The 107821-nt window shown below is 41.0% G+C and overlaps 8 protein-coding genes, 1 non-coding gene and 1 pseudogene across 9 annotated transcripts; 8 read left to right on the top strand and 2 right to left on the bottom strand.

The window, feature by feature from the left end:
- Nucleotides 1–7447: 7447 nt before the first annotated feature.
- Nucleotides 7448–21272, bottom strand: gpc2 (glypican 2). Its single transcript, XM_069694175.1, has 11 exons — nt 20780–21272; nt 18857–19015; nt 17603–17737; nt 16420–16595; nt 16181–16261; nt 15487–15652; nt 14565–14695; nt 13172–13318; nt 12228–12364; nt 10353–10525; nt 7448–10228 (listed from the first exon to the last, which is right to left on the bottom strand). Exons 1-11 carry the CDS (start codon nt 20955–20957, stop codon nt 9954–9956), a joined length of 1758 nt encoding a protein of 585 aa, XP_069550276.1. The 5' UTR covers nt 20958–21272; the 3' UTR covers nt 7448–9953.
- Nucleotides 21273–23351: 2079 nt separating this feature from the next.
- On the top strand, nt 23352–42400 carry LOC138618431 (cohesin subunit SA-1-like). Its single transcript, XM_069694148.1, is given in 32 exon segments — nt 23352–23380; nt 23748–23844; nt 24132–24234; nt 24237–24352; nt 25201–25297; nt 25646–25722; nt 26126–26330; nt 26477–26628; nt 27900–28097; nt 28485–28583; nt 29149–29228; nt 30339–30446; nt 30844–30940; nt 31306–31408; nt 31662–31765; nt 32285–32377; nt 32473–32565; nt 33052–33252; nt 33514–33581; nt 33683–33770; nt 34100–34180; nt 35299–35391; nt 36359–36527; nt 37000–37130; nt 37544–37645; nt 38786–38919; nt 39182–39304; nt 40168–40346; nt 40797–40992; nt 41437–41538; nt 41660–41747; nt 42140–42400. Coding segments are annotated over 32 exon segments (3657 nt in total). The 3' UTR covers nt 42191–42400.
- A 1185-nt stretch (nt 42401–43585) lies between these two features.
- Nucleotides 43586–52845, top strand: mcm7 (minichromosome maintenance complex component 7). The gene is made up of 15 exons (XM_069694191.1): nt 43586–43788; nt 45940–46019; nt 46947–47111; nt 47262–47386; nt 47464–47644; nt 47733–47870; nt 47989–48138; nt 48280–48394; nt 48498–48629; nt 49152–49235; nt 49522–49733; nt 49841–50106; nt 50267–50435; nt 51589–51698; nt 52181–52845. The coding sequence occupies exons 1-15, from the start codon at nt 43758–43760 to the stop codon at nt 52404–52406; spliced, it is 2184 nt and encodes a 727-aa protein (XP_069550292.1). The 5' UTR covers nt 43586–43757; the 3' UTR covers nt 52407–52845.
- Nucleotides 52846–54974: 2129 nt separating this feature from the next.
- Nucleotides 54975–57122, top strand: LOC138618456 (uncharacterized; annotated as a pseudogene).
- A 556-nt stretch (nt 57123–57678) lies between these two features.
- Nucleotides 57679–62750, bottom strand: cops6 (COP9 signalosome subunit 6). The gene is made up of 10 exons (XM_069694176.1): nt 62676–62750; nt 61704–61829; nt 61468–61599; nt 61018–61106; nt 60712–60774; nt 60515–60562; nt 60308–60422; nt 59433–59525; nt 59187–59287; nt 57679–58161 (listed from the first exon to the last, which is right to left on the bottom strand). Exons 1-10 carry the CDS (start codon nt 62716–62718, stop codon nt 58021–58023), a joined length of 951 nt encoding a protein of 316 aa, XP_069550277.1. The 5' UTR covers nt 62719–62750; the 3' UTR covers nt 57679–58020.
- Nucleotides 62751–63039: 289 nt separating this feature from the next.
- On the top strand, nt 63040–66906 carry LOC138618459 (F-box/LRR-repeat protein 12-like). The gene is made up of 3 exons (XM_069694177.1): nt 63040–63195; nt 63395–63470; nt 64082–66906. The coding sequence occupies exons 1-3, from the start codon at nt 63095–63097 to the stop codon at nt 65177–65179; spliced, it is 1275 nt and encodes a 424-aa protein (XP_069550278.1). The 5' UTR covers nt 63040–63094; the 3' UTR covers nt 65180–66906.
- A 616-nt stretch (nt 66907–67522) lies between these two features.
- aurkb (aurora kinase B) lies at nt 67523–71724 on the top strand. Its single transcript, XM_069694192.1, has 9 exons — nt 67523–67598; nt 68415–68453; nt 68589–68670; nt 68753–68798; nt 68919–69107; nt 69248–69386; nt 69534–69682; nt 69821–69995; nt 70966–71724. The coding sequence occupies exons 1-9, from the start codon at nt 67593–67595 to the stop codon at nt 71137–71139; spliced, it is 999 nt and encodes a 332-aa protein (XP_069550293.1). The 5' UTR covers nt 67523–67592; the 3' UTR covers nt 71140–71724.
- Nucleotides 71725–72003: 279 nt separating this feature from the next.
- On the top strand, nt 72004–72085 carry trnal-aag (transfer RNA leucine (anticodon AAG)). Its single transcript has one exon. It is a non-coding gene; the product is annotated as a tRNA-Leu (tRNA).
- A 586-nt stretch (nt 72086–72671) lies between these two features.
- bod1l1 (biorientation of chromosomes in cell division 1-like 1) lies at nt 72672–86802 on the top strand. Its single transcript, XM_069694186.1, has 30 exons — nt 72672–72919; nt 73428–73552; nt 73654–73844; nt 74210–74704; nt 75350–75499; nt 75659–75825; nt 75988–76084; nt 76890–77016; nt 77127–77187; nt 77295–79140; nt 79239–79309; nt 79504–79591; nt 79737–79850; nt 79942–79985; nt 80083–80146; nt 80236–80294; nt 80405–80480; nt 80804–80862; nt 80994–81063; nt 81195–81241; nt 81484–81676; nt 82076–82155; nt 82268–82394; nt 82681–82733; nt 82846–82921; nt 83194–83273; nt 83441–83537; nt 83935–84112; nt 84463–84534; nt 85812–86802. The coding sequence occupies exons 1-30, from the start codon at nt 72803–72805 to the stop codon at nt 85930–85932; spliced, it is 5145 nt and encodes a 1714-aa protein (XP_069550287.1). The 5' UTR covers nt 72672–72802; the 3' UTR covers nt 85933–86802.
- Nucleotides 86803–100242: 13440 nt separating this feature from the next.
- nkx3-2 (NK3 homeobox 2) lies at nt 100243–103176 on the top strand. Its single transcript, XM_069694149.1, has 2 exons — nt 100243–100746; nt 101447–103176. Exons 1-2 carry the CDS (start codon nt 100374–100376, stop codon nt 101869–101871), a joined length of 798 nt encoding a protein of 265 aa, XP_069550250.1. The 5' UTR covers nt 100243–100373; the 3' UTR covers nt 101872–103176.
- Nucleotides 103177–107821: the final 4645 nt, after the last annotated feature.

A 107821-nucleotide genomic window follows, 5' to 3' on the forward strand; every position in this document is an offset into this window, starting at 1 on the left:
TTTGTCCTACTGTCTCTGTCTTTCTCAAAAGGATTCATTTTTTAAATATAGAGACAGAAATGAAGACATGTGAGATAATAGTTCTTCCTCAGACCTTAAAGCACATCAGGTAGCCAACTTTGTGCTTTGATGATGAAAGCTCACTTTAAGCACGCTTGTTAAGCACCACTTCAGAGCAGGCATGTAATCTTATCATCTCTGAAACTAAGAGAAATATGAGACACTGCCTATGCTACATAAATAGAGCTGGTCTGAAGTAACTGATGTCAATCTGTCTTTTCTGTGAATATAAAAATAACAAATACCACTAATTTATCATGATTCAATAGATATTTTTCATGCACACAGCTTGATCTGTGATGGAGGCACATGTATGATAGTACATGATCCAAGAGTTTACTCTTATCCAAAATTTCAAATTAGATTTACAGATGTGCATCCACAGTAATTAACAACTCAGTATATCAAATGTGAAACCTTAATAAGGATGGGGAGTGAAATCACAGAGCAAGCGTCCATTAAGCCTGCAAAGAGAACCTGTTAATGGATAGAAATTGTTTCTTGCCAGATGTGCTAACAACAGCTAAGTCAAGGGTCTTTCCTTTTGTCATTTCAAAGCACTGTGGTATTTGTATACGTCAGTGCCTGTGAAACAAACTAAGCCACATGGGGCGGCTGAGCTGTAAGATCTTGGCAGTAGCAGTCCATTTCTCTGCTTCTGACAGACCACCGAGCATGTTTACTCAGAATGTTCATGACTTTGGGTAATAACAGGATATGTATCTTGTGCATTGGTGGGCTAAATTTAGCAGAAACGTTTAACCTGTGCGTTTCAGTTCTGTCTTCCTGCATGAGGACTTGTTTAGTACAAATCCAAACACAAAAATACTTTTAACCACTCACACACATGGACAACTATTTGTTAATGGGGAATTGTTATTTGCAGTTTTGACGTATACAGCATAAGAAGACATTAGACATTATAAGACTTTTGCTTCTCTAAGGAACTAATGAACAAGAGAACCACATGCCTGATTACTGCAGTGGAAACACTAAAAGCACAACTCTTTGTCTGCTCAACTACCATTTTTTTGTGACCATTTCTGCAAGCAGTAACAATGTAGTATTTCCTCCCTGTCGATTCACAGCTCTGACCATACAACCACACGGCTGCTGAATTTTCCATTCACCGTTGTTTGTTTCTCACTGACTCTGCATGTGAAAATGTCAACCAAAGTATCTCATGTAAATTCTGTATTATTTTATTTACATAAAATTAACTTATGGAGAAGAAAAAAAACTTAATCGATCACTAAAAACCCCATATCGGCTTTTGTCATATTTTATTGTCCTTTTGTTAACATTCCTCATAGACAAGAAGTTAAACAGAAAGTGGAAACAATGCAGTAACAAGTGCCAAACTCAAACCAACACTGTCTTAGTATGTGTTATATGTCTCAGCCCACTGTTTCCCCTGAAAAAAAAAAATGTTTCACACTAAAACTGTTTATAATTTCATTTCATTTTGAATAACATAGTTGTGTTGTTTGTTAGTCAGCTCTATCAGTGAATTTAGAGTAACTCAAGATGCTTGAAGTAACTCTTGATATCTACCTGGCAGATTTAAAACACAACTTTTACGCCACACTGAGTACAGTAGCAGCTACTCCAAAGACTGCTATTTTTCTTACAAATGTTAATACACCGAAATAGATGAATAATAGTGATTTTGATTGCTATAATTAGCTGCTCTATAACAGAGTCATAACTGAATAGAAAATCAACAAATCAGTTTAAGTTGCACCGAGTGCAGCGATAACTCTGTAGCCCAACAACTTGAACCAGTATCAAAAACTACTCCGATGCCGCCTGATGTTAAGTTGTTAATTTCTCTTAAAGATTATTGTTGTGTCCTTCTACTTCTTTGTAAAAATTGACATCACATGATGATGATGAATTAAGTTGGTTATTTTTACTGTAGTCTTTATGTTTGCTGTCAGTGCTGGGTTAACTGGTCCACCTTAAAGGTCAGTCCTCCTTAAACCTGATTAGGCTAAATAAGCATCACATGTAGCTCCCCATGCTCCGTTATAGTATCCAGTATGTAGCCTTAGATATTCTATATATAGATGTGGCTTCCATGACATCACCCACAGATTTCCTGATGACAGGTTTTGAAGCTCAGTTCTGGGTGGCTCTGCGGTAGTCCCAAAAATAGGCAAAGAGGTGGTGCATGGGTGGAGCTGAGGTGAGCCAAATGAAGCCTGGTTGCTCACCAACGGTGACGGCACCTATTTGAAACTCAAAGCAGTCCCACCTTTAAACTTTAAACCTTAATTAAATTTAAACAAGCAAGTTCTATACAAATTCAGCCTACAGATGAACTTGGAAATTAGCTATTGTGACCAAAATCGTTTTTATACCAGACTGTAAGCACAGTTATTTCCTCTTAAAGTTGGGCAATTTAACACAGGGGTCTGTAGGCACAACTCGCTCAAGTGGCAATTCGAGGAACTGCAATTTCTGGTACTTCCGTGATGGCTTTGGTTTTTCAGCTCTGTAGGTTGCTGGTTGTATAAAGCAGACAATGAAAACCTCTTATGGAGTTTAGGTATTTATTTGAGCTTTTATAACATGTTGGATAGTTGATTTACTTGTTTAGTGTTCTTCTCTTGACTTCTAGCACATCCTCTCTGTTGTTTTTAGGACGATGAAAACGGTATTTGTAACAGGATACAAATTTTGTGGTTTGGTGTGAAACAGTTCTGAAGTCACTTCTTGGAGAACGCCAACAAGTTACACACTTTAGGTTTGGAATTGTGCCCTAAATTAACTTTAAAATTTAAAAACATCCAGCCATGACAGAGTAGAAGGTGTAAATACCTTAACTAAACAGAGTTACATTTTTGGCTTTCTGTTTCTATACAACTTAGAGAATTTATTGTTTAATAAAGTGGGGATAAAACAGATTTTTACAAGGTGAGTTGTGAATAAGTGGCAGAGATTTTCTGAACAAGGGGTCATTAGTGCCCGGTAAATCTGTCAGACGAGTAAACAGCGACCCATTCTCAGTGTACTCAGCAATGTACAGTACATATTTACTCTCTTGCATTACTTCCTGCAAAGTCAGTGAAAGACAGATCATAAATTCTTCTAATTTTCTGAAGCCCTTATCAACTATCACCACACTCACAGCAGAAAGGACTTTTGCTCAGCAGGTGTGTCATCCCGCGTCGTTCATCAAAACAAAAATGGATTAATATTAACTAAGGTTATCAACCATAAAATTGAACCGTGCAGCTTTGTTGGGATAGTGATCAATTTCTCGCCACCACACCTTGTTTGTGTGAGTGTACAGTGAGCCGGTTACCACCTGCTAGGGCCAATCCGTTTTCTATGAGGGTTTACACTGCCTGTCCTCCTTGAGAGTACAGCATGAGAACGGGCAGATTGTATATTTTTTAAATAATTATAATGACAAAGCTTTGGCACATGGTCTATCTGACTATCTGTCATTTTCAGACTCATTTTCAGACTCAGGTAAACCAAAATATCCAAAATCCAAAACAGAGTTATGCAAACTGTCTTTTTCGTGGGGGTTCTACCTAATAAGAAAAAGTACATAATTAAAAACAAATCCCCTCAACTGGGGATATGTCTCATTTCTAGACCGGATGGTGTCATTATCATCACGCCCTCTGATGAGGACGTAGCTTTGGAGATCACTGTGACTAACAGGAACGGGGATGACGCACACCAGAGTCACTCAGTCATTATGCTTCCAGATACACTGCACTACTCATCTGTTGTCTACAAAAGAGCAGCAGTGAGTACAGAACAACTTCACTATGAAGATACAGGAGTTTGGTCTGAGGAAACGAGGAAACTGTGGTCGAAATAAGTTGATTGTATGACATGTAATGTTTATTAAAAATGCTGGATGTCTTTGATGGGTCATTTTTGTATATTGATTTGATGTTCGGATATGCATGTGCGTGCTTGTATCCCCAGGAAACACAAGTGAGTTGTACGGCCAATGACAAAGGAACATTGATAGACTGTGAACTGGGAAAGCCCCTCCAAAAAGATGCTGAGGTGAGAAGCCTCGATTAGCTTCCTCCATCTTGGTGTCACCATTTGCAGTGTTTGATGGTTTTTTTTAAATTTCTTTCAGGTTACTTTTTATGCCATACTCACAACTTCCGGCATTTCACTCAGTACAAAACATGTCAACGTCACCCTGCAGCTTCAGACGTGAGTAGACTGGTCAGGGTGGTACTTGGCACCAGTTAATGGTCATTGGGCCGCGAATGATTATGAATTAACATGTTATTCCTGTGATGTAGGACAAGTGTGCAGACCATACAGCCAGTTGAGGCTTTAGCCAAAGTGGTGTTTGAGCTTGAGTTGCAAGTATATGGGTAGGTACTGCTCGTTGTCTATATTGTTTTCTTATGCAATTATTGTCTGTTATTTTATTGTTTTGTTTTTTGGAGAAAAAAAATCGCAAAGGGGTGTTTCAAAAAGCTTGTAACAATAAATGTGTTCCTACAAAATGCATTAAACGGTTTGGATTGATAGATGAAGATGACTAATGATAATAAATAATGTCTGTTTCTTCATCAGGCTCGCCAGGCCGTCCCAAGTGTCATTTGGTGAGAACTTGATTGGTAAAAGTGCCATAAAATCAGTGGATGAAATTGGAACCTCAGTTCAATATGAATTTAGGGTGAGGTGTTATTTGTTGCTGATGGAAAATGTATTTAGTCACTTCAAAAAAAAAATTCACCCACGGATCAAAAGAGAAGTCAAGTCATTTTTCTTAACAGATAACAAATTTGGGCAGACCACTGAAGTCTTTTGCAAATGTATCACTGAACATCTTCTGGCCGAAGGAGAACTCTTTGGGAAAGTGGCTTCTGTACTTGAATCATATCAGCAGTAAAGATTTGCAGTCTGTCCCCTGCTCACCTGTAAACGAGGTCAACCCACTTAAACATGTAAAGGTAATAGAAATATGGCACATTTTGGGGTCATTGTTCAAAATAGAAACCATGCTTGTCATAAACATATCTAAACTAATGAACCGATGTTGGATTTTAAGGGTTGGCACACTCCAGCGAGGCAAAGACGTGAAGCGGAACATGAAGCCCTCTCCACTGATGGATTCACATTTCTTCCAACAAAAAGAAAATACAAAACATTGGTAGGAAATTGTCATTATTATTGTTATTGTTATGAAGCTGAAAGGTTTAATCAAAGAAAAGGTTGTAGGTTTTCATTTGTCTCAACCCAAACTGTTCTTGTGGTTCTTTTGTATAAGTAAAGGATTATGTAAAGAAAGTGTATGTATGTAAACAGCATAGTGGAGCTCATCACCATCTTCTCTGTGAATCATCTGTTTGATGTCAAATGTCACCATGTGTACTTCAGGCCTGTGTTTCTTCCTTTCAGGCCTGTTCAGATGGACTGAAGTGTGTGGAGATACACTGCCTTCTGCTGGGTCTGAACAGTACTGCACTAATTACTCTGCATTCATACCTTTGAAACACAACATTAACAGAGGTGCTTCAAATGCTTTTTTTTTTTTCCAATATGAATGAGACAATGAATTGTGCAAGGTAACACTGAGATTGGCATTCATTTTTTTTTTTTTAAAGTGGCCATTTTCATATCAAATAACAGTGTGAATCGTCATGAAAGGGATTAAATGTAGAGATGAATCATCAAAATCTCCCAGTTTTATAGCAAGTCTGTGCTCTATTGTTCAGCTGACGGCCCACAGCTTCACTGTCTGCGTTCACTTAGCATTGCTTTTGGCACATGTGCAGGCCAGTGATGCTAAACACATCCCTGCCTGTGATTTCACTGATATTCAGGTGAGGATTAGAAACACAGCAACAAAATCTGTAAAAACAAACAACAACATGACTATAAACAATCCAGGTTACTAACTTTTAAGAAAAATTAACTCTTCAAGTGTTTCATGAGGGAGGAATACACACCATGTTGTGGTGAACAACGTTTAACTCCACAGGGGTCCTTTAATTTCAGAACCGTTTATTGTTGTCACCAAAAGGCCCAAAAAAGAAAAGTTCCTGCAGGGTTTAAATCTTTTAGCTTTGTGGCTCGCCCTGTTGCCAGCCTGTCCATCAATATTACTCTACTACAACCACTCACTCATTTATTTTTCCTCTCCCATTTAGGATTACAGCTCTTTGAACTACCTTGACATTGTTGTAGATGTGACTATGAGTCTGACCAGTTCTCAGGAGAACATTGGAATTAAACCAGAGAAGGCCAAGACACAGGTAAATCCCTTGTTTTAAAACTATTAAAATAAAAGATTTTGTTGGAATATAAAGTTATTGTTATTATATTAAGCTACCCGTTGGGTTTGGGCAGTGAATAAATGTAGAGAAATATTAGGTACCATCATATTGTATGTGACATTGCAGTATAAACAGCTTTTCCGAGGTTCCTGCAGTCTAAACATATACAAATATATTGATTGATTTTGAGTCTGAACATATAATTTCATTGTCCGTAGATAAGACTGACAGTGTTCCTTGAGAAAAAGACAAAATTCTTCACCAAAATTGCATGGTGGATAATCTTCCTGACAGTCATTGCATTGCTGCTGTTGTTGGGTGTTTCTTGGCATCTTGTTGTAGAAGTTAACAAATAATATGAAGATGTATAACAGAGTTGGTAGAAAGTTGAGCCAAAACAGCTATGGGAAATTTATTTCTAGCATAATACTGTTATTTCCTGTATCCATATTTCTTGAAGTTCTTTTATTTCATTGATCCAGTCGTCTATTTTAGCCGACTGTTCAGTTGTAATTTTCTGATTTCTGCATCCATTCTCAAGTCTTTATACAGTCTCTATATTTCAATGCGCTGAATTAAAAAAACAAGCTCTAAAATATACAGGGTCAGTAGTTAGTCAATTGTTTCAATTCAGTCTCCCCATTTTTGAAGAATTTGAAGCTCTATATTTTCTATCTGTCTTTCAAGTTAGCAGTAATGGCAAGATTTTCCAGCTGTTGTGGACAATTAAGCTGAATTTAACTCTGACCATAGTTTATCTACTAAATTATGAATAATATGTATCCAAAATATAGTATTTTGATTGCCTCAATGTGAAAGCACTCAAGTGTGGTGCAGATCTAGGTAATGCTTTTATAGATTTATTGACTGTGTATTGAGCCAATTGTCACTATAAGTTATGAATTAATGTACCTTATAAAAACATTATTTACTGCCTCAGTAAATGTAGTATGTTAATTGTTGCAATGACTCTCTTTTGTCTTGTCAGCGTGGTTACATCCACTGCCTCGCTCACAACAAGAAGCCCTAACACTGACACGGCTCCCCTCAAAGGCTGAAAAGAGAACCAAAGGACCTTTGTAATAATACAGTAATTAAAAAAAAACATCAACTACTTTTTTTTTTTTTTTTAATGAAGCAGAAAATATCACTTGTTTGATACCAAAAAACTGTTACAACAACATGAAAAAAAGTTGTGCTATACTTTCACCATGAAGGAATGTGTGAGTAGTGGGAAGGGATGAGAGGTTTTACTAAAGATCAACTTTTCTGAAGTTCAGTGGAAATACTGCAGCCGCTATCGAAGGACCAATGATCATTGAAAACAACACGGCTGCTTCCGAAATACTGTGAAACACTTTTTTTCATTTGTGTTTGTGCAATATAATACTGTGTGTAGTGAAGTCTTGTACTAGGCTCCTACTGTCTTGGAAGGCTTTCATTCCAAACTGACATAACCTCTGACTGCTGGCATCAATCACATACTACTGAATTTACGTCTTTCACTGAGCATTTTCAAAGGAGTGCCAGAAAAAACATTTTAATATTTTTGGCAAAAACAGATATGTTTTAGAATGAAACCCTTCTCAAGCGTTTCCTCATATTGTGCAGGTATAATAGTCCAAATTACAAGTGTCATTCTGTTACAACCAAGTGGGATTTCACAATTCTTCATTCAACAGAAGTGTCCTTTCACAGCATTTTTACATTTTTTTATACCATCAGTGTCCCTGTTCTCTTCTGGGGTCCTGCAAACTGACTTTCCAGATCTGTTCAGTTCAACATTTTGGGAAATATGCACATTTACTTTAGTCCAGTGGTAACAACTTGGACCTACCAGCCCCTCCAAAACACAAAATAACATGTTATACACTGTTTAACACAATTTATTATCCATGCAAAAACTGAAGTGAAAAAATGATAGTGGGGTTATAAACTGGACTATTTTTGTATCCAGTTTCCTCTACTTGGCTCCCAGCCAAGAAATAGTGTGGCACACAACCCCTGTAAAACAGTCCATTGTCGTTTTTACACATATGAAATATATTTAACAAGGCAAATGTGAATTTGTGTTTAATTTGCTGGTCTGTAGATTTAATTCCTTTCAGACAGAGCCAGGCAGGCAGTTTTCCCGCATTTACAATCTCTGTGCTAAGTTAATCAGCTGCTGGATGCATCTTCACATTTCTTTATTTTTTTAATCAATCTTTTCATCCAATTCTCTCCAAATGAAACATATTTCCCAAAATGTCAAACTAATACTTTCAGCTCACTCTCCTTTCTTAGTCTGTACATGATGACAACCCCCCTCATACTTTGCTTTCTTTCTTGAATATTTTCGGATCTCATCTTCATCATAACACATTCACCAAATAAAAAATGAAGAGCCATTGTCTCAGAGTTCTTGACATCGTTTGTCTTTCTGTAACCATTCAATCTAATGTTATACCACATCATGATTCCATTCACCTTTTGTTGCTTTTAGGAAAAACAAGTAGAAAAACGCATTATTAAAAACATCCCAAAATCTTCTCAACATGACCTCGGAGCTGTAACTTGAAACCAGAACATATAACAAACAATATAAAATCACCATACAAACACACAATCACACACAGTACTCCTTAACAATCTCTGATTAAGACAAAAGACACCAGAAAAACAAACTACAGCTGATAATAAACGTTTTGTTAATGGTGTGATAATATTCCAAAGTTATTGATTTACAAAAAGTATTGATGAATACAAGTAGACTTTTGTTTTTTAACCAGAGAAAGTTAAAGACAAACTTCTTTTAGCAGATAAAACACTCAACCTTTGCCTTGAAATGATAATAACAGTAGGAAAAACATAATATTACAAATAAATTAAAATTATCAATATATTACATTAATACAAGCAACTCAAATCAGTTTGAGCTTTTACATTCAAATCAGCTCCTTGTTTGGTTTTACTTTTGCCTCTTTTTTTTTTTCTTCAAATTTCCGAGTCAAAACACAGAGGTTTAATGGAGCGAGTAAATTAAAACTACAGGATAAAAAATGAACAAAATGAACCGCAGCCCGACTGAAACCAAATCAATTAAATTAATGAACTGAGTTCCAGGAAAAAGTCAGCCAACAAATACACTCAGATCAGATCAGCTGCTCATTGAAACTACACAGTCATTACTGGCACTAATCTCTACCTCAAAGACCACCAAACCATCAGCTCCATCACCTGAACGTGCTGTCAATTCACTTGATAATATAAAATGGTTGTTAACGTTTTAAACACCCGCACATCATACCATTCAGCATCAGATTCCGATAGATCAAACATCTCAAAATTGGCACGAAAAAAAATGTCAGTTCTTATTAAGTTTTGTTTGAAATTATCAACGCGTGGTCATGTCTCTTATTTTTTGTTTTGTTTTTTGCTTGGGGAGTAGGAAAAATATTGACTTTAACCTTTTTATTTAGTGCTGTAAACAGGTTTTGGATTATTGCTAAATTAGCCTGTTTTGTTTGTTTGTTTTCTGCTGGTGAAATCAAATGGAATGGTATTACATTTTTCTTCATTGTGTGCTTCAGACTCCAGCATGACAGAATATTCCCTTCACCTCCAACCTGTAATAACCAGCTATCTCCACATGGGGGCAACAGTGACCATGAAAGGTAAAGACAACAAAGGAACCAGAGGGAGGGTAAGCAGACTGGCTGCAGATCTGCGTCCATGGCCGTTGTTTCTGTTCCACTTGGGCCCATTTTTGTCTCGGCCTCGAGGAGGCTTTCCAGGATTGGAGGCGGGGTTACGTGGCGGTTTGCTGTAGGGCGGAGAGTAAGGCCCGTAACCTGGCCAATCATCATTGTACCTTTCACCTTGATCCCCACCCCCTGAGCCACTGCCCTCTTCACCTGAAACAAGGCAAGAGATTTCCAAATTCATTTGTGAAGTGTAAAAAAGAAAGTGCTAAGGTTAATGAACAAACTCCTTTATGAATTTATACATATATCATTTTTGACTGTCAGGAACACTCACTGTCCATGAAGTCCATGTCCTGTCCGCTCTGAGCGTGCCTCAGTTTGTTGGTCACCACCCTCAGTTCCATGATCAGCTGTCTGGTCCTCACATCTGGACGGGCGATGTCCACCTCCACCTCAGGGTTGTTGATCTGGCTGACGAGCCCGTCACCTGTCACATCCGGGAGGTACCTAAGCGTGCACACACACAGGCATGAATGCATATAGTTTATTCTCGCATTAACCATGCTGTTTATAAGGGGAGAAACTTATTCTCCACCATTAAATCGCAGAAATGTAATGAAAGAAACCCATAAAGTAATTGAATTTGGCATGGCAGACTGTATTAGCTTTTCTAATGTGAACAAATCTATGTTTCTTGAGCTGCCTGCTGTTTCCTGACACACAGTGTGGCTCTAAAGATGGTTATGGTTGATCAGCCCCCCACTTTGGTTAGGACTCAAATTTCTCAAGAGCTATCTGATGGATTTGCCTTGACATTCACGGTCCCAGAGGATGAATCCTGATGATTTTGGTCATCGCCTGACTGTCTGCCGCCAGCGGATTTACATTTTTAGAAACTCTCTAAGCAGCTACTGGTTGGATTTATATGAAATGTGGTACAATTGTTGGGGAGTTACTAGTTAATGGTAGCAGCATTATGTAGTTCAATTACCAAATAATAGTAATTGTAATCAGTTACTGAGAAAAACATTGTTAATAAATTATAGTTACTCTTCAAAATGTTGGTGATTACAAAGTTGTTGTTTTTTTGTAAAAAGCTTATATGTAAACTATAATATTCATTCTGTTGCTTTATATTTTTCTGATGAGCAGGAATTCCTTCTGTCTACGTCTAGACCGGCTCCTTTCATTTGGCAGTATGTACTTCAAAGTTTGAGCATTGTTTTTATTTGTTTCTCTTTTTTTAAATATGCACTGCCTCTCGCCTGCCAATCAAATCAATGTGCATTACTCCAAGCAACCATGCTGAGGCTGTGGCCGTGTTGTCGGACAAGAACACCTTTCACTATTACTCGCCCCGTTTAAAACATTTGTTAGAAAAGTCATCAAAAAGTCATCAATTAGCAAAAAGTAAACAAAAGATTAAGGAACATTACACTGGTAAAGTCATTAGTTAAGTCATTAGTTACATTACTTATTACATTTTTAATAGGATAACTTGTAATCTGCAACCTATTACATTTCAAAAGTAAACTTCCCAAGACTGACAATATTTAATAACTGTGATGCATTCACTTAAATTTGGCGTCATCATCAGGTTAAAACATTTACATTAAAAGCTGCACCGTATTTCCTTAAAACTACAAAAAAAATGTATTCATGTTTTCTGATAAAAGTTCAAAAAAGTTGTTTTTTTCACTGGTTTACTTAGTGTAAGTACTGTATCCCATTTTAGCAAAGAATGATGATGAGTAATGTGATATGTTTATATTTTTGACTGAGTTATTTATAGCAGTATAAATTGTGATCCCATCACTTGTCTTGCTGATGTCCCACTTTGTTATTAAATCTGTTAAGGTGGGTGTGGATTAATTGGAAGTGTTGGCTAAGGCAGTTGGAATATCAAAGACACCAAATCTGCCGTTATGCAGACAGACTCATTTATCTTTGTATCTCTCACACAACACACAGGACTCCACCGTGTCTCTACACCAGCTCTGATACATGGTGTGTGCTGTATCTGTGTGCATAAAGGCAAACAGACCCACGCAGAGAGCATGTGGGTGACTGGTGGTGGCAAAATTAAATAAACTCAGTTCCATCTGTTGCATCCTTCCACCTCTGCACCATCACTCACTCCTCCTCCTCTGCCTCTACTAACCCCCCTCCCCCCCTCCTCCCTTCAGCCCTTTGCTCTGATCTTGCTCACCTCCCCCGGGTCTGCCCGTTCCAGCAGCGATCCTCATTAGTGACGTCGGCAGCCATCTTCTCGTCGTTGCAGATGGTGTGTGGGAGGGACACCCAGAACTCCCGCATGGGCCGCAGTCGCTCCTTCAGCTCGGTAACCTGTGTGGAGGTGGAAGGAAATTGGTTATGACTCAGACCTGGTTTGAAAGTATCCTTGTTTTGTATGGAAGCTGTAGTGCTGATGAAAAACTGACATGACACTGCTTCGTGGTCAGTGCTTCAACCACACAGCATTTTCTGTTTTATAAATTGATATAAATCCCTACTATCCTCCCCCTCTCTCCTCGGTTCTTGAGTTCATATGTTTTTCAAACACTTTCATCTTGTAAGACCACTCCAGTCACATGGATGATGTCTGGGCTCTGACCGCTGCACTCTTTGATAATAGTTGCTTGTACAAAGCTTGGACTTATTTTGTCCTCTTATTTCTTTCTGCTCAGCTCCTGTGTCTGAATCCTGATGCATGTTTGACATTGTGAATTGCAGTTTCAGATCGTCCTCAAACGTCAACCCAAAGCTGACCTGAAGAAAAACATTTCAAATTGATTATATATGAGTATTTTAAAGCTGTGCTAATCAATACCATATCACTCATTGTGTAGTGTAAAAAGTATCATTCATTCAGTATTTTTAACTCATCAGCAGTTTCCTTTAACTTCGCAGAGGGTTTTAGCATCTTTCAGCTCATTGTTTTTACTTCTTTACTTTACTTTAGTGTTTTGTTTCACTCTCTCAGCACTCATTAGGGTCACTTTTAAGTTAAAAAAAAAAAAAAAAAAACCTCTAAAAGCCTAATGTATGCTACCTGTCCAGCACCAAACAGCAGATATGCAAAGTCAGTAATTAGCTGGTGAACATCTGCGTGCACTTAAAGCTAACGTATTTGCTCCACTGTTTCTTTCTCACCAGACGGTCCAGGTTTGTGCCTGCAGCAGTGGTGGGTTTCTCTTCAGGTGTGTACGTGCGGAAGGGCCTCCTGTTGCTTCCTGACTCTTTGGGTGAGCGTTTGGACCTTGCTGGAGCTGGCCGGGGATTTCCGCAACCTTGGAACACCTGAGGTAAACAACAACAAAGCAACGCCACTGTAAACAGCTTTGTAATGAGTAATTTTAGGTTTACCACAACCATGCAATAATATAAAGAAATTGGATATTCTTAAACGGATACTGTATAGCCTCCAGAACATAGCTTGTCATAAAATGTTGAAAATATATATTTTTTTATCACACACACTCTCCTTTGACCTGTGTTGTAACCCTCTGCTTCATTTAGCAATTATTTTGTGGCCACTATGGCTTCAGAATTCGCGTCCCAAAAGCGACCTTTATTGTTTTCTTTTCTCTCTCTATGAAAACCTCAAAAAGATTATTGTTATTACATTATGATTATTTTTCCCAACAGCCTCTGACAACACCCCGAGATCAGGTGCAAAGCAGTTATTTATCCTTTTGAGAGAATCAAAGTGTTTTAATCGTGACGCTGTAGGATACAACCATACAGTAATTCAAGGTTCTGTGCTGTTTTTTTAAGGTCACTTTAATAAAAGCTGAAGAAGGGAGTCAGTGGGGTTTCTGAATCAAAACTTAGCTCCCAGAAAACCAGAGTCTACCCCAAAAAGGTTGCAACTGAAACGTAACAATGAACACTGTTGAAAAGGTTTTCTATAATCTCAATTGTCATAATTTCACAAACTCTGGACACTGGCCTGCTATACTCACACCTCGGCTCAATGGAACATTATGGAACATTACACAGGGGAGCTGGTAAAGTCTATTTAATGTCCTGTCCAAGTAATTTGGACATTTGCATTCTCACAAACAGCCCCTCTGTGTAATGTCAGGAGAAGTTAAGGGTTGTAGTGCATGTGTGAAAGCATCTTTGATCACCTGCAAACCTACAACCCACCTACAAAGCCAGCCTGTAAAGGCCTGTTCCTCAAAGCACTGCCACCACAAACCAGGACCTCTTCTGTTTCAAAGAGGATGTGGGTGTCTCTCTGGTGGATTCACTCCTGGGATGTCTGGCGTGTGTTAATAATCCTTTGAGGCTGTCATGCTCTCTGTGTATAATCCCTGTCAATTTATACTGAATCCTGTCTCATTAAGAAGATTAAAGTTAAAATTAAACACTAATTAAGATTATAGCTTTGATTTATAACAGTGGATTACTGACAGCAGATGATGATTATAATGCACTCTCAAAGGTTCAGTAAAACGATTTTGTTAACATTTTGCAAAGGCCACTAAAATGCATCAGTGTTCATTTTATTTTCCTTTTCATGTCCTTATCTCTTTCTTACCTTATTGGAGATGCCAACACTGTTTTCCTGCATGTGCATAATGGCCTCTGACACTTTCACAGAGATGGAGTCGGCTGCAAGCTCCATGTTAAATGGCCCCTCCAACTTCTCCGAAATCTGGTACAGAGCATCTAAAAGAGGAGAAAGCAGGAGACAAAGAGAGAGATGACAGGGGGAAAAAGTTTTCTATGATTACAATTGTTCTCATTGTCTGGTAATACATGCAAAGAAAACCTCTCTGTTGGTGGCCTATTGCACACCTTGATAAATGTCAAGATAATAGTTCCCTGTGCCTAGAATCTCTCACTGGCCAACCAGCGAAAAGGGTTTGATTTACATCTCTTAAGGAGGCGTTCAGTATGATCAGGAAGCAAGCCATCATCATATAAAGAGAATTGTGAAAAAGAGAGGAGAATGGTAGTTGGAGAAAAAGCGGTATATGAGGGTAAAATGTGTTTGAGTGCGGATGGAGGGATGAAAGGTAAGAGGAAGCAGTGCACATGAAAAGAGAAAATAAATGGAGGGAATGTATGGGTTTGATGAAAGGGGAAAGGAAACACGGGAAGACAGATCAATTGTGAAGGAGCAGAGAGGCATGAATGATTAATGGAGGAGGAATTCATTATGGGAAAAGGAAGTGCAAGTAAATCAGTGACAGGCGCAATTAAAAGGATTCTACTTTTAGGTATGCTCAGTTTAATAATGATAATAATTCAAAAAGCTGTCAATTCATTTGGGTGCCGACATTTTTGCTTAAGGATCTAAAATCATTGAAACTTAAGGTTTTGAGATGCGAGCGCTTTAGCCGAAATACTGAAACCAAGAACATAATAAATTTATCATCACTTGACCCTACTCTGTAAACAACAAATCAGCATGTCTCATTACATATTCCCAAAGCCCGCCCCTTTCCCTCACCCACCAATGAAATTGTTCCATTCTGTGTTCAGGTCAGCCTGATTGGCTAAGCACCCCTTCATCACGTTAAGGCACAGGGAGTGGCAGGGCCGCAGGGAGGGCATGCCTCGGCACAGTGGGCAGTACCACTGACGCATCAGGCCACGCACACACTCTGAATCTGCAGTCAACTGAAAAACAATGCAGTGGAGAAGGTAGAATTAAGAAGACAGCACAGCATCACCATTATTACTGCCACTAAACAATATGTGTTTGTAGCCACAGTTTGAAAACTTTAAACTTTGATGCTTTGAAAACAAGCCCTGTCTCAGTCTGGGTTTCTTTGGATATGGACTCTTTTTGTGCAGGTTCTATAGGACACTTTTTCTTTGCTCCCATGTTTTAATTTTTCATTTGAAATACTGATAGTTAATCTGATCATTTAATGTGGGTAAACAGAACTACTTTGCACTGCCTTAAATGATATGCAGGATTTTTGGATGTAGAGCTATTCAGTAATACACAATATATACAGTTGATTAATAAAATTGTATTTATAATTACATATTAGTTATTTTTAGAAAATAATATGTTTTAATATGCCATTTTTTTCTATAACAAGCTTGTCATGGCACTTTAGACAGCAGAACAATATTCTTTTGGAAAAAAATATGTTGTCCAAAATGAGTGTGAGGGGATTGTGAATAGGAACCACTCACTTTTGTTGCTTTGTTCACAATATCCCGGCCAGTAGCCAAGCCCTGAGATAGTGCTCTAGCTGCGATGAAAGCCCTGGACACCTGAATAGGAAACCAAAGATAACAGAATGAGATCAGTCCCATATTACAGCATACTGTCATTCTACATAACTAGGCACAGTCACATGGTGAGTCTAAGCTACTGTATGTGTTTCTGGTAGAGTGCATTATCAACTGTGTAGACTTTACTGTGTACACACTTGTACACGAAGTTTGCGGGGTACATCCCCAAACGGCTGCAGCTGTTCAGTGTGTTTGCTGACGCACTCCAGGTAGTCCTCACTGAACTGATACTGGGGGTTGACCAGAGAGAAGACCCGCTCCACCAATCGGGACCAGAAATCAGAGAGAACCTCTTGCAGACTTACACTGCCCCCTGTGGACAAAAGAGTAACTGTTAGCATCTGTCAAAATACAGTTTTTCTTCGCTGAGAAATGAAATTCAATCACCACAAGGTGGACACCCACAATTAGTGTCACCAATTTGGCATCTGACCAAATGTGAAGTATGATCGCTATCTCGCCTTGTGTTCCTGAAATTATGGCAATTCGTTCAGACTTCTGAATGGGACATACATGAGGTCACAGTGACCTTTGACCACCAAAAATCTAATCAGCGTATTCTTCGGTCAAAGCAAATGTTGGAGCCAAATTTAAAGATATATGTTGTCTGTTTTTTCCTTCCTTCCTTCCTCCCTTCAGGTGTGCTCGGGTGTTGGTACAGTGTGTATGCATCTCTCCCATCTGCAGTCTACTATACAACCTCAAATTAGCCATACATGCTGTTTGGCAGACAAAGACAGGTTGACTAAGCACAAACAGCCTGCAGATGGACTCGACAGTGAGCAGCCGCCACGCCAAAACAGAGCAATCCGGAACAGAAATAGAAACGGTCTGGCATCCGTGGGAATCTGATTCTTTCTCTCTCTCCTTCCAATTCTTTTTGGCATTTGAGGGCGCCTCAAAAGACAATGATGCTTTTTCAGTCCAGAAACTGTGGATTTACCAGAACAGGGAAATGGACTGATAGAAATAGACTAAACCGTCAGTGCAGCAAGGAATTATTACAGCTCCTCACCAGAGTGCTTTATTATCTTTAATCAGACTAACACCAAGCAGGTTTGTTTTTTTTAAATGTGCAGTTATTTATCCCTCCTGGTGGGGCTGGAGGCCAGAGTAGACTACAAAAGCCAGGTGCTGTCCCTGAATAGATGTGTCCTGAAACCGTTTCCTCCATTTGTTTGATGACAGCTAAACCACCAAGAACGCTCCGAAGCTTAAGTGTTTTATAATGTAGATCCAATCCAGCTCCTATCGCCTTTGCAAAGACCGTCTGAATACATTAAACTGAGGCCAGGTGGCTAAAGATGTGATTAAACCAACCAGAATAATATCTGCGGAGCTCCACGAACAGCTCCTGGAAGACGTGTGCGTTCTGAGTGAAGAGCCGGCCGTAGGTCTTGGTAAACATCTGGTTCATGGACTTCTCTGAGAGGTCTATGAGCTCCCTGAAGAACTCTGCACAGAGACAAGAAATGCATAAATTATCATTCACCCACCTTCTTTTCTTCTAGTATCTTTGACAGGTTTGTATGTAGGCGCTCCATCATGCCCTCCCCTCCCCTGAAGTTTTAACAGTTACATCAGATCCTGTACACTGCTAAATGAGTGTAACGTGTTCTCTATTTAAAATCCATCTTTAAGACTCATCTGCAGTCTCCCACTCCTAAAGCGTCTGTACATGACTCATCACATACATTATATAAAAGTATGAGGAGGGAGGGGAAAAAAAGGTGATAGCAGTCCACCGCAAGGAGGAGAGGCTGTGCCGAGCTGTGGCTGCTACAAACCTGCAGCCGTATCAACAGAATCTGAGACAACGAGGGAGAAATTCTCTCAGGACGTTCATGAAACTTGTTCAGCTTTCTAAACTCCTAAAGTGGTACTAAGCTAATTCTATACATGAAGGCGAGTTCACAGGCTGGGGTTAGTCCTACTCAGCCTGTGGAAAAAAAAAGTCTGAGAATCTGATTAACCCTGGTGATGTCATAGTGATGTCATCATGGTTGATTTAGCTTGGGTTAGGAGACTACAGATGTTTAAGAAAAGGCATGCAGTGGTGATGCAAATGTTTAAAAATGTGGGTAAAAACCAGGCAGAAAGAGTCCAGTTAAATGCACTTTTGAGTTGCACTATGGGAAATGTAGTCTCCAGTCTTTCTGTTGATCAAACCTACCAGAGTCAGGATATCTGGGCCTTTGTTGCTACAATTGTGACTGTTATTTTTATAATCAACCTCATGTGACATCATAAAATTTGTGAAATTGCAAAATAAAAATGTATCAAAAATAATTAACATCCACCTGTGATGTGACTTCTGTATCTTGGAGTCAATTTTGTGGCTCAGATATCTCACCATCAGAGTGGAACTGTGCAGTCAGAGGTCCTAAATAAGTTTTCAATCAGCTGTCACTCATTTTTAACTCAGCAGTTGATAAGGGGGAGATAAGGAGAATCAGAGTGTATTTTTTCCTTCCATGGCTTCATTAAGAATACTTGTGTTTTAATCAATTTCAAACTAGATCATGCTACCATTTAAAATCATGATGAATTACTGTACAAGTGTCCGCCTCTTACCATCAAACCTGCGGTGTCTCTGTGTAAAGGTGGTCAAGAGGAACTGGCTGTTGTCCTCGATGCCTTTGAGGAAGTCTCTCTCGCTCTGGAGGGCCAGCGTCTCTTCCATCTGACTGGAGCAGCAGGTGTAGTCCTGAGGACAGAGCCGCAGGTGCTCACCTAAAACCAACGTGAAAAAAAAACAGGACGGAAGAAGAAACAAGGTAAGGATGGATCACACATGTTTAGATAAAGTATAATTACATGCTTTTGCTTTGAATCTGTACAGTAATCTTGGTTTTGTGAAGCACATTGGGCTTTATTTCTAGCTAGAAAGTTATTATTTATACCACAACGCCGACCAAGGCCTCTTTTCAATAATGTCAGTGGCTCCGTTATCAGGTCAAAGCAGATATTTTTAGTGAGAAAGACCATTCCTGAACTCATCAGTCTGTCCATTCGGGAAATCTTATCAAAGATAACGGTGTGATAGAAAATTGTAATTTCCCTGCATGAATTATTCAGCTTCAATCTGTCTTTCTTTGTCAGCTCAGGTTGGGTCTTTGATATGTCTGAGGTAATGATGTATGCAAACGACAACCAGGAGGAGGAGGAGGAGAAGGGGGTGTGTGTGTGTGGTGGGGGGGGGGGAATAACACAGCACTCAGAACGTGGAGAAGGTTTGGATTCTTTGTTACAATCCTTTTACATCCAAAATGAATATTGCAGCTGGTAATACAGTTGAAAGTCTCATTCTCAACTCCACCCTGACTGATGTTCCTCTCTGCCTCTTTTGTTCTCGCTGTGTGTCTCACTATTAGCCCTCTCTCATCCCTCTATTTCCATTTCTAAACTGCCTCCCTTCATCCTTCACTCTCCCGGCCATCTGCTCCCCTGGCCCATGGGACAGTGAGCCAAGACTCAGGCAGTGATAGCTCAACACACGCTCACACACACACACACACACACACACACACACACACACACACACACACAATCAATTCTGCTGTTGCCTCACACACTCAGCTCAATTGCCATGAAATAAAACCTCTGCAAACATACATTTTACTCGCAATTACTTTTAATAGGAGCTCCATGTCTGCCAGGGAGACACGTTCTCTCACTACTAATTTACATGCAAAGCTAAACCTCCAAGAAGTAGACTACACCTTCAGACTCCCACTCACATGGTCAGACATTTTAACAATTTAACATTTCCATCTCGACCCTACTTCCCTTCAACCCCCCCCCCCTTCTCCCTCTATCCTATTCCCTCACATAAACTTCAAATTATCCAAAATCCAACTGCTTGTAATCCACATGATATCTTTTCTTTTTGAAGATAAGATTATCTCCAGTGAGCAGAGCCTAGGGGCATATGCAGGGATTTAAACAGTGAGCCAGTAGGCAAAGACTAATTAGGGGCGAGGTTCTTTGTTGCACCGGTGTTGGCAATTTGCTCATCCCCTTAATCATCCTATTTAAACCGCACAGAGGGGAGGAGGGGGCGGGTGTAACTTGTTTTAAACCACACTCTAGTCTTTCTCTTGAGGAAAACACACCATGATGCTCCTACACTGTCTCTCTGAGAAGTGAGTTTAGAGCCACCTTGTACTTTTCTTGACATCACTTCCAATGACTTGTTGTGTGTCTGGGATCTATGGGACACTTTCCTGCAATATAATATTCCCTTCATGATGTATGCTGTGTCTGTGGTGCTTACTTCGCACTGACCTTAATATGCATCATGTTAATTTTATCCCTGCTCAGACAAATTAGAGCATGCTGACGCGCCTACATTTCTGCTGCGACATCATGTCTTGAATTTTATTTAGAAATTAGCCCAATATTTCATAATAGATGACGGTGTAACTGTTCTGCATGAGTTCAAAGACTCTAATGGTTTAATTTTTTCGTCGCCGCGGGCTGCATGCAGAGTCTTACCGGAGATTTGAGTCATCGGAGCGGTGCCTGTGCTGTACCCCTTCTCCGCGTACACCTGCCGGGTGTCAGAGCAGCTCCTCACCGCTGCAGCCACGGGGCTCCAGGTCCACAACAGGGCAGAGACTGCGTAGAGCAGCACCAGCAGCCGGTACCTGTGGAAAGACAGCCGGGTATCCATCCTCACCGCAGGACTCCAAAACAGACACCGGCTGAGGGGGTGGGTTTATCTAAAACCAGACTATGGGTGCAGCAGGCTTATAAATGAATAAATGACTGGCCGGTTTAGATGCACGCAAAAGTAAAAAGAGTAACAGGATCCCAGTCGTTTGAAACAGTCATAGTTTCCCCCGAAAAGTGCGATTAACATCCGGGCTGGGTTTTTACATCTCGCATATGTTTCCAGTGGCCGTGTCCACTTAATTTGTCCTTCCTGGGAGATCCGCTGTTGTGCGTAAATATAAAGGGAGCGTGAATGAGGCACTCCCGGCGCTCAGCATCATCTGACGCCCAAACTGCGTCAAACTCAAAGGAGGTAGCCAGGGTGATACCGGATAAATAACGGATTTCAAAATAATTTTTGGCAAGTTGAGTTGTATAGTGATAAGGCAATTGAAACGCTGAAATAAAATGTCAATGAAGCACAAGGAAGTATAAGAAGAAAATTGTAATATTCAAAAGAAACAAAAAATTAGAAGTGCTGAATTCCTTTCAACAACAGATCCTTAACTACATAAAGAGCCTCCAATAAAGGTATTGGTACAATACAACAATGTAAAAATACTCAATTACAAGTAAAAGTCCGGCATGAAAAACAACTACACAAGTAACAAATAGTGTCAAATGGAAACTCTCAAGTAAAGTTCAAGTACCTCAAAATTGTTGGCTACCTAAGTACAGTTATTGAGTTAACGCACTTTCTTTCTACCACTGATAAACATCTGCTTTGAGCCTCTTAATGTTTTTTGCGTTGTTTGTTTCAGTATTGGTTGGCTATTGTAGGAAAGGAAACAGAATAATATCTGTTCCAAAAAATGTGTTCAAATAGTTTTGCAATTGTAATACATGTTTGTCCTCAAGACTTGCTTTGGTATAAAAGATATATAGGCGTTACCCTGCTTACTTTTTTTTTCAGTACCCTTAGTCACTATTTAAACGTGATGCACCCTTTTATATACAGTCTGTGGATGCGTCAGACTTTTTAAAACGACAGCAACAGCTTATTGAGCAAAAGCTGACAAGCTAATTGGATCCAAAATATGAGAATGTCTAAGTATTAAGTGCTCCTGTCTTGCACAATATGCAAATTAAATACTATTTTCAGCCCAAATTTGATTTCGCAGGTGGCACCAACATAAAAAGAAAGAAATGGAAACAGTAATTCCTATAATCATATTTGGAACTAATGTCCAATTGAGAGCTTTGTCTATTTTGTGGTTTAATAACATGGTGAAGCAAAGGAATTGGGTATTTTATTTTGAAGGTTCGGCCCAGAAGCAGTGTGTCACCCTCGCTGTTTTGACTTCATAATCTTCATAGCCTTTCAAACACAGAACAATGAACCGTGGTGAGGACCAACAGGGGGAGAAAGAGGAGAAGGGCGGGGAGCAGCTGAGACAACTACCTCAGGGTGCTAAAAACTGGACAGAGACACACAGAATGGACAACCTGAAATATTATACACGGATACGACATAGAAACTGATTTTTATTTAAAAAAAAAAAAAAAAAAAATATATATATATATATATAATGAGGAAAACTACAAAAAAAAATCCATAATGAGTGACTGAAATCACTCGCAATTCACTTAGGTTCCATTTATATGTTTAACTATTTAACTGTGGCTGAATCTGCTACCTGCACACACAGTACAACCACTGAGTAACCCGTATGCGGAATGACCTATAGGCATCAAGTGACCTTCTGAAAGGACCAATCATGTTCTGGTCCGAGGAGCCGCTTGGCCAATCAGCGTTCAGAATTACGTTTGCGTACTTTTGCGCGCCCTTAATTCTCACCGGTTTACGGAAGAGGCAAGAATTAAGCAAAGGCCCACAAGAAAGGAACACTACCGATTAATAACGTCATTATCAGCCGGTAAAGTGTTATTATTAGTTAGCTAATAGTAGTTATGGATTAGTTTTAGTCGAAGTTGTTAGCTGACTACTGTCTTGAAAGGTTTTTTTTTTTTTTTTTTAATAGGGTAAGGATAGGCTACTAAGGGGTTAGCAGCTGTTAGCCGAACAGGATTTCCTTTGCGACCACATTTAGTCCCAACTATGCTCTAATCTGTGAAATGTGTGTTATTTGAGGAATTTAAAATGCAATTCGTTTTAATATTATCGTTATAACCTTTGAATTACTGTCAATGTTACGTAGCTATTTGGTTATTGCTATGATTTAACAAAGTTTTGCTTGTTGTGTAGCTTGCTCTTTTTTTTTTTTTTTTTGTCTCCTTTCCCACACAGTCGCTCTCTCTGCTTTAAAAAAAAAAAAAAAAAAAGTGTGAAGAAACATCCTGCCAACCAGCAATCTGAAGTCCTCTTACATCCCTGTTGCTTCTTTCAGCCAAAATGCCAACTGGAAGCTCAGATTTGGACAGGTAAATTTATCTGAGCGTATTTATGCCGCTACTGGGCTGTCTGAAGGTGTTTGTGAGCTTCATAAAGTAAAACCTGAACATTTAAAGTCGCCCTCGAACATATTTTGCACTAAGCATTTATCGCAAGTGCATGTGTTTTGAAGTTGTGTGCACAATTGAACAGAAACAGCTTGCAAATCCTCTCAAAGTTAAGAGATGTCAACAGGCAAAAACCAAAGCTAATTCTCCACGTCTCAATTCAACATCAGAATAAAACTTGCGTATATTAAATAAATACTGCCCGGCTGTGAGCCTCATTAGGCTGAGTTTGAATGGTTTTCTGATGTTGAGGCATTTCTTTATTCAATTGTTTTCCTTGTCTTGCCAGTCCTGAGGAGTCAGAGGACTTCTCAGACTCCGGCAGTGACTACGAGGCTACAATAAAGGGCTTGAAGCGGAAAAAACTGGCAGTACCTAGGCCTCAGGTAATTTATTTTATTCTTTTAAAAGATAGTTAATTTATATTTACATATTATTTATTTTTGCTAGGGAGTAGTTTAGTGGATATGAGCTTGTCTAGGTTTGGGAAATGTCATGGTGTTTGAATAAAACTGCCAATCAGATCAAATCGTTTTCGTAAAAGATCAAACGTGTAGATTTTGTGTGATAGATCTCATCTAATTCCTACCTCTTATATTGTCACGATTACCACCAGTTCAGTTGACTACATCAATTCAGTCTAAATCCCAAAATAAATCTCTTTCATTTCAAGCCACCCAAGAGACTCAGACGTAATGCTGCACTGAGGGTGACGTCCCGCCCCAATAGCAGCCCCATCCCCGATCCTCCAGACACCTCCCTGCAGCAGCAGCCCTCCCGGGGACACCCAGGCAGGCCTCCCCTCGACCTGTCAGACGCGTGAACGAGGGGAACCAGGGTATCAGTGCAAAGGATATCTATGATGCTGTCCACTTTGGGAAGAGTGCCATGGTGGTGAGCAAACCCCACAGATGAAGAGCATGGGGGACCATGGGGGAAGGTAGCACAGAGATAAACACATGAAGGGAGGGAGGTGCTGAAGGAGGCATGTGTAATGAGAAGAGAAACAAACTGGCAATGAAAGAGGTTATCATGTGTTGTCAGTGGCTGACTGATGTGATCCTACTGAATTGCCTTTGATACGCAGAGAGGAAAGAGGCGCTCTCATTGGCTCATGTAGTCAATAATTGGCAGCACTTGTCCATCCAAAGTATTGTTGTGCTGTGGCCAGTCTCTTCTGGGTAGCCTGCAAAAGGGACCACATAAAAAAATAACAAAAAAAGTGTGGTGAGCAGTAGTAAAGAGTCTGCCCCTACAGTGTAGAGCTGCAAAAAAATTGCAAATGATGACTCTGGGTGAAGGCAAACTCTTAGCACATTTAGAAAATCTGGTAAAATGCAGTTAAATGTTTTTTTTTTTTTTGTGAAGGTATCTTAGTTCCCAGCTAAATTTAGCCCTTTATTCAAAACGTACACCATCATTAAGATCAGAACAGATTCTGTGAAGGCCTGTCTTTGTATGTGTAGTGGTGTAATGGTTGACAAAAGTGATGATGCAAAGGAGTGGGTGAATAAAACTGGAATTTAAGGGAGCCCAAAAATTGAAGGGCAGTACAGGGATGGGGTTAGATATTGTAGACCCACATATGCTTCAGAGAAAAATATAAAAGGTCCAGGGATAGGAGGAAAACGTAAAGCTGAATTCCATACGGTCGATAAAATGGTATGTTTTTATTATATACATATGCTCTTTAATCTGTCCCCATCGATCTCATTGGCTGCTTTCTCCCTGTCAATCTTTAGACGGTGGTAGACGAGTGGCTGGACAGCTACAAGCAAAGCCGAGAGGCGGGGCAGCTGGTGCTCATCAACTTCATTGTTCAGTCCTGCGGATGTAAAGGTCAGAGGTTAAGAGGGAGGCCAGGAGATGGGTAGTTGGAGGTGGAGGTCAAAGTTGAAGAGATTATCTTTCCAATTTCAGCTCAGGCGATGATCAGTAGTATTGATCTGCCAGTATGCTAACGACGTAGTGCGCAGTAACTGTGTTAATCCGCTGTCAATTGACAGCACAATATCAATATTTTAAGATAGTAGAATACGTGAAAAGACCGTGTGGTGTATCTCACTTGGGTCAAGTAGAAAAGCCCGAATTATTACAATATAAGGTTTTGTTTGTTCAGGTGTAAATTTTACCATACTTCCTAATGTGTAACTTTTTTTTTTTTTTTTTTTTTTTTTTTTTGCCCAGGCGTAGTTAGCCGAGAGATGTTGGACAGCATGCAGAATGCGGAGATCATCGGCACACTAACCAAAGAGTTCAATGAGGTGAGAGACGGAAAACAGTAGTTTGGGCGTAGTTTACATCATTTGAAATTTGTCCTAATAATAAACATTATTATTGCATGTATGTGAGAATGAATCTAGTTTGTGTTTTTGTCAATCTTCTCACTACAAATGTTCCTGCTGGAATTAGTTGAGAAATTAAAACAACCTCAAAGTCCCAAGAGATTATGATGTGAAGGATGGAGAACAGCATGATGGAACACACTAATTACAATCTAATGCTGATAAATGGACACATTAATGAGTTAATCACTTTTTCAATGATGTAATTATCATTAGCAGAAAATACATGGCCGTCTGCCTCAGATAACTTTACTAAACACATTGTAGGATGTTAAAACTGTTGTCTTTGATTCTTTTCTTTTTTTTCCCTTTAATCCTCCAGGATTCGGTGAACTACCCGCTAAGCACTCCAGGTCCCCAGATGAGGCGTTTCAAAGCCAGCCTGTGTGAGTTTGCTCGGGTTCTGGTGCGATCCTGTCAGAACAGCCTCATATATGACGAATACCTCTTCCCGTCCCTCTTGGCTCTGCTCACCGGTCTGTCTGACTCCCAAGTCAGAGCCTTCAGACACACCAGTACCCTACTTGGTAAGGACATCATTACAATACAGGTGCATACAATAGAAATTGTGGCCAAATTAATAACTGATTTCAACTGTTTGTTTTGCCAACCACTGAAATCACTTTTCAGTTGTGGTGTAAACATTCTTTATCTGCGTGTTTTTCCGTATTAGCCATGAAGTTGATGACGGGTTTGGTGGAAGTAGCTGGGGTAGTGTCTTCTCAGCTGCAGACCACCCAGCGGCAATACGACATGGAGAAAAGCAAGAAGGCTCATGACAGAGCCTCTGACAGACTGGAGAAGCTGCAGGCCACCGTCAGTGAGGTGACACATGGAACACTCAAATACTGACATCAGTGCAGATACACAGCCACTGTTACATAAACATGTAGGTCATGAAACCAGTGATTTATAAGAAACATTCTGATTAAGCCTGAGTGTATAATATGCTTGCTACAGTTTCCTATCTTGCTCGCATGCATTTTGAGATACAAACATACAGGGACAAAGGGAGGACAAGTCAAGCTTAGTTTATTTATTTAGCACATCTTATACTGTAGGCGTAGACTCAACTTTCTTCGAGATGAAAAGCAAAGTAAATATGCAAAAAATAAGAGAAAGTATTGGAATGAAAAAAATAGGTATTATCATAGTTAAAAATCAATAAATAGGCAAAAATCAAAGATTATACATGCTAAAAACATGTAAGATAAGTTAATAACAGGAAAAAGATAGGAAAGTATTTTATTCCTAAAAAGGGGAAACTATTCTATATATTCTAAAATGAAAATGTTATTCTTAAACCACATATGTTAAGGTTAGGTTAGGTAGTTACTTTATTAATCCCCGAGGGGAAATTTTTTTCGCTACAGCAGCATACAGAAGCAATAAGATAATAATAGAAACGCAATAAAATAGCAGTAAAAAATATAAAATGCACAGTATATACAGTACAGTATATATTTATATATATTATATACAAACAACCAAGAAACACAGTCAACAGTGTTATTGTTATGTGATGGATTTTGCCAGAGGTGAGTTATTGTACAGTCTTATTGCAGTCAGCAGGAATGATCTCCTGTATCTGTCCTTGTGACAGCAAAGCTGGAGGAATCTTTTGGAGAAAGTGCTCCGCTGTCCCTGCAGCAGGTAGTGGAGAGGGTCGTAATCGTCATAACAAGCTTCCAACAAAACATGGTTTTACTTTACTTTTAACAGAAGATGCTTTTTAGCAAAACTTAATTCATGTGGTAGAGAATCCCAGAGAGTAGGACCTAATAGCTGAAGGCACCATAAACCATATTAGATTTTTTTTTTTATTGGAAGCCAGGAGAAAAAAAGCCCAAACAGAAGCACATGCTTTGTGATATTACTCCCCAATATTAAGACAAGTAAAGTAGCATTTGGAGAAACATAAAATGATGGTGTAATGGTAGCTTAATGCAGTCAAAGATGGCTGCCAGCGCAGACCAGCATACTTGAATATAAAAAGGCTGAACAGACAGAAATGGAGTCTTAGGTGACTGATATTTTCACAGTTTCTGCGTATTATTGTGGTTGAGTGGATCTGTTTTGATATGTGTATGTTGTAGCTGAGAGAGAACAGAGAGGAGCTGTCCTCTCTGATGAACGCCACCTTCCGTGGTGTGTTTGTTCACCGTTTCCGGGACCGAGTGCCTGAGATCCGGGCAGAATGCATCGAGGCGTTGGGCCTTTGGCTGAAAATGGACCCTGAGGACTTCCTTAACGATGGATGTCTCAAATACCTGGGGTGGACCCTACACGACAAGGTAAACACACATACACAGGCCAAAACAATAAAAGGCACCTCGCAAAGTACTACTGTGACGTTAGTCTTTCACTCACAGTGGGCAACATCATGTGTCAAAGAGGAAGCAGCTGTCTGTCTGCAGCTCTCCACAGGCCAGCAGTGGAAATTGTAATGACAAGCACTGTATTATACAGGGAAATGTGCTTTTCAAATTTAGCAGCTTTTTTAGGCTTAGACAGCTTCTGACACGAGACTGTTGTAGAGTATCTGCAGACAGACACAGGAGGAATCACAAACACACATTTGCACAAAGAGAAATGTCTTCTCTGACTCAAGCAGCAGTTTCCATGCATCTAATAGAAAATGTGTAACTGTACTTTTTCTTCTCTTTTTTTTTTCTCTACAGCAAAGTCCAGTGCGTCTGCGGTGTGTCCGTGCCCTGCAGGGTCTGTACAAGGAGAAGGAATTCATTGGGCGCCTGGAGCTTTTCACCAGCAGATTTAAAGTGAGGCATCCCTCTGGATTGGACTCACACCTCATTTAATGCCTCTTCTCTCCCTCTTTTTTGCTCCTGTCTGTCTGTCTATGTGCCTGTCTGTCTGTGTGCCTGTCTCTGCATCTGTCTGTAATCTATTGTTCCAGCTTTTTGTATTGTTTCTGTTTTGTTTCCTGCCTATGTCTCTCTTTTCAATATTTTGTGCCCCCTCCCCTTATTTCCTTGCCTTTTTCATTTTTATTTTTTTTTCCACCATTGCTGTTTGTTGTATGGTCTCATCCTTTGTCTGGGTATGTGTTCGGGTGCGTTAATGGCTGCCAATTACTGATAGTTAATAAGCTCTTCTCAAACACATGAAAACCCTCTTAAGCCACATGTGCTGCGGCAGATAAATTGTATTTATGCCATGGCTTAGTGCCTAATCAGTGGGCTCATGTGTGTGTGCATATATGTGAGGGTGAGGATACATTTTATGCATGTCTGCGTGTTTTTTTTTATGCCTGCTTGTCTGCTGGCATGATTGTACATTAGTCTGTTTGTGCCACTGCATATCTGAATGTCTGTGTGTGTTTAGGAGAGGATTCTCAGTATGGTGCTGGACAAGGACCCAGACGTGGCAGTGGAAGTGGTCAATCTGTTGCTGCTGATCCAACAGTGAGGGGTTTCTCTGCCTGTGGGAGTTCCTTTGTGCTATTTTCTGAAGCGCATAGTACAATCATTTAATTTGAGGAGATGAGAACATACTAAACATATTACATTTTATTGATTTTCAGTGAATTAATGGACAAGTCTTACTCAAATACAGCTTATAACAAGTAAAACTGCTTCTTTGATGTAGTCTTTTCACCATATTGCCTCATATTGGCAGTGTTTGTTTCAAAGTCAGATGCCTGATTAAGAAACTCCTCAAAATCTGGAGTAAAACATTTCTTTTTTGAAAAACTGATGCTCATTCAAGAAACTAGAGTGATGGTCTCATATAATTGTCCTAATTGCTGATGATTCACAGTATAAGTCGTGATCACATGTGCCAACATCTCACACCTCTGACTGTAAATTCGACATAGACTATAAAAATGGATATAAACTCTGGGTCTGAAAATTAAAGCCAATGCTGAAGTGTCTGAAACTAATACCACTGAGGGCTGCAAGAGACTCCAATAGACTCCCATTCAAACAGCATCTGATGGTCCCTCTGAACATAATTCCAAAATCAATGACACATTGGGCCTCAAAGAGAGGTATGTTTGGGGTGGCGTGCCTTGTTTGATTGGCATGTCTGGGGTGCAGTCATGATTAGGTATAGGTGAGCTGACATATTATCCTTGGGCTGTTCGTCAGCTCCACCACTCGCTTTTCCCCGGCTCCACCCTCTCATCCAAATATGGTCACCCCTGGCCCCCAAAAGAAACCCAAAATAGCAACAACAGAAAGGCCAAACTCAAGGCTTCAAAATGGCACTTCACCAACCAATGGGTGATGTCACGATGGGTTTGCACTTGAAATTAGATGGTTTTAGGGATAATCAAAAAGAGAGATTATAATGTAATGAAATTCCAATTGCTTGTTATTAAAGGTATTTTAGATTATATCTAACAAATTCATACAATTTCAAAGAAACACTGCAGGAGCCTGTAGGACAAATTCTGTCAAATAGAAAAAAATAACTCACTTGACAAGAGGAAATAAGGATTTATAAATGTTTGTTTAATGTGCATGGCTGAATTGACCAGTAAATGTTTGTATGTGTGCACACACATGCAGGACGACAGAGGAGGACCTGAGAGAGGAGGAGTGCGGCCACATCTATCCCTTGGTTTATGCTTCACACCGAGGCCTGGCATCTGCAGCTGGCGCCTTCCTCTACAACAAGTATGCTTTCACCCCACACTGTCACGTAAATGCACACTCGTTAACTGTTGTCTGCTTTTTAAGGTGCCGCTTTCCATTTTGTACTTCACAAAAGCCGTTTCATTGCTGTTTGTTGTGTGATCGCTTCATCATAGACTCTCCCCCAAGAGTAAAGCATTAAAACCTCCTTGTGATTTTGTGGACAGTATCATGAAAATGTGTTGTAGTCTTTCAAATATATAATATCATAATGCCTACAAAAGCATGGAAGGAAAAAAAGCGCTGTTTTTTTTCACATTTACAATCAGCGATAATAGCAAGTATATGGTGAATCACATTTCTTTATAATGGGGTTTTATTGCCAATATCTCATCCCTGTAATTACTCATTTCTTTATTTTTCTTTATGTGTGTGTCAGGCTGAAAAGTGTGATCACCATTGACTGCCAGGATACTGATAAAAGCAACAGTGTAGCCTTTTTTCAAATCCTCATCTCCTTCTTCATCCAGAGTGAGGTAGTATTTGTTTTCCTCTGTGTCTCCTCTCTATTCCAATCTGCCTGTCAGTCTGCCTCAGTTTAAAACAATATTACATTATTAGAATAAAAATGGATACGTATAGTTTCATTTCTATATATTTTTTTTCCAACAGCAGTAGGCTTTGAAGAACCACTGACTGACTAACAAAGCTAAATTATTTGGTTCCGAACTATATTTCCCATTTATTTTGCCCGTAGATAATTTATATATCATTATGGTTTCATGATAGACAAAGTGTTCAGATCAGGTTTTTATTTTGAGCGTCCTATAAAGTAGTTTAAAGCCATCACAAAGAAAGGAAAATAAATGACTTAAATCTAAAACATTCACTCTCTGAACAGTTCCATGAGCATGGGGCGTACCTGGTGGACAGTCTGTGGAGTGTGGCAGGAACTGAGCTAAGAGACTGGGCGACCATGACAGCCTTGCTGCTACAGGAGGCTGGTGAGGAACAAGATAAAACTGTAAACACGACAGCAGTGTGAACTACACTCACTGCCACACAAAGTCAGCCGAGATTGCTCAGTTTAACGCCAATCCACCACCATCATTTATATTACTCCCACGTTCTTTCCAGAGCAAATAAAGACGTTAAATTAGCAGTGTCTGCTCCCTTTTTTCACCTTTGTTTCACAGTTTTTTATTCCCAATTTGTGTCGTTTCAATTCCGCTCCCGTCTCTGCCTTTGTGTTGTCAGGACTGATGTATGAGGAGGAGGGGGCCCTCATAGAGCTGATGATGTGTGCCATCAGACAGGCAGCGCAGGCAACTCCACCTGTTGGGAGAACTCAGGGCAAAAAGGTGGTGGCAGATACAGACAAATACATGAATAATGCTCATTAGCTTATGTTTCATGGAACAGTGGAGCTTTGGGGGCAAGAGAGGTTCTTTTATTTTTATTTCAAATTGTCTTGTGATATTAAAAGTCTAGATTTAAAGCTCCAATATACACAATTGGGACAGTAAAGAATGAATATATGAGATGAATCACATCAGTCTGAATCACTCCATTTTTCATTACGGGTCTTATATATTTTTTTTCGTTACCTCACACACCCTGTTTTGATCCTGTTTCAAGACATATCACAATGAGTTTCAAGTGCTGAGCAAAAATGTACCATCTTATTAATGTCTTTTTAATATTTACTGTTTTGTGAAAAAGTGAATTCTTATATTGTATATTTTTTGAGCTGTGTTGGTCATTACTTTTGGCACAAACACACATTCTCATAACTGAATTATTTTGTTTGCTTACTTGCTCATGTACATTGATGAGCTACTGGCCTGTGACTGCTTACTGGATGTTTACATGACAATTAGACGCTGAGTATGAAGGACAAGAAGATCCAGGAACAAGACAGGAGACGTATCGCCACACACTTCATCCCCTTGCTGCCACAGCTGCTGACCAAGGTACAAAGCCAATGTTCACAAAAGTACACTGTGTTTTTTTTGTAATTGCCATTTCACTTGTTTAATGCTGAATTTGTGTTTTTAATGAGCCGCAGTATTCAGCAGATGCAGCGAAGGTGAGCCTCCTTCTCAAAGCTCCCCTCTACTTTGAGCTGGAGATGTACAGCAGCGCTCAGTGGCTGGAAAAGGTAGGAGGGCCAGAAATCTGCCTGACCAATATGAATATTTGCCCTGAATACATTGTAAAATCTGATGTCTTGTTATTATTAATTCATCTCACAGTTTCTTTTTTATTATATCCAGGTCACTGCATGCTCATATTTCTGTGATGTTGCTCAGAGAGACGATTTTTATTGACTTCTGTCCTTGTTTTGTGATGACTTGACATCTTCAAGTTTATAAAATAATGGAACATGACGCTGTAAATGATAATTGGTTATTCCAACAAGCAAGAAAAATAAACTGAACATAAATGAACAAATGGAAGCCTGTCAGGTCAGAGGTGAACAGTGATTAACTTTGAGATCAGAGAAGCTGTGATTGGCAGATTGCCACAGCGAGCAGATGATGAACCAGTAGTTCAATTTGGTGTTGATGACTGAGTGAAAAATGCAGTGACAATTTAAAGAAAACTGATACATGCCTCTTCTACTTTTTCTGTGTCTTTCTTTCAGCATATGGACCTCCTGCTGTCCCAGATATGTGGCATTGTGAGGAAGCACACAGAGGTAACTGTGTTAGAGGCCTGCGCCCGCCTCTTCTGCACTCTCTGCTCCGAGTGCTACACCTTCTCCTCCCGCGCACACCTGGCATTCAGCCAGCTGCTGGATGGCCTGGCCGAGTGTTTCAGCACCTATTTAAGTGACCTGCTGCAGGTTAGAGAGCTTGTCTGTGAAGCTTGCACACCAGCAAATACAGCTATGAAATGCATGAACATGCACTCAGTTTATTAGACTGTGCCCCACAACACAAAACCAATGTTGAAAACTGACTAAAAAAAAACAAAACATTAAAATAATTATAGACCACGACTGCAAAGTGTGTAATCTGTTTTTGGTGGTCCAGTTGTTTTTGTGAAAATATACAAAACCGCCAGATCGCTTACCTCAATAGTGTATCTCATATTTTATACGTAGGGAACTGCAGATGAAGATGACACATACAGTGCAGCCACTGCCTTGAAAAGGATTGCTGCCTTGAGCTTGTAAGTTATCATACACATGGCGGTGGCACAAATTACTCCTGAGATAGAAGTGTATTACTGTATTATGTGTATGTGTGTGTGTGTGTGTGTGTGTTTTCCAGTGCACAGGACCTGAGAAGCTGGCAGCTCTTTGACCCGTGTCTCCAGCTGGTGCAGAGCAGGATGGAGTCCAGAGAGCTTGACAAGGAGGTTTATCACAAAGTTTGATATTTGATGGAGTGTTGAAATGTTAAGAAGGGAGGGTAGTGGATTGAAAATATAAAAATATGACATTTTACAGTACAGAAATGCCACATTATGCCTTAAGAAGCTGATAAATGAACATGTAAACAATAATTGGCTGCCAAACAAAGCTTGTTTTGCCTTTTCATTGTCTGTATGCATGCATTTCACCTGTTTCTTAATTCTTGATAATATTTCATGTTTTTTTTTCCAGAGAAGGATATGCTTGGAAAAGTTAAGGGAACTATTTTTTGCCTATGGCAAAAGCTCATTTTAACTTCTCTGTGTAATTTCAGCTCCTGGTGCCGGCTCTGAAGTGTGCAGCCTTTCAACTCATGTGGGCCAAAGTGAATGTGGTCAACTCCAAGCCAACAGAGGTTTTCGTTTCACATTATAGAATCTATTTTTTTCTCCATCTGCCATTAAGTGAAAAGTTTTGAAATAGTCAGACTTTCTCTCAGTCACTAACTTTGATTCTGGTCGTGTCTGACTACCAGCATGAAACAAGCCAATCGACATGATTAAGACTTTGATAATGGCTATCACATCACAGCCAACCCACGGCGACCACGTTGGTGGCCTTTCTGTGAGTTTGTGGAGCTCTTCTTGTCTGTGTTGTTCAACAATTCACCAGCTGCACAGACAGCAGGCAATTAAGCAGCAATCTGTTCGAGTGCATCCGAGCCCACAGCGACACTCCGATATTTATTTCCCGCTGGCTCACACTTTTTATTACTGTTTGTCTTTGCATATTTTTTGTCTCATTCTTTCTTGTGTCTAATCTTCATTCTTTCACTCTGTTCTCTTTTCAGCTCATTTTCACTTCGTCTGCAAGTGTTTCTCTCGCTCTCGTTTTCACACGTCATTATTACTCATGCCGCCGCTTGTGTGTTTTCCTTAACGGGATTCCAGAGACAACACATACAAATCCCATCTTTGTGTTTCGTTATTTTCATTCCTTGTCTGTTTTCATGTTTTGTGGCCTCATTTGAGTAGCCGAGTTTCTCCTTCTGTGAGATAAATGCACACATACATGTTTTATTAAAGACAAATGCAAGTGGATTTCATCAGTTGGTGATTGTTTGTGTTGTTGTATGTCACTAACTGCTTTGACAACAGGATGTCATTGTTAAAAGGGCCGGAGTAAGTGGATTGGGAATATTTGATTTCACATTTAAAACTCTGAGGACGTCCTTTAAAGAGTGCATTAGCAACTATTTAAGCAATGGGGATACTGTTCTTGGAACACATACTTTGATTCACCTGTGGATTCAGCAAATGTACTTAAATAGCAAAGAAAGTTGTGTTTTAATTAGGTTTGCTATTATTGGTTTTTGTAAGGAATGAATTGAATTTAAGTCTATATTTTCCAGTTGATGAAAGCAGCCTGCCTTGCTCTTTACTCCTCTCCCACGTAGTCAAATATAGACATTAATAAGATATTTGATCTCTCTTCCTCTGTTTTTGTCCCTCTGTCACTCATCCTCGCTCCCAGGCGGAACTGAAGCGCCTGAAGAAGGAGGTGCGTTCGTTCTGCAGAGTCTGTCAGACGTGTTTGTCTCTGATCCAGAGTGAAATCCGAGATCAGGTAAGAGCTTGTTACAATGAACATCATCCCACATGTCAACTGATAGATTTGCGATATTATTTGAATACAAAAGGCCCCTTTACACTGTGATTTTGGGCTGTCTGAGACAAAATTGGAAAACTGAGAAACACTGAAATCTTTGTTCGTCAATCCAAAATGGTGGACCTAGATCACACTGAGACACGACCAAAGACGACACGTGACAAAATTCAGACACTGTCAGAAATGTAGGACCATAGGAACAAGTGACAGCTTTTAGGTCTTGTGCCTGTAAACCAACCAATCAGAATATGATGTGAAATGGTGCAGAATATATTGACCTGAGGGACATGTCGTAGACTAGTTTTAAATAATTTATTAAAATACTCACCAAAATGATGTATGCAAAAGGAATTAAAAATCTTCTTTGCCAAGAAGGAAAACCCCGCGGATCTGCATTTTCAAAATAAAAGCGCTGCATGTGGAAGACATGAGGTAAATTATTTGTCAGTCTTGAAATCTTAATATTAAACTGGTATAAATCAGAATTTTTTTAATTGGAAGTAAATGGTTGATATGAACAAAATCACATATTAAGATATTTCTGACCAAATACTTCAATATGGATGTCGCAACAATGTTCTTACAAAATATTTACCAAATTAGTTTTTGGATAAATAATCAGCAGTAATGTGGATGTAACAACTAAGTTGCTAACGGCAACTAATAGAATAGCTTGGATGTTTTAATTCAATTTTGTTTATAAAATGCCATAATCACAACGTAAAACATCTTAAGGCACTTAACACAGTGAAGTTCATACAACTGAACAGCCAATTACATTGCCTTACTGTAATGCACTTACTTAAATACTTAAACATCACGATATTTCAAAATCTAAGATGATATGTAGTCTCATATCACGATATCGATTTAATGCACAGCACTGTTTTGGAGACAAATTCTTCGTTTGTTTATCCATCCGCAGGCGTTTGAGCTGTTATGTGACCTGCTGCTGTTGTACAATGAGAGCTCGGTTCGCTCCCACCCCGACCTCCAAACACTTGTCCACCTGCCGTCGGATTCCTTGCGCTCCGAGTTGGCTGCTTTCCTTCTGGACTACATCTTCACTGACACTGAAGACGGCGAGCTCGGTGGTATTTTTACACCAACTGAACAAAATGACGCCTTCTCCCAATAAATGTTTACATGAGCTGTGGTAATTTCTCGAAGCAGTTTCAGTCCGTGTTGACAAAGTGGCACCACCGTTAACAGATGTCATTTTCCTAGAAAGAAAACTAGTGAATAATGATTAATAGGATTTTGTTTTTCATGTGGATGTGTAATGGTTTGGAAACTGCTCAGTTGTAACACTGCCAGAGCTCTCCCAGAGGACTCTACCCTCATCTGCCTGCGGACATACTTTTTGATGTCTTGTTTTGAGAGTCGTCTTCTGTAACTAATCTTCTTTTTTTCCCCCATATTTCATGATGTTTTGCCAATTCCCAAGAAAAATATCAGTTAACTCAGAAGATATGTCTTTCATCATATCAGCACTTGAATGCTGTCTGTGACGCTTGTGAACTCGACTATTGATCCGTTATTCCTCCATGTTATCCTCTCTGGTAGAGAGCGAGGAGGAAATGAAGATTGCTCTTCTCCAGAGGAAGCGCAACCAGCTGGCTGGCTACTGTAAGCTGGTCATCTACGGGGTGCTGGACCTCACGGCCGCCACTGATGTCTTCAAGCACTACAACAAGGTGGAGGGAAAGTTCAATTTCAGTAGCCCAGCGTTTTATATTTGAATTATAAGGACGCACATTCAGATTCATGATGGCTCACTGTCTGTGTGTCACAATTGTGTGCACGTGTCGGCAAAATGTGTTAATAGGTGTATTTAGTTGTTACACTTTCATTCTTTGGAGAAATTAATTGAATTAGGAAGACAACTTTAAAAAAAGTAATAATGGAGAGGATGTGCAGAGGGTGGAGGAGGGTGAGAAAACACATGGATGCATCGAGGTGCTGAGAATGAGTCAGAGAACAGTGGCTAAAAGGAGCACAGATGGCTCCAACACAGTGGATTATTTTTACATTTTCAGACATTTCGACTGTGCTGTTAATCTAATGGATTAATGAGTGTTTTTTTTTTTTCTTGCCCGGTTTTCTCTAGTACTTTAAAGACTTTGGTGACATCATTAAGGAGACTTTGAGCAAGAGCAAGCTCATCAACCCCGTACAGAGCGCCAGGACTGTCTGTCTGTGTCTGCAGCAGGTGCGCACTTACCTGTCACTAAAAAGCCTCGAATTACTTTGTTCTCAGTTTTTATTGTTTAGCGCAGAGGTTTTTAAAGTGGGAGGCGGAGAGAGGTGAGGCAAAGACACTGTGGGGTAAAACGTGCATGCTTGTGCTGTGAAAACGACAGGAAGTTATTAGTTACTATGTCAGTCAGTTGTTGCAGCAGCAGTCTGGCTGTGACACAATTTATGAAGGCTAGGTACTTAAAACTCTTAAAAAAGCCCAATTAGGAGTCATAAATCAGTCAATTCTAAACATAGACGCAGACGTGATACACACATTTTTGATTGAGTGTGACTTATACTTTCCAAGGATGATATTATTGCTGAGGTCCATCATTAATGAAGTACATAAATTTGCTCAGACAATGTAGAAAAAGGCTGCAAACCTGTGAATCATCATGTTTTAGGGTTTTCTTCAGCATCAAAGTAAACCAGTGACAGTTGTTGATACATCCAGGAACATATAATAGCTAATATGACATATTTAATGATTCAAATTTTCCTATATTTACTAATATAGAGTAATTCTCATTTTAGGCCCAAAGATCTCTTGACAGTAGATTCATTTGTCCGTATTTAGTGGTGGTTTTGATCAATTGTATCAGTATTTATTATTTCATCTGTTACTCCAGCCTCTGTCAGAGACCATCACGAAGGTCTGATGACTATTTTGTGCCCTTTTCACATGAGAGAAAAATCTTTGCATTGAAGAACAGCAGCTACCTAAAGCTGAAAATGTCCACATATGAGCTATCATGACTGAGTATGTGTTATTTGCTCCAGAAGTACATGGACATTCTTATTTGTTGGATAAAAAAAACAACACTTTTATTCACAGTTTCAGTTACATTTTGTGTCTGTCAGCTAGCCAGCTGCACATATTGGTTTTAGTTTGAAATATAAACACATGGGAAGTGATTTATATGGCAAAGCTCTTGCGTTCTGTCATCACAACCAATATTTGATTTGCTTATCAAGCAAGCAGATCGAGCACTCGGTCCATATCTATAGAAATGTGTGAATATCTGGCCTTAGCATATGTTTGTAAAGTCTTGTGTGTGTGTGTGTGTGTGTGTGTGTGTGTGTGTGTGTGCGCGCGCGTGCGTGCGCTCAGATGTTTTCAGAGATGCTTACAGAGGACCACAGCCAGCAGAATCTCGCTGAGATTACAGACTTGGCCAAGAGGCTTGCCATGAGCTTTGGCATTGATCTTCATCGTGTCCGCAAACCACTGGTGGCCCTGCACATGTGAGTAACACATGGTGCTCTTGACTAACACAAAAGCGACCAGTCCTGTTATGACCTAGTTTATTCCTTTTGGATTTTTACTTTACTTTACATTAGTAGTTATGGCTTTTTTTTTAGAGGCCGCGAAAATAATAAGAACATACTTCTTCAACACAGATTTCTTACATGGTAATCAACTTTGAGGGGTGTGAATTAAACATCAAGTATTTTTCACACGACATGTTCATTTTGTGTTCTAAATGTGTTCTGTGTTTGCCATCAGGGACGGTATACGTTTTGCATTTCGGGAGCCCCAGGAGGGAGAGGAGCAGCATCTAAACGTGGCCTTCTTGGTGGTCCTCAGCGAGTTCAGTTTCAAGTTGCTGCAGCAGGACCGCGCCCCACTGTGAGAAGAAAAACACACACAACCTCATCTACATCTGCACAGACGGGATTTTACCCACAAGCGAAGCCGCTTTTCTGGTCATGCATCAGCGTATGTCTTTAATCGCTCATTCACTGAATCTCAGATCAAACAGAGTAAATACTGTTGCTACAACAAAATGATAATCAGACTGTCTCACTTGAATGAATCAAGTGTTAGTGTTTTAAGGGATTTCTCTGCCATTTATTTAATAAAGCTATATTATTATTATTATTATTAGGAAACTAAAGTCCTATCTGTTATTTGGCTTTTAGTTTGGAGTTGTGTTTACCACGTTGATTTTTGAAGTTTTAATCATTTTATCCTTCTTTTCTATTGAATTATATTTATTACATATTGGCTTTTAACACTTTATTATTGTAAGTTTTAGTTCTGCCTTTTATTTCTTTTTTTTTTAAATTTCTTATATTTTTGAAGCACTTTGTATGAAAGGTGCTGCACAGAAAAAGATGAGTTGAATTGAATTATTAATTCAGTTTAATTTGTCCTCAGCGCTTAGCTAATGGCAGAAGTACCTTTACACAAAACAATACAATATTCAAATATATACTTTATCAGTGGAAATACTGCACTCCCAGTCCGAACAGTGAGTTTGAGCCTGGCAGTATTAATACAAAAAAAAAAAATAATCATACAATAACTCATGTTTATGTACTCATTCCTGTCACATAGTTGGTGTATTAATCATGGTGACTGTTTGAAATGGATTTAACATAATTGAGGCTAATCCCCCCCCCCCAAAAAAAAAACCAGAAGAGGAACCATAAACAAAGGTTTCCTTGGTCTTTGTCCTCTTCCCCTGTCACTCTGTCATCCTCTCCCAGAGCTGCGTTTCTGATATCCGAGTGTCCCGGTGCTGCCCTCTCCTGGCCGTCTGTCAGAATGTATCAGCGTTCTTTGGAGGCTCGCTCCTCCTCCAAGTCCAAAGAGCAGGCGGAGGGTGTTGTTGCCGTCTCCTCACACAATACTCCTGTAGCCAAACGCAAGAAGACCACCGCTCAGGGTGACGACACATACGACACAAAACACTGTTTGGGTACACCGTGCTTGTATTAACTGCAATAATGAAATGATGGAGGTACTGTGGGTCAGACATGACGGGTCACTAAAGGATCAGTGTTAGTTATTGAAGGTGGTAATAATCTGTTGCAAGGAAGGTCTCCCTAATCATCAAAAACAAGGTACAGCTGCGACCAATAACTGTTTTCACTGTAGATTATTTCTCATTTTTTCCAATTGATTACCAAGACATATAGTGGAAAGTGGAACACACATGATCCTTCAACCGTGAGGTGATGTCTTCAAACTCCTTCTTATGTCCAACCAACAGTCTAAAGCCAAAGGTGTTCAATTTGCAGTGATATGAAAATGAAAACCTTTCTGCAGAAAGTGACGGTATCTTCACAAAGTGTCAAAGTTGATAACCTTCTGTTGTGACGTCTGTCTCCTCCAGGCTCAGCGTCCAGCTCTGTCAGAGGGTCCTGGTTGGACGGCAGCAGCATCCACAGCAACCTGCCCACTCCGGCCCTCACCTCCACCGTCCAGAGACGGACAGCCAAGCCGCTCGCCTCCAGGAAACCCAGAGCCGGAGAGTTTGATATCGGCAGCGGCTTAACTGAGCTCGAGTCAGAGGATGAATTCTCCTCAGGGTAAGTTGATCTTAATCATTAAATACATCTGCACTATCTACCACCTCTATTTCAGAGGTTTGGGAATTACTGCCAGGCACCTGCCAAATGCCGGAAACTGACAAAGGTTAATTGCTTTCTGTCTGTCTACCCGCCAACATTTGGCCACTCTGTCCTGTTCTAAATGAAGAATTTGTGTCGTGTTACCGGGAAAGAAGTCAGCTTTGAAATTTAGCTGCGGCCAGTAAAGGAAGGAACATTTGCGACTTGATGATTAAAGCTCTTGCAGAGAGTGTTTGTTGCTTTGTGTTGTCGTTGTTAACTCATGTTCGAGATGCAGATACGGTAAGTACACAGATGGTAAGATGTTTAAAAAAAAAAAAAAAAAAAAGATCACTTTACCAGCCATGACATAAAGACAAATGACTCCGTGCCTGCCAAAAAGTTACCCTCTGCCACTCTCAGGCCACAGATGAGAAAGGTGAAGCCCACCAAGCGACGCCATACTTCCTCCGGCGACACTTTCCCCACTTTGGAGCAGCAAGACCTGAGCTCCCACCTCACCTTGTAAGGCTGATCTGAAAGGAAAAGACAAAAAGTTTCGAAAATGTCAATATTTGTCTAATTTCATGAAAGCTACTTTCAGCTAGAACGAATAAACGTGTGTGTGTGTTTGTGTACTGCCCAGGCTTTCTCTGATTGAGGACGCTAATTCAGAGAGAGAAGATCCTGAGATTGAAGAATACCAAAGTGACTCCGAATCTGGATATACACTGGTAAAAACAAAACAAAAAAATCTTGCCACATCTTATTCATCCTGTTCATCAGTCAGTCATATACTCAGATCAGGTGCACTGTACTTTCTGACAAATTTGTGCAATCAGTTAAAATAGCACTTGCTCAACTGAGCTATACTTTAATTAATGCCCCGAAAAGGACATTATATTTGTGACATTTGTAGCTGACAACAGACTCATTAATGACGTACTAAATCGGTGGAGGTTGCCATCTATTTCTGATGACAGAGAGAGAGATATTTAGTACAGGTGTGGAGTCTCATGGTATATTAATATTTACATATACGTTTTCTTAGCTTGACATATTATTAACATTAAGGACTGCATTCCTGGCGAGCTAAAACTTTCTTTGCCCTGTTTTTGATCTGCAGCCCTCCACACGTCACACCTCAGCCAGTGTCCTTGATGAGCTCTTTGACTGAGGTCAGTCCTCCCATCAACTCTTCCACACGTCTGCGTTTTCAGCGGTTTCATTCTTGGAGTGTGATAAATATTCAAGCGATCTGTTCCTTCGAAGGACCCCTTACCGAGTTCACCTGTCAGGTCCGATTCCGTCAGCGATTTTGTCAGATGATTATGAAATCTGCGGACAAAAATCTCTTCTGATTCAACATTAGCAATGTTGAGTTATGTTCAAAGAAAATGTTGAGTTGGAGTTCAGTCAGATCCCTGTCAGCTGAAAGTTTCTTATGTGTTCCACATTTTGACTTCGGTTTCTGTTTATTTTTGCACTGACGCTGACAGCAGCTTTTGTTTCTGACGAACTCTTGTTAATTTATGTTTATTAAAACGATCGAATTCTGCAAAGTAGCACTGAAAGTGTCTTTAATTAAGATTACAATGTGTTTATTAGTCAGGATGAAAGCAAGTTGCTTCATGTATTTCCAAGTAAATCACAAACTCAAACTAAATGTTTTTTTTGGAGACATTAACATATCAGCTCAGGCTTATTGAAACCTCAATGTCTTTTTCTGTTCATTGCTTTCCTTATAACTGGCAGATATGACCATACTTCCCCCCCCCCCAACAACAAAATCCCACGAAGGAGTAAACAACAGAGTACAAAGGGAATAAAAAAAAAAAAACACATTTAAAATAAGCAAGCAAGAGACATTTCTTTCAAATTAAATCAAACAGTAAAATAGACATTAAAAGCAAAACACATCTGTGGAAAGCAAGTTATTCAAAAATTGGTGAAATCACCCTTAAGATTATTTTTTGAGAACAGAAACCTATCTAAGATAATTATTAGATATTAGAAGATGTATGGTGGTTTTATATTATTTCTGTTATAGTTTAAGAACCCAAGCTGGACATTTCCATTAAGTAATCTAAATCAGCCATTAAATTAAAAGTGTAAAACTTGGAAACAGCGAACATCTTTTAGTGTAATGACTGTCAAAAATGAGGCACAAGTCGTGGGTAATCATTCATTTTTCCAATAGGTTTTACAAGATAAATTGTGTAAGAACACCCCTCCTTTATCTGAACACACACATGACAAAACGTATATCCACAGATAAGAAAATAGCGTTAATATCCGTGTGTGCCACGTATCGCGATAAAACAGTGAATCCTAACGGGGGTGTTAGTTTGTTTATTTTGTCAACGTTGACACTCAGTTGTGCGTGAAACCCAATCGTCACATTTCGCGCCATTCCTGACAAACAGGGCAGAAGTTCTTCTGGTCAGGTGACACACAATCCGCCTGCAGCTTTCGCGCCACCGCGAAATCCCGCCTCTCCCAGCGGAAAGAAGCGACGCGATTGGCTGCTGGAAACGTCAGACTGGCGCCACTTCTTGCGCTGCAACCGGGAGGAACGCAGGCTGCACGTGAATGAATGCTGATCTCCGGTGGTTGTAAAGAGACCAAACCGTGAATTTAAAACTGTATTTTGTGTTAATCGGTACTTCAGGGTTTTTTTGGGGGAATCACGTTGTTGTTGTTTTTGTTTGTTTTTCCCCACCTGAAGCTCATCGTTTCCAGCCATGGCTCGTAAGGATTATGCGGCAGAGAAAGGTAAAAGTGTTATCTTTCACAGTGACGGCATGGCAGCAACAGGTTGGCCCAAATGACTAAACTTTTTATTTTTATTTTTTTACTGAATGTTGAGAAGTCTTAGGAGGAAAAAAGAAGAAAAAAAGCGGCTGTATATGGGTAGAAAGTAGAAATAATGTATGTAGTCTTAACTCATCAGTACCTCCTTTTTTTTTAAAATTATTATTATTATTATTTATTTATTTTCCCCCCTCTTAACTTGCACTACAACGTTTTCCTTGAACGTATGTTCTCTGTAAAGAGAAAGAGGGGCCACCAGGAGCTCATGTTCAACCTGAACTTTTTAAGAGTTCAGCATTGTCTGCGTGGGCTTTGTGCCTGCACGGTGACCCGGATGGAGCCTTAAACAAAGGAGCAGGCGCCAGTGTGCAGCACATGTCTTCACAATAACTCTCTTATACTTACACGGTTGGAGAAGATGCGTCGAGGGGGGGAAAAAAAAACATAGTGAAGGATGTTATGAATGTTAGAAAGTTTGATTTTTTTTTTTTTTTGGCCCAATAAAACACTGAAAAGTAGTTGTGATGTTTGGTGTCCGGTAAAGATCAACGGAGACGTGACAGATAAAAAAAAAAAAAAACGTCAACTAGCTTCGTGAATAAATTAGTCTTTCATTAAATACAAATAAAATATTGTTGCGCGATTTCCCTGCGATGTAAAATATCACACACGTCGTCCAAACGTGAACTTTCTTCCGAGTTTAGTTTTTAGTGGCCTGAAACGAAATGATAACGAACCGACGCCGCACTACGGTAGCACGGGGTTAGCTCCCTTTTAGCATTCACCGAGTTAACGCGGCGTGGACACCAGAGTTGCTGGTTTCACTCCCCCCGGGGGGGGCTGCAGGCTCTGTGCCTTGCTTAAGGGGCACTTTGAAAGGCTGGTTTGTTTGTTTTTTTTGGGGGGGGGGGATGTAGGCGCACATTTTTTTATTTCTACGCTTAACAATCAGCGGGTCCTCAAAAAAAATGAAAATAAAAAATAAATATCTGTAGCTTATACTTAAAGGCGCCTTAACTTGTCTTAATATCGTAAAAACTCTTGGAAAAAACAAAAACAACAACAACAAAAAACCGTCTATTTAATCACGTGTTTTTGAGTCTTCGCGTAAAACTTTTAAAAAGTAATCTTCCAAATCTGCGACTCTTAACTTGGACGTTTAGCGGAAGACGTGTCGCTTTAAGTGTAAACCCTGCTCGTTAAACATTAACTCGCGGTACGAGTGTCCAACACAACCCAGCTGACGTTAGAAGATGGCTGGCCGTGTTTTTCTGTTTCGGGTTTTTCTTTTTTTATGTGTGTGTGTGTGTGAAAACAACAGCCTTTTTGGGACTACTTTTAAGAGCGGAGGGATCGCGGAGTGATATCAGAGTGACGGGGCACAAAAAGCCATGTGCTGCTTTGTTTACAATAACATCCTCGGAACAGGGAAATAATTCGGCAGAAGCTGCAGGTTTTCTTGCCACAGCGGCGAAGTAAGTACAGTCTTTTGTTTATCACACGAAGACGAAGTCTATTCCTCGTAACGTAGAATAAAATATTGCACGTAGTTGTGGCTCTTTCGGAGAAGTGGGGGATATTTTCCCTTAAAAAAAAAAAAAAAAAAATGGACACTGAACTGAGCGCGCCTGTTGTTGTTGTATTTACAGTCTCACCCTGAAGCTATCTGCTGCGTTACGGTAGTTATTTCACTCCTAAAACTATGTTAGCGGGGGGGGGGAAACCCCCGAGCTGAATTTGTTTCGCGGAGCTCACCATCGGCAGTTTGGTGCTTTTAACTGGGAGGCAATAGTGACTCATCGAGATTACAGGATGCCATGTTACCCAACAAAGGGGGTCGTCGCAGGACAACAAATTAGCTCCCAGTGTGTTGGGCCCACCGTTGGTGGCGTTAACCCCCCCCCCCCCCCAAAAAAAAAAAAAAAATATTTCAACTTAGAAACCGTCTTTAATATCTAAAGAAAATAAAAAGGTTACTTCAGTTCACGTTTGTCTTTGTGTGCGTGTGTCTCGCTCACAAACAATCTCCACCTAGTGTCTGCTGGATGTGGCCTGTGTTTTTTTTTTTTTCTACTGTCAAATAATGCTGAAGGTGTTTTTTTTTTGTTACAGACAAATGCAAAAGGTTCCTGCAGGAGTTTTACACAGAGGATGACAACGGGAAGAAGGTGTTCAAATATGGAGCTCAACTTGTGAGTATTGTAAATAAGTAGTAGTAATAATTATAATAATAATAATAATAATAAAAATGTAAAAAAAAAAAAAAAAGATTTCAGATTTTAATGTCCTGGGCCCCAAGAGGAGGCTTGATGATGGATTGTATTGACATTATCTAACTAAAGTGAATTAATGTGGTGGGGGAGCTAATGAGTAATAATTGGTCAGTAAAGTGAATAGACTGTGTTTTTTGTTTTTTTTATTCAATTCTATTTTAGCTATACTCTCTCCTCCCGGATGGGATTTTTTTATATCAGCTAAAATCTAGAAGATGTGTTTTAAATGTTTATTTGTACAAGTCAAACTTTTTTTTTTTTTTTTTGGTGCTGTATTTTTATTTTTTTTTTTTTTTAATTTAGTTAACCTTAATTCAACCAGGTAAAAACAGATGGAATAAAAATCTCTTTTCCAACAGTGACCTGCCCCAAGAAGGCAGCAAAGTGACATGTCAAGTGCACATCAATTACATACATGCAATAAAATACAAAACAAGACGTTGCCAGAGGAACGGGGCAACAAATGATGTCGATGCATCACAGAAAAGGTTAAATAAAAAATAAATTTAAAAAAAACCCGATACATTTAAAACAAGTATATTTTATGGTTAAAAACTGATTACAGAGATGATGTCAGATTGAGTTTAGCTGTAATAAAATGATTGGGGGGGGGGGGTTCACACAAAATCTGTCATTTGGATATCATTCTTAATGTAAACTGCTCTGATTTGTTTGCAAAATGTGTCTGCTATTGTATGTAGCGCCACAGCTGGGCCAAGTTTTAGAGAACGTGTAGAGGTGTCATTGTCTGTGTTATTGAGCGGTATATGCAGACAAGGTCGCGTAATGTTTTTTTGTTGTTGTTTTTTTTAAGAGGCTCGTCTGATTACTCGTCTGTGTGTCCAGGTGGCGCTGGCCCACAGAGAGCAGGTGTCTCTCTTTGTGGAGCTGGACGATGTGGCTGAAGAAGACCCTGAGCTGGTCGAGAGCGTCTGCGAGAACGCCAAGCGCTACACGGGCCTGTTCGCTGACGCCGTCCACGAGCTGCTGCCAGAGTACAAAGAAAGAGATGTATGTAGATCTTAGCATCTGGTATTTTGAAGTAAATGCCCTTTTTTTAAAAAAATTTAAAAAAATATATATATATTTTTGTTTTTTTGATTAGATTATCAACTCCTGCAAACAATGTCTAATATGTTTGGTAAATGTGTTAATGTCTAGGTTGTGGCCAAAGATTCTCTGGACGTGTACATTGAGCACAGGCTGATGATGGAACAAAGGGGTCGTGATCCTGCGGACACCCGAGACACTCGCAACCAATACCCGCCCGAACTCATGAGGAGATTGTGAGTTGACTCAGGGTTGTCTTTTTCCTCACAGCATCTTCGCGTATGAATACCTAACGTCTGCTTCCTATCCACAGTGAGCTGTACTTCAAATCTCCCAGCACCTCTAAACCCAAAGTGGTGCGCGACATTCGGGCTGACAGCATCGGCCATCTGGTTGCGGTTCGAGGCATCGTGACCCGCGCCACTGAGGTCAAACCCATGATGGCCGTCGCCACGTACACGTGTGACCAGTGTGGCGCCGAGACCTATCAACCAGTAAGATCGGATTTAATCATCTGTAATCATTTGGCGCCCGTGACGAGATTCGTGTTCGTCATCGTGATGTGATTTCTTTGACCTCCAGATCCAGTCTCCCTCCTTCATGCCCCTCATCATGTGTCCCAGCCAAGAGTGTGTCACCAACAAATCCGGAGGTCGACTCTACCTGCAGACCAGAGGCTCCAAATTTGTCAAGTTCCAGGATCTGCGTATTCAGGAACATGTAAGGAACTCTGCTCGGTGAAATGCTCTCTCGTTGTCTTTACCATGTTGTTGTTTTGGAAAGTCCCTTTTTTTTTTTTTTTTTTCCTGCTCATGAGTTTTCGTCTGATATCCCACAGAGTGACCAGGTGCCTGTTGGTAATATTCCGAGGAGCATGACGGTGTTTGCTCGTGGTGAAAACACTCGTCTTGCTCAGCCGGGAGACCACGTCGCCATCACGGGAATCTTCCTTCCTATGCTGCGCACAGGCTTCAATCAAGTTGTTCAGGTAATCGGGAAATTCCAAACACTTTTGTTGATGTGTCAGATTTGCGGTCTTTCTTTGGAGCCGTTCTTCAACTGCCAGCGATTTAAAAATTAAAAAAATAAAAAAAAATTACACCTCAATCGTATCCTGATTTGACTTCAGGGACTTCTGTCAGAAACGTATCTGGAGTCTCACAGCATCACACTCATGAACAAGACGGAGGACGATGAGCTCGGAAACCAGGTGCTGAGTGACGAGGAGCTGCGCAGCATCACAGGTCAGGATCTGTGTGGAGCACTTCAGCACAACGGGAATGAATTCACGGGTAGGGAAAGGGAAGCGTGACCCTGTGTTACTGAAGTAACGATATTCCGTTACAGATGAAGGATTCTATGAGAAACTGGCTGGCTCGATAGCTCCGGAGATCTACGGACATGAAGATGTAAAGAAGGCTCTGCTGCTGATGCTGGTTGGAGGAGTGGAACAGGCCCCCAAAGGCATGAAAATCAGAGGTGAGCACAAACGCATGACCCTGGAGCTCTTTCCAAACAGACAGTCTTTGAGGTGCTGCTGCCCTTTTCTGAAAGAAAGTAAAGGTAGGTAGGTAGGTATATACTTTATTAATCCCCGAGGGGAAATTTTTTAAAGCTGGAAAAATAGCAACCACATTATAACCCACCAAAAAAAAAAAACGTAAGAATTAATCGTGTTCCTACTAGGCTGTCTGCAGGTTGTTGTTTTTTTCCTCTTTTTATTTATAGTGGGACAAAATTCTCATATCCAACTAGTTCTTTAGAGATTTTAAAGTTGAAATTTCTCAGAGAAGGATGTGAGAATGCTTTTGAATGATATTGGGTTTTTTTTTGGTTTTTTTAATAAAACTTGCAGAAGACAACATTTCTTTCATTGGACAGATTGCATGTCTGCCGGTCCAGTTAGTATGTGTGGGAGTAATTTCTTAAAAGGTGTTTTCCATCATGAAATCTTGTAATAACCGTGACACACTCTTCCTGTTTTATCGCTCCTCCCTCTAGGCAGCATAAATATCTGCCTGATGGGAGACCCGGGAGTCGCCAAGTCCCAGCTGCTGTCCTACATTGACCGTCTGGCTCTTCGAAGTGAGTCCTGTTTGTTGGAGTAAAAGTCCTGTATCTGGTTTAATATTTCATCTAGTGAGGCATTTTCTTTCCATTAGGCTGGTCACTGTAAAATATTAACTTTCAAAGGCGGTGGCCTCACTAGAGCTGCGTGCTAGACTGCTTTTCTGCGAACACCAGACTGATGCGGTATCTAAATTTAAAGTCTTTGTTTTGGTGAAATTTGATTAAGAATTACAAACGGATAGAATACCAATTATCATGATCTAATTTGACCTCTTTCGCTCATTCCCTCTCCGGTCTTCAGGCCAGTACACGACCGGTCGCGGCTCATCTGGAGTCGGTCTGACTGCCGCAGTGATGCGTGACCCCCTGACTGGTGAAATGACCCTCGAAGGTGGCGCCCTGGTGCTGGCTGACCAGGGCATCTGCTGCATCGACGAGTTTGACAAGATGGCGGACGCCGACCGAACGGCCATCCACGAGGTGATGGAACAGCAGACCATCTCCATTGCCAAGGTAACGTTCGCAACTGCCAGCACTGTAAATTGGGAGTCGCTGTGGAGGACATTTAAACTCTTAATGCCGGTGTAACGTAAGCAATAATGCTCGTCCCGCCCCTCCAGGCCGGCATCATGACCTCCCTCAACGCCCGCTGCTCCATTCTCGCCGCGGCCAACCCCGCCTACGGCCGCTACAATCCCCGCAAGAGCATCGAGCAGAACATTCAGCTGCCGGCGGCTCTGCTCTCCCGTTTCGACCTGCTCTGGCTCATCCAGGACAAGCCGGACGCTGAAGCCGACCTGCGTCTGGCCCAGCACATCACCTACGTCCACCAGCACTGCCGCCAGCCGCCCACCCACTTCACCCCCATCGACATGAAGCTGATGAGGTGACGATCTGCGCAATGCTTTTGAAGCGTTTGTCCCAATTTCACAACTCTTTGACAACATATTTTCATATAATCCAACTATCGCAGTTGATGTTAGCGAGGTTTCGCCGTTGAGACAATAGTAACTCCTAACTGAGTTGTTACCTGCGATTCCCTTCAGGCGTTACATATCTGCGTGTAAGAGCCGGCAGCCCGTGGTGCCCGAGGTACTGGCCGATTACATCACCGCCGCTTATGTGGAGATGAGAAAGGAGGCTCGAGTCAGCAAAGACACCACCTTCACCTCCGCCCGTACCCTCCTCTCCATCCTCCGCCTCGCCACTGCCCTGGTGAGAACTACACATCCACTCCAGCTAGCCGCGAGGGGTCGCAAACTTTCACAAGCCTCTCGCGTGAATGTGAACATCGACAGCAGGTCCCGGCATTTGTTTAGAAGTAGATCATGACATCCCGTTTAATTTCATATTAAAAATGGCGCAAAAATCGACTGAATGTAGGCGAATGTTTGGTCGCGCTTATTGTAAAGTTTCCGATGGAAAGTGTTTTTTCCCCTTCACGTGCGTGTTCATCAGTAGTCTCGTGTGCGATAAAGTGCTTACAGTGCAGGTAGTGATGATAACCCGGCCTACTGCAATGTGAGCACTTCTTTCCCACGCCGGACGAGAAGCTCTTCAGCCTGCTTGGCCCGTGCTTAGTCGTCACTCCTCGTCACAGAGCGGCCACGAGAACATATCCGTGCACTTGTAGTAATTTCTTTTTAAACAAAAGAGCTGAAGTATTTGTATCTGTGTCGTCTGTGCCTCTGGTTGCCAAAAGTGCTGTTTGTGCAGGTAGCAGTCATCCACCTACTGCAAAACCAGCACTTCAGGTGAACAGGAAGGCAATGTGCTGCACGCAGACGTCCACAAGGGGGCGGAGAACACTGTCACAACCACACACCTGCGAGGACGTGGCCGTTGACCGTGAAAATAGCACCGCAGCTGCACACTAGCTTCGCCCTGTATTTGTTCCGATGACTCGTTTATTTGTTTGTTCGAGGGAGCCCCGCTCTAAACATCTTTTCTGATCCTGGCCAGCTTTGCAGGGTGGGCAGTCAGCCTGTGTGCGTTTGGAGCAGCTGTGCAAACCCATGCAAAACTGACCATGGCCAGCACTGTCATCACTTTGTTCCACATAATAATAAAAAAATTTAAAAAAAATCTTTTTTTAAAAAAAAAACTCAATTCAAGCTATTTTTTTTTTTTTTTTCAACTTTTGTTTGGTGTGTTTTAATTTCAACCTGTGGAGAGACTAGCTGGTGTTGAGAGGCGGAGACTTGGGCAATTGCCGGCCATCCCAGAGGGCATTGCACTTGTCTCGGTCTGACAGTGCCGGCACAGCGCAGCCGACATCGAGACGGATCTCGCGGGATATTTGTCTACTTGTCTCGATCAAAACGGCCGTCTCAACAAAACCCCTCCGCTTTCAATGCCCCGTCTTCAGGCGCGACTTCGCATGATGGACGCCGTGGAGAAGGAGGACGTCAACGAGGCCATGCGGCTGATGGAGATGTCAAAGGATTCACTACAAGCCGACAAGTCCAACACCACAAGGTCAGCGTTAAAACGGGCACCCCGCGTCCGTCCTTAACGATGCACTCAGTCAGCTCAAACTTCACATAATATGAGTGACCGGATGTCGTCCCCCCCCCCTTTATGAGTTTCTCGTGTGCCTGTAACAGTAGCGCCATGTCCTGGAGGAAGCTGTAAAACTTCTCAGGATTTTTACACGGCAACATGTTCACTGAAGAAGGCGTGAAGGCGTGTTCACACCTCTAACCGCTTTCAACTGTTCTGCAGTCAGTGCTGTAAAACCTCCTGGAGGCTTTTGAGCAACAACAGGAAAAGGGAGAACAGACATTTTTGACACCCCACACACACACACACACACACACACACACACACACACACACCCATCAACTTCAGATCGAAATAAAGACGAGTGAATCTGAAGCCAGTGAAATTTGCTTTTCTTAAAACATTTGGGGAAATTGCTCTTCCAAATCCTGAAACAATCCCTACCTCCTTCCCCGCAGGACTCAGCGTCCCGCCGACGTCATCTTCTCTCTGGTGCGCGAGCTGGCAGCGGAGGGCGTGGTGGGCCGCGGCGGAGCCGGCGGGGTGGTTCGCATGACGGAGGCGGAGCAGCGCTGCGTCACTCGCGGCTTCACGCCCGCCCAGTTCCAGGAGGCCCTGGAGGAGTACGAGGAGCTGAACGTGTGGCAGGTCAACCAGGCCCGCAGCCGGGTCACCTTCGTCTGAGCAACCCCGGGACACATCCTCACGCTTCACGCTTTGTTTCAGCCACCCAGTGGGGGTGGTGGGACGGGGACGGGGGTTGGAACTCTTCACGCTGGGCTTTCTACAGACTCATAATAAGGCTCTTTATTTTTCCTCCTCCCAGCACCACACATCGAGCAGAAAGTGGACTTTTCTTTTTCAGTGTTACTGTTTGGCAAAAGTTCCTGCTGTTGGGAGATCTGCAGCTTTTTTTTATGTTTGACACTCCTGTCGACCAGTAAATCGCTTGTAAATATGTACGTCAGAACTTGGTATTTTGTGGTATTATCTGCGGATTAGTCCTGAAAGCGTCCCGCATGAGCATTTCTGTACATTTTAAAGTTTGTAACGCCAACAAGGCGAGACGTAAAATACCGTCGAGCCTTGCATTGTGACAGAATAAATTTATGGTTAAATGATGTGCTCGACATCCACTCCGACTCCTGTGTGCACATGGAATGGGACGAAGAAGTGCGCTTCAATCACGTCCGAACACCTGGTCTGGCAGTTGAGCAGCCTTATTGGAGCTTTCAGTTAACGCCTGCTCACAAAACACAAGGGTAATGACTAACAATTATTTTCATACAGCCTAGTCTATAAAGAGGCGAAAAAATGTCCATCGCATCTTCCGTTTTCAAAATTCCTTTTCTATGCAAACCCCTCAAACCCTCTTGTTTCTTATCACATTTAAGGTTGTTGGTATTTAGCAAAAGCAATAGGTAGGTAGGTATATACTTTATTAATCCCCGAGGGGAAATTTTTTAACCTGTAGAAGTCAAGCGCTGAAAACATAAACCGTTACCCGTAAAATACTGTCTAAAGCGCCAAAGGACAAAATAACCCCATTTTAGGTAACATCATAAAGCATTATTCTTTCAGCAAATGGTTTTATATGAAATATGTTGGTAAAATAACAAGAAATCTTCGGTTAAAATGTTCTTTAATTTCCTTTTGAGTACTAAGAAATTCAAGTACTTGTACTCAAAAGTTTGAGCTATTTGTGCAGAAGTATTTGGTCAAAATCCACCACTGGACGAATCATTTCCAAGCCAAAACTTGGATGTTTGTCATGCGCTTGGAAAAAAAAAAAAAAAAGCAATTGAAACGCGACCAAAAATGAATTACGTTAATTCAATTTTTGGGATATTCACATTGTATAAGCGGCCCGAGCTGCTTCCAAACTGAATACGGCTCTGTGACTGCATTTAATTCTGTTGTTTTGCACTAGTTTTCGAGTTGGATGGGAAGTCCGGGGTCGTGTTAGAAAAATAGCATTCAACTGGCAAACATGCATTTAGCTCATGACATGTATGATTAGTATGACAACGCATCCTGTAAGAATGCAGTGATTTTTTTTTTTTTTTTTTTAAGCACTTCAGATTTCACGGTGAACATGTCAAGACAAAAAAAAAAGAAGTCTCTGCTGATCGCCGTCCCCGCAGTCGCACAACTGTTAGAAAAGCAGGTGTTTTCCGGGCACAAATAAGCACCTTTAGGAGCCGACTGTTTCGGTTATCTGTAAAAACTCATTATAAATGGATGTTTGAGGCCGTCAGGGTTGTCGTCTCTGATTATTTTTTTTTAATTTATTTTTTTTACTGCGTCTTTGGCATGGATATTGTGTTAGTAGGCAACATTTTCCCCATAGTTGCAGTTATCCCAGCAGGTGATGCTTTCCTTCCAGACTTAATGGGGAGTTTCCATTTGAAGTCTGTTTTCTTTATGGCTTCGCTGCTGAAGTCCAGGGGCCTTTTATTCTTAATTGGCGCCAAAGGCCCCACATTACGGTATTAAAAGGGGGAGGTGGAGACCCGAGTCGGGGTCTCTACGTTGCTGAAACCTTATTGGACGGGAGATAAGGTTACAGGGTGGTGTGGACGGAGATTTGTATTTAGCCCACTCGGCCCCCTTCGTCCAGTGAAGACAGCCTCCTGAGCCAGGTGAGTGAAGCATGGTCGGATGGGTTTTATTGAACAATGTTGGGTGATGAAACTAGAAACATTTAACAAAATGTTGTGTTTTATACCTGCATTTTATAAGTCTCGTTGTATATTTAGGACTAGAGTTGGAGATGTGTTGTAGTTCTTCACAAATGGGCACATTTTTAGATGGAAATCCAGGTGAATGACTTTTAACAGTTTTGTTTGCAAATCTGTTGCACATTTCAACAAGTTGTTGGTGAAGGTCCTCAATTCTAACAAACAACTCATGTTTAAAGATCAAGAAGTTACAGAGATGCCTTTTTTAAATGTGTTTTTCTTTGTGTAAATTGAAACTTTGAAATTCACAAAGAAGTATACTGTCTTTTCTTAGTAATTGACTGTTTCTTGGTTTGTATATAATATATATAGATATATACTGTACTGTATATACTGTGCATTTTATATTTAATATTTTTTACTGCTATTTTCTGTATGCTGCTGTAGCGAAAAAAAATGTCCCTTCGGGGATTAATAAAGTAACTACCTAACCTAACCTAACGAGGACTATCCCTAGGACCCTATGATATGACTTTCTTTTGCTTTTTCCTCGGGATTGCAGGGCTCGAAGATGATTTCCTCACTATGTTTGGCGGGGGCGCTCTGCTGTCTCACGTTTCTCCCAGGTCAGTTCTGATTCTTTGAATTTACAAATGTCTTGCAGTAACAGAAAATCCCCCCGTCGAGCAAATATTCGTTCTTATTTTCCAGGCGTGCTGGACGCCAAGTCTTTGTTGAATGCCATCAAGCAGGAAGGTAACGGCAGATCTTAAAACCGCTTTTCAGTACAAACGCTGATCCTCTTTGCAGCCGGTCGGCAGCACCGAAGCCCTTTCTTCAAGGGACGTAACTTCATCTCTTCCGTTAACAGAGATGGTCCCTGTCAGTGGTGTCAACATTGACTCGGAGAGCGCGAACCGCTTTCTGACTCACTCCAGACCGAAGCGTAACGCGGATCCCAGGTGGTACAGAGGGAACCCGGACTTCCAGGCTTACTACAGATACTACAGCAGCATCGGACACACGGAGGGGGTAAGACACCGACGGCGGGCTTCCTGCTGTGAAGCAATACAACATTTTTTATATCCCACAATTTTCTCTGTAGAACCTTCCCAAAAAATGTTTTGTCTTGATGTCTTATTCACTGCAGATTTATCTCTTTGCTATTGAAAGCTCCAAACCCCCTTTAAGATTTAAAGTTGTAACACAGGCTTAAAATCACAGACTGGCACAGTACGTTCAGATTTCAGTAGACGATCACGTTACGTTCTAATTTCCGATCCAGACTCCACAATGTTGGAAAACACAGTTAATATTAGGGTTACCTCTCTAATATGGTGGGTGCTCATTTTTTAAGGCAAGAAATGTTAAAGTTCACTTCAAACATGTAAGAGGCTCTTGCCCACAGGCCACCTACACCCCCCCCTGAGCTGGAGCCTCCACCTGTGCGTTCAGTGGTCCTTCCACGCCTAAAGCCTAACGCACCATACATTAGAAAAGACCAGGACTTTGAGCCCGATCGTACTTAGAACAGTGCAAAGTAATTTAGGTTCAAATCACGCTGTGTTTCTTGGCTGTCGGCGCGGACTTGTCCAAAATCCAAATGAAATTGAGCGGTACATCCCTGAAGGAATTCATATTCGAGTTGGTGTTGAAGGAGTTTTTCTTTACCCGAATCAAGGCTGCGAATCTCCTCGAGTTTGAGATTTGCGGTGCTCGGCTGCAAATGCGGTCGAGTGAGTCTTTCTCCCACTGTGTCAAGCTGATCTGTTTTTCCACCTCTCAGCTCTATGAGATCGACAAGCTGCGGATGCTCTACCAGCAGATGAGGCACCTGGAGGACACCTACGGCCCCAACGCCTCCTACTTCCAGAGCAAACTGGGAGTGCCGATGATCATGTGCGACCCCGCCACGGACAAGAAGTGCAAAGTCCCTCCTCCTCCTCCTCCTCCTCCTCCGCCAATGAAAGGGGTCCCGAGGGCCGCAGAGCACCCTGCAACCCCTCCCCCCTCCAGCCATCTCTCAGGCCGACGTGCTCTACCTGTGTAACAGAAAGGACCCCCTCTGCAAGCCTCACATCGTCTACATGCCCACCGGCGCCGTGCCGGTGCTCTGCGATCCCCGTTACCACCCCCACTGCACCCCGCAGAAGGCAGCGGCCCCCGTGGCCGTGCCTCAACTTCCGCCTCCTCCTCCACGGAAGAAGTCCACCCCGCCTCCGCCTCCCCCGGTCCTGGTCAAGAAGTCTCCCCCGGCCCCCTTCCGCACCTTCAAGGCCATGGAGTACGACTGCGACCCCTACTGGGACCCCGACTGCCTGATCGACCACCCACCCAGGCCCATGAAGGGCAAGGTCTCGTTGCCTCCCCCTCCTGTGGAGGAAGAGAGGGAGGTGCCCGTGGAGGAACCAGCACCGCCTGCACCCATGGGGAAGAAAGTCTACCCGTACGGGTACAACCACCCCCTCCCCTACGACCCCAGGGATGACCTGTACGACCCGATGCGCTTCCAGTACCCGCAGCCCGTTGATGTCGCTGACGAGCCTGCAGAGGACAGTCAGTAAGACGTCCAACGAAGTGTCGGGAGGAAAGGTGTGTCTCTATAATTCAAACAGACTTTGACTGAAAAACATCCCAAGTTGCACAATCTCACATTCCTTTAACATCCTGCTGATGTACTTTAAATAACATCGACATGTATTTGTGAGTGATGACATAATAAAATGTGACAAATACCTTTTTCCATCAGTGAATGAGAAGCATTTTGATTTTTAATATACTTTAAAAAAGATGTAGGAAGACGGAAAGGTTTGCTCCTCCCGCTGCCACATGGCAGGTAAAAAAAAAAAAAAAAACGGACTTGTAAAAGCACCAACTTGCAGGTTGGGGGGGTCATTATGTTGAGTTCCGCTCCACATTTAAAAACCAAATACATGCTGACTCCTGTTAAAACACCTCAGACTCCAGGGCTATAAGTCGTGGCCCACCCATTACCCCCCCCTCCCTTCCCCCCACTCTTTTTTTTTTTTCCTACCACGTATGGCTGCCTGTCCAAAAACCTCCGAAGGCGATCAAACAGCAGGAACACAACTTCAAAAGACGAGTCAGCCGCGAACGCTCTCGGCTCCCGACAATAAACCCGGAGCTCCACGTAAGCACACTGTCAGGGGCTCGTTTAAAAAGCGCGGGTCGGACATTTTTCACTCCTTCTGTGTACACACAACGATGTGTTCCCCGTTATAAACATTCAAGCTTAGAAAGAAGAGGAGTCAAAGTCCCATGAAAAAAATCAGATCATTTATTACATACAGAAACATGAAACAATAAAACAAACGGGGCAAAATAACATAACGTTCATGTACAGTGGATTCGTTGCTGTGCACACCCACGACAGACTTGAGTGATGTTGTGGATATCGCTTGCTGATTGGTGACATTTAAGCGCTTTTCCATACACGTGGTTGAAAATGATCGACTGGTTTGAAAAGCTACTGTTGGCTTAAGAATTTCTCTTTTCTTTTTTTTTTTTTTAGCTAATCAAAATACAAACAAACCAAAAAAAAAAAAAAGGCCGAGCAGACCGGAAGCCGCAGTGCTTGTTCGTGACTGTCTGCCGGCTCAAAAGAAGAGTCCTCTCATCCTCCGGCCGATGCCCTGTCTGTCGTACAGGACGTTGAACTTGTTGATGAACTGGTTCATACTGTTGCAGGTCTTGGTGATGGTGCCTAAGTAGGCCATGAGGCCCACATCATTACATTGCTGCAGGGGAACAAGAGGCAGAGTTGTAGAGAGCTCTCATTTGGCAGCACAATGCGGAGAATCACCAGAAACGGCGGCAGCATCATCATCACAACATAAAAGGTATATAATATTCATCTAAAATGTATCTTTAGTATATAAAAAAAAAAAAAAAAAAAAAACTGAGCAACCAGAAATACCTTGAAAAAGTACAAATGAGAAGTAAAGTGCTCCCAACTCGTTAAACTGTTAAACTTTAAAAAAAAAAAAAAGACTTTCTGGCCATGTTCTGTGTTCATCTCACTGTCAACAAACCACATAAAGAGCAAAACTGATAATGAATATCGTACAACTGTGAATCCAAAACCTGGTAAATCGTCCTTTTCTTTGCTTTAAATCTCCCGTGTCGTTCCAAAAACGATTAAAACCGCATTAATGAGCCTCACGGTTGCACCGGGTGGCATCTCCCTTCCCTACAATAAACATAGGAAGAGTCGTGTTTCCCACATGTGCGGACACTCTGGTCACTCAAGCACCAGGTACGTTTCAATTCACGGCTGGAAATGATTTCCAACTACCATTTACACGTGTTTGAGGATCATTGAGTAAAAACTACACCGCTCGGCAGTTTTAGTAAAATGAGCTTTTTTTAAAAAAATAAAAAAAAATTAAAAAAAACTATGCAAGAAGCTCTGGTATGCGCTCCCTGAATTATGCCAGCATGTAGCTCTGAGCTCTGAGCTCTGCCCACTGGAACAGACGCGAGCATCTTTAGAATTGACCTGCAAACACATCACGTTTTAATTCCCCCGACGCAACTGTGCCCTCCTTTTCCCGTTTCATCCCCGCCTGTACATTGTTGTTATTAGGGTCAGTGTTGGTACATAGGCAGAGCGGGATTTGCAAGTAACGCCGACTTTATCCGGCAACTTAATATTTTTGATGAAAACGTCGACGTGCATTTAAAGGCGGCGATACATTTGTGTGTGTGTGTGTGTGTGTGTGTGTGTGTGTGTGTGTGTAAATGTACAACAAAGTAGACTCACATCATAGAAGTCAGTTTTGAATTTGATGGTGCTGAGGACCGGCAGTCTGTGGCACAGGGCGTTTGCTTCTCGAAGGATCTCGTGGTTAAATGGCACCTCTCCTGTGTCACGCACAGACACACGAGAGAGAAGAATAAACATTATGCAACAAAAAAAAAAAAAATAGTGGGCTAAAATATTGCTGTCAACATACCAGAAAACAGGAGCTTGTAATCATAAGAGAGGGACGCCCTCCCATCCTCTCACCTGATTCCACGGCTTTGACGTACTCTAGAATGATCTTCACTCGGCTGTGGAGCATCTTTATCGCACTGTGCTGGGCTATGAGGTGTTCGGCAACTAACACGGAAGACACAGACGCCAAACGTTAAAAGGGAAACCCTCTTCAGGTCGGACTCGTCGTTTAATGACACTGTCAATTCTGAGGTAGGTCGCACGGCATTCGGCTGTTTCTTTTCCTGCGTCCGTGTATTCAGTCTGTGTGTACGCACGTGTTCATTTTCCACTCTTATTACTCTGTGAAAAACTGAAATGCCGTTGTGACACTTGTGGACTTGTTACATGCTGACTTTGATATCTTTCTCTTTTCGACATTGAACAGTTTCGGGTGTCCTGGTAAAGCGTACGTCTCCCGAACGAATGTGCACTGAAGACCTCATCTATGTACGGGTAAGAGACGCCAGAATCGAATACGACGCTCCTCCAGAAAGAGATTACCGCTTTCACCGGGTCCTAAATAACCAGCACAAACAAAGTCATCTGTGTGCTGTAGCTTTGTAAGAAATAAAAACCACAGAGTCCATCGCAGCCCAGAACTCGGCCTCAACACACTGCTGCTTTATGAAGTCTCGTCTTTAATTTTGAAAGCACATCCTCTTCATGTCGTACTCCCAAAGACGCGGTACTAAACAGAAGTAGTCCGATCATCGCACCTGAAGCAAAACAGTCTCTCTGCTTGTACCAGCTAGAATAACCCATTTCTTGAGGACAAATCGGCCGTTTAATATGAGAGCTGAAGAGCAGCTTTCATGGCCGACTGTTTAATAATGTTCATTCAAAAGCAATTCGTGCCTGAAAATGGTTTTTACAGCTATGAGGACACTGTGTTCAGTTCTCCAGACCTGTCGAGTTTTCTCCGGTGCCGGTGGCCGTCATTCGAGCGACGTGGTCGACGCCGATCCTCTCCGCTTCCTCTGTGGCCAGAGTGTACGTCAGCTCAGCAAACAACATGGTAGCCTGCGACGAAAACAAACGGGAATAAAACTTAAAAACGATTATCTACGGGAGACCTAGGAAAGAATGCGGCTGAAATGAGAAGCAAACGCCACCTCGCCACTGATGATGTCGATCACGGATTCATAAACGCTAACGGGAAGCTGAAAGAAAGAAAGAAAGAAAGAAAGAAAGAAAGAAAGAAAGAAAGAAAGAAAGAAAGAAAGAAAGAAAGGGACACTTTGTTTAGAGCTGCTGTATTTAAATACATCAGTGTCGTTTTGCCTGCGTGTGAAAATGCGGATGAACTCACGTCGGTGTGTTTGGTCATCGGGTTGAGCTTGAGGAAGAGAGGGCTCTCAATGATCTCGCACACCTGGCGGGGACGAGAGAAACGACAGGAAGCAAATGTACGCAATCTCAAATACGCATCGGGCCATTTCACTTCCTAAATAACAAAATAAAAGTCTTTGTTATTCCCCTGCGATGTAACTGAAGCTGCTGTACACAGGATTTTTTTTTTTTAAGAAGTTTCATATCAGCAAATGTCATTTTTGGAGCTTTTGGGATTAGCCGTGAACTGCCACTTGCCATTGGATGGACTTCAGTGTTTCCCTACCTGCTTGTGAATGTGGATATCTGACTGGTCTGGCGGACCGCCCGTGGTGTACCAGCCCAAGAACTCCATCTCTTTGAAGACCTGTTTGACTGAGACACAAGAAGACATTTTACAGAAAAAAAAATCTTATTTACGACAAATAAACAAACAAACAAACGATCTATCGATAACCGGATCAGTTTTTTTTTTTTTCCATGTTTATTTCCATAAGTTTGCGCTGAAGATAAGAAAGTCAAAAAAAAAAGTAATTTGTGTAAAACGTTGAAAAAGAACGAGGCGTCGGGAGGAAAACTAAAAGTTAGTAAAAGGTTCATCAGTAAACTGATCGGAACTGCGGAAAGCAGGACAGTCACGACACACGCTGCACACGATTTCGTAAAAGTCGGTGATGAAAGAAGACACACACAAATAAAGGTGAATCGCTGTCCTCGGCACTCAAACACCGCTTACATTGTTCCTCCTTGGTGTAGTAGTACTCCTTGTCAATGTGCACTCTGTCATCTATGGTGTGAGACAGCAGCTCAAAAGAGTTCATCACCTCGATGTTTCTCCCCTCCTGCTTCCCGATCAGAGCTCCGATCACTGAGTAGAGACAAAAACAACAATCAATCCGTCCCCGATTCCCTTTTTTTTTTTTTTAAATGTATTTACAGAAGAACATCCGAGCTCCGGCGGTCAACACGTACCCTGCATCGGCCGCCCCTCCTGTGAGCGGATGCGAATCCAGTGGTCGGATATGTTGAGGATAACCAGAGGGTGCAAGGCCACAGAAACGCTCCCCGTGACCCCCGAGGCCATGACGCTGGGGCTGGCTGCAGTCGCACGGAAACACAAAACGAGACGGGCTTTAACGGCACGGCGACCGCGATCTTACACGTCGCCCTCATCCGGTACCTTTGCTTTCAGAGGGCCGGCCCGCCGGGGGGAGTTTAGGACGTGGATTGCCTGGAACCAGTTTAGGTTCTGGAGGTACACACCCTCTGTGCTTTTGTTTTAAAGATGATGTTATTAAGATTGTAGTTAGGGCCGGCCTCGGTGCCAGTCACCATCAGTTGAATGTCTGCTGTGGCTCTTGTCTCTCTCTCATCACACCTCTGAGCTGGTTGGAGGTTTCCTTCTCGTTGACGACTCGTTTCCTCTCCAACTGGGAATCGGTTTTTTTTTAATTGTTGGTTTTCGGCTGTGTAATGTTTTAAGCGTGTTAAAGGGGGCCTTACAGACGACTTGTGCTGTGATTTGATTTGATTTTGTATTATACATATATATATATATATATATATATATAAATGAAACTGAATGTAATAATAAAAGGATATAACGACGTTATCAGCTGGTGTCACGGTGAGCGGACCGGGTCCTAATCTCTCATCTGGTTGTTGTCACATGTTTTCCTACAGAACTGAGCTTTTTCGTGGCCTGATGCAAACTGCAGAGGAGGAAACAAACATCCAGAGTGATGAACGTCCTGACAGCTTTCACCAGCAGAGCCGTTTAACCCGCTTATGTCAGCCGAGCACCGCTGCTTTCTGCCTCTAAACGCCAGCGACTCGTCCCTTACGACGGCTCGGAACACACGTACGCGGCACCGGCGGCGACCTGAAGACGGGTCCTGCGTTAATATCAAGGCAGAAACGATGGGATAACTGATAAATACTCGCCTGCCCCATCCACTTCCATTCCTCCGCCATTGCTGGTCGCCATCTTGTCCCGGTTAACCGCGCAGGCGCAGTGGACTGTTCGCCCCAACGGACGTTAGGTGGCAATGTCGGTTCATCCGGGGTGTGTAGGGGGAGGGGAGGGGAGGGGGGGGGGGTTAAAATAAGCTCTATTAAAAGCGCACAATTCTTCTTAGAAAGGTGCCGAGCGTTTACGGAAAAGAACAAAAAAAGGCCGGTGTTGACGCGAGGCGCTGTGTGGGTCAACACAAAGCAGCGGGTTTGATTTTAGATGTAATATCCGCCGCTAGGTCCCACAGTCAACGGGCAGCTGTTTCCTGGGGACCGCTGAGTCCGGGGCGCAACTCGTGTGCGCCCCGGATATTAGTCCGTGCACAAGGTTCAAGAGTTTGTGTTACAAAATGGATGAATTTAAAGCATGTAATCTGGACTACTTCCCCGAAAACATTTTAATTGACGTGCTGTCGTATCTGAGCGTGCGAGAGCTTGTCAGAGCTGGGAGGTAAGGGGGTATCTAACTTTTGCTCTCGGTGTATATATATATATATATATATATATATATTTTTTTTTACTAGTTATTCGTCTTGTTAAACAAAATTCAGTGCCAGATTTTTTTTTTTTTAATTTATTTTTGTTTTCCCTTTTGTTGTGACTTCTGTCGCGTGAAGTTGTTTTTGTTGATTGTTGCGGTTTGTTTTCAGAGTGTGCAAAAGATGGAAACGCCTCGTCAAAGATCAAAGACTCTGGAGAACTGTCGATCTGACTGCTTGGAAAGGGGTGAGGATATTACGAGCAATGCGGCTTCAGCCTTTCTTTTCTTTTCTTTTTTTTGTTGCTTTAGTGCGGTGTTTATTGATACACGACTGTGTAAACACATGACAATCCTCTTGACAAATAACACTCGTGCCAAAAGCACAACTTTCCTATTTTCTTTGGGGGATAAAGAAAGGAAAAAGAAAAGAGTCGATTTCGGCTCTTTGTACTCGGTAGTTAAGACTCCCAAAAATTAAACTTTTCCGTCTCATCACATCATTGCTCAGGCAAGTGTGTGTCATTAAAATAAATATACGCAAGACACCCCTGAATATCCTTTGTTCATCAAACTGGTCATCTGTTGGCGGGTTGCTGGAGTTGCTGGCGCTCATGATTAAATTCTTACATTTATTTCTCTGTTCGGCGTTTTTGTTTGTTTCTTTTAAGGTTTAACATTTCTATTCAATGCGTTATATTTTATGCTTCATTTTGTTGGTTACAAATAAAATAGGAGCCTATTTTGGTTACACAGGAGTCCTGCGTCTTTACAGCTGTTGGCAGAAAGTGTTCCTGTTTTGCCTCCTGTCCTCCGCCCTCAACACGCGTGCATTCATGGGCTGTCCGCTGTGTTTCAGGTGACGTCCCGCATCCTTTGGGTCCTGCTGCGTCAGTACCTGGGTTGCGGACTGAGGTGCCTTCGCTTGCGTGGTTTGCTACTCTCCGCCCGAGGCGGCACCTTTCTCTCTGAGTCTTGGCTCAAAGCTTTGGCCACAAAATGCCCTCGCCTGAGTAAGCTCTATCTTCTGCATGCGGACCTGAGGTGCCTGCCCAATTGCCAGATCTTACCTCCATCTCTGCAGGTGTTGGAGCTGCGTGGTTGTGAGTTGCCTCGTGTTTTTTTCAGCCAGCCTACTTCCCCCGCTCATCCTCAGGAGAGTGCAGAAGCCACGTCCAGTGTCGGTGCTCAACAGCAAGGAAAGGATCGGAAAGGAAAAGTGCTTAACTCTCCGTCAGGCGTCGGTATCGAGAGGTTAGTCCTTAACAACGTGCCCTCCTTTACAGACCAGCACCTGCAGAGTCTGACATCATGGGAGAGGCTCAGTCGATTAGAGCTACGAGACACTTTTCGTGTAACAGCAAATGGGCTCAGGAGCTGTGCTGCCAAAGATGGACTCTGTGGCGTGGTAGGGCTCTCAAGGCTCAAGTTTCTGGAAATAGGCATTACAGGACGGCAGGGATACCAGTTACAAATGGCCTCCCTTGGGCTAGGGGCAGGATGGCTTGGACTGGAGGAGCTGAGTCTTGGTGGTAAGGAGGTGGGGCCCGGCTTGCTGTGTGCCAGCCGTCTGAAGGACCTGAAACATCTGTGTCTGTGGAACTGCACACTCAGCAAGCTGCAGATAGTCCGGAGCTGCAGGATGCTCCGTGGACTTCGGCAGCTGGAGTTTCTAGAGGTGATCTTCCAGATTCGACAGAGTCCACCGGTAGTAGAGGAGGAGGGTGGTGGTGGTGGTGGTGGTGGTGGTGGTGGTGGTGATGATGGTGGTGGTGAAGGTGAAGGTGAAGAAGAGCAGGACAACGAAGAAGCTGCAAGTGCAGACAGCAGCAACGAGGAGAACAAGACACTAGATATGAATGATCCTATTCCAAGTCTGCGTCGCTCTCTGGCCGTCCGGCTGCCATCCTGCTCGCTACTTTTCACCAACTGCTCTGTTCAGATTAATACAGACTAAATGAGGTCTCCACTATGTGCCGTATACAAATGGCCAATGTAAATAAAATTCCCTTTCGCACAAGTTTATGTAGTTTTAAGTAACGTTATTCATATAATTAATAGTTGAAACTTTTATTATTGAGTCACGCAGACACCACAAATTCATGTAAACCGGATTCAGAACGCCACATTTACATTCTGTGGTAATACTACAAAAAAGTCTGAAAATGAAGAAAAATACTTTTTCAGGTCGTTATGTCAACAACAACATAAAAAAAAAATTAGAAAGCAGTTAGTTTGTGGTACTATGGACATTTGATAAAATTATGTTCTTTTTCCCCCAGGCTTTTAGAAAAAAAGCTAACAAGCATCAAAACTGAGTAACCATATTCCGATCGTCTGTAAACAGGAATATTGAATTGACACTTTAACAATCATTGTAAGTACAATACAAAAGAAAATAGGAGTCACTTTCAGTTTCTTTATCCAATAATCCTGCAGAAAAAAAATGCACAGAAAACATAACCTCTCCAGTGGAGGTAAAGGGTGGCAAACAAAACAGGTCAATATCAAGCCACAAATAAAACAAGTCTTAAGAACCGGTAAGACTACGAGTACACACAGTACGCCTACCGCGGCCTCATGACATACAGGATCCAGGTTTAGGTTATTTAGTAGGGAAAATGACATATCTTACAATGTTAATGAAGGTGAAAAATAGTTCCTGATTCCATCCCTTTATCTGAATCCTCTTAAAAATGTAATGTATTTTTCCTCGGCCCACGCTGCACCGTTCCTCCAAGTAAAAAAAAAAAAGTTTTGCTGACAAACAAACAAACCGCCCCGAAAAACCTCACCACCTCCACTGCGTGATAAATGTGCATATATGCCCTTTATTTCAGTTGTGACCAGACATTTCAAATTGATTTCCTTCTTGAATAAACTTCAGTGAAAGCTTACTTTTAATTGATTTACATATAATGATATAAATTTTCTGTTAAATGAGATTAGAAACTGTTCAGAGATTAGCTGACCAAACAGGATTGTTGGCAAATCAAATTACTTTGATGCAAACATCATGAAACAAAATTAATCTTGCCACAAAGCAGTCTTTTTGTTGTTTTTTTTGCCTCACTGACTTGAGTGGTAAGCAAGAATATTTGATGGGAGACAAAGATTGTATAGTTTCTGACGGGTTATATTTGCATATCTTCCAACCCAACTGCCTCACACAGTGTTTTCCAGGGGAAATAGAGGGTAGCCTCACTTCACAATAAAAAAAAAAAAAATCTTGCAGAGAAAAAAAAAAGGCTTTTGGGAAGTCACAATATAAAGCAAAATGTATAATGTCACTGTAGACTGTAAACCGATAAGCAGGTGTCCTATACAAACGCAAAGAACTGAGGCACTCTACTAGCAGGGATCCACCTGTTTCCTGTTGCTTAACCACTTTTTAGCAATGCGCACCGGCTGGCCACATACAGTATATATTTACAAGCAGTTGTTCGGTTTTGGTAATATAAGTGCACAAAATAACATATTTAAATTCATCTTTACCAAGTCCCTATTCCCTCTTACTTTGTCAGTTTTTGCCTACATTGTATGTAAATGTCAGTTTATTGTATTAATAAGGAAAAACATTGAATCTCTGTGTCATTACACTGAATTGTTTTGCTTTTAAACCAACCATGTAAAGAAGGTTGAGGAAGAGAAAGTGATGTTTTGAATAAACCTATTTTGAACAGATCTTCTCTGATGTGTCATTTGTCTTAGAAATACAAATACTTGAAGCTAATCACTTAAGTCTGTTAGACTTTTAATGAAAGTGCACCTATCAGCTACACTCATGTAAAAAAAAAAAAAAAAAAGCAAGTTCTGCTGTTTTTCATAATTGACAACAGAATGATTTTTTTTGTTGATTTTTCAAGGCAAAATACTGTAAAGTTTCTCTGGTCTCACATTCTCTGGCATTAACTCTTTTTTTTTTTATTTTATTTGATCTAAACTAATCATAAATGATATGTTTTTGGACAAAACAATTTATTTGAAGATGAATCGTAATCGGTGGATATTTCATGGTGATGATAATAATTATTTGTTGCAGTCCCAGACGTTGTCACTGTCAAATACATAAGTCACTGTCAAACATACAGTACATTCAAGCAGGTTGTACCTACTGACATATGTGCCTTTGGTAAATACGTCATACGAAATGAGTGACAGCAAGACTGATCCTTTAAAAAAAAAAAAAAAAAAAAAAAACATGACAGAGGGCGGGTCGATTGCTGCTCTGACCAATGACATGCGTTCCCTTGCAGCAATTCTGACCAATGGGAGCCAAGACTTGCGTTTTGAAAACGTTGGCGGCTGAGGAAGTTCTGAATTAAAAGACTGGGCTTTCCACGCTTTAAAGTTCCCAGTTTCTCACTGCGATGCAGGTAATTCGACATGTTTTATTTTAATAGTTAGATAGGACTGGGGAGCACTTTGTGAACGCAGAATAACTTCTGACAGCGCAGTGTATATTTCGCTCACGGTCGACGTACGTTTCGAGCTAACGTTCCTAGCTACTTCAGCTAACTAACGTAACGTTAAATCGGTGTAAAATAAGACAACAAGTCGCGTAATGTTTGTTCGTGGCAAAACATATATTCATGATCAGGTTTTTTTTTTATATCAAGTAGTTAAACCGTTGAGGCAACGGGTTTAACGTTGATCAGTGGCCTACCGATCCTCTTTCATTGTTTAACTATTGTGTAAAGTACTTTAACGTTTTAATTTAAGTTAAACATGTCCCTGGCACATGAGCTACGTTTCTATTTCATTTCTTTAGTCTAATATATAACATAAATAAGACCGTAGAGTCGTGATAAACGTCGTATATACGTCACACATAATGACGTAATAGAAGATCTAACAACGACGCCCGAATTTGTCTGCTGTCTTAACGTGGATGACATAAAAATTAAAAAATTAAAAATAAAAGACCACCTGCGCAGTCTAATGACATACAGTCCATCATAAAGAACATCTCCAAACAAGTGGTTCAACAACAACAACAACAACAAAAAGTTATTCTTTCTGGGTTTACTTGCAGCTAAGTGGAGGTAAAAGTAAGATTTAATGTTAGAAATACATGTGAAATACTGTTTGGCATGTATACCTCGGACATTCTCTATAATATCTAATATAAACTTGAAGCTGAATATAAGTGTGAGAGACTTAGTAGCTCAAATGAGTTTATTTCTTTACAGAATAAGGAAAATTATGAGCCCAGGGGTCTCCACAGACCGGTAAGTAGTAACAGCTGTTGGTTTCCTATATTAAACAATGTTAAGAGTGATTTAATCAAGTGAAGTTTGACAGTTATTCGCTGCATTTTTTTTTATTATTATTTTTTTTTTGTATCTGTTTGCTCTGAACATCAGTTTGCAACCCCGAGCATGGTGGCAGGGCCGCAGCGCGTCCTGGTGAAACCACGAGGAGACTCGGTGAACAATGTCCTCACAGGTAACGTCTTCCTCCTCGCACGCAGACAACATTCAGACACCTGAGGAAATGCTCCACTTTTGATTTGCGTTGTCCTTTCTAGCCCCTGGGAGAGAATGTGTTGGTTCATCTTCCAGCTTTACTTCAAAGTAAGTGTGCGCTATAGTAGTAATAGTACCCCTCCAGTTAAAAAAAATAAAAATAAAAATTGGTTGCTTCTATTTAATAACTGCAAACATCCAAGTGATCTTTTTGCACTTTTCCACCAGGAAAGTTACCATTGATGACTTTGACATCGGTCGACCGCTCGGAAAGGGCAAATTTGGCAACGTCTACCTTGCGCGGGTGAAGGAGAAGCAAGCCATTGTGGCACTGAAGGTGTTGTTCAAGTCTCAGATGGAGAAAGAGGGTGTGGAGCATCAACTCAGGAGGGAGATTGAGATTCAGGCCCATCTCAAGTTAGTAACGAACATTTCTTTTGTCGTCTCGCGTTTACGTTGAGCGACATCTGACACAAAAGTCGCTTTACATTCTCTAGCAGCAGTTTAGTATAGGAAAGACAAAATGCACTGTTTATTCATTTCGTTCTTCTCCTCAGGCACCCCAACATCTTGCGCTTCTACAATTATTTCCATGACCGCAAAAGGGTGTTCTTAGTGCTGGAGTATGCCCCACGTGGTGAAATGTACAAAGAGCTACAAAGATGTGGAAAATTTGATGACCGGCGTACAGCCACGGTAAGAGCTCAACCAAAATGAATTGTTGGAGAGTAATTCCCAAATCCTGACCACACCCTAGGAAGCACACTGACATTGTTTGTTCTTACATTGCATGCGCTATTTTTACGTTTTGTGATCTAATGCTTACCTCCTTTACATTCTCAGTACATGGAGGAGATATCTGATGCTCTATTGTATTGCCATGAGAAGAAAGTGATTCACCGCGACATTAAGCCCGAGAATCTGCTTCTCGGCTATCGTGGAGAGCTGAAAATTGCCGATTTTGGTTGGTCTGTCCATGCACCGTCTCTAAGGTGAGGGACCACAGTGCCATCGCACCGATGTGCTTCGTTACGAGCGCCTGTTCACTGCTGTCGCATCAAGCTGCTTGTTTTTTTTTTTGTGTGTGTCTTCGCCCTCCCTGCTCACATCTTGTTTTTAAACCTCCACAGACGCCGCACCATGTGTGGGACTCTGGACTACCTTCCTCCTGAGATGATCGAGGGGCACACCCACAGTGAGAAGGTGGACTTGTGGTGCATCGGCGTCCTCTGCTACGAATGCTTAGTCGGCAACCCACCTTTTGAAACCGTCAGCCATTCAGAAACATACAAAAGGATCATGAAGGTTGGTGTTTGTCTTTTAAATGTCTCATTCACGCAAAGAAAAGTCTTCGGAAAACATCTGCCAGCAGCCACTTTGATTAGGGGTGGCTGTGGCGCAGATGTTGGAGCGGGTGTCTCATAAACTTAAGGTTGGGGTAAGGAAGTGTCCTTGGGTAAGACACTGAAGTTGCTCCCAGTGGTAGGAGAACATGTTGCATGACATCGCTGTTGTTATTGTTGAGTGAGTGTGGAAATTGGAAACATTCCAAAGTCTTCGAGACCGCTCGGGTGGAAAGTCGCTAAATAACCGTAGGCCGTTTTACCATTCTGCGGTATGCGAGATGAACCTTTCAGGTTTCGGGAATTTCTCGCACTAGGTGGTGTTCATGCAAGATCTCTCCTACATCACTAAAAGAACAGTCTTAAGTGTGTGTAAGTTGTGTACTGGACCAGGATTGCATTGCTGTCTAGTTGTAATGTCCCGCAGGTTCATGCTTTAAACTAGTAGGTGTAATTTAGCTCAGAGACGCTGTCAGTAGATTAATCTGAAAACCGGCGTCCACTGTCAATCCATCCACATAGAAGAGAACACATTCATTCGCATCTAAGCAAATTAAGAATGACCAAAACACATTTTTGAGTTCAGGGTAACGTCTCTCGAACGAAATTTTTTTGAAACCAAAATGTTTAGAGAATTGGAACATCAAGTGTTTGGTAAAACAAGTTGACGATATACCACAAACCATAACCTGGCTGTATCATTACATCCCTAGAATCAGAGAATAATTGTGGTATTAATATTGGGTCATGATTTATTAAATATCAATCAGAAAAAACACGGGTATTAAAAAGTATAAATGTCAGGCTGAAGCATCCCTAAGGAATAAAAGCATTACTAGATTGTGTCTTGCATCCCGGTAATAACGCGCATGAACTATGTTTCTGAGGAGAGTCTGTTGAAATCTTTAAAAATGCCATTTTGACCTTTGCAGGTGGATTTGAAGTTCCCTAAAGTCATCTCGGATGGCGCGCGGGACTTGATCTCCAAGCTGCTTCGCCACAACCCCATCGACCGACTCCCACTACAGAGTGTCATTGACCACCCGTGGGTGCGCACCAACTCTCACCGGCTCTTGCCTCCGACCTGCCCCACCAAGAAATCCTGAGGCCACCTGGCAAAGATCTTCACATCTCTCTAAAGGGTCTTTTATCTGTCCTCCACAAGAGACTTTTGCCGAGCATGGTTTGGTTTCACTGCCATTCTCCTGTCACATCTTATGATGGGTACACATTAGAGGGTCTGAGTTTTTTTTTATTATTATTATTATAATATACAAGAATAATATGCAGCAAATCTCATCATTTGAGAAGTGTGAGGAATATTCCACTTCTTTTGCTTGAAAATGACGGCAGTTAATCGATTATCAAAGTAATTTTACTTATTTCTTTTTTTTATCGTTTGATTATTCACGCCAACTCCTGTATACATGTGTATCCACTTTTTTATATTGTACAGTGTGATGTCATTATCTATATTTAGTACTTTTTCTAGAGGTGTTTGTGTTGTAATTTCTTTACTGAAAGGTTTTAAAAGGCTCTGTTTTGGACGGTGTTGACACCAAAGTACTACTGTTAGACTCCTCAAGCCGAGTATAACCTCAAATAGTTTGGGCCTGGGTTGGGTAAGCATATTTTAATTTTCTTCATGCTGCACTTTCTATTTCTAATAATAAAATCATCTGTGGACATCTAGTGAGTAATTGATCATGGTTGTAGACGTTACATTTTTCAGTTATTGTTGAAACTTTACATAAATGTTGATTGAACTTGAATTTTGGGGGCCAGTTTGGGAAGCTTTTGAAATATTTGAAGCAGTTTATAATCACTCACCCAATGTACCATTAAGCCGGGACAGAATTTGGGGTTCAACTAAAGACGACGAGTCCTGCCCTATAGAAAGAAAAAAATAATATAATTCATGTGTATTAGCACGAGACCTAATCCCTACCTTTCACGGTGAATTGTCATCTGGTAGCGTGGCCGAGCGGTCTAAGGCGCTGGATTAAGGCTCCAGTCTCTTCGGAGGCGTGGGTTCGAATCCCACCGCTGCCAATACTTTTGCATTGTCGGTGTACACCTTATCCATTTAAAACAATATTAGTGGCACATACACGGAACCATGGACTGTCAATATACTTTATGCTCGTGTATCTTTATGATACGGAACTGTGTCTTCACAAAAAGTATGTTCTCCGTGATGACCGACCTAACGTCACGTTCACTGAAAGCTTGTGCCTGTTACCGTGCTCATACAGTAAATGCTGTTAGTCTTAAGTCCTAATTATTCTATTTGCTAAATTGTCCGGGTTTTTTTTCTCCAATTCACTAAATTAAAAGCACGTCTTGCACACTTAACTGTAGAAACCGTCAGCATGGCTTTGACTTCGGTTGCCGCAGCTCCAGCCTCTGGAGGGCGAGTTTCTCTTTAATGTGGTTTATCACATTTCATATCAGCAAGTGACCGAAATATCAGGGGGGGGGGGAATTAGTTAGTCCAGACTTTGACTTATATTGTGTGTTAATATGATAAAAAATAGAAATCACGTATCATTGTATTATCCTCTTAATATTTTGTTATTCTTTTAATGTCGACTTTTATTTTGGCAGTCGGAAACCCGCTCTTCTAATGTTATTCCGGTTCCGGGTCAGACCTGCTTCGAACTTCTCAAACCACAACAGAAGACCGGTGCGTTCAATTCGGGTATTACCTGATGTACCGTCAGTACTGTCGCTTTTAATCACTATAATAAAAGTGAACCGCGTTGAGGCATGGCTGGTTTACCACCGGGAGACCCGCAGCTGGTCTCGATGATCGTCAATCATCTAAAAACTCAGGGTCTCTTCGACCAGTTTCGGAGGGACTGCCTGGCGGACGTTGACACGAAGGTAACGTCTTCATATCGCTTCGTATTCATTCAAGTTCAGCTGCAGCATGCGGGTGAAATAAATCTTCATGTAACACTCTTGTGCAGAGTTTAGTTTCAGGAACCACTTTCTGTACTTTGCTGCGTTTTCTTTTTAACAGTTACAGAGTCAACGGCTTTTCACATTTTATATACGAAGGGATTTCCGATAAGGTATCATCGGGGAGGACAAACACATTTATATATATATATATATATATATATATATATATATATATATATATATATGTATATTACAAATACACATTTTATGTTTCATTAAATTTGTCTTAAAAGTCATAAATGTAACACCCTTAATCCTTCAGATACCCTGTTCTTGTATCAAATGATTAATCTATCAAATGAAAGCATCAGTGTATAGACTGGGGTTTCTGCCTTAGCAGCAATATAGCCTTTTAAGACTTTATTTTTTTTTTTTTTTTTTTGCATTTATATTTGTAATAGAAAATGTAAAAAAAAATCTTTTGCAGCCTGCTTACTTGAACCTGAAACAACGAGTGGACAACTTTGTCTCTAATCACCTCTCTAATCACACATGGAGCCCTCATCTGAACAAAAACCAGCTGAGAAACAACATCAGGCAGCTCGTCCTGCAGTAAGTGAGAAGCAGTATTTTTTTTTTTTTTTTTCCATCTTCTCTCTATAGCCGACTGTATGCGGACGTTACCCAAACTTACAGCAAACTGTGTCTCTCAGATCGGGGATGCTGGAGCAGGGAGTGGACAGGATCGTGGCCCAGGTGGTGGATCCCAAAATCAATCACATCTTCAGGCCGCAGGTGGAGAGGGTGGTCCGTGAATTTCTGTCGCCCGGCAGCTGCTCCGAGATGCCGCCGGCTCCTCTTCCTCCGACGGAGATCAAACCAGACAGCAGTATTCCTGAGCAGGGTACACAGTATTTCACACTTTCATCAGCAACTGCAGCTGTTATGTTTTATTTATTGCTTTTTGACATTATGTTTTTACACTGAAGAAGAATTCCTTTCCCTCTTCATGAGGAGGTCAGGATGCAGGTGTCTGCTTACAGCTTTTGTCTACTGAACTCCTTGTTTGGATCTCCCCTAAGTTGTGATATATATATATATATATATATATATATATATATATTACATCAATTTAATTATAAGTATTTAGGAAGCATGCTTAGTTGTTTTCTTACCCAAGTCTTAGAAGCAAAACGAGTGAGGCATATATTCCAAAGAGTTGAGTCCATCTTTGTGAATACCTGTCATCACATATATTTATGTTTACAGCTTCATCATCGATTCCAACTACGGCTGCCGCCAGTGACGCCATGTCCATCCTGGACACCATAACCACTCTCAACCAGGAGGCTAGTGTCAGGGCCAGTTCTTCAACCGATAAAGGACGGAAAAACCAAGCCTCCGATGACCCCGTGCAGCTGATGGAGGACAGCGACCAGGACATGAGTGTTGTTGAGGAGGGCAACGGTCACCCAGACGGGAGGCCACTGGAAGAAGCGGAGGAAGCAAAACTGGCAACAGAAGTCCAGGCTTTAGAGGGCAAGACGGAGGACACGCAGGATCAGATGGATCTGGGAAAGGAGGGGTTACTAGAGGAGGTGAAAATGGAGGAGGAGGAGGCTGGAGCTCAGGAGCAGACAGAGGAGGAGAAGGACAAACCTGGAAGCAAAGTAACTGGAAAACCCTCAGAAGAGAAGCAGGATGAAGATATACTGAAATCTACAAGCCAGGCCAAACAGAAAGCCAGAGAGAGGATAAAGGAAGGTGAGCTGCTGTATCTGTGTGTGTGTGTGTGTGTGTGTGTGTGTGTGTGTGTGTGTGTGTGTGTGTGTGTGTGTGTGTGTGTCTGCGCAGTGTTATCTTCTGCATGTTACTAGTAAAATAACTTGTGACAGTTCAGGGATTCCTGTGTATTTTCTTACGGTATACATTGATATAAAGGAAATGAATGTTAGAAAATGAACAGAGGATTCAAGCAACAGAAAATGAACCGTTAAATTCATCTGAGAACCAAGCATGAAACGCATTCTCTGGATCTAGACTCGGAAAAGTGACGATTCACTGCTTTTCTTTGTTTTTCCCCATTTTGGGGAACTTGGGATGTGCTTTTTTAAGAATTTTAAAAAGTAAAATACAGTACAAACACTTTTACATTTAAACAAACAATAAAAAGATACTAACATATAAAAAAGTACAATTGGAATTGAATCACTTTATTCAGATAGGATTTTGTGCTTGAAATATTAGCATACTTGGTAATACAATTTAACACAAATTTAGGTTTCCCACCTACTGTTTCTGTTATCTTGTCTTTTGCTAAATAACCGTCTATATTGTTTCAACAGCACAAGCAGAATACATGTGTAAGAAATGCCCAATGTTTGAAAACCGTAATGTTCTGCCTTGCAGAATACTCTTTGGAGGACTCTGACCTGGACGGCCTGAGCGACATCACGGTGAGCTCTGTCCACACCAGCGACCTGTCGTCCTTTGAGGAGGAGAGTGAAGATGAGGAGCTGCTGTCGGATTCCTCTGAAGAGGGGGAGCTTCCATCAGATGGTCTCTTGAGAACAGCAACTTTCTATTCCCGCATGAGCTTTTCCTGAATTTTTACATATATTTTTACACCACAGAATTTGTTGGAGCACTTTTAAATGTACACTAGATTTAGGATTTTAATGATTTTCTGTGTTTGCATGTTTGTTTTTTTTGCCCCAGATCAAGGTGAGGGAGACGAGAAGAAACACACCGGCGGAGACACGGGAGATGAAGACAAGGAGCGTAAACCTCGCCGCAAGGCGTATGTGCACAAACCTTTCCTCTACTCCCGTTACTATAGCGACTCGGATGATGAGATCACTGTGGAGGAACGTCGCAGGTCTGCCGTGAGTTGTATTTGTGTTTCTGCCTCGGACGCATCAGCAGATATATAAATCCATTAGTAAATAAATAAAAAGCTTTACTTGACAAATGAGTATCAACTTTAAAGCACTATAGATGTAATGTGTCATTACACGTTTTAATTGTCAAACTGCATCTCCTCCTAGGCAAAGGACAAGGAGGAAAGACTGCTCAAGAGACAACAGAACAGAGAGCGAATGGAAGAGAAGCGTAAACAAAAAGCAGCGCAGGCCGAAGAACAAGGTTTTTCTTTCTATCATGCGTTTGTGTCTGCTGTCCAATGCTTCAAATATTTCAATGTTTACAAGCAAGTTTGACTCTCAAACTAATATGAATAATATTAGAGGTATCAACGATGTCATTTTGACTAATTGAAACGTGAAATATTTAAAAAGAACAATAGAGATAATTTGAAGCGGTGATTTGTTAAGAATTAATTAGTAGATATCCGTTATGGGAAAACTTCATAGACATGAAGGGCAAAAGTGACGTCCTTTGTCCCAGGAAGAATGTGATTGTGGGTATCTGAAATGTTGTTTTTGACTGGGAAGAATTGAAATATGGATATCTTGAATACATATCCGGTCAAGCTATTTAATTGTTCAAATGGCGTGACATTGTGGACTTGAATTTGACTTCAGTGCTTCTTCATCTGGTCTCTTTTGCCGTTTTACAACAGAAGAGTGGGGACATTGATGTTAGATGACATTTTGGCCGAGAACAGCAAACAATGATTTGCAAGATTAAATGTTATTATGTTCTGTGGTGATTTTGCGGTTTGAATTTCTCAAATCGGTTGGAACCATGAGGATTATTTCAAGGACGGTCAGCTTTTAGCATAATAGGGACTCCACGGGATTTGGGGATTTTATTGACTTAAAATGGGAGGAATGTTTTGATGTTTTATTTTTGTTGCTTAATCGTGCTGTAGATTCGTCCCGTTTAGTTGTGCTTTGTTTTCTCATTTTCTCCTGAAAATATCGGTGTGTCCGCTCAACTGTGAAACAATTATATATGCATTATTTATGATGCCACGTGTCCTACACAGATTACAGAAAACAAAAGAGCGGAGAGTCTGCCGGGTTGGACGGCCCCAGAGCCAAAGAGGCCCGCAAAGAAAGGAAAGTTCTGGAGAAGAAAATGGCTCTCAGCAGGAAGAGGAAACTGGACTCGAGGTGTTTTATCAAATGCTCAGACACAGATCCAGACAGCGGCTTCTGATCGCTGCCTGATGTTTCGATATTTAGCACACCGTGTAAATGCATGTGTCAATTTCGCCTTTCAGGAAAGACGGAGATGTTTCAAGCAAGAAGAAAGGAGACGCGGGAGACGTATCCAAGAAGGCAGTATGTAAAATCCGCCAGGCGTCGGAACAGATTTCAGGTAACAGGCCTGCGTTTGGATTGGTGAGCTGTAACTGACATTTCGTGTCTTTTTGTTCTTTTAAAATTAGGAGGTGAAATCTGCTGCCTCAAAGACCCCGCAATATAAACTGATGAGAAATCTGTCAGAATCAGCATCTTCTGACGAGAGGCACCGAAGGATGAGCGGCAGCGTCTCGGAAGATTCCGGTGACACAAAGAAGCTGACTGACAAAGGCCGCACTCACTCCTTTATCTTGGAGTTGGAGCAAGGCTCCCAAGAGGCTCTAAAGCAACGATCAGTGGGCAAGTTTGACCGTCTGTCCCGCAAAGAACTTCATTCCAAAGAACGCAAAGACAAAGAACGCAGCTTGTCTGATGAACGGGCCAAACTCAAGCAAAAGCAGGAGAAGAAATCTGAACATCAGGTGAACGAATCTCAGCAGAAGGAAGTTATTTCTGTTAAAGCATCCTCTGAAGAGAAAGGCGAGAAGAAGCCTAAGATCAAAAGTGAGAAGAAGATGGCAGGAAGCACAAAAGAAGGAAAGGCGTCTGAAGGTGTTGCTGAAGAGGGCGGTTCCAAAGATGCCAAGAAGATGAAGGCTGCATCTGTGGAGACTGTCAAAGCTGAGAAGGACAAGGAGAAGGACAAAATCAGGGAGAAGGAAAAAGACAAAGAAAAGATTAAAGAGAAGGAAAAGGCCAAAGGAGAGAAAACTTCAGTTAAAAGTGATTTGAAGCAGCTGCTTCGCCCTGATTCTGCAGGATCCTCTGAGGATCGATCTGACATGGAGCCTGGGTCAGACAGCAGCAAGAAGAAAGATAAACACTCCAAGGAAGTCTTGAAGAGGTCAAAGAGTCACAGTGAGGACAGGCCGGGAGACAAATCCAAGTCCAAAACAGACAGTGAGAAGGAAAAGACTAAAGCAGAACAAGACAGCCAGAAGTTAAACAAGACAACCTCCGAAACTGACAAAGACCCAAAACGGGTGAAGCCGACAGAAAAAGGGAAAGTTTTAGAAAAATCAAAATCAAAATCCAAAGAGGAGGCAAGGACTCCATTATTATCCAAGACGGACAAGAAAGTTCAGAGTCCAGAGGTCAAAAGTGCAGGAGGCGCATGCGTCGGCAAACCCGAGGCAACAAAGGAGAAGAAAAAAGAGGGAACTACAAAAGAACAACGGAAAGTCTGTGAAGAACCCTCACATGAGAAAGCAGACATTAAAAGTGCGAAGAAAAAACCGGAGAAGAAGGATAAAGTTTCAGAAAAGAAAGACGATGGCCAGGAAGAGAAGAAAGCATCGAGAGAAGACAAAGTGGAAAAGGCCGACAAATCCTCAAAGTCTTCGGCTCCCTCCCTGAGCCCGGAGACAGAAGAGGCGCCGAAGAAACGACCTCTTCTCCAGGACGCCAGCACAGACTCCGATCCCGTCACCACCACCGTCACCACCTCGTTCTCAGACGACACCTGCGACGCCTTAAGCGACATCACCCCCGAGCCGCCCGAGGGCGAGACGGAGTCGCGGCTCCGCGAGATGCCGGCCGTGCCGGCCGAGGCCGATGCCCTGCTGACTCTCATGGACGTCTGCACGTCGGCGGAGGCGAGACTTCCGCCCGAGAGCATGCGAGAGGCCGTGACGCCCGAGATGGCGCTGCAGGACGCCGACATGAAGATGAAAGAGGCGGCGCTGACGCTGCTCTCCATGGATCCCGACAGCACGGTGTCCTCCAGCTTAATTTGCCGGGGCTCGAGGGGAGACTCGGCGGTGAATCCGCTCGCCCCGCAAGCGATGGAAACCGCTGCGGCTGAAGAAGAGGAGCAGCTTCCTTCCGCGGGGGCGCAGACGGCTCCCGAAACCGAGTTCACGGCCATCGAGACGTCGCCAGTTGCGCCTCAACAAACTGCTGAGCTTGCTGATGAAAAAGCAAACATCGCAGGTTTGTGAAGTTTTTTTTCGTTTTTTTTTTTTATTTTTATTTATGGCTCTCTAAACATATGAGAATGTTAAGGAAGATAAATATGCATCTATTTACAGACGAGTCTGAAAACGCAGAGAGAAGAATGGAAACATCAAAGATGGAAACTTCTGAGACACCTGCTCCACAGGTGACACATTTGTCAAATTAAAATGTCATATTTTAAGAACAAAATACTTTGATTTTTGATTTTTTTTTTTTTCTCTACTATTTCAGTAAACCGTGGGCTTCTTACAGATCTTAAATATGTTTAAAAACAAATGGAGAATTGGCATATTTCTTGAAAATAGCATTTTGAAGGTGTTTGTTTTGTCTTCATCGTAGGAGGATGCCGCGAACTCAAACGAATGTCAGACTGCTTTAAATGAGGAACCGACAGATGAGAAAGTGGCAGAACCTGCTGACAGAGAAGGTACAAATCCCGTTAGCTAAATTCTAAATATCTAGTTTCCTTTTCTTGCTTTGTGATATATGCAACTTTGATTTTCATATTTTGTCCGTTCATCATCTTCGTGGCATTAAAAAAAAAAAATGTTTTTACCGTATCATTTCCTCAGCTGCTGATGCTGTTGTGTCTGAAACAGAAGAAACAAGAGGACACGCAGAGGAGATCACCGTGGCAGCTGTTCCTGACATCACTGATCGTGTTTCCGAAATTTCGAGTAAACAAGGTGAGCGCTGAAAACAAATGTTGCCGAAAAGAAGGCAGGTTTTTTTTTTTGTTTGTTTGACCGATTATTAACTCGGCGTCTTGTCTTCAAGAGCAAACGGAGGCGGGTGCCGCGGTCGCAGAGACGAGCCCCGAGGTGAGTTATGATCCGCGTTGCAGCCAGAACCAATTTAAACCATTTACGTTCTTACATTTTTGCCTATTTTTTTTTAACGTTACACGCCACTAAAAAGTCATCTAACTCTGAACAAAAGGCAGCGGGTGAAGAGAGCCAGGCCGAGATGGACATAGAAAACGGTAAGCCTGTTGTCTTTGCAGACAGTAACGCGCTGCATGTCCGAAACGCCGTACTTTTAAAGCTTTCTGTTTTTTTTGCCACCACTAAGGTGAAGCTGTGAGTAAAACAGCGGAGGATGTTTCAGCAGAGAAAAGTGATCTGCAAACTGTAAGTGTTCAGCTCGTAGTCAGGCTCACTCACAAGTCCCTGTTCTTTAACTATTCAGTGTGATCTCTCTTTCCCGGCTACATTCTGTTTCCTTTTTTTTTTTTTTTTAGACGGAAACCGACGTTCCGGCCAAGACCGAGGAGGTCCCTGAAAGTCAACCGGAGTCCAAACTGGTGAAACAAATCGGTAAGTTGTTTTTCATTAAATCCATTTAATTTACTTTATTTCTCCGTTTTAGAGTCTTGAAGGCTTTATGATCTACATTTCATTTAAAAAGTGTTGTTCATGTTTTGAAAAATGTCAGAGCGGTTTGGTTTTTAGACGATGAAATTTTGTTTTGCTGTATTTTTGTTTTCAAATTCTCTCGATGCGTCTGTCACAAACGACGGTAAAAGTGGAGCTGAATAATGAATGTTATTTTATTTTTTTTTTCCTCATTTCTTCACCGTAGACATTGATTGATCTTTTGCAACTAATTTCTGTCATCACTGTTTGTTTGAATATTCCAGGTGATGTCTCCTGCACAGACAGCCAGGACGATGAGAAGGGCTCGGACCTGTCAGAAAAGGTAACTCCCAACAGTTCGTTTGAAATTTAGTTGTTAAATATACCTAAAAAAAAAAAGAAGCATGTATTAATGTCGCCAGCGTGTGTTAATACACACGCCTTCCCTCTGTCCTAACACTTTTTGTTTTGTAGGATGAGAAAGCGGAGGGAAGAGGACGACGTAAACGAAAACTGTCCAGTCAGGAAGAAGTGAAAGAATCTGGTACGGTAGCCGAGTTTATTTCTGCACCCAATTTCAAGATCTCAAGACGGTTCGATTTAGAACATTCAATAATGATTGGAGAGCGAGTGAATAAATTAATGTGCCGTTTCATATTTTTTTTATCACGTCAGGTGATGAGCGGGATGAAAAGGAAAGTAAAGAGCAGCTGTCTGCTGAGGTAAATTAAGCCTCTCCTATCAAACCTATGACAGAATAATAATGTCATTGAAAATGTGGTGATTTGTGTGGGTGTTTTTTTTTTTTTTTTTGGGGGGGGGGGGGGGGGGGGTTTGAAACGTATTAAAAAAAACAGCGAGAAAGCTTCAGTTCTTACAGAAAACACGTTTTGTAGGTGCATGTTTCTGTTTTTGACGTCAGTTTTGATCAACGGTGATTTGCTCATCCACTTTCTGTTTTTAGGAAACGGAGCAGGAAGTTGTTGGAGCCAAAACACCCCCTAGGGGCCGGTCATCCCCAACCACAGAGGAGGCAGAGACGGAGCAACCGAATGGACCGAATGGACCGGAGGGACCGGAGGAACCGGAGGAACCGGAGGAGACTCCGAGCCACAGGGGAAGACCTTCAGGACCTGAAGCCAAAGAAACCACAGCTGGTACGTTGGCTTCTTTAAATCAGTTAAGTGTTTTTTGTTGTTGTTGTGTAATAACGTCATTAATTCAACCATTTCAATTCATTCGTGAAAGTCGTTTAAATTGCCCATTTCTATCATTTATAAATTGGTGGAGGTTTTGGCCTGAAACACCTTCTCTATATTTGTTTTTTCAAGAATTTGCGCAAATATTTTTCTTGCTATACCGTTAACAATGTGTCTTATAAACATAGTAAAGTCAAATGTTTTTTTTCTCCGTGTTCATTTGTTGATGAACTTAGCTTTATATTATATAACATTTAACACACAGTTATCAGGTTTACAAGTCCTGCCGAGTACAGAATAATGTACGGTTTCAGTCTGTTCTCCTTGATGTTGCAATGACTTTGTTTTTAACCTCAGATGATCAGAAGAAAGATGAGAGTAAAGTTGAGGACGGCGCTGATAAAACCTCATCACTGACACCAGCAGAGAAAGAAGAGGTATGTTAGGAAGAGAGCAACATGTACTTATGTTATTTTGCACATGTCACTGTATCGTAATATTTAGTGAGGTTTTCTTTTTCAATATTTTCAATTTCTTTCTTTTTTTTAGAGAACTGAAGAGGAAGGTGAACCAGAGAAAAGTGGTCAACACGGAAGCGAGGACAATCTGCCGTCTCCGGCTCCGGAGGACGGTGAAGGAGCAGGAAGCTCAGAGTCCAAAGAGACCAGTGACGAGCGTGAGTTTGTCTTTAATTCAGAATAAGTGGGCCAAACCTCAGCGGCTAAATTTGTGCTTATTGTACCAAGATATTGTTAAAAGAAGTTTTAGTTCGCTGCCATCGCTGTTAACAACCTTTTAAAAAAAAAAAAAAGGGATTAATGAGTAAATTGAGAATGAGGGTTGCTTGAAGGAAGACTGGCTGCTTCGCTGCGAGTTCAATTTTACAAAAATATTTTCGGACTGCTGCGTGTATACAAGACCGATGAGAGGATACATTTCAATCAATCATATTCGAATTCCAGGTAAACCAGCGGTGAAAAGAAAGAGGTCAGAAGAAACGGAGGAAGCTGTGGAGGTCAGATTCGTACGTCTTTGTGGATGGAAATGTTCCTTTACTGTCGCGCTCTGCAGTTGTTCCCTCCTGGTCTTTATTCACTCGGTGTGTCCTCATTCGTGTCATCCTGCAGGAAACTGAGGCTCACGAGGACGTGCAGGACAACGGTGGACAGGAACAGAGCGAGCAACAGCCTGACGGAGACAGTAGTGAGTCAGCGCGCGCACACACACACACACACACACACACACACACACACACACACACACACACACACACACACACACACACTCATTTGACCTCAAATGAAACAATCATTCATGTAAGCGTGCGATCACCACAGAGGTTTTTACATCGTAACGACACGAGGTCTCCAGGAATACTTGTTCAGGTTGAAACAAAACTCACATTAACACTTACTGAGCCGGAAGAAAGATGAGCAACCTTGATCATTCCAGTTTCTGTGTTCGTCTCTTTTCAGCCGCCTCTCCCTCTGTGAGTCAGCCAGAAGGTCACCAGGATGTAAAAGACGAGAGCTACAGTGAGAAGAAGCCAGATGATGTATGTTGGCCGTTGCTCTATAAAATGATGTCACACTCTGCCATACTGTCGTTATTGTCTGGATGAAGACTCTTCACACCAGTCTCTCTTTTTAAATCTTTGCCGCTGTACGTTTACTCTCTTATTTAAACTTTTTAGCAGAACTTAAGTATTTGTTACGTCTGCAGGCCGATGAGGAGCAACAGCAAGAGGACCCGGAGACAACTCCAAAGAGACCCGGTCGGAGGGGACGGCCATCCAAGGCAGCAGCTGCAGATGATCCAGGCAAGAACACTTAAAAACCGGATTTAAATTAAGCCAAAAAAAAAGCTTTCTTTGAAAATGTCGACGTGTCTAAGCTTGAGCAACGTTCATGGGAAAATGTCTTCAATCAGAATGAAGTACAACTCTGCATTGATCTTTGAGTTTAAACATTTTATGTTTTTATGATTTACACTGCAGTTATGCAAGTCTGAAGCTAACGTGGTGGTAGAACATAAGATTATTTCCCATCTGAGTGTGATGGAGCACGTAGGACTGATTTAAAGTTTAGTCCTTTGACTTGCTTTGTGGTATATTTATCTTTATTTTTTTTAATTATTTTTCTAAAAAAAAAAGCGGGTTTTGCTTTGTACATGAAAGAATTGGATAGCCCCCAGTGACCCTTTTATCTTTCCCACAGATAAAAAAGGCAAAAAAAACGACGAGAAAGAAGGCAAGCAGAATGATGAAGAGGAGGAGGAGGAGGAAGAGGAGGAGGAGGAGGGGGAGGAGGAGGAGGATGGTGAGAAAGAAGATGACGAAAAAGGAACCGCAACCAGAGCTACAACTCGGGCAGCTTCTCGCCTGGAAGCCGAACGGTAATTTAAGAGTTATCCGCCGCTTCGAGTGTAAACATGTGCACTCGGTTATGAGCCCACAATCTAAACTACGGGTTTACAGAAACACTCAAATACGATGGAACACGTTGTCGGACAATTCATCTTTTGATACTTCACAATACGTTTTTACTGATCTGTACAAACTGCAGCTCTGTAATCATCTCGCAGAGTTGATTGAATGGGCGTCAGATTGTTTTCCGTGCCAGATGTTTTGCGCTCCGAAGCACCCAGACGGCATCATCACTGTCACAACTTATTAAATGAAGGAGAGGGAGATTTAGCTCTGAAGCAACAACTGTTGTTTCATGTTTGTTTTTACTGCTCCTCAGAAACAAGCCAAGTAAACCCTCCACCCGGGCAAGCCGACAGAACGGTAAAGAGGAGACCACAGCTGGCACACGGTGAGTTTGTCTCATTGAGGTTCAGCAGAAAGAGCGAGCTTAAAGGGGAATCCGACCAAAACCGACTGCTCTCTGTGAAAGAGAACATTTTACCAAAAGTTTTCCCGGAATTTCAAGATGTTTTTAAGCTGTTAGCTCTCGAAACTAAAATAATAAATCTTGTGCACGGCCCGAGCTGTTTTAAAGGAAAGTATATTAAATAGGCGGAATAACACTAGGATGCGTAACTGGTTGTTCATGCAATATTGCATTCGAGAGATTGTGTGCTTTAATGTGTAATTTCTTTCGAGATCAAGTTTCCCCAGATGCTCTTAAATAGTTAGAAAAACTCAAACCACTTTAAGTGAAGATAAATTATCATCATTTACTACATTAGCAATTTGTAACTTTTGGATTTTGGGCATTTTTGCAAAAATAATAATTATCAAAATGATTTGATATTCTTTTTCAGTTGATCGACGAACCCATTGGTCAATTAATCGTTTCGTCTCCTCGACCATGAATTCAAAACGCAATATTACAACCAGCTGTTCAAAAATATTTACACAAACACAGACTCACCTTTCACCACTCAATCGGCAAAACGCTTGAAAAAAGTGTTTCACTCCAAATGAAAAAAAAATTCAAACTTCTTATTCAAATTTAATTTCAACACAATGAACAAAAAAAATATATATATTTTTTTTTAATATTAACGGTTAATTTATACACAAGTTAAATATAATTTAAGCCTCCGAAAGAAAAACGGACTTCTACTCATTTAACCTTCTCGGCTTGAAGTGCTCAGTTTAGAAACGCCGACTTCTCTTTGACAAACATTCGTCCTCAATCTCTACATTTTTGAGGGAAGAGCCTGGATGATTCATTACCACAAAAAAAAGCATGGAAATACTTCTTTTTTTTTTTTTTTTTTTTTTCCATTGTTGTTTTTTCTTCTCTGAGAGAATATGCATTCAGAGTGTCGGGTGTAGTTTCATTTGTCACATTTGTAGTTTCAGAGCAGATTTTTGTGCGAAATGTTTCTTTTGATTTCTTTTTTTTTTTTTTTTAACTTTGCTAAACATTAAAAATGTCAATGATAACGATGTATCTTTTAAACTGTCTCCAGCACTTTTTTTTTTTTTTTTTTCAATCCAACGGTTATGTGGACAAGCTCCAGTTTTTTTTTTTTTTTTGCGCAAGCACATTTATTTGGAAAAAACAACAACATTAGAATTAACATGAACTCGACTCTTGGACAGACGGACTGACACTTACTCCTTGTTTCCCTCCTGCAGCGGGACGAGGAGCCAGGCAGGAGTGAAGGGGGGCCGTAAACGGGAGGCCAGCCCTCCTGCGGTGCGAACGCGGGGAGGACAGAAATCAGAGGAGCCCCCTTCCAAGAGAGCCAAACGCTAAGATGTCTGACAGCGGTGGAACGCTTTGCCCCAGCGGTTTTGTATTTTAACACTCGGAGCCTTTCCAGCCTCCACAAGTTTAAAAAAAAAAAAGCGGTTTCTGCCTCATTGACTGTAGATATTGAAAAGCTCTGGATAGCATTATAAACTCTCCTCCGGATGGGTAAGTGTAAACCTGAGGATCTGCGTTAGGATACCTTCTGCCGCTCGACGCCCACATGGTTTGGATCGGGCCTCGTCTTCCCTTCTTGATTCAGTAATGCTCAGCGACGCGGTGCATTTCAGGTCCAATCAAAGGCCTAATGTGCAGCCGAGTCACGCTTCGAGATAAAGAGGGTTGAATTGAAATTCACCGTCAGTCAGCTGCCAGCTGTTACACATGTACGCACTTGTACATAGAAATCACTGTGAAGCGTCTCGCCTTCATTGAGAATAAAAGAAAATGTCTGATATCCATTCTGTGAATGAAAAGGGACATTTTACTCCCAGGTTTTTGTTTTTATACGTAATACTTAGAAGGTCAGGGAAGGTTTTTCTATTTCTCCCATTAAAATAACAAAAGTATTAAACAGGAAAAACACAAACAGTTTCACTATAAACTCAATATTCCTTATGACATTTGTAATAACACCTGCTGCAGACAAAGTACTGTCTTACTAACTGAATGGAGGCAGTGTAGTTATTTTAAATGTTACAGTTAGACATTTGGTTCGTGAATGTAAAATATTGGACATTTTCAATGTTTCACACAAAGAAATCGCTTCAGGTTGTTTGTTGGTTGTGTTCCATAATAATTTTCCTGTTTGCATTCATTCTGTGGATGTAAAAGAGGCTATTAAAGTTTTTTTTTGTACTAAATACTCATAAATAACACTTTTTGTTTTATTGAATTTGATTCAGTTTTCTTGTCACAGAATCAGCAGCACTGCTAATTGATATTTAATTTTCTGACATTTTTAGACCCTCGTGTTTTCAGAATCTACCCTCCTGATAGTTGAGTAATAGCTTAGTAGATTTATACTTTTCCAAGAAAGAAGCTCTGCTAAAGGAAACCCCAAACCGTGTCACTTTTTCTCACCTAAACTCTTGTCTTTCTGAAAATAATGCACACAACAAAATAATACAGATTTGTATTAATTCACCCTTATTATGTCTCAAACGTTATCTCCTGCGTTTCCTAAATGGATGTGCTGTCTGTGAATATGTGTGAATAGCCGCAGACGTTGACCAATCACCCCGGAGCGCAGAAGAGGCGAGGACATTCCTGCCTGCTAATGGAGGGTAAAACTGACAAACTCAAGAGTGAAATATTCCACCATCATTAACACGTTAGGAGGCTTTAATCGCTGCACCTGAACCTTCAGGGTCCAAAAAGCACACAGAGAGAGAGAGAGAGAGGTTACGGTAAACCAGAGTTCTCCGGTTGAAGTTTTCCAACCATTCCTGCGGATTGCTGAATTTGATTCCTTAAAGGTGTACCTCTCTCAGGTATTTCCTGGTGCTGCAACCCAAGCTTTAAAATATTAGCCCAGCAGCTCTTATTTAAAGTTCCCATATTGTAAAGTTTCTAGTGCTTTATTTATAGTCCGAACACCCTCATGAAGATATTTTTTGTGGTTTTCGGTGTCAAAAACCATTTCAGTGCCGTCTTGCACCTTTCCGAAGCCTCTCAGTGGAGCTCTTCTGAGAACGAGCTGTTTTTAGAGGGTGTTCCTGAGGCTCATTAATGTTAACTCTGATTGGCTGACTATTTAGTGACGCCTGACCAGGCCAATCTCAGGTGATGGGACTGCGACGCCCGAAACTTATCGGCAAACATGACTTTTATCGGCAGCAAAGTAACGGCAGCGCTATTAGACTCATTTGAGTCGGATTCAGACCTCGATTCAGAGACGGCAGACGACTACTAAACCACTTCGTCAACCGAGTTTACAAATAGATGTTACAGCATGGAAAATAACGTGTTTTTTTAATCATCTTCCATCATGGGCGGTCGTGTCCCCCTCAATACTGAGAAAATGAAGTGAACAGGAGGAGAGCGATCACGGCACCCGATAGGCAGAGAAAGCAGCACGGCAGCCGGACCTACGAGTCTTTTTCAGACGCCAAGTAACAGATACCTGAACAGGTAACAGCTTAGTAGAAGAGGCGCTAATAACCGACATCTCAGCTGACTGCTACCACTGAACACTTCATAAACTTTCAGCTAAGTTACCTTACCAGCGTCGGCCTTTTTCTTTTTTCTTTTTTTTTGCTACTGACAGGTTCAAAGTGTAATCATAAGTGTGTGACATTGTTATGGAAAGGATTCCTACAATGTTAGACATGATGTTTTTATGACATTTTCGACAACATACTACAGTATTCCATTTTTTTTTTTCAAATTTTAGATGACATACTGATATAGAATGATATTTCTTTAATATTTTGGACGGCATACTATAGAGTATGACATTCTTTTAACGTTTTCAACAACATAGTATGACTTTTTTCCACATTTTTGACGACATACGATGTTTTTATGGCATTTTGGACGACATATTATATTATTTACATATACACTGAAGGACTCCCCTCATTGACTAGACAACCTGGAATCTGCCATCTCACACACACACACACACACACACACACACACACACACACACACACACACACACACACACACACACACAATATATTCTACGCCAACAACTCCACTAATTAATTCTATTTAATAAAACTGTTTTTTTATTCATTATTCCTGCTTCTATCAGTTCTGTTCTCACATAATGCAACACCACATACTATGATATTATTTTGACATTTTGGACCACGTGCTATACCAAGACATTTTTATGACATTTTGGACGACATATTACAGCATGCACAAATACACTCAAGCCTAGACTCCCGTCACCGACTGCACACGCACACGACTCATTCTACCAGGAAGCAAACAACTCCAGTAATTCATTACATTCAATAAAACTGTTCTTTTAGTCATTATTCCTACTTATGTGTCTGTTCTTTTCACACATAACACAACACCACATACTATGATTGTAAATTTACATCTTGTTCAATAAAGTTCTTAAAGAAATATTTTTAAATAAACGTAAATGCTGCTTGAGTAAAAAAAAAAAAAAAAAAGAAGCTTGCTGAGGGCAGAGATACTGGATTAGATATCTGTGCATTGATGAGTTCACTAATCTTTTTGACACTTTCCCAGTGTTGATCCAGCACCCATACAGGGGGTATTACTGTGTAAAAAGCAAAGGAAATGTATGCAAAATGGGGCCTTTAAAGGATTGGATCAGCTTTCATTCAGCTGGCACAAAAACAGCTCTTTTCACTCACTGCTGGGGCGAAAGGAGTTTCAGCTCTCAATCACAAGTCAAGCTCTACCCATCAGACACAATCTATAGACTTCACGCTTGTTAGTGCAAACACACAGTGAGGTGTCGTCCCGCTTAAGTCTAAACGCAGCGTTAATAAAGCATTCGCAAAATATTTTAGCTTTGTTGCTTTCATCAGACTGCTGTGAGAGGTTGCCATACTCGTCATGTCGTCCAAAATATGAAAAAAAAAAATGTCATACTATACGACATGTATGACATTTTTTGACTATATAATATGACTATAGCATGTGGTCTGAAATATGAAAAAGAGTCATGTCGTCCAAAAATATGAAAAAAAAGTGTGGTCCAAACTGTGGTCCAAAAATATGAAAAAAAAGTCATACCACAGCATGTCGTCCAAAATATTTTTTTTAAAAAGTCATACTATAGCATGTCATCTAAAATATGAAACCCACCGTGTTTGTAATGCTGTGACTTTCATTTGTGCTTTTGAGGACATGCTATATGTAATCTCTGTAACACACTAGATTACCTGTGTTAAGTTCAGGACTGTCTTTAGGTCGCTCTGGGAGTGAATGAAACACGGCAAATGTTTGCAGTTTAAAACAAGGAACTGAACTGCAATTTATTATAGTTATTAACACACGCACAGAAAAATCAAGGGAACAACATAAAAGAAAAATAACAAATTCAAATAATAACCCCAATACCGGTATTTCTCCCACAGTCAGTCAGTTTCAGTCTATTGTCTTTCAGTCTACTACTACCCGGTAGTTTATGTCTGGAAGCTCTCAGACTAACTCTTACCTGAATCTTTTGCTCATCGGTGCTCCGGCAGGAGAATCCATGAAGACCAAATGCAGCTTCACCCACGGAGAAGATGATCAGGGATCGCAGGGTCACTCAGCTCCAGCTCTGTGGAGGTTTCTGGGGATCGCTGTCTCCATCACAGATCCATACCAAAAAAAAAAAAAAAATCTGCATGCAGCAGAATTGAATATGATGTCAGTACTGTAATTTATAAACTCTATTGTTGGTGTAACAGTAAATGACCAGTAATATAGTATTACACACATATATATATATATATATATATATATATATATATATATATATATATATATATATATATATATATATATATAATACTATCCACTATGGTCAATATTAACATACCAACATATTTCACACACACATGTACTCATGTCTCAGTGACATCTATCACTTATACCTAACAGGCATTATTTAAACGTCCACCGTTACTAAGCAACACACTCAACAGCTGTTCTCAATCTGACCGTTAACTTCTGGGGCTAAAACAAGAAAATGACGTCATCGTTCCCGCTCGGCTTCAACAGGTCCCGACGCGTTAACCCCTCAAGCGCGCACATGTAGCTCTACAATCACAGATATCAACCACGTAAAATAATATTCATCAACAAATTAATATTTATCTCCGACTGGTTTTTTTTTTCCCCCTTCTCTCTTGATAGATATCTTTAGCCCAACTAAACAACTGTGTCACAACTGTCCTCCTTTGTAGCTCGACAGCAACGGCTAACTGTGAGCAACGCATCCGTCACTCACCGGAGATTCTTCTCAGACTTAAAATAAACTTTTTCCTTCGGAGTCGGTCTGGTTAACGATCAAATAAATAAAGATCCTCAAAAGCAGTGAGAAAAAAAAATAAAAATCAATCAACCAAATGAGATTTTTCAGTGGTGAAGATCATGACCCTACTGTTTCCTTGGAGACATAAAGGGTCGTCTCCAGGGAGACGGCTTTGATCTCCCGACGAGCACGACAGCGCCCCTCTGGTGAACGTCGGTACTGCATGTGTGAGTTAACCCTTTAGTTGCTGGTAAAACTAACGTGGGTTAAATCTAGTATGACTTTTTTTTTGTCATATTTTGGACGACAATGCAAAGTCATACTATATCATGTCGTCCAAAATATGAATAAAAGTCATGCCGTATGAAATATATTAAAAAAAAAAAAAAAAAGTCATGCTATAGAAACAAAGAAACAAATTATGTTGATGTCTTTTCATCTCCCAGATGTTAAGATAGCACAGACAAAATTTCAGGCCGGTACGTCAAAGTCTGTAAGAGGACTTTACACGTGCCAATTGCTAAAAATGGCGGACGTAATGAGTTGACGTAATGGTGCAGTGGAACTTTTTTGTACATCGAGAGGTGTGATACACGTGTCCACCTGAATTTCGTGCATGTAGTTAAACGTAGCCGCCGGGGGCATTTAGCCATGCCCACTCGCGACACCACTAAAATACGTAATCTTTCGCCGGGAGAGACCCGTGTACCAACTTTAATGAGTTTTTGAGGATGTCAAAGGCGCCAAAAAGGCAATTCTTTCGTATGAAAAAGCGGAATAATAATTTCTTGAAGAACAACGGGGCTTTCGCACCATTTGGTGCTCGGGCCCTTAATGAAAACAACCTCTGACACCACCCTGAAGAAGGCAAAAAAAAAAAAAAATCTTTGCTGAATAAAGCTCTGCGTGCTCAAAAAAAAAAGAGTCGCGTAACGTGTTTTTTGACTTGTACTTTGAAGCAGTTTGAGACTCCTTATTTAGGTTGTTCGGGTTTCTCTGGTCTCCAGTAGTACACACTGCACCACCTTCACTTAAGCACTTTGCAGAACAGAAACACTTGATAGAGGACAGCGGCATCAAAAACGGTAAACCTCCCGTTTCTCTACCCTCCCTCTTGAGCAGGTCTGCTGGTGGGCAGCGCTGAAGTTTATGCAGCAGAGAGCTGTGGAAAGATGGCGGTTTCACACAGCTGTCAACTGGAATAGAGGTGACTGCTGGTTGTGAGCGGAGGGGATCCTCACAGGCTGCCTTAGGGGTACGGGTGGGGGGGGGGGGGAGGCTCAACCCTCTCCCTGTCCCCCCCCTGCTGCTGCCTCTCTGCACTGGGAGTGGTCTTTCCTCTACTGGGGATTTGGCCGGGCCGACTGGCACTGAACATAATGCTCTCCCATTCAGCCACTCCTCTCACAAGACATAAAAGTTAACAGGTGTTTAACGTCAGAAGTGTTTCATACAAGAGTCAGAGAAATAGCCAGCGACAGGCAGCTGGGAGGGAGGGAGGGGTGGTGGCTTAAGAGTCTTACAGAGGTTTTTTTTTTTTTAAAGCTTTTTCAGAATTGAACAGTTTTGCAGCTCAGTTGAGATTTGGATTGACAGATGGCATCTAAAGCTATCATGAATACACAACTGTGCGGAAATATTTAAAAAAAATATTAGTTTACTCACCAACATTTTGGGGTCAAATGGATTCTTTGCAGTATGCCAGCGCTGTGCGGCGTTATAAAAACATCACGTTTGTGCTTATGAATTTTAAAAACTGATCTTTTTAACCTTGATTCTTAGTTTTTGTAGACATTTGTTCTGCTTCTGTGATGCATTTGAGGTTACTTTTATTTACTGTTTTACAATGGTAGAAGTTTGCTTCCAAAATCCAACAATTAAAAAAAGAAAAGAAAAATAAGCTGTGCTTTAACAACTATGAAGTTCTGATTAATCCTTTCAGCTAAATGAAAGCCCTGACATTCTTCTAAAATTAATATTTATTAATGGGACAAACATTGTAATTTTTGAGAGATTGAACACTCAAAAAACTTCATCTGGTTTATGTGTAGAGCTGCAACTATTAGTCAATTAATCAATTAATCAGAGAATTAACTGGTCGAGTTATCAGTTTCTCAGTTTTGTTAATTTTATCAAGCAGAAATACTAAATATTTACTGATTCCATTCTCTCAAATATGAGGATGTTATGCTTTTCTTTTTCAGAAAGTAAACTGACTATAGATTTTAGACAAGAATCAATGAAGCAACTTAAAGATGTCAAAAATGATGAGTTATATATTATATCAAAAGGAGTAGTTGATAAATAGAGAAAATTACCTGCAGATGAATTGATAATAGTAAGTTACATGTCTGACTGTGTTGGTCTGGCTTGATTTAGGTGCATCTTTTTTCCACCTTTACTGAGAGAACAGAATAAAACACAAAAAAAATCTCTTCTGCGAAAAAACAAAACTGTGAAACTTTGATAGAAAACTGTGTGTTTATGTACTGAGGGACAGTTTCTGCAAACTGATTAAAAAAATAGATTTTAGGGCCCTAAACAAGTTGAAGTTCTGTATCTGTTGGACTATAGTGAATCACAAGAAAAGACCAAAACCAAACAATGAATTAATTAATGAATTATTGAATAATGAATTATCTTCTGCAAGTCTCACTCCTCCACTGTTGTCCAAAAACCATTAAAATCCCATCAGTGAGCCTTGTTGTTACTCTGGATGATGTTTTTCTTCACAGCAACGAACATGAGCGCTGTTCATTTCCACATACACCAGCCTGCACACATCTGATACACATCTGTATCAGTCTGCTCGGATAAAACCCACAGAGCTCACGTTCAAAATGAAACTTTATATTTTCAAAATGAAACTTTATATTTTCAAAATGAAACTATATATTTTCAAAATGAAACTATATATTTGTGACTCGTTGATTTGATAGAGAAGACAGAAAGAGAGACAAACTCATTGTTTTGGTCTTTCCAGGTGATTTGTTGACAGTAAAAGAACATCAGGATGAAGCAATTAATCCATACATTGATTAGTCAGCGGACAAAAAAAAAAAAATCAGTCATCCAACAAATTGATTAGTCAGTTGTTTGTTTAAATAATTTCTGAAGCAAAAACGACGACAAACATTTTGCTGGTTTCAGCTTCTCATGGAGATGGTTTCCTGCTTCTTCCTGTTATTCATCTTCAGAATTGATTCTTTTTGTGTTTTGGACTGTTAGTCAGATGAAACAAGACATTCAAACAATGTCCTGGTATTTCTTAGAATAACTGGTTAATCAATCCCCTAATAGACAACTTCACTCGGAGGCGTAACCACGTCTCAGAGGGTGAATGCGGAGCCTGTGTTCATGGACCAGAAGCTGCAGCTGCACTCTGTGACGGCCACTTCACCGTCTGAAAAGAAAAAGGCCCATAATATCCCAAGAATTTCTAAATGGTCCTTGAAGTTTTCATAACTACATCAACTCCTATGTTCAAAAGTGTTATTTTTCCATGTGACATGAAACCCCTGAAAGGGGTGCGCCGCTTTGAAGGATGTCTTCATTTAGGCGTGAGCAAGGAGAGAAAAGAGCCGGTCACAGAGGCCCGAGGAAGAGGCAGCGAAAGGCTCTTCAGACCTGAGGAGCCTTTCATGATGTGCTTGAGCTGCAGGCATTATCTGTTGCGTGCCAGAGGCAGATGGAAGCTCGTTTGTCAGCACAGCAGAGCCAAAAATAAACTATAAATCACGTCTGTGCTATCTACACACATTAATTGGACTGTAACAGCAGCCTAACCCCTCTCCCCCCCCCCCTCCCCTCTTCGGCTCCTGTGTCTGCAGTAACGCAGCCACTGCTGGGATGTTTTGAACAGCTTCCAGGAGACAGAGGAACTTCTCTCTGCTTGTCTCTTGGTTCCATTTACTGTATTAAGTGTTCTGTCCCAAGGGCTCTTCCATTTAGTGCTCCATCGCATGCAAGGATAATTTCTCTTCGGGAAACAGGGTTCAGTTGTAACTTAGGTGACTAAAAGCATACTTAAAGCTGGCAGTAAACCCCCTCCTAACCCCCCCACCCCCTCCCTCCGTCCCCCCCTTTCCCTTTCCTTCCACTTTCCAATGTTGAGGTTGATTAAGGCTGCTATCACGGTGGATCTGATATTTGGTGAGAAATCTCGAGGGCGTTTGGGAGCATTTACTGCAAATGACTCTTGGCAGTGCCCTCTCATGTATTGCTCCATCTGAACACAATTTGGCAGCTATAAGGAGCAGGGGGGAGAAGTTGAAGGGGGAGCATGGCGTGCTGCGAGCCTCCTTCTTCATACCAGCAACTCAAGACCTGTCATAAACACACCCTGGAGAGGAGGAGAAACAGAGACGTTACCCCGGCAACTGGCATGTTGCTGCATCAGGCGAGATTTCTGTTTAAAACATGAGATTAAAGTTACAAGAGGAGGCAGGAGGGTGGAGGCAAACGTAATAGCCTAATATGCCATTAAAGTTTATTTCTTTACTGGAAAGGTGGAGGGGATTTCACCCCGGTGTTACACTGGAGGGGAGCAGACAAAAAGTCTGGGGATATTAAGGGACCCGGTTGTTGTAGATAAAAAAAAAATTAAAAAAAAAGAAGACTAAATGTACCATTTCCCGGCATGGCCATTATAAAGTGAACATCTCATCTTTCCACTTCACTTTTTTCTCTGAGGCCGCAGGTTCTCGTCATCTCCAGCAGAGGGAGCCAACCTGTGTAGAGAGAGCAAACTGCTTTCAGCTTTATGTTGATTATAAACAGACAAAAGAAATTTGTTCATAAACAGCAAACAGCCTTTTTAATGTTAATTAAACACTTTTTGTTCAACTTTTGTCCAAATAATATTTATCAAGTAAAAACCCTCTAATTGAACTGGTTTCACCTTCTTAAATGTGACAACTTGCTGCTTTTCTCTGTTTTATATGTTTGTAAACTCATTATCTTTGAGTTTTGGACTGTTTGCTAAACAAAAGAAGTAACATGAAGTTATCTTTGACTCTGAGAACATGTAATGGCTGGTTTTTTTTCCATAGAGATAAGGAGTCCCTACTTTGCAACAGGTTTTGTTTTCTATTCTTCCTGTTCTTACCAGATATTAAGTATAGTAAGTTAATACGAGACTCCAGCAGTCTGAAAGAAACAATTCCTCTTTTAGTACAAAACCCCCCTCTCTCTCTCTCCCTCTCTCTCTCTCTCACAATGGAGAAAATGTAATGGAGAATGTGAATCATTGTTATTTGCCATGCTAAGCATCCTGCCAATACACATTGATTCATGGAATTTTTGTCAGACTCCCACTGCCACTATTATTATTATTATTAATAATAATAATAACATTTATAATAATAAAATTCTATCCTACGATCTCCAGAATATAAAGTTCAATGACATTCTTACATCTCCAGCAATGTAATTAAGTATTTACTAAGTGTGTTTCAGTTCAATTTTTATTTAGTTTTAACTCTGTATTTCCATTTAAACTTTTATAGGTTTCATTTATTTGACAGCTGGAGTTATTGGTTACTTTACAAGTCAAGATTTTACACAAACATGAATAGTTTATAAAACACGGAGCTTCGTTACAGATCAAACCTAACAGGTAATTTAGTGCCTAAAGATTACTATAATAGATCATAAATAATACGATAATATGATAATAATATGATAGTTTGACAGTGACAGGGGGCATTCTTTTGATATATTACTAATATTTCTTTGCTTTTACTTGAGTTAATGATAATTGAAAGACTTCATCTACTGCTGGTACCCAACGACTCCGTCTGAATCTGCCTGACAGGTCTGTTTCTCATGAGGCCATCACACCTGAAATAGTTTTACATGTTCACATAAAGGGGACATGCAGCCAGACAGCTGTACCAAAAAAAAAAAAAAAAAAAAAACGGATTCATTCTCTAGTCTGTCTTCTTTGTAATTCTTGTGTAATTTACAGAATGAATACAGAATATGTGAAATGTTGTGGAAAAGGTCCTAACAACTTAATTTACTTTATTTACAGTTGTTTTATCTGAGTAATTATGTATCTTTCAATCAACATTTAATTGATGGGTGTCTTTTTTTTTTTTAATTCCCCTTTAGTTGTCTGAATAAAAACCAAGCATCTGTTTACATTTCCTGCCATTTCCAGCTACTTACAGCTTATTGGTCTTCCTCGCAGTGCGGTTACTAAAACACAGACTAACCAGCGGAGCTCTGCTTGACTTCACAGTGATTGGCTCACACTGCCTCACTTTGTTGGAGAATTGGCAGACAGCTTTATTTATTTTCCATTTTTCCCAGGATAAAGCACAGTGTTCGGGTCAGCGAGGCTGGTTTTTAGGACAAAACACAACAGTGTGGTATGAAAGAAATGCACGAAGGACACACAGAGAGGAAAACTCCACAATACAAGAGAATAGAAAAGTGAACCACTTGTGTATTGGCCTTGGGTGAAATGAGCAGTTTCTTAAAGAACAAGGGCAGGGTGTGTGAAAATATCCAGATGTGCCAGTGGTTTGTGCTTTTCCCTTTTTCCAGTTGTGTTTTCATTGCTTACTTTCATCCCCAAGGTCACATCCAGCCCTGAGACGATGCCACATAATTTCATTCACCAGCATTTAATTCATTTTCGGAGCAGAAAGAGGCAGTTAAACAAAGTTATAGAGTTTAGGTGATTTATTCTTAAAAATAAATATCATACTTTCAGCTGAAGCTGAGCAGTTGATCGAGTTTGGAAAAGAATATTTGGAGAAAAACGTCCTCATATCTTAAAAGTGCCATGAAATCAGTCTTTTCTTGCATTAAATCTCACTCTGCTCTTTGCTGTGTTGACCTCACAGGTACAAGATGTCAAAGAGGTATTTTCAGTGGCCACTAGATGGTATAATACATGCACGCAAAGGGTTGTGCACAAGGTGACAGCAGCACTAATAAACTTGTGTCTAAATCAGCATGACTGAATATTATGGCACGTTTTATATCTCTTGATCATTCACATGATGTTGCCTTCATTGACCAGAGCTGTGGGAATATTTCATAGCGCTTCAGATGTTTTCAGGACGTGTAATGGAGGGGGAAAAGGAGTAGCATGAAGGAGAGAAATCTATTTAATTCACGGGTCAATATTTAAAACGGACGTTGATTTATATCTATTTTTTCTCACAAACATTCGCTAAAAGTTTCCCAACAGACGTCTGTGGGTAGAGAATACTGACAAAGCTGAAGAGAATTCATTTAGCTTTCATTTAAAATTAAGGTCAATTTGATGTGTGTCTTAAAATAATCTATTCTGCGCGTAACAGTCTGCGGATTTGAAGTCGCAAGATTGATGAGCAGAAAATACCACGAAGCAAAAGAGAAACGGAAATTAAAATAAAGAATAAGCAGAATAACAGTAAAAAAAAATAATAATAATAATAAAAAAATTGTAACTTTACACTGACAGCCTTAAAATTATTTTATTCTGAAATGTCTAAAAAATATATAATAATAATCATTATTATCATTATTATAATTATTATAGCATATGATCGTTAATTAGGCCTCGCTTTACAAAACGAAAATGACTCTTTTGTTTTAATTCATGTGGTTTATTACCAACTGATGAATTCTTTGCCATACCTCCAGTTAACACGTTTAAGATTTCGGCGCTATTTGTTAAGACTGGTTAAGTAATCATGAGTTTAAAAGTTAAAGCATAACAAAAGTTTATTGGCCTGCAGGATGTGATAACCTGAAGCTCTGCAGGCTGCATACTCCTCTACAAAAGGTAAAGACCAACTCCGGGCCATTTTATAATCCTCATTGTTCCGTCATGTCATTATTGTCCTCTGCATTTGGACGGAGAAAAGCTAATTCCTTACAAAAAAAAAAAAGACTATTCAGTAACAGTCTACTGTTTATCTGCTCTTTAGTCAGGCGTCGTGTAAAACGGCAGAGGTCACGATCCAAATCTGTAGCACAGATGTTTGTCCACTTGAACTCTCGGACTGAGCTGAGTTTCAACATCTTTAATAAAAATGGCAATCTTCATGCGGGCAGTTTCAAAGACGTTTAGCGCTCTAACAACAACAACAACAACCACAGCAACAACAACAACAACAACAACAGGTGATAGACAAAAATTGATTTCTTTTCACGTAACAAGAATGAGTCAGTGCATTTTTTTATCCTTGATATTTTTTAAAGCGTCAAAAACTGCGTTAGTAGGATATACTTTCAGTTTCTTGTGTCACTTATTATTTAGGAAATGTGGTCTGTTTATGGGACGTTGCACAAGCTGACTGGTACAGAAACGAACATATTCGGATTGTAAATATCAGATAGGCTAATGTCTCGTTTCATGAAATTCACTTGTATTACATAACCCACGGTGTCAACAGTTTTTCAAGTTAGTTTTTAAACTCATATGCAATGTAAGAACTGTGCGCTCATGCTGAGGCCTACCTGGCCATGGTAATTAATGATGCAGGCTGCCGTGGACGTAACAAAAAATGACCTTAAAGCTTCGAAAAAAAACGTAGAAAGTGTGAAACGGTGTCAACCTGTCACTCGCTGGTCGGTGCCAAACATTTTACTGAAGAAAAAAAATCCGTCAGATTACGCGTTACGCACTGGACTACCAGCAAACCTGTCTGGATGATGAAGGGTTAAATTTGAAAAAATATTACATTTCCTACAAATTCATTGTCCTGGCGATGCATTTAAGTGTTGTAGGGAAAATGGGAGACACCGTTCTCCTAGTGTTCTTGACTGTTGTTACTGCTGAAATGTGGGTTCTTGCGATCTCAGACTTTTACGCACGGGATCTTCATTTTCTACCTGCACAAATTTTGAACACTAGTAGCCCAGAAAGTTCTATACTTGGAATTAATTTGTCCCAAATTCATTTCAGATTGATCAAACACCACAAACAAACACTTTTGTCAGCACGAAGCCCAAATATATGCAGTTTTGTCTCTTGTTTTGTACGAAGCTTCGGTTGAAATGAATGTGTGTGGTTGCAACCTGCATGTCATTTTAGTTTCCTGCAAAAATCTTCCACCAAACTTTTCTCAAATTTTTTCCCACCCGGTTGAAAGCAGCGTGACGTCATTTACAGTGGCCAATCGAGAAACGGCTTTCCTCCTCTTTGGGCCAATAGGAGGCGATGAGGAGTGCCTGTCAGTCACAGGTGAGGGTGTATGGTAAAAAAAAAAAAAAAAATTGGGTGAAAAGGGCCGGAGACGCGAGTGAGCTCGAGCTGATGGCAGAGCTATGCAGCGGAGCAGCATCGTGCCTGCGGATGTACCAGAAACTTTTCACGGCTTCTCCCGCGGGGATGCGACCAGGAACCAACACGGGAGGGAAAAAGTCCAGCAGCAGCAGAGCTCTACGGACGGAGTAGCCTAAAATGTGGATGAACTGACATCTGCTCCACTATCCGGGCCGGTTAATTACTCAACTTCAAGACCGAGCAAACTTCTCTTTTTTGAAAATGGCCGTTCGTGGCAACTCGCTGATGCCTTTCTCAATTCAAGCTATCCTGAACAAAAAGGACGACAGCCGACACTTGCCAGATCTGGACATGTGCTTCTCCAAAACGGCGTGCTGGAAAATATTTGGGGAGATGAACGGCGGCTCTAGGAGAGCTGATGGGGAGGCTTGTGAGCCGACCGACCAGAAAAGCTACGACTCGGACTCGGGACTCAGCGACGACAACGACAGCAAGACTGCGGCCGTATGCAAGTCGGAGAAGGACGGAGACCCTGCGTCTGATGTGCCGGAGGAGAGCCTGCAGGAGGAGACGGACCACGAGTCTGCAGCTGCGGAGAACGCAAAGAGTGACAGTGAGCCCAATAATGCCACGGGTGAGTAGGCCACTGGACAAAAAGTCTCGATAAACTTTCTGATTTGAGTGAAACCAACAAATCCATGAAATGTATTGTTGTAAAACCGATGGTTCTGACGAAAATAAAGCCTATATTATTGATACAGATATTTAATACTGATGTTACAGCTGTGTGGAATCATCACGAGTGTTGCGTTTGTGTTATTGTAAGGTATCAGACCTATTTGCTAAACGTCTCCACATCCTGCTTACTTTTACGCACGAATTATTTCCACCTATACACACGATTATTAATGCACACTTTGGCTCATCGTTTGCATTTGTCACCACTCTGCTAATTCATGATCCAATGGCATTATTTAACTTTTAACTGAAGTCATTAACACCGAAGACTTCTACAAAATAATCTCCCAAATCGTCTGCACAATTTCAGATCTTGAGGCCTGAAATAAACCGACATTTCTTTCTTCCAGCGACTCTGGAGAAAATCAAACAGTTTATTTTTAACAACGTGCTAAAACAAAAACTACAAAACATCCTCTTGCATGTGTCTACACTATTTTAGATTTTTATTTGTATATTGTTTTTTGTTGCAATGATTCACGACCTAAAGCAACCATCACCTCATCAACAGAGGTGATTATAGCTGCATTTAATTGTCAGACAAACACAGGAACTCACATGCATGGCCCATCTGTGTGTGTGTGTCTCTCTCTCAGACTCCAGCAACCTGGACGAGAAGAGCCTGGACCAGCCCAAACAGCGGAAAAAGCGCTCCAGAGCCGCCTTCTCTCACGCGCAGGTCTTCGAGCTGGAGCGCCGCTTCAACCACCAGCGGTACCTGTCCGGGCCCGAGCGGGCGGACCTGGCGGCCTCCCTGAAGCTCACAGAGACTCAGGTCAAGATCTGGTTCCAGAACCGCCGCTACAAGACAAAACGCCGCCAGATGGCCGCTGACCTGATGGCGTCGACTCCCGCAGTGAAGAAGGTGGCGGTGAAAGTTTTGGTGCGGGACGACCAGAGACAGTACAGCCCGGGAGAGATCCTGCGGCCCCCGCTGCTCTCCCTGCAGCCGTCCTACTATTACCCCTACGCGTACTGCCTCCCTGCGTGGACACTCTCTGCGTGTGCGGGGAATCAGTGAGAACTGTATTTATTCATTTGATTATTTTTGCTTCCAGGAGACCAAACTAACTTTCCCTTTTTTCTGACAAGAGGAGGAGACCTGAGAGGATTGTTAATCTCAGCGTCTGTGATTGAACTGCCTCATCGTGTTGTCCAGGCAAGATCAGGGGTTCCCAGACTTCTTCATGGTTTTTCACATCCTCAAACCCTTTAAAATGACTTCTTAATTCCTTTAGTGAGAGTCAGTCCTGAGGGACCCTGTAAACAAGGTAGTCCTCATGATTTAGTGTATGATTTCTAAAATCATACATGTCTGAACTGCAGGTGAGCGGGGAGACAGGACCTCCTTATGAAATGTCAGTATGTTAACCTGTGAGGAGTGACACAGCAATAACATTAAAGTATTCTTCTCTTTGCTGGGACCCCCTCAAGGACCTCTGAAGCCCCCCGGACCTCTCTGAGGGAACTGGCGGCCTAAACAGACTGAAAATGACACCTTATGTTGGTTTATATTTTACATTCGCCTTCCTACCTCTGCAGTGATTGGAAATAGGCATTGACTTTTCAAATAACTGTCTCTGTCACAGGTTGTGTTTTTTCTTTTTTTCTTGCTGTGTTTGTAAAAGGTAAGATATTTCAGCACTTTTGAGTATATACATTATTTACATTATTTGGATGTAAAATGCATTATAGTGTGGGCATGTTCGGTGTCAGACTGAAGAGAGGCGGATTGTTGAGTTATTGGCCTGAATGTGATCGTGTGGCAGGAAACAGGCTCAAACAAACCGACTCCTAATTCAATTTAATGTGTTATTTGTGTTAAATGACTGTTTAGATGAAAAAACATTAAAACATATCAGGCATCACTGTCATTTGGATACAGTTTCATTTTAAATAATATATTATAAGGACAAATAACCTATAAACAGCAGTCAGAGTTTTAGCAATAATTAAAACAACTTTTTAAAAAAAATTTTAGGCCAGTTTGCTTTATAAATTAACTTTTATTTGACCACTTACTGGCCAGAAAAAATGCACAAAAACACGTAAGAATTACTGTTATAAATAACTACTTATTCTTGAGATCACAGCCTTTAATCTTGGTGGTTACAGGTTCAAACGGATACAAATGCTGTGTTTTGCCCTTTTTTCTGACTAAAAGTCCTCTCATATTTGTCAATATATTAGATTAATGTGACTTGTAAATACCTCGTGCATCATTTTATCATTGGCACAAATTAATTTGAGACCTTTTTCTGTGTTATGAGGGCACAAATGAAACAAGAATAATAAGGCAAAATTTGACCTATAACAAATAAACATAACGAGCTATCCATTAAATTATTTTCTAAAATTGTGTGTTTCATTTGACCCTCCTCCTCCTCCTCCTCCTCCTCACCATGATGTTACACACTGAGACCTTGTAGATGTCATGTGGGCCTTGATGGCTTTCTTCCCAAACACACCTGTCAAACATTGATGAATGGCTCCGTGATTCCCGGACAGGGCAAACTGACAGCTACCTTTAGGGCTGTGTGTCAACACAAGGAGAGGAGTATTCTGGGGTTAAGGAGGCCCATGTCGCTGCACCTAAATTCAAGTGAAAGAAGGAAAAAGGGGTTCTCATTTTGGGCTGTTGGCACACAGCAAACAATATTTTTTTTCAAACAGGAAAATAAGTTTCTCCTTCCAATATTGGGCCCCATACTGGAACTGAAATATTAAGTTATACTGTAGCCAGTCAGCAGGGAGCTGCCGTACTTCAGGCATCCATCTCTAGCAATTTTAAATAATTAAATTCCTTACAGACACCTACTCAGCATCCTGTATATCAGTAGGTGTTGGACTGGATGAGCAAAAAGACTGAAATCTCCAGGTCACGACCACATGCTGCAGCACGGATGCTGCTTTAATAAGCTGACACATGTATGGACCCTGAAAGCACCAAAGATCTTAACTTCCGCAAGTGTAATTTACTGGGAAACGAATGGGAAAATCAACGCTCAACTCCATTGCGTTTTACGCACGTTTGCGCACCAACAGCTGGGCACGTGGGGTTTTTAGCTGATCAGTGTGCCATCTTTTTTTTTTAACCCTTTATGCTAAAACAGTCCTCCTCACGAACGGCGCCTATATGTCCTAAAATCTGATCTCCTTGATGCAGGTATACGCGCCACCGGAGGCCAACACCAGCGGCAGTGATGCTCCTCATTGGCTGCTCCGGAGCTTAAAGGACAGAGAGGGATACTGAGGAGTGGACCGTCCCACATAGCTTCCTTTCATACCTGCATGTGGAGATATCTGATATCGAGGGACATATCGCGGCTGTTTTTCCTTTCAGCCTGGACTACTTGAAATGCAAACACCCCCATCGGTGCACGTTAGACCCATTCCAGTGTCTCCCCATTATTATTTTTCATATAGTTTACGCTTCGCTCGTAGGAATAAAGTCTAGTTATTGTGTTTCTTAATTAGGCTGCGACTACTTTGACTAATTTATTTAAAAAAAATAAAAACTTCATGAAGGAGACCCAGAAATGTATTTACGTATGCAGTAACATCGTTTTCTCCAATATTACTCAACAAAAGTAGCTGTTATTTTTTTTTTTTTTACTACATCTAGCCTCTACTCAACATGTTGGTCTTTTTTATGTCAGTAAAATGATGCAGTTTGGGAATTTTGAATCGTGTATTGTGCCCCAAAACAGGTGGAATAATGATTTTACAGACAGAACTTCAACCAGGTCCATATGATTTCTTTGTTATTTGGTTTGTACTGTTGAAATTATTTTGATGTTTTCTTTAAAAAGGTTTGCCCTTAACTGGTCTCTTGTAAGTCAAGAACAATTCAGCCGCTTGCTCTTGACTTATGTACTGAGCAGTAACCTAATTATTTTCAGAGGCGCTGAGCTCATTAATATTGAGTAGCTTCGGTGACAGAAAATTGACATTTAATTGACATTATTTGGCACCTTACACAACGCCATGGAGTGAACCAAGAAAATGAGCCTTAAAATGAAGAACATTATGATCGACATCAGGAAAATTCTTGGTTCAAATACCGCTGATTATGAGCGGGCCCTCGCTTACTGCCGGGTTTGCTCATAAATTGCAGTTTTTTTTTTTTTGTTGGTAAAATTGCAGCAAGACGTAAAGTTAATAACTCCTGATATTTCACCTAAAGTCACAACAGGAGTTAAAGCTTCACACAGCGAAAATATTCACTTTATAAATCGTTAAATGTTTAAATGTTGCTTCTAAAACCGCTGAATTCCAAGATTAACACTCACAAGATCCCCACAAGCAGAAAATCCCCAAATAAGTGAAACTGCAAACGATTAATAACAGATCAATTATATTTAAGATCATTTTTAGCAGTTTAAATTAATAGCTAAATATTTTTTATCTGCATTTTCAGATTTATTAAGGCATTAAAGTTATATAAACCTGTGCGTGTAAACCTCAAACAATAGACGTAGGCATGTGTCTAAATATTTATAAATTTGCGGTCACACGTCGGTTTTAACATGTCTGGACAATATTTTATTTTACCACAATACAAATATAATTTTACATGTTGAATAGTGCTCTGCTTCTCCGTCGCCCAGTACAATTATAGCCTCCTATATAGGTGTATTGTCTTTATTCGCATTAATGCTATTCATCAATATTTCAAGGATTAACGCTGCAAATGGAAAACATGCAGGGATCAACTAAACATCTCAGTTGCGCGACTTTTTACGGATACGGTCTTAAAGATTGATATCTTTTCATCATAAAATGATTACAAGCAGCCGTGGACGAGCCATAAAACAATCACGAGAAATTACAAACAATGTTAGTTTTGTATTTCTGTGTTTTGGTGAATTTCGTGCGCAATTGAGTTTAATGGACACAACAGATCCAACACTTCCTTATGAATTCATTAATTTGCGTTACATCTATTTGGCCCTGTCAATTTGAAATTCCTTGTCCTTGAAGGGACCAAATACGCTCAGCATTTAGGCGACAAGACCGCAGACTAAATATACACTGCAGAATAAACCAGTGAAATTAAAAAAGAACAAGGAATTGGCTAAATTTTTCAAACGCTAATAGATTTTCAGTCCTCGTTTTTGGCCTTGAGCGTTGTTTAAAAACAACCTTTTTAAAAATAATTACGCCTCATTTTCCTCCAAAGTTTTCTGTCCGTTTGGGAAGCTGTCAGTCAAACCCTTACAAGCATTTATTTATTTGTTTGTGTGTATGTGTGTGTGTGTGTGTGTGTGTGTGTGTGTGTGTGTATGTGTGTGTGTGTGTGTGTGTGTGTGTGTGTGTGTGTGTGTGTGTGTGTGTGTGTGTGTGTGTGTGTGGGGGGGGGGGTATACTGAGCTGACACTCACTGCCACCTGCTTCAAAGTAGCCCAGGTGCAGATTCCTCTTCGTCCCCCTTTCACAGCCAAAACCTTCCCCTGCAGTGAAAAGCCAGTGGGAAAGATGAGGACCACGATTCAACCTCTGGACTGTAAAACACTGCAGCTCACATTTTCCAGGAATATTATAAACAGATAACATGAAGAGGTCAATTAGTGACAGATACCCGCTTCCATATGACAGTAAATGGATCTTGGTCAACTTATTGTGGTTGTGAAAATCTCAACTTCCCACTTCAGCTGTTGGTGGGACAAAGTTAAGAAAAAGTTTTAGATATTGAGGAAAGACTTTGTAATTCAACAGTTCTTTAATGATACTTTTTAATGATAACATTATACAATCCTTTTCCTGTATCCTGATCCTCTTTCTGACTGTAATCACCAACAAAGCTTGTTTTCCTCATAAATGATTTCATTTATTTTATTTTTGGATTCTCATGGTTCATATCTTCAAAGAAAAACATTTGGTGCGCAATTTTTTTTTAAAATTTAAGACTAAAGTTTGACAATAGTTAATGTAGAAATATTACATTAATTCAACCTTGAATTATGATTCTTTAACTACAATATTCGGGAATAATTGAAAAATATACTAGAGAAATGTCACAACTGTATTGTCTTAAAATGTTTTAATTTGTCATACTAAGATTGGAGTTACACTTAAAAATAGAAGTAATTTCATTTGATAAGTACAGTAGCATTTCGACTAAAGTGGTCAAATTAAACAGCTGGGAGAGACTGTTCCGCTTTGAATTGTTGAGTGGGGAAAAAACTAAATAGTTCTGTCTGTACAGGATGCCTCAGAATACAGTTTACCTTTAAATAGTCGATGAACAGTGCAGAGTAGTTTAACGGCAAATTGGAGAAAAAAAGAAAGATTTATAGAGGCTCCATAAGTGTTTGTTGGCCCCCCTCTGACTTTACACTGTTTAAAAGCTGATATATGTGATTTCATTTAGGTGAACCTGAATAATAATCGACACCCAGAAGAATGGCCTTTACGTTTGGCATTGAGGATGACAACTTCAAGACCCTCTAAATCTTCCATAGTACAGACTACAGTCGAAATGGGTTTCCAGTTAACATTTGATACTTTTCATATACACTAATGTTATCAGAATATTATATTAAATCGATTTATGCCCATAGCTTTGTTTGTGGAAATAATATATCAGTACTCAGTCAATTGTAATTCCAGATAATGCACTGAGAATATTTAGGTTTAAATGAAAGGATATATTGTAGAAGTATTTAGATGAACTATAAGAAACAATGATACACTAAAAATGCCCCATCTGCATTACAAATTTGATAAAGCGGACTATATGTTCACAAGTATAAACACCACAATGTAATTTAGGTATCAAAAGTAAACATACCTGTCATGGAGAATGGCTGCTGTCAGAGTGTCATGTAAAGGCCAATTGTTTTAATATGTATTACTCATGCATGATCATTTTAATGTGCTGTCGAGGTGGAGCTTTTAAGTCAAGTCAAGTGCGATTTATTTACGTCTCAGATTTAAACACCACACAGGTTTACCAAAGTGCACCACAT

This window comes from Brachyistius frenatus, unplaced genomic scaffold (assembly GCF_029030835.1).
Source record: "Brachyistius frenatus isolate BFR_SWC_R1_liver_20210118 unplaced genomic scaffold, ASM2903083v1 Contig_17, whole genome shotgun sequence".
In the NCBI taxonomy this organism is placed as follows: domain Eukaryota; kingdom Metazoa; phylum Chordata; class Actinopteri; family Embiotocidae; genus Brachyistius; species Brachyistius frenatus.

What these genes read in the sequence shown, in the direction of transcription:
- gpc2 (XM_069694175.1), bottom strand. Translation starts at nt 20,957, where the DNA reads ATGGATACCCGGCTGTCTTTCCACAGGTACCGGCTGCTGGTGCTGCTC. An exon ending in GCTCCGCAGATATTATTCTG is followed by an intron (nt 16,596 to 17,602) that starts GTTGGTTTAATC and finishes TTTTGTCCACAG; the next exon opens with GGGGCAGTGTAAGTCTGCAA. An exon ending in CCCGCAAACTTCGTGTACAA is followed by an intron (nt 16,262 to 16,419) that starts GTGTGTACACAG and finishes TTTCCTATTCAG; the next exon opens with GTGTCCAGGGCTTTCATCGC.
- nkx3-2 (XM_069694149.1), top strand. Translation starts at nt 100,374, where the DNA reads ATGGCCGTTCGTGGCAACTCGCTGATGCCTTTCTCAATTCAAGCTATC. An exon ending in TGAGCCCAATAATGCCACGG is followed by an intron (nt 100,747 to 101,446) that starts GTGAGTAGGCCA and finishes TCTCTCTCTCAG; the next exon opens with ACTCCAGCAACCTGGACGAG.
- mcm7 (XM_069694191.1), top strand. Translation starts at nt 43,758, where the DNA reads ATGGCTCGTAAGGATTATGCGGCAGAGAAAG. An exon ending in ATCGACATGAAGCTGATGAG is followed by an intron (nt 50,107 to 50,266) that starts GTGACGATCTGC and finishes GATTCCCTTCAG; the next exon opens with GCGTTACATATCTGCGTGTA. An exon ending in TCCGCCTCGCCACTGCCCTG is followed by an intron (nt 50,436 to 51,588) that starts GTGAGAACTACA and finishes CCCCGTCTTCAG; the next exon opens with GCGCGACTTCGCATGATGGA.
- bod1l1 (XM_069694186.1), top strand. Translation starts at nt 72,803, where the DNA reads ATGGCTGGTTTACCACCGGGAGACCCGCAGCTGGTCTCGATGATCGTC. An exon ending in TGAAAAAGCAAACATCGCAG is followed by an intron (nt 79,141 to 79,238) that starts GTTTGTGAAGTT and finishes ATCTATTTACAG; the next exon opens with ACGAGTCTGAAAACGCAGAG. An exon ending in GCTCGGACCTGTCAGAAAAG is followed by an intron (nt 80,863 to 80,993) that starts GTAACTCCCAAC and finishes TTTGTTTTGTAG; the next exon opens with GATGAGAAAGCGGAGGGAAG.
- LOC138618459 (XM_069694177.1), top strand. Translation starts at nt 63,095, where the DNA reads ATGGATGAATTTAAAGCATGTAATCTGGACTACTTCCCCGAAAACATT. An exon ending in GAGCTTGTCAGAGCTGGGAG is followed by an intron (nt 63,196 to 63,394) that starts GTAAGGGGGTAT and finishes GTTTGTTTTCAG; the next exon opens with AGTGTGCAAAAGATGGAAAC. An exon ending in ATCTGACTGCTTGGAAAGGG is followed by an intron (nt 63,471 to 64,081) that starts GTGAGGATATTA and finishes GCTGTGTTTCAG; the next exon opens with GTGACGTCCCGCATCCTTTG.
- cops6 (XM_069694176.1), bottom strand. Translation starts at nt 62,718, where the DNA reads ATGGCGACCAGCAATGGCGGAGGAATGGAAGTGGATGGGGCAG. An exon ending in TCGACATCATCAGTGGCGAG is followed by an intron (nt 60,423 to 60,514) that starts GTGGCGTTTGCT and finishes TTTTCGTCGCAG; the next exon opens with GCTACCATGTTGTTTGCTGA. An exon ending in TCAAAACTGACTTCTATGAT is followed by an intron (nt 58,162 to 59,186) that starts GTGAGTCTACTT and finishes GTTCCCCTGCAG; the next exon opens with CAATGTAATGATGTGGGCCT.
- aurkb (XM_069694192.1), top strand. An exon ending in GGTGAACAATGTCCTCACAG is followed by an intron (nt 68,671 to 68,752) that starts GTAACGTCTTCC and finishes TGTCCTTTCTAG; the next exon opens with CCCCTGGGAGAGAATGTGTT. An exon ending in TCTTCCAGCTTTACTTCAAA is followed by an intron (nt 68,799 to 68,918) that starts GTAAGTGTGCGC and finishes CTTTTCCACCAG; the next exon opens with GAAAGTTACCATTGATGACT.